The following is a 144,179-nucleotide window of genomic DNA, read 5'->3' on the forward strand; positions in this document are numbered from 1 at the left end:
TGGAAGTCCTCATTGAGACACTATCCATCATTTCACAGAGTTACAGACAGGCAAGGATTTAAAAGTCCCACGAGTGGGCGGTGGGATCTAGTCCAACATCTCTGCTGTTTACCTGTAAAGCCTTCAAAACTGTCTCCTGCAGCATTTTCCTGGAGAAACTGGCTGCTCATGGCACAGATGGGTGCACTGCTCAAGGGGTGAGAGACTGTCTGGATGGCCAGACCCAGAGAATGGTGGTGAATGGAGTAGCATCCAGCTGCTGGCTGGTCACAAGTGCTCCCCAGGGCTCAGCACTGGGCTGGTTGTGTTTAACATCTTCAGCAATCTGGATGAGAGGATCAAGTGCACCCTCAGTCAGTTTGCAGACAAGACCAGGTTGGGCAGGATATTGATCTGCTGGAGGGCAGGAAGGCTCTGCAGAGAGATCTGGACAGGTTGGTTTGATGGGTTGAGGCCAAGGGTATGGGGTCCAACAAGGCCAAGTGTCAGGTCCTGCACAACAACCCCAGGCAGCTTTACAGAGCAGAGAGGCCGGAAAGCTGCCTGGAAGAAAAGGACCAGGAGGGGCTGGTCAACAGCAGCTGAACATGAACCAGCAGTGCCCAGATACCCAAGAAGGCCAATGTCAGCCTGGCCTGGATCAGCAATAGTGTGGCCAGCAGGAACAGGGCAGGGATTGTCCCCCTGTACTCAGCACCAATGAGGCCACACCTCCAATGCTGTGTTCAGTTCTCAGCCCTCACTGCAAGACATTGAGGCACTGGAATGTGTCCAGAGAAGGGCAGTGAACCTGGTGAAGGGTCTGGAGAATGAATCATAGGCTGAGGGAGCTGGAACTGTTTAGCCTGGTAAAGAAGGCTCAGTGGGGACCTGACAAGTAAAGATGGGACAGACAGTAGAACAAGCAGCCAGGTCTGGATGCAGTGGCAGAAATCCTGCTGAAAATCTGGTGGTCATGGCAGGGCAAGGGCACTTTCTCGAACCTGTGTTTTCAAACGCTTATCTTCAAGCATAGGGAAGTTATCAAGCTCCCTCAATGCACTGCTCTTTGCCCCTCCCAGCTGTTAAAAATCCTATATCATAAATTCCCAGCAGACATGAAACCAAGTGCAGTGCATGGAACATGCATTGCATCATGCCAGTTTTCTCAATACAATCTCAGAATGGAGATTTCATGTATTATATGTTGTAGCAGTAGATTTTTCTCAGTCCCTCTGAAACTCTGCCTGTTGTAGACCAAGACCAGAGATTTAAATGAGTTAGTGATCACAGAAAATTCCTTGCTTAGTTCTGCCTGACAATAAATCTGATCCTGTGTTACCTCCACACTGCATTATGCTGAAATAGCCCTTGTGATGCTCAATGTACAGATGCTATAACAAGTCATGTGTGCCATGGGGAAGTGCTAAAAACCCCACACAAATCCCATGGGCACAGCTTGGTCAAATGCTACACGAACACTTTCAACTGTGACTCTCTACCTCGGCATTACAGGACAAAAGGTATTTTATAGACTGCCTGCTGCAGCTTGAAATCTGTTCCAAAATATACAAAAAGCTAACTCCATTTGGTTATAAAGCATACAAAAGTAGAAATATTAACAAATTCAGGGAAAGAGTAGTTTCTGACATAGGAGAAGCTAACACAGTCCCCTGCTGGAAAAATATTGCAAAAACATGCTATTTCTGTATTGCTCATCTCTGTCTACTGCAAACACACAGCTATCACAGGCTGCTCGACTGACAAGAGGTGGCTAGCAATACACTAAGAAAAAAATTGACTGTTTGGGGAATCTCACCAGGCCTGCATGTGACAACAGTAGAATGGACATTAGGAAAAGCTTTGTCCTGGTTTAGACTGGGACAGTTAATTTTTGTCTTACTAGCTGGTACAGCGCTAAGTTTTCAATTCAGCAAAATGTGCTTCCTTTCCCAGGCTGGTTAGCACTGCCATGTTATTGGAAAGCCAGCAGATATGCCTGCAGGTGTGCACACCCACACAAATAGGGCCAGATTCCAGACAGCAGATACCCCAAGTGGAAAAGAATACCACAGAAGGGAGCTCTGCCATGCACAAAGGAGAGCCTGTACATGTTCAACAGAGAAACATAGTGAGGTCAGTGAGAATGTGCAGGAACTAATGGGAGCACCTGAGCAAATTTTGGACTGTGAAGACCTGCACTAAGTAATTCGTACCAAAGTTGTAACTATTCCTAGTAATTTGCAGAACTGTAGCTCTCATGTCTTCCTAAGGACACAAGAGTTAGATTTAGGCCTGGACAGTGGCTTTAAGGCAGCCACACAAGGTATAATATGACAAGCCTCTATCCCTTTTCCAGATGATGAAGCATGTCTTGCAGAGGAAATTCATCTCAAATTTCATATCAGCATTTCTCCAAAGTGCAAACTCCCCTTTTCTGGGACCCTTCAGCATCAGCACTGTGGGACTTATGGAGTATCTACAGATACACACATACACATATTAACCCACACAACCCCTGCCTATTGTAGGCCCCTCACTCCCACAATCAAGGATTACATGCTCCTTTTGCCTTCTCATGACCTATCACAGCAAATGAAGGTGTGACAGTGGGTAACAGCAAGTTCTGCACCTGAATTTCTGAGCCTGGTAGGTGTAGCAGGTTCAACAGGATGTAACTGAGACATCCCTTGAACAAGCAGGACACAGCTAAACCTCAGACAAAATGGTAGTGCCTTGAGGAACACCCATTTTAGAGTGCAGCAGCGAGGGGGGAGTGCAACAAAAACTCCTGTAAACACCCAGGTTGGAGAAGGAGGGGAAAAAGGTGCCAGAGGTGCTGGAGAAGGCTCCCCTGCAGCCTGTGGAGAATACCACAGTGAAGCAGGTTTCCCCTACAGCCCATGGAGGACTCCACACTGCAGCAGATGCACTGAAGGAATCTGCAGTCCATAGTGAGCCCTCAGCGGGGCAGGACCATTGGCAGGAACTCTAGCCCAGGATGAACCCACCTTGGAGCATATCTATCCTTGAAGGACTGCCAGCTGTGGAGAAGAACAACACTGGGGCAGGGAAAAGCATGAAGGGGGAGCAGGAAGGAGGAATGGTTATAGACAGACAAAAACTCCCATTCCCACCCTCCTGCACTGCTTGGTGGGAGGAGAGGGGAAGACAGGGGGAACAGAAATGGAAGAGTCAAGTTCAGCCTAAGTGGGGTAAGGGAAAGGTGGCTTAGTTTTTTTGTTTGTGAACAATAGGAAATCAGTGGTTTTTATCTCAATGCACAAGCTTTTCCATCTTATTCTTTCTCCCATCTCCTGCTGAGGGAGAGGTGTAAGAGTGGCTGTGTGAGGGTCTGGCAGCCAGCAATGGTCAACCCACCTCAATAAAAAGCATTCAAAAAGAAAAATCTCCAAAACACTTCAGGTAACAAGGAAATGACCATTTCAAATTGTGTAAAATATTCATCTTTACAGCGATGAACCCAGAGAAAAGTTGCAAAGTGAGACTTCTGAGAATAATTATAAACTGCTACAAATAAAGTCCTCTGTTCCAAGTATTTCTCCTTGCTGAACTAAGCTGGAATAAACCTATCATTTCACACACCCAAGATATTACTAATCCCTTCAAATGCTTTGTCCAAAGACTAAAACCATCTTTTCAAACAAATGGCTCCCTGCACTTCCCTCAACCCATCTCACCATCTGGCATAAAGCCACACTGATGATTCTGCTGCCATAAAAATCACCCCACTCCTCCCACTTCAGGCAGCACCAACCACAAAAAAATATCTATGGCACACACATCACAAATTTCTGTCTATTCAGATAAATCATGGATGTAGACATTTTTTACTCAATTGATGCAGTTTCTACTGTTTCCTGCTTTATTTCCTTTCACTATTTTCTGTCTTTGATCTCCTCCATTTCTTACATTACCTGAGCAGGTCAGGTTGCCAAATAAAGTGAACATTTCTCAATGTAAGATAGTTAAGATCCTCCTCCTCACCCCTCTAAACAACCCTTGCTTTGTGTTTTTTTTTTTTTTTTTCTCCAGGCATCAATTTACTATTATAATAGACCATGAAAAAGCTCTTTCAAGATAGTATAGCAGCTACTAAATTGGAGAGGTGCTTACTTATATGAATGGCAAAAAAAATAAAGCAATTTCCCTTTATCTCATAGCCCACATATTAGATGAAACATAACACTTCATAGGGTAGGGGAAAAATTCATGGTTTAATTACAATGCAGCATAAAAGCTTTAGTAGTGGATACCAGGATATTATTGTGACATCTAAACTAGAGTTCTTCACAGACACTGTAAACAGATACTCTAAATTCCCTAAATGATTTGCATTAAAAAGGTTTATACAAAAGCAGTCAGTTATTCTTTAGGATGTCACGACATGGTGAGACAAACACACATACATCAGTAAGTACAGAGAAATGTTATGCTACATTTTGGACAGTTCAGAACTGAAAGTGCTTCACATCTATAGGATAAGAAATGGCTTCATCTCCTCATCCCTAAATGATGAGAGCAAACAAACAACCCTTTAATAGGTTAAATAAACAGTGCCCCATTTATCCATGCTTATGTAAAGTTTCCAACAATTCAGAAGGTCCATGGTGACATTTACAATCTATATACACTGTAACAAATTGTCAATGAAAACAAGTTCAGGTACTTCTTGGTTCCCAAAAGTTGGAAGCTGCTCTCTGCACTAGAGACAAAAGCTACCTACAACATTCTGTCAGATTTCTTTACTGCCTCCTTTTTGTGTGTGTTTGTGTAAAAATTAGTCCTCTCAATCCACCTTGAATAAAATCAGTCCCTAAGTCCTGGTCATATTTAACAACTGCTTCATCCCAGTGTTTAAGGCATGTTCATTAGATGTCAGTGTAGGGGTACTGTCAGGAATTATAATATCACAGGTACTAAGAGTCAGCAGATTTACACAGCAACATCACTCTTTACAATATAATGCAAAACAAATTGTTATGATGGAAATTGTTCCTGAGTTAAAATTTGCTAAATACTGCTAAGCTTAATGTTTTCCTTTTATACTTCTTCCTCTGGAATGTCCTTTCATATCTGCTCAATTGAAAATTAAAAATCACTCTGAAAATACTCTGGATGTCAAAGTGAAAATGTTAGCAAAATTCTAATTGTATTGACTTTACCATGTCTAAATTTGGCCATGATAGTATGCATTTGCAGGGGTTAGTATCACTTAGCTTTTAGCAAGGATATTTTCTAAATGTGAAGATAAAATGTCAGTCCACAATTTTGTGCAAATATCAAGGGAAGATTTGGGTAACAATAATTTACAAATTTCAAGTTCTGTGAAGATATAATACTGGTAATGTAGATATTTTTCATTTTCTCCTCCTTTAGAATGAAAGGAAAACATTTTTAAATTGCAGGAACACAAGACACCTACAAATATATTCAGCTTCCTAAAAGAGACAATTTGTCTATTCAGGTTATGAAGCATTCATTCCCACAGAATTGTTTCTCAAGTATGTAATCATTGACAGAATTTCCTATTTAAAAAAGCCGTTCTTGACTGAAAAAAGTGGGTAGCTTTAAAAGTAGATTTTTCATTAGATTCAAAATGTGCATTACAAGTCTCACAACCTAAATCATCCTGGCTCCCACTCACTAAAGTTTGTACAAACATTTGCTGAAGTCTGAGCATTACATTTAGCAGGAGTTAAAAGAGCAGTAGAAAATCAGAATGACAAAAGGTGTGACTCAAGTCTGTGCTATACCTGCACTTCTGACTCAACTGAACACAAACCCCTTTAGAAAGCTGCACTGTCTGGAGTCAAATCCAAAGTTTGATGAAATCCATGAAAATAATGAGCTTTTATGGGATTAGTATTTTAAGTGCTTCATCTGAAGCTCACCATTTGCAGTGATGTATCATCCATCTCCTATCTTAAATACAAGAAACTGCAGTGATTGCACCTATCAGACTAGGGAATTAATGTTCCTTTATGTATTTTAAAATCTGTCAGCAGTGCAAATTATGAGTTACAGTACGATTAAAAAAATCTTCCACATTTCTTTCCATTTAAATCCCAGTAGGACAAAAATCAGCAACAACATGCAAAGAAAAAAGGGTGGGAAAGGAATGACTGCTTCCACAGTATGGGAACTCCAAAAATTATATAGTGGTATAGAAACAAAGCTCTGAATGAAGTTTGGCCTAGCCCATGTGTCTTTTGCACAAAGGTTAGCTAAAACTTAATTACTGTGACAATAAAATATAAATAGCAACAATTTATTCACATAATTCTGGATTAGATTGATTTTTTCCTTTAAGAAACTGTATGATCCGTTATCAGCCAGCTGTATGTTTAAGCACAACAATAGAAAATGTAGTACATAAACACCTAAAAATCACAGTCATAAAAAGCAGGCAAGTACATCAGTCTTTTGGTGGCCAAAGCACAATAGATTAGTCTGCCAAACAAGTGTATGTGAATGTCAATTGTGGGCATTAGATTTGTTAAAAATTGTTTCTACTGTCAATAAACAATTTCCTGTATTTTAATACTGTCCTTAAGGAACTGTAAACTGTTTAAAGTAACAGGTAACAGTAAAGGTTTTAAATATAGTGGTAAATAGGAAAATCAGGGGTTTAAATTTGCATGTGTGGTGAGTGGGTAATTTGGAACTAATTCATAATTATCCACAAAGAACTCTGACCTTTCTTAGGTAAGACAGTACTGCCATCATTTCTAACACTTGTGACCATTATGATAACACAAGAAAAAACCCCAACATATCAGCCCTGATACATCAATCACATATGCATTCTAAATTACAGCTATTTACATGAAAAATATATATTTAATTAAAAAGCCACTGAAAAACATGGACTTTTAGTCAGGTGCCGCACTTTATGCAAAATGAGGTAATTTGGATGCAAACAAATTAAGTGTAGTAGAGTTCAGGATCCACAGTCTCCATGCTTAAAGTACAGATTGCTGCAGTAAATGGCTTGACTCTTTCTGTATGTTCAGAGCAAGAAATCACTAGATCCAGTTAAATCCTGTTTTATAGTGCTCTTGATGCAACACTGACTAATGTCAGAAGGCTTCCCAGCTCAGTTCTACAACTGGTCTTTCAATAGAAAGAAGAAGGGGAAAAGAAAAAGTGGTTATAAGTTGGTTTCATCCCAAGATGGATCATTCATATTCTTTAAAACTTTTCTAACAAGCTTCTCCAAGTCCTTGCGAGCTCTTTGTTCCTCTTCTAATGATTTCTTCATCTTTTTGTTATCCTGTGTAACAGAGACAGAGATATTACTGGTTGGTTTTGGGGGCTTTTAACAGATCTGACTACACATACACTGTCATTTACAAACTCTGAAGGCTTTTCCCAATAAAACTGATATTAGCTGTACAAAAGCAAAGCTTCTATTAACTTTACAAGTTACACACAGTTATTTCACACAACGCAACAAAAGCTCCCAAATGGAAACTGAGCTACTTCCTATTTGTACTTGGAGGGCCTTTACACGGCAAGTTCTAGTAACAGATGGCCACTAATCACGAATTCTTCTGCTCAAATCTGATCAATGAGGAGTAGAATATATTTGTTGCTAATGGAGAAGGGAAATGGAGCAGTAAGCAGACTAAATATCCCCTGTAAGAACCTCCTGTGATTTTAACTGGTTTCAGTCTCCAAAGAGCTTAAAACTTAATGCAAATCAACTTGCTTCATTAGGAATGTAAATAGTTGAAAGCAGTATCCCGAAAACCAATACGTTCTCTGAAAAGTGTTTTGTGACTAGATTTTAAACTAGACTGATGACTTCCAGAAGTCTAAGAGAAGTCTGAATTTCAAGGAACACCATCTCTCCACATGTATATTAACAAGTGAGTTCTCACTGTTTAGTGTCATGAGGCAATATTGAAATAAATGAACAACAGGACCATAAGGATGACAGGGATCAATCTACAGGAACGCTCACATTGTTTAATCCTGTATAGGTCAAGGTGATGCTGGGAATAGTAGGAAAGCAACCAGAAGATAAAATAACATTGAAATAAGGCCCCAAGATAAGTCTAATGGTGTTTAACAAACACAGGCCTTCAATCCAAGGGTCCAACTGGACTCCCTTTATCTGTCCTTTACAGACATTTTAGAAAAAGGATGAGATCATAAAACCATAGAATGAGTTGAGTTGGAAGGGACTCATCAAGATCATTAAGTTCATCTCCTGACCTTGCACAGGACACCCCAACAATCACACCATGTGCCTGAAAGCATTGTCCAAATGCTTCCTGAATTCAGACAGGCTTGGTGCTGTGACCTGGGCCTGGGGGCCTGGAGAGCCTGTTCCAGTACCCAACTACCCCCCTGGTGAAAAATCTTTTCCTAATATCCAACCTGAACCTCCTCTGGCTCAGTTTCATGCTGTTTCCTCAAGTCCTGACACTGGTCACCAGAGGAGATTGGTACCTGCTCTTCTTCTTCCCCTCACAAGGAACTTGTAGACCACAATAAGGCCTCCTCTCAGCCTCCTCCAGGCTGAACAGACCAAGGGACCTCAGGCCATATGGCTTCCCCTCAAGGCCCTTCACAATCCTCATGGCCCTCCTTTGGACATTCTAACAATTCAATGTCTTTCTTTTATCATGGCACCCAAAACTGCCCCCCAGCACTCGAGGTGAGGCCACCCCAGCTCAGAGCAGAGGGGACAATCCCCTCCCTTGCCCAGCTGGCCATGCTGTGCCTGATGCTCCCAGGACAGGAATGTCCCTCCTGGCTGTCAGGGCGCTGCTGGCTCACGTTCAGCTTGCCAATGACCAGGACCCCTAGGTCTCTTTCCATGGCACTGCTCTGCAGCTTCTTCCTCTCTAGTCTCTACACACAACAATGGTGTGTCGCCTCATTAACTGCATTCCCTCCTCAAGTCTGTTAAGAAACTTCATTATTGGGAAAGTTCATTATTTTATGTAGGAACAGATTTAAGTTAAGTCTGACAATTCAGGACCAGCTCAAGTGCATTGCCTGTGGAACAGCAGCTATGAATAACTGATGGAAGCTGCCCTAGGAAGGATCCCACTTTGCAGTCTGGTGTCTACACCAGCCAGGACACCATGTACTCCCAGACAGCCTTTATCCAAAAAGCCCTTGCCAGCTCAGAGATTATTTCTGCCCCTTCTTTGGTTGGCAGCATCAGAGCAGTGGACCAATAAATGCTTTCAAGAAGAGATTCCTGAATTCCTGATATGTTAGAAAATTAAATCAGGCTTTAATATGTTTTAGCTTGGAAGATCTAAGATTCTTAAGAACATCTATTTGGAAAGGCACCAGAAAAGAGAGCTTTTGCATGAAGCTCAGGAGAAGGTGACTTTTTATTTAAGGGTCATGGAGCTGTGCAGAGCTTCAGTGAGGCTGCACATTTATTCTTTGTACAAAAGCAGGAGGCCAGCAGGACTATTAGTGGGCTCTTATTATTGCTTTTATTATATGAATTGTATATTTTAAAAGACTGCCAAATTCAGCTCTAACCTGGGATACTCATTCTTTATATGCTGAACCCAGCAAATCTAAGTATGCAACACATCAACTGTCCTATTTCAAGGAACATGCATGACATCCTTAGAAATACTAGGCATGGTTACAGATGGCAAAAAAAAAAAAAAAAATCACATTTATAGTCCCAAACCTGAAGAAATTTGAACACAAATCCTATTTACATTAACACAAGAAATTTTATCCAACTTCTGGTGTCAGAGTGGTAAGCAAATTCACACCTTGCATAGTGAGGAAAATCCAATGCTTCTTTTCACCTATACATTAAGCCAAGTCTACATGCAGCACCATTAACAATCTATGCCCTGATAAAGTGATATTTTTATTTAATCATGGTGGATATTTAGAACAAGTGACAAAAAAAGCACCCAGAGCTATTGTGAAGCTCTCATTAAAAAAAAAAACCAACATGTGATAGGCACTGGAAAAGACTCTTGTCTCTAGAAATGAGCAGTTTTAAGAACTGATCCATAGAGGTGTTCAGGTAACTTTAGGACTGTATAATTTTAGAACTATAAATATCTGCTTCTATTTAGGCCTTTATTAGTGTTCTCGAGCAACTGATTTCTCAGCCTCTGTAATCTTACTTTGCTGGTGATACAGCACAAATGAATTTACTTAACACCTTGACCATTTCAGAAACTGCAACATCCAAAACCAGCTCAGTAATTCACTTCAGAGAAGCAATCCTCAACGCTGTTCTCAAAAGACTGATAACAACAACAGGGAGTGCTTTTTTGGCAAATAATATTTTACTTTTAAAAGAAAATCTAGTCCAAAATTCAAGCTCATGACTGTCAAAGTGAACTTGCAAGCCATATTTAGTTTTATAACAAGCCTTCCATCTTTTCTTTCTCCATGTTGCTATAAATGTAGCAAGTTACCAACCTGTCTTAACTCCTGTACTTCATCCTTTAATGCATATACTGTGTCAACAAGGCTTCTAAAATGAAAAAAAGAAGATAATCTGTAACAACAGTTTTCAGAAATACACATCTAAATCTATTATTAGACAAAACTGTTTAATGAAATGCAATTAAATAAAAAACACCCCACACCTAATAGCTAATTTCAGACCTGTGTTAAACAAAAAAAACCAAAAACCTGTCTGTAATCCTTATTTATATTCAGTAAGGCAAGGACTTGTTACCAGCTTTTGTGACAAGAAACACCTCTCAAGCATTTATGGATCTCTGCTGGTTTCTGTATTAAAGCTTTCTAGAACAGAAGTTTAGTTTCACTTCCAACATACACTTTACCAAGAAAGTTGAATGACACCACAGGCTAACTAGAAGGATGACACCAATTTAATACTGAAATCTGACAGCACTCGGAAAAACTATTTGTAAGTGAAGCACATCACTTCTTGGCATGGGTGGAATAGCTTGCACAGCATATACAAAGAACCAGACATTTAAATGAAGGCCAGCTGCACTGAGAGGACTGGCAGCATACTCCAAACAGCTCTATTCCAACTGCAAACACACCACACACACCCTGCTATAATGGGAGACACGAGGAGGAGGAAGAGTTGAAAGTTTACTACTTTAATTCATCATTCATTAAACATTTTCTTACTTCTCTTCTATAACAGTCTGACCATTACTTTTAGTTTCTTCTACAATAATTTTTTCTTCTTCTGGAAGCAGGACTTGAGGAGCTGATTCTTTACGGGAACCTGTTATAAAAATAAATTACAAAGTGAGCAACTCACAAATATCCCTGGGGCATTTTAAAGATTATTCTTTCATTCACCGCATGATACACCCCCATGACCAAGGTATACCACTTTCCATTTCCGCCTTCCCTCTACACATGAGTTACTGGAATATTTTTTACTTTTGAAACCACAGCCTTACAACAACAAAAGGTTGTGTGACACCCCTACCCCACTGGAGACATAATTCCCAAGTCACTGACGGGGATGTTCAAGGAACAGTGCACTATTCAATCATCAGTAAAAGCTGTGCAAATTCCCCACTGCAGACTGAGAAAGACATAGCTGTGTTTAAATAACAGCTTTAAGTGTCAAGGACAGATTCTGATCTCACACTGGTACAAATCCAAGACATATTTCTGCTCTAAACCCACTACTCCGTCAGTAAGGAGCAGAAAAGTGGTATCAAATGACACAGCAATTAAAGAAAAATAAGTAAAAACCCTTTTCCCCAAAACACTGTAAGCATCCCACTTTATGTGTGCACACATATACATGCAAATACTCTTACAGAGACCCTTTTAGTCCTACAATACATTCCTACCAAATGACACACACTCTTTGTATTTAATAGGTGGTTTAAAAAGCACTTCATGGTTTGATGATAAAAACTCAAAACATTCCAACATCTTCAGAATTTTTTCCACATATTACAATTTATAACATCAAGACAAAACATATAGATTATAAAAATGTAGTTCTGACTAGAAAAGCTTCAACTCAGAAATGTGCATCCACCCATGATTCTATAAACATTATTCAATTGGGCTGCAACAAATTACAAAGGATTTTTTTTAAGAAAGTCTGTAAATAAATTGGTATCTAAGCATTTGTTCAGAATTCAAACACTGCAGATAAAGCACTGAACTCCTTACATTTTTTAATTAAGACATTGGTTTTAACAAACAAGGTACACCTGTCACAAATTCACTGTAGTGAACTTCCATTAACCAGGAATTTCTCAAGTCTCATACAGTTGAAACTGATAACTTGGTACTACAGAGCACTTGCCTGCCCAGAGAAATCAGTTGCTGAACAGCTGCTTTGTGCTAGCAGCACTTTTCTTTTAAGGTTCATGGTAAAATACAAAATATAAACAAATAAGCAAAAATGTTAAATAAACCACAATCACTGCAAAATATTAACTTCCCAAACAGCTGCAGTCTTGAGTTCTGAACAGTGAGCTCATAGGGATCCCATCTTAGCTGTACATGTTTAGCTATTTAAATTATTTTAACAAACAATGACAAATGTCTTTAATGCAGAAAAAAGTTTCCTTAAGCTTACAGTAAAGATCTAATGTATCAGTATGTGATTGTCAAAATTATATAGACTAAAGAGAACAGCAGATTTGAGAAAGAATCTTGTCCTCAAAAGCTGTAAATTCTTCTTACGGGGCGAAGAAATCTTTTAAGGGTTAATACATTTCCACTTATTTTCCAGGAGGAACAACCTATAAAACAAACACATCCAAATTCTGCAGGGAGCTCAAGGACACTTCCCTCTGTGTGCTGTCAGTCTCTGTAAAAAGCTCTCTTATGTTTATTTCAGTTAATTGCATACTGCTCTGCTTTATTAGCCTGGCAGCTAACACAGAACTGAATTAAATGTTGTATTAGGAATTAGTTGGCAGCAGCTGCTACCAGATCACTGCATTTTGGGTCTCTGTACTGATGTGGAGCACACCTCAGCCCAGCACAGGCCAAGGGGACACTGACCAAGGGGAGAGAACTGGCACAGGTTTCTCACCCGTGACTCCTATCACCCAAATGGAGCACACGTTTTTTCCCTTTGTACAGAGCTGCATCCAGCTGCCAGCCTGGGCAGGGCAATGGTTCCTTGCAAAGCACAAATAGCAGGGAGGAGACAGCTTGACAACAAATGTGCCAGCTGTTCAGTTATACACACACATGCATGTGAAGCAGATGTTACAGCAGCACATCCTGATGGAAGTGCAGCAGAGCACAGCACACAACACTGCACAGACACACAAAGCACTTCACCAACATTATTATACACAAGGAGACCTCAGGCTACACAAACACACCCAATGGAACACTGCTGCTGCCAACACTGACCTTCCTGTGCCACAGGACACACTGTGGAACACAAGTTCCACGCTTGCCTTCACTGCTCCAATACCCTTGGTCATACAAACCCTTATTTGTATGTCAGAACTCTTGCTGCTCTTATGGCTGATACTTTTGTAAAAACCCCCACACTTTCTCTCCTTGATCATGGTTTGGTTTTTGTGAGCTTTGGAGGGTTTTTCTTTATTGTAGATTTTTTTCCTAAACCCCACAAGCACATGCTGAGTATCAAAGGTACAAACACACAACACATCAATCCTGCCACAAAGGACCCGGTCATCAAATGAGTACATGCACAGTAACATCAGACATGAGGTGTCAAGTTCTAAAGGCAAAAAAAAGCTATTTCTGAATAATGCTTTTCTGCATCATTTATGCCAGGAGCTATCTTTGTTTTTTTTTTTTTTGGAAGTAACTTCAATCTGGAAGTAACTTCAAGCAGAGTCATCACTGGCACTCAGCAATATCCCCTAAATTCCACCTTGTACCATCATGAAGTTCTTTAGGCCTACCCCCTGTGCAACCATTTCCCTCTGGAAAAGCTACAGCTTTAGGACATGAAGAGAGGGTTGTGTTACAGTACAGTGGGCACTTCCCACTGAATTAATACTGACAGGACAGTCTGGGAAGTTCGTACAGCTCAGAAAATCCTGAACACCTTTGAGACATACTCCACATTTTCATGAAATAGGGTGGAAGAATCAAGTTACTTTAGTTTGCCATATCTGCTATTCCTCAATTCTAAGCACCCAAGTTTGACACTGTATTTTATTACAAGACACTATTCCAAGTCAAAAAGGCCAAATGACTGTATTTAAATTGACCTCAACTGCCCAATTCACCTGGAGAGAACATAACCACAAGTTACTAGTCAGTTAGTTTGTAGGGGTTTTTCACGTGGGGATTTGTTGTTGTTTTGTATTAGTTTGGGTTTGGGGGTTGGTTTGTTTAATTTTTTGGTTTTTTTAAAGATGGACACCCTGCACCCCAAGCTACACAAAACAGGGTTTCATTTAATTTGAGGGTTTTTTTTGGAGGGGGTGGGTATTGAAGGAAGTAAGGTAGATGGGAGGAGAAACTATGTTTGACAAACCCAAACCATTATTTCAAGATTAGCAAGCAAATATCAAAGCCAAGTAAGTTGCCATAACTTCTCAATAGGGAACTCTTAAAACCAGGGTCTTGGAAGAATGACCCCACTGTTCAGAAGTCTGTTGAGTAATTAAAGCAAACAACTGACCACTACAGTCATGAGTTAATTAAGTTTCAATAAATTAAATTCCATGACAAAACCTAAAGCTATCTATTCAATATCAATACTTCTCAGCACTAGAGTGGAGAATAAAGAACTACAATGCTTTTTGACAAAACCATACCCTCAATTACAGGTTTAGCAAATTTAGCCTCCAGAGTAAAGCCAGCAACAACACAGCCCACCTGACAATCAGAGCAGGGCTACAGGCCTTGGCAATACCCCCTACATAATGTGGTAGAACACCTGCAATACAGGAATAGGCCTGTGAGGAACAGCCCCCTGCTTTTGGTTTTCAGGGTCCCCTTTCCAGCTAAATCAATCAGTCTAAAACAAGCAAGCAGTTCTGAGCATTTCTATAAATAAGGAAAGCTGGAACCTGTTTGGCTATTTCCATGGCTGAAAGACTTCATAACAAAAGTTCAGTTTACACCTGCCTAAAACAGGTAGAGTGTTACTGGAGTATGGTCTTAACACCGAACCAGGAAGAGACTACAGAGGTTCAGGCTTCTGTGGAGACAGAAGCATACTCTTTGCTCCACGTTATTAATCAAAACAGACTTTCAATTTGTCTAGATTCAGGGTTTCTAATTAGAACAGGAGGATTTTCTTTCAGTTTTGCCTGTGTGTAATTTGAAAAGTGCCTAAAGATTGGTGGATTAGGTTCTGTACTCAAAACTGTTTAGAAAATTAAAAACATACAGAGCCTTGTTCAGCCTGTAGTCACAGAGGTTCTCACTGATGTCTGTTTGCAATCCTAACTCACAGCCTCAGCCTTTCATTCACTCTCCCCCAAAAAGAGCATGACATCTTACAAAATGGTTGACACAGAGTCAACCGCCCTGCCATGGGCAGAGACACCTTCCCCTAGACCAGGCTGCCCAAAGCCCCATCCAAACAGGCCTGAGCACTCCCAGGGATGGGGCATTCACAATTTCCCTGGGCACCATGCAATTTTTATACGGCACCATCCTGGCTCCTGGCAGAAGCCAGGCTTCAGAGAGAGCTGTAAACAGCCTGGTCCTTTGTTTTGAATCATTTAGCAGACAAATATGAAGGCAGTTTAGAATTTTGGCAGAAGGGAAGTAAGAAAAGAGGGATGAAATTCAGAAACCTTTCTGCTTTAACTGGATATTAAATCTCTGCCTATGTCCATGTCTGTCAGGAAACATTTAAGCAAAGAGAAAAATGGAGGTGGTTATTCACATTATCTGCTAAAGCAGCTAATTTCAGGGCATCAGTTAAAAGACAGCTCTCCCCAGTCAACCAAGAACAGCTTCCTCCAGCTGGTGAAAGGGAGGAGAAGGCTCATAGAAGACTATGAAAGGCTCATAGAAGACTATGAGTATCCTAATTTAAGGTATGGAAGTGAGATGAGTGGGCATGGTGGTAATTTCAAGAAGTGCACAGCATTATCTGAGGCCATGAGCAAAGGCTCTGTTGCACACCTTTTAAGTACTGCTGTTTTCTTCACTTCTTCATACCTTTACTGTGATTAGGAGAGGTAAGTAGGGGAACAAGGCAGGGATAAAGGTCAAAAGTTTGAAACAGTACTTATTTATATACAATTCTGTTTTTCACCAACTCCACTAAGCTAAGAAGCTCTCAGAAATTAAATTTACTTGAGTTTCAATGATAGGAGTGTGACTTGCCACTGAAAACAAGTTTGTGCATACACAGCTGTTTAGATCTACCATTAACACTGGCATGTACAGATATGTACATTTCCTAGTGAAGCAAATGTTAGACAAAAAATTACTTGTCATTTTTAAATATTCAGTGTGTCACTGCATTTGCTATATTAAATACGTTAAAGCAGATGAGCAGACTTGCCAAATTAACCTTCTCTTTCTTAATAAATTTTTCATGAGGTCCTAATACAAACAATTCTAAAAATGCTCCTCCCTAGACTCTGCATGCGTTGGGATTTAAAAATTGGAAAAATCTGTGCTACAGATCTGCCAAAATCAAAAGGGTATCCTTTACTCTCTTTGTAAAGAAAACACAAATCAGAGGCCAAATATCAGCTAAACTTTAGTTCACCGTATAACATACACCATAGTTTTCAAATTCTTGGGAATTATAAAAAAGGTTTGGGCATGAAGTTGTTTTGTCTTTTTTAACTAATAGAGATCACAAACAGGAATAAAACCCCACATGACTCAGATGACTGATTCAGGCAATTTACAGCAATATGCTTAGATGAGTATAATGGAAACAATCAAGGTGGACCAAAGTACAACTTCATATGTAAGCGTTACTCATGTAAGAACAGAATGGTTTGAGAAGACAGGTACACCATCTGAAGACATGGGAGATCCCTGAGACAACATTTGCAAAGAGCATCTCCACTAAACTGCCTGTATTTCACTAACCAATGCAAAAACTTCTAAGCCCATGGCTGCAGGACTAGAGCTGCTACAATCACAGCAAAACAAAGTTATGACCTTTTAATAGAGAGGGGCGGTTATTAAATTTGTTCTGATGTAAACATTTTATATATAATATATGTAAACATATATTAGCTTACTGATTTGTTTAAATTCACTTATATGTATGCAACTTTTAAGCAGAAACACTACAAATAACTCTTGCTTTTAAAATAAAAATGTCATCATATTAAATCATGAAAACACATAAAAATGTTGTCATATTAAATCATGAAACCACATTATATACACCCTTAGTATATTAATAACATTTCTTTCTGGCAATAGGACCTGCAGAAGTAGATTTTAGATTGTTCCAACAATTCAGTCCATGCTTCTACTGAGAATATACCAACAAAAAAGACCCCACAAAAAAAACCAACAACAAAAAAACCACACACCAAAAAAAACCAACCAACCAACAAAAAAAAAAAAAAAAAACAACAAAAAAACCCCACAAAAACAAACAAAAAAACTAAAAGGACCAAAATAAACTCAATTTAACAGGAGAGGAAGGCAATAGAAAAACAATCTATAGATGGCAATGTCTCTGAAATTATTTTTACAAAAAAGGGGATATAGAAGAATACATACTTCCCATTACACTGAATTTCCTGTAGATGCGAACTACATTAAACAAAGATTACACACTTATGTCAAAAAAGGTTTCGCACGTCAGCATTTGATTCCTCTGGGAAGAAGAGAGGAAGAGAAAGCAGGCATAGGGAGAAGAGGATGTGTTAAGTTACAAGTTCTGATGTCCTTTCCCCCTGTGTAATAATTAAATATTAAAGTCACAGTCTAGCAAATGCAAAATTTATTTCAACTGTACATAACAGATGTCCTTTTCATATAAAACAAAACACTTAATTGATATATGCAACCACAAACAATATGCATTACTGTACAGTACAATGAAACATTCAGATATACATCCATTTTGCATTTTCCAAAGGCAGTCACCTACTAAAGATGGCTTCTCCCATTCACAAATGAAGTGCACAATATATATTACTCTTTCTATGTTTTACGTCACTATATACACATTACTGTGTTTTGGCAAGATTATGCAAAACACCCAATCAATACTGGCTGGCTTCAGCTTATGATAAGTACTAATTGATATGGGAACACTGCATAAGCCATGAGAAGAGGGCCTGACAATGGCTTGAACCTACCTTCCAATTCAGGTTCTCCATCCTTCCAGTGTATTTGTAACTGTACACATACAATTTACAGAATTGCATAAACATAAGGTACTGTTATTACCATGACTAAAGTTCCACAAAAATAGAAACACTGCACCTTTGGACTGAATACCATCATTTCCACATTTATCCTTTTTTTGTTTCAAACATTTTGAATTAATACTCCTGATCAGTTCACAATAGTTTACAGCCTGTAACATTGAAGATGTAGAATGGTTTTAAATGTGCTGTGATGTTAATATGAGAATACACAATATGAGAGATCCTAATTATGATAGTACCTAATGACATAAATGCTACAATAATTAAAGGTGGTAAACTGTCAAAGCTTTGGTGCATAAAAAGTCAAAATCTTCAGATCTGGATAACAAAACTTTCTGTGTGATAAGGTAAGTTCAAGTGCAACAACTGTATTACAAACTCATATTTACACTACATAACATGAAACAGACATAAAAGAATTATCATTTATCCAGTGCAGAAAACATTATTCAACTATAACACCACATCATAAGAAACAGGGCAAAAAACAATCTGTACTTTGCATATATGTTAAAAAAAACAAAACAAAAAAACTGATTGAAAAGAAGAAAGGAGTGAAGTGGGTTACAAATGTGCTGTGAAATGATATGGAGCAAATATACTTATCTCATTTCTCTAAGCAAGACTCCTCCATTTGCAAAAGGTTCAACATACAGTTCCTGGTCATTAGATTAATATATGACCAGCAGTAAAATGCACCCCTGAAAACCCTCCTTGGTAAGCACTACTGCTTTTGTTAGTCACATTACAGAATGCCAGCAACAGTGAGAGAGGATAAAGCAGGGGATCAAACAAGACTGAACGCAAATTGAAGACATGAATTGCCTTGAAACATCTTCTCCACACTGACCACCTTCTGGAATCATGCACTCCTAGCAATTGCAACTTTCTGATCAGGTGACCTGCAGAGAGGTATTGATTACCTTTTAAACAGTGTGATCAAGTTGCCAGGCTGCAGGTAAATTTCATCACAATTACTCTGAACTTGTTCATAGAGTAGTATCTGAACACTGGATAGCATGCTTCTGTGAAAAGTGATAAGGGTGCTGCACTTGGGAGCCCTGGCAAAACTGAGAACTGTTTCTGTCCTTTCATCACTTTCACGAAACTTTTCCCTAATGCTTACAAAGATTTGGAAAACATGCCATTTTTGTTTTGATGCCAATTACTTTAACAACAAGTCAGAGCACACACACACAGTTCACCCCAGCAGTGCCCCAGGTGCAGGTTTGAGACCTTCAGCTGTGCACAGCATGTCACAGTTCTCTGAAAAAGCCAACATGACTGTAAGTGAAGAGCTGCTGCTGAAAACAAACCTGCTTATGAGAGAAGTTACAAGACACAATAAAATCTGTCACAGACATGCTCCAAACAGTACAACCCAAAAGCCAAGCATTCTATTATTCAGAACTTCAAGCAAGCCAATTTGATCACAGTTGTACCTAGAGTTTCAGATGCTGAACACTGGAGCCTCCATCAGGGGAATCATTTTCCTCTCGTCTTTTCAAGAAGAATGGTCAATTGAGAGTTGACAGTTGTGTATTTTAACAGGCAAGTAAACATCTAAACCCTGCTTTCTGCCACACTACTGCACACAGTAAAGTGACAGTATGACCACAGGTAACATGAGAGTACCAAAACACTGCATGTAATGAGCATGGACTGCCAGGCTTTCATGACAATTGCTGGACTGGGGTGGGGAAAGAGCAGCAAGGTCCTTCATATAAACGTTTTAAGCAATGAGCAAAAGACAGCAGTATAAAACCAGAAATTTTTATGGATTAGCAAATGCTCTTCCAAACAAACAGGCCAGATATGTGAGTATCTGAATGATTTTACAGCTCTTGTACTGCTTATTCTTAAGCTGCATTTCACTTACTCTACCAGCTATGTATTTTGTTAATAATACGTAGAAAATCCAACCACTACCACTAAGGTATTTCCATATAGCTGGCACTCAGCTCTCAAACCAGTATGGCTTCAGTACAAAATATAAAAATGTGTTTATCCAAAATAAAACAAAACAAAGGACCTGTTACTACACTGACCAAGTCAAAAGAAAAAAAAGACCATTCAGAGCTACAAATTAACATCTGTCAGTTTAAAAAACCCTCAAGAAGTATCATCCTTAACAGGATATACACTTTTTTAGAATGACTTATTTGTACGTGTACTGAATTGACAATAGAGCCTTCCACCAGGTATAACTGAAGTTTCAGGAGCTCCCTCAGAAGTTGTTAAAATATCACATTAAAGAGACAAGGAACAGCAAGAAAACATCTAAGAAAAGCAGGCTGTGATACAACAAGCATTTGTTAAGAAAAAGCTCAGAAGTGCATTAGTTCTGGTGAGAGATATATGAGCAACAGCTCTTACGAGATGTAGACCCCATTCTGTAACTATGGGCTGTCCATATACTGTCATAGTCAGAGTCTTCTGAGAGGTCTGAAGGCTCCAAACGAGAAAGGCTACTGCGACGACCCAAGGAGTCTAGACTTGATTGGTCATCATCAGCCAAGACGTGATTATGCATCAGGTCAGTGCCTTGCCATGCTAAGGATGTATAGGTGAAATGAAATGGTGGATGTGGATAGGCAGAGGTGGGATGAGGAGGAGAACGTAAGGAATAGCCACAACCAAACACATGAAATAAAAGCAAAAAGGTGATGGGAAGAGAAGGAAAAGAGAAAATATTGTTAAAAAGGCACCAAAGTTGGTTTTTTCTTTTTTTTTTTTCAAATTTGTTTGGGGTTTAGGTATAAATTACACTCAGCACATAATGTTTGAACGGTTACAATACAATTTTGAAGTGGTTTTTAAGTTTCTAGGCAGTTCAGTTGAGAATTTTGAGTAACAAAATATTGTTTGAAAGTAGAATTTTTAAAGAGGAAGTCAGGTTCTTTTGAAATACAGAGTCAGTTCTGGTCTGGGGAGGATTTGACTGGGCACAGAGCAGTAAACAAACACAGTAAGCCAGCATGATCCAGCACCAATGTGAAAAGCAACAGCCCCTTCCCCATCACATATCTGTACCTCATCCTTTCCCTCCCTTGCAATGACACAGTCTTTTGTACAGCTGCTTCATGAGCCAGGTCAGGAAACAGCTTCAGATGAAAAAATCTTTTGCAGGGTTAGTTTTTTCAAGCAGGTAATTTTCCCACCAGCTCACAACACAGCCAACAGAAGTGCTTGTGTCACCACTGTGAAGAGGAAAATGAAGGGGGAAAAAGAAAAGCAAAGGTTCTCATGCAGAGCAGGGCTGCTGATTACTAAATCAGCAGCAACACCTTGCACCCATTGAAGGAGACTGTCAAAGCACATTTTTTCCTGTGCCCATACCCCTTGTTATTTGTTAAACCACATGGCAAATTAACTCACAGAGAAACATGGCCAAGAGGCTAACAGTGACACAGCCTAGCCCATTCTGACCCCTCACACACCTCTTCCTACATGCCTGAGTCCATCCCCCCCAGTTAAATAAATATTTTTAGATTTCTAGGGTCATTGGTCAAACATAGTAAGGACAGGTTTTTCAATTTTTCAAGGCCTGGAAATATCCAAGGATTGAAGCCATCTAAGTGGCCATGTTATAAGCCACCATGATATTTCAGTGGATTTTAAGTCTTCATTTGAAGCAGAAATGCAAAATAAGCTCAGTGTACAAAAAGCACGAGAAAGTCAGACTCTGCTCTTTCATTTCCATCTATCTACCCAAATTAAATTCCACCTTTTCCCACCTAAAAAAACTGATAAAAAGCTGCTTTGCTACCTCTAATACCACACCTTACCAGTTTGCACTGATGCCATAGCTCAGCTGTACTGACACTGCCAAAAGCAGCAGATTAAGGTGCAGTAGGGGAATTACCCAGTGAGTGCTGTCAGGGACAGGCAGAATCTTAACTGGGAGGTAAGAATGGAGTATGTAAAAACCAGCATACCTCACAGATGACAGGCAACTCTCTCATTCTATTATTCTACACTGACTACTGCTCCAACAGAAGCAATTTCAGCTTTATAGGTTCTTCCCCCATTTCCAATCCCAGTTTACAAATGGACCTTCTGAAACCTAGTCTTAGGTGACAGCACTTTGCTTTCCAAACAGCAGCTGTATGCCTAATCAATAAAAATTGTTTCTTGCTGCAATTAAGAGCAAATAAAAGAGCTGACTTCTGATGTATGCAATGATACCCACAGCACTATGTATATTTCTTAAATATACATAGACAGGAAAAATAGGCAAGCAAAAAAAAATCATATCCACTTCATATCTGCACACACACACACTACTGTGCAAGTGCAAATGTTTTCCCAACCATTTCTTTCACGTTATCCTTGGAAATAACAGAACACAGTTGAGGTGTTTAAACAGCAATCATCTCATTTGATTTTGTTTGGAACAACAGCATATCTTCAGAACTTTGAACTCATTCATTCCCTTTATCCAATTAAACACACTACTGTAATGACTGTAGGACTATAGAGAGATTAGTATTTAAAAAACAGTAGTAATAGTAGCTGATTTCATGATCTTGGAGATCTACAGTTCATTAAGACCCAAAGATTAAAATTATGGCTTTTGTTGTTATTTGCGAAGTTTTTACAGTCTAATATAATTACCATATTCCCATAGTAAGTTACATAGGAATACAAAGTAGCTGTGTTTTTTTCAAGGTGGCAATAGCAAATAAACGTGTATTAGGAAAATTCAATAACTAAGTCTGCAATTGTGTTTTAAGACTTCAACTGTCAGCACGAAGTGCTTTAGCTTGGAAGCAAAACAGGCCTAGAGCACTGTAGGCAGCAGTAAGAGTGATTAATGTTGCAAAATTTAAACATCTTTAGTGGACAAGAAGTTATGATGCCCAGCCTTCTAGTTCCAGCAAAACCAGCCAAGTACCTCAAATTCATTATACTGTGTTCCAAGGATCTCCAAATTAAATTTGTATTCAACAGTGCAAAAAGGAACAAAGGCAACAGCATTTTCTCCTTCCTTGTGTAAATGGAACACATGCTGGTGGACTCCCCTGCTTTGAGCAATGTTTTACTTACAATACAGAGGAACTCCACATGGCAACCTTGATTTGGATTAAATGAAGTAGGACCCCAGAGGCACGTTACAGGCTTTCAATATGCTAGGTATTGATCTGAGAAACTAAAAATGGCTTTAAGCAACACACATCTGAGAACAATTTCTCCTGAAATTATGAGACGGGATTAAAATTTGTAGTTAATATTGAAAACAACTAGTGGCAATAAAATTAAAGAAGTTTTTATTTGCCTAGGTTACTTTTCCATGGACAAAGCCTGAACAGAAGACAACAAAAATACAGTCCTCCAAAATTACAATGACTTCATCGTTCCTCCTACTTACCAGCTTCTTGAAATTTATCCAAAAGCATACTGATTAGCTGTTATACTCAGTTCAGACATCTCTTATTCATTGGTACAGCTTTAGTAAAATTTTAAACCATGACAAGTAGCTACATTTAGGTTTTTGTTGGTTTTGATTGTTTCAAAATACTGAAAAAATGATAGCCTCTAACCACGGTCCTTGGCATCCAATACATAAACACCTGACATTGATGTTAAACCAGAAACAGGTTATTATTATTTGCAGGTCCAACTTACTATTTGCAAAGGCCTGAGAATATACAGAACTCTCTTTTGCAAATTATCTTGTTGATGTTTTAGCTAGAAAGTACTGAAATAGGTAGAAATGGCTAACTTACTTGAATTTAATGTCTGACGTGTTTTGGCACTTGTGCAATATGCTTCAATGACTTTAAGAATTTGAGCATCTTCTTCTAAAGCAGCTGTACCTAGAATCAATGGGAAAACCAGAATTTTAAACATGGGCATGTTTCTTAATATAGAAAAGCCTTTGTAAATAAGTACAGTTCAGTTGAGTCCAAAGTTCAGCCTAATCAATCATTGAAAACTGTTTTAATCATACCATTTTAAAAATCAAACTTCAATGAACAAAAGTAACAAAGTCTAAAAAGTACAAAAGTAACAAAGTCTAAAAAGACAAATACTATTTTGAAATGCTTAGAAATAATTCAATTCAGAGTAACCATCCACACATTCAAGAAATTTTCTGAGCATCTGATATTGTACAGAATGTGTTTTGAAGTGTGAGGACTCTCATTCTAATCCAGTCATTTTACTGAAAAACCCCTGTATATTGAAGTTTTTATATAAACACACAATTCAATATCCATACTATTCCATTATTTTAATCAAATGATCAAGGAACAGAATACTAATTCACATAAAACATCTTGAAAACTTTTTGCATTTGTGTGTGTTTATATATATATATATGTGTGTGTGTTTGTGTACATATATATATATAAAATCATATTTACCCCCCTAACAGAACTCAGAATTAACAGCATAACTTCAGTGCAGCATGGAGAAGGGAACATGCTGCTATCATGTACATATATAAAAGTGACAACTCTAAACTATTCAGACTTCAACAGAAATAGCACTACTGAACAAAATTAACTATTCAAGCTTAACATGGCAACATTTTCCAAAAGGTAAAGCTCCACAGTGAATCTCATTGGGTGACTCAGTAAAAATAGTGTCAAATTGTTCACTGACAATAGAGTGAACCTCTACCATTATTACTTTAGTTTAAAGCAGAAGTCTATGTGCAATAAAAGTCAATTTGTTGTTTTAAAAGCATTTTTCCTCTTTTCCCCTGTGAAATAACTAGGTTTGAAGATTTCGTGCTTCATGAATCTGAGGAGCCTTCAACATCCAAATGCAGTTGTATTCTCTGCCAGCCAATGCATCCTGTTGAGTTTTGTGATTTATTATCACCAGAACAAAGCCAACTTTCCAAACATTTGTTGGGACAAGCTGGCTATTGCAGAAATTATCTTGACCCAATATAATTTTCCTACAGCTTAAGAGATGCAAGAACTCTAAAGTATGAGTTATTCCTCTTTCAAGGCAGGAAAAATAATTGGATTTTGTAGTTACAATGCAGCACCATATAATTACAGTAGCAGGGCAAATACTACACTTCTGAAATAGCATTTTGAGGGCAGTCAGTTGAAACATCTCAGTTCTTTTGTCTGTTGAAATGCTAATTTGACACAGCAGTTCTCAAAACATAGCCCATAAATCCTCTGGATTCCTGACAAGAGAAGTAACAAAACCCAGACCTCTTTACCAATGCTTTAAGTTTGACAGAAAAAGGAAACTTTTATAGCTCCACAAAAAAAAAGTTGAGAAAGTTCAAGAAACACTAACAGAAGCTTCTAATTACTGATTAGGAAAGATGAATACCAAGAATATGTAAGAAACACACCAAAAAACACCTTTCAATAAAAGTTATCAAATCAGGAGTAGAACAGTGCATTTGCAAGCTACAGACTCCTTCTTTCTCCCAAGTAAAAATCCTAAACTCCTCCCACTGTGTTCTTTAACAATTGCTAAACCTGCAAGTTGACAGCTTCTTCATCATCATTACAACTACTGAATCTCCATTCTCCAGCATCTGAAATGATACTGTAATACAGTACTTTCATTTTTCCTAAACAGACACCTTGCTGTAAGGATAAAACATCCTGAACTACAACATCCACTTGCTCATCCATGAACAGAGAATCATTCTACTCATTACCTTAACCTTTGCCACATGACATTCACAGAACATTCAGAAGGACTAACACCTCAGACAAACCAAGAGCACCCTGAGGAAAAGCTCTTTCTCGACAGCTCTATATAAGCCTGTGAGAGACAACTGCCACAATAACACTCTTCTGCACTGAACACTCATGGCACAGGCTCTTAAATAAAAGTCCATGAGAAAAAGAAAGACTCAGAGAAGCAAAGGCTACAGCAAAAATGTCTCCAATAAAACACCCTTTTATTGATACAAGTAATCTGATTATTCATCTACACACATTTCTATGAAAGAATTACAGCAACACTGACAAGTGAATACTGTGCTTGCTTGATAACATTAATGCTCCCTCCACTTTAAATTATCCCAACATCCAGTTTTTGACCTCTCTCTTTCTGTACATTACTAAGTCTCTCTCAGATCAGCATTTTTCTCCAGACTTCAGGCAGCCTAAATAGCCCTAATTTATTTAGTTACAGATACTATTCACAGGAGACAAGAGAAGACTATTGGATCCTAGGAGTAGTGATTGTGGAAGCAATTTGTCTTCAAATCAGCACCAATAACCAGCTTTCCAACACCCAGGACAGCAGAAGCTCCTACCAAGACCAACTAAAGAACACAGCTACAAAGTATTCTGCAAGAGTGGTTCAGTATCTTCACCTTGTTGCTTACAGTACTAAAAGACAGGTTTAGCTCACTGAACTTCACCTGGCTCTCTAGTGAACCTCCCTTCCTTCTGTAACAAACAGAAATAGGCACTTCACAAGCAGACACCCACTGCAGCAATCAGTAAAGCCCTACAGATGCCATCACAGCAGAAGGTGACTGTAACAAACCATCCCTGGACATACCCACCCCTCTCCCCTTACACGAGAGAGGAAACCAGATGACTTGCTCACACTGTACACCTAACTCTTACAGAAATTAAACTGATGTTAATTCCAGTCTTTGTGTTATGCAGATATTTGCTCAAGTCTCTCTTACTTTTTCTCAGTGCAAACTCTTCATCCGATGGCTTCCTCTCTGGCTTGCGTTTGGGAAGCAGCTTTTTCATGGTTTTAGGGCTTTTACTGAGATCCTGTACAGGAAAAATAAAAAATAGAACTTCTAGACAGTATTTCAAAAATTTAACTTCTAAGATGCATGCAGGAATTACTAACTAAAACCTTTTCAACAGCACCAAAATTCAGTTTAGTAATATTTTTTGCCATGTTCAATTCACTTGAATTGGTTGATTTCCTCTCTACCCTTCCTCCAACTATACACTAAGCCAAGTATTTTATCTGTTCTATTAACAGAAATATACATAAAACCTGCTGCAAAGGCATTCAGCCTGTTTGGGAGCTAGAGTGAAGAGAAGAGGCAGGAATATTTCCTGAACAGCTGAAGAGACAACCCATTTCACTTGTCTACTGGGAAGCAAGTAAAAGAGGGACCTAACAAGGAAGCTTGGCAGATAGCACACTCTTCAAAGCCCAAATTTGTAAAAGTCTAGGTCTATTTTTACAGAGGTCTACAGGAAAAAAAAAAACAAAACCAACACAACAAACAAACAAAACCACAAACAAACAGGAAACCCAGCAGCATTTCTGCTCAAAATGTGGTCATGGTAATTTACAGAAATAATACTAAGTTTCATGAACAAAAGGAAGATGCTGATCTACCCTTTACCTTAAGGATACAATACACGTTCTGTGGAAACACAGAACAAGAAAGTAAAAAGGTGACTGAGCAGGACCTACCAAAGTTGATCAAGACAGGTTTTGGATGTTATTATAGGCTAAACAGTATAAGGATTATTGAAATTTTAATACATTGGAGAATTTAGTGGCTTACACATGAAAGCATAGAAGGATTTCAAGTTAAATTACACAATATGCATATAGTACAGCCAAACAGAAGATTCTCTTACAGCAGCAAAGTTTCAATACAAATCGTGCACTGCAGATCAACTCTCACTTATTTCCTTTTGTTTACGAGATTTACAAAGTCACATACACACAGCCACTACAAAAAATTAAAACTTCCCACTGCAGGCCTGCCACACTGTGCTGTTCCTGGCTGCTGGCCCTCACTCACCTCTTTGTAGCAGAGAGCAGCTGAAGGGCGCAGCGGAGGGGCCGGCCGCAGGCAGCTCAGGCTCCAGGGCTTGGGCGTTTTGGGAGGTTCCAGGGGCCCCCAGTTGATTGTGGTGTGTGGGGTCCCATGATGGGAGGGATGAGGGAGAGTGTGGTAGGCAGGAGTCAGTGGTATTGGCTTGCTGTCTGAATGCTTGCTGGAGGGAGTCACTGGGTGGGAAGGAAGCTGTCAAACACGATGGGAAAGGAAAGGAGGAATATTATCATAATGGAGACATGGTGTCATCAAGGACTGGTGAAATAATCCCACTTACTATAGAATTCTTGTTTATTACAGCTGGCCTTCAGAAAAATTTACACTAAATCATTTTTTGGAAAAAAGAAGCTTAATTTTTTTTTATTGTCTACCATAGACAGAGCACAAACTAAAGATAGAACAGCTACAAGCAGCCCTGCTCCCACTTCTCTCACCACTAAGGGTGGAGCTAAATTTAGAACCATTCATATCCAACAATTCAAATGCAGAGCCCAAAAGAAATTACTGTTTCTCCACAGCCTGTCAAGTACATCACCAATTACAACCTACTGTTCTAAGTATACTTAAAAGATGGTGATGTAGGCACTTGGTCAAAACAGAAAAAGTAATGATAACGAACTTTCTTTCACCCCAGTTAACTGTTACACTGAGTTTTAAGCATTTTATTCTTTGTTCACACAATTAAAAACAGAATTATCTTTTTACCTATTAAATACAGTGACAAAATTCAGTTCTTGTTACTAATGGCTAAAAGAAAAAAAGGCTTTCCATGGTGTTATATTTGCCAGACAATCTAATTATAACCTATTTCTACTCATTAATTTCTTACCGTGTGAGATGGCACAGAGTGAGGTTTAATGGTGGGATTCCCAACAGTTGTGACTTTGGTTTGCTTCTGCAGGTGATCCACCCATTCATGCAAATCTTGTTGGTTGTTACAAGACACTAATATCCTTTCAATCATATTTCCTAGGTAATAGACACCAGAGAGACACAGGAAATGAAAAAATAACAGTTTAGTCAATCTGACATGATTAAAAAGATACATATTTCTTAAAACATAATGTCCTCTCAATACTAAGCAAAAATTTGAACCATATTTTCAGTACAAGAGCATCCCACTTTTCCAGGTTGTAACACACATCGCCTCCATGTATTTATTCTTAGCCGAGCACAGGAGTTCTACTTTTTTCCCCTAACTCTAGTAATTTAGCACAACCTTAAATGACAAGAGTAGGACACAGGCTCATTTACTAGCCTTATGCTTCTCCATCCTCCCCAGCAAAGCCAGCACATAGCCTAAAATGTCATTCTTGAGTCTGTACACTACAACACAGGGAAAGTTATAAAATAAAAGTTCACCAATCTTCTCTCAGAAGAAGGCATAAAATTAAAGCTAAGGCAAAAGTCACTTGGGAATATAATGACAACCAAAGATAACTTTCACTTCTGCACTTGACACCATTTAACCCATTGCATTCCCCTTGAGGTCAGCTTCATAGCTATTATCACAAAAAAGTAATTTTTTCTCAATATAAACAATTTTTTCCCCTGCAAGTCATGGCATTGATATCATACCTGAGACAGTCAAAATTAGTTTCTTTAAATGCAACCTGCTTGGATGTAGAAGTGATCCAGGAAATTAATGAAGATACAAAACTCCACAATGGGGACCTTGCACTGTCCTTTAAATTGTCTCAGGACATACATGATGAAATGAATGACTAAACAGAAATTACCTATAAGCACAATGGCAACAATCATTAACATCAGAGATGCTAAAGAAGCATCTTGTTTTCTCAGAAAGAGGTGGAAAATTTCTAGAAGAAAAATCTTGCTCAAAGCTCTTCCAGAGCCTCTTGAATTCTTATTCTTTCAGTAAATAGTATACTTGGAACTGCTTCATCACAAAAAATCTTCTCCAAGGCTACTGCCTTCGTTCATTAAGATACAGAAATTCCAGGATGATTCCCATGCAAAGAGCTCCTTAACTGCTTAAGAGAAGCAGTAAAAAGCAGCCTTCAGGTGATGCTCTGGGTAGCTGTGTTACAAAGCCTGAAGAACCACAGATGGCTGAGGCTGTAAGGGACCTCTGTAGGTCCCCACTGCTCAAGCACAGCACCTGGAGCTGTTTGCCTGAGATCGTGGCCAGGGAACTTTCCAGTACCTCCAAGGACAGCCATCTCCCCAGGCACCCTGTGCCAGTGCTTGGTCACCCTCACAATAAAAAGTGTTTTCCTCTGTTCAGAGTGAGCATATGATGTTTGAAACAGTACATGCTGGAATAACTAGCAAATAAAAACACTAATGGGCAATACCTGATATTTCAAATGCATTTTTATGGTTTTCACTGTCTTCTAGCTTTGTAATAGTCATTCCTGTCATAGGCAGTTTTCCCTTAAAAAGAAAAACATAACATCAACATTAAATACAAAATACATAAAAGCATTACCAATTAAAGAAAATACTAACTTTAAGCTCTGAAAAAAGATACTCCCAGTAAATTGACATACACCCCACTGGGTTTAAAAACATTCAAAAATCCATACAAACACCTCACAATGGGAGTTTTTCATATGTCCAACTTCTGCAAATGACATCTGTGATGTCAGTAAGTCTAGCTGATACCTACTCAGGCTACAAAATCCATACAAACACAACAGTGATCATTCCTCAGTCTCGGGTTCTTGAAACTGAGACCTTCAGGATCATATTACATGACAACAGTGAGAGGCAACACTGACTCTTCTTTAGGCACATTTGTTTGCAAACTGTCTTATTAGCTCCCAGAATAAGGTCTGTAGAACAAGTACATTTATAAAGGAGTATTTCACTAAATAAATGCATCAATTATTTACTGAAGATTTATTTCTCTAATAAAGCCACTATTAAATCCCCTCGTTGAAATAGTTGGAGGGGAAAAAAAAGCAGTGAACATCTTCAAATTTGTAAGTTTTCTTCAGAAGAACATACTAATTTTTCAGGAGATCCCATTTTGAGCAGGGAAAAAAGAAGTCAGTTTAGGATAACTTTTTGACCTTTTAGAAATGAATAAATAAAATTGAGTGGTTTTGGGATGAAAGGCTTTACTGAAAATGAAACTTCAAGAAAAGTTCTTTAAGACATCCTGTATTCTCCTGCACAGAAACACTATTCAGCAAATACTGGCAAAAGCACAAATACTATGTACTGTGGAATTTTGGCTCCAACACAGCAGAAAGAATAAAAACCAACTTTATGTTTTCCTCTTTTCTAAAGACAGCAGAATGGACAAAGATTTCTTAGAAGCTTGAAAACAAAAAATCACTTGGTATTCTGTAGGCACAGAGCATGCTCAGGCCCAAGACACCAAAGAGAAAGGAGGAGTTCTCTTGTGGCAGCTTCCCCCCATGAAGGAAACATGGTGGCCATGTACATGATTAAATGCAGCTAAAATTTGCTCTTTTGCCTTTTTTCCCGTTTGCTGGTTCATGAATAGCACAGCATAAAACCACAACAAGAAGATGTGCAAGAACTGCTGACACAGGTGGGGAGGCAACATAGGGGTGCAGTGGTGACAGAGATCACCTGAACCACAGGGGAAGAACAAGTACAAAGTCATCAAAACAGAAAACTGAAGTGAACTTGTGAATCATTTGTATTTCCCTTCTTTTAACAAACAATTGTGCAGCCCTCCGAAGAAGTATGGTCCTTGCTCCTTGTGACTTCAGCTTAGCACTGCTAAAAGTTCTTCCCCTTAGCTCCTGTGGTAGATATCAGCACTATCAAGCAGAAAATCTTGAAGCCTGACAACAACTGGGCTATTCAGAAATGCAGGGAAGGTGTTACGTAGGATGATGCCTCCAGTGGTATAATTTCCTTGAGAAAGACTGGGAGAACTGCATCATCTTCTGCCCATATCCATTCCAGTTCTGAGATGTGAACCTCAGAAAAAATGTCCAGGAGGCCCCCATTATGCTCTCTAGACATGGGCTCTAATCAACTCTCTCAGACACAAACAGTGATGAAATAATTTCACCTTGCTGTGAACATGTAGTCATTAAAATCTGAGACATTCTCAGTGCTGGGACTATCACACATAAGGTTGTGAGGAAATAAAGAGCTTTGCTTTCAAGAGATGGTTGGGTAGTGAACACCAAGAAAGGGCTGTGGCCATTCTGAGTAGAAGCTAAAGACATACCACAGAAAATGGCTTATTTATTTATTTATTCAACAATGCTGTACATCTAGGGGATAAAGTAAGCAGGAAAAAGAAGAAATGCAAGTGATAGAGGAAAAATAAAGCTTGATGGACTCTTTAATTTCATGTTGCTTGTTAACATAGTAAATTTCCAGTCAGCTGCTTTGTAATTAGTACAGAAGACTCTATCCTCACCAGAAATTCTGTCTGTACCACTTGGAACACAGACCTAACCTGCCTTTTCTACCATCTTTTTCCATCAACATTGGATAATTAGCAGTGCCACAAACTTAACAAACTGGACTGGCCACTTGAACCACCTAATGCAGCAGCATTTCAGACAAATCCATCTACAAGTGTGGCAGGTAGGGTACGAACCCAAACACAAATGTTGGAATTTAATTGCTCTTAATTAAAAAAAAAAAAGTAGTAACATTCTGTGACTGACTGTGGCTGATCATGTAGGAACACCCAATGACCAACCTTTAGCATTCCTTTGAAGCAGGCAAATCACTGCTCAGGAGAAAGGAATTAACTGTTCAAGTGTCTGTTTTACAAAAGCATTTCTAGTAGGTGAAATCTCTGTCTCCTTTTAGAACTTGGTTGTAGTTTTTTCCTGTGTTTTGGCATTTAACTATGATGCCCCAAACCCACATGGCATTATTTGAACATTTACAAGACTTGGGAAGTCAGGGTTTGTACATTTGCCTCTCTCAGGAGTCTTTGCAACTATATACCCAAGATGCAAGTGTTTTTGTGAAACACAGCCTAGAGCCCAGACAAATGGCACTCCCGCACCTCAGCACTTGTTCCACCTCTGGAACAGGCCTGTGGGACAACAGCCACAAGTGCTCAGCTAGGAGACTTGGGAGACAGCTCAAAGACTCTGTCTGCCAGCTGTGAGCAGAGAATTTGTGAAGTGAAACACCTGGTGCTAAGGTCCCTAGGGCCACCTTGTAGCATTTCAGGTGCTGTTACCCTGGGGAGCCTGAGGCTGGGGCCAGGGACTGAAGGTCAGTCCATGTACTTGGTATTTTCCCATAGTTAGAGCATCTCAAGTGTACATTTGGAGCATGACTTCAACTTCATCCAGATGGAATCTAGTCTGTGAGCCCCAAAGCAACTCCTACTCTGTGACTCAGTGCTCATTAAACAGAAAAAACTAGAAGATGAATTTTGAAAGCGTGCCACCAATTCCAAGATAACACACAAATGTGGATGCATCCAAACAAACTGATGGCAACAGCCCCATTCACACTAATGGAAGGATAAGGGGGCTGTGCAATTTTGTTGAGTCTCAAGCAGCAAAGAGCACTAACAAACCCATGCAGCAACACTGGTTTCCCAACAGATCTAAAAAGCTCCCAATACTTCCTCTCATCAGTTGCTACTAACAAAGTAAAAAGAACAATGTCTCCTTGGTGATAGACACAGCTACAAAGAAAATCAAACCCTGGGCTTCTAGGGTTTTTCATAAGACAGATGATCACTTCTTATTGCAGATATTACCTTCCATCTTTATAAATGCAAAAGATTAATAATCCTTCCAAGTTTCTTATGAAATATCATCTGGAAAGAACACAACTCCCAACACATTTTTACACATGTAAATGTATTACTTTACCTGATAGATAAAGCCACTCATTCTTGGGCTGGCAGACAACATTAGCAAAATGTTAGGGAAGAGAAGAAGATACCTTTCATTCTTTTCCTTGTTAAAAAAAAGAAAATGAAAAAGTAAATACACCATCACAAGTCCCCTCTCCCATTTTTCTATTACTAAAAGCTCTCAGCATTATAACTGGGTGATTACTCCACAAATATTTGCTCAGTGCAAAACTATTTCTCCATTGTATTTAAAAAAAGAAAAGAAAAAGGAAAAAAAAAAGTAAATAAGTAGACAGAATTACTTATTTTCCATTTGAAAAGTGCTACTAACACATGCCTATCTTTTTCCAGCAGATTACAGCCTTGTATTTTAAAACAGGAATTTTACATTCTGGGTGAAATACTGACCTTGCTTAATATGATAACAACTGTGTGGCCAATTTCAGTAAAACCAAAATTACATACTGGATCTATTTCTTCCTATAATTTAGATGGATACTGTTACAGTCATATCAAGACTGTGGTCTCTCAAATTAGAGATCAGATTTTTAAACAGTGGATTATGCCCAGAGGCAGAAAAAGCAAAGGAATAATTAGTATAGTCACAACAAAAGCACTCATTACTTTGTTCTGGTTTTAATTTTCTGGTTTCATGTACAAAGTTATCCACTGTGGTTTTGTTTTAGGGTATTTTTATGGAAAGAGGAATAAGTTTACTCTGAATCTACTGCTATAGACAACAAAAGGGAGAAGCATTAAAGTGTCATATTGTAATGACAACATAAGTATATCAACTGACAAAGCCACCATCCTAATTTCAAGCATCTTCACAAAATTACAAGTCCTTAGCAGGTTTTAATGTTTTTAAGTAAACATTTGCAAATATCTGTATCATTTTTAGAAAGGCAAAACCAAACCCAGTTGCTGTTGCACAAATGAAGCTGTCCTGTATCTTGCCAAAAAGCTGTGATGCTAAACAGAAACTTCTAGAAGTCAATTACATTTGACATTTTACCCATGATGACAGTGGGGGATGGTGATTTGTTTTGCTGGCTTAAAAAAGAGACATGACTGCAAAAGATGCACTATCAGCTCTACTGAGTCTTATTTGTTTACTTTAACACCTAACAAAATATCTGAGAGAAAAATATCAAGTGACTAACTTCTAAATATTCAGTTGCATAAACACTTTACTTTTTCTTCATATTTATGGACTTCTTTGTTCTAAGGGAGGAAATGGACTGAATGAGGTTGCAATTCAAAAGCCCTCATCAGATTCAAAGTCTCATTGATTTTTCAGGAGAACAACAAGCAATAAAAACATGTCAGTAACCTGTATAACATTATTTTTCTGTTAGCACTTGCTTTTAAGAATTTTAACATTGGTTCTGGTAGGACAAGTTTTTCTTTACATTTTATTTGCTGCTTTGGTTAGGAAAAAAAAATCACCAGACTTTGTCACTTTTAACCTTCTAATGTATCTCCTTATTCTATTTCTCAAGGAGCATTTGGTTCTCAAGCTTGTATTTCAAGATTTACTACTTGAGCAACGTGCCCATAACAGCCAAAAAAGTTTGTGTCAGACACCTCACAACATAAAACTTTAAACCTTTTGCTGTTTAAAACACACTCTATGCACAATGAACCTGTAACATAACAACACATGGTAAATCTTGTTCAATTATGCCCTCTGAAAAAAGCCCTTCAAAAATCTTACAATATTTATTACTGCTGTATTTAGTCACTTTTCAGTAAATTTTACAGAAGAGACCATCCATCTTCAAGGAATTTTATTTCAGGTTTTGTAAAAAAATGCCTTAAATCAACACAAAGATTTTAGCTTAGATGACCATCTCTGAATCGCTCTCTTTATTTCTGCTGTGTAATGATTATAATGAATTTCATTCAAAATTGGAAGAGTGAGAGTAAAGATGAGAAGGACATTACCTCACTCCCAGCACACTGGATCATGACTTGGGACATGTAAATCACATTGCCAAGTGTTTTGATGTCCTCTCCCTCCCAACAACGAATAGCTTCTGTCAGGATTTGCAGTTCAAGCTCTTTCCGTTTCCGTACTTCTTGACATTGTGCCTAACAAACACAGGGAAAACAATCTCTATAAACTCTACCAGTTTGGAATGGGTTAAGGGTAGAAATACCACCACAGTTGTATTTACTGCTGCTGTGCTTGCAATGCACAGAAGACAGCATTTTCATTTAGTTGTCTGCTATCAATATTTTTTATAAACTAGTTTTACTAAATTAAATATTACAGCGTTTCAACACACTGATTTCAATTACCATTCCAAATTCAGTAATAGCTCTGTTACTTTATTTTCTCCTTCCTTTATACTTCAAATTTTGGTATGACTAACCAAAAATGGACTTGCTCAGTAGCAAAGAGTAACACAGCTGTCGGAAATACACATCTATACAACAAAGAATCTTTCAGTAAGAAGAGACATGCCACCTGTGCAAACCTGAGTGTTTATAACTTTGTGTTCCTACTTTAATTAACACCAACCTGCTCATGTTATTTGAATTTTTCTCAACAGAAAATTCTGTTGAGAAATTTTCTCAGTTGTTTTCTCTTGCTTTTATAGCACTCAACAGGATGTAATTCACAAACCTCTTCTAAACACTGATAACACTAAATTTCTAATTTAAAAAATAAAGATTTTCCGGTTATCATCAGCATACATTCCTAAAAGGAAGCACAACACATTAAGTTTCTTATAACTGAGACAGCATTAATCATTGCTTGTTGCAGTTGAGGCATAGTTTTTCATTTTTTTTGTAAAGATAGTAGCTTATCTGTTCTTCCTGTTCCAATTATTACTAGAAGTTTGGCATCTTCTGAACTTCACTAGCACTTTTCTCTTCTAACTCTCTCACATTCATAGCCATTTCCTGAGAAGGAAGGCACGTAGAAAAAAAATCAGAACATGTACTCATTTATTGTAAAGAAGCCCTTCTTCAGGACAGACAGAGAGGGCAGACAAAGAGGTGCAGAACACTTTGCACAACTCTGATACCAATAGTCTACTTACTACAGCTCCCCAGCAAATTACCATCCTTAGCTCTGACTACATACAGCATTGATTTCCAGCCTTTAAAAAACTTATTACACATTTATGAAAAAGTTTCACTCTTTTAAGCAATAAAGGAAGACGTAATTAGAAAGCATCCTACTTAAAATATATAATCCATTCTTTAATCACTCTTACAGAAAGATTTTTGAAGGCAGTCATGGATTTTTGAATATCGGGACGATCCGGATGATAATCCTAAAAAAAAATGGAGAAAACATATATCAAAGGTTCAGTTCTAGCAAAATTAATTTTGAAAACCAGTAGAGGCTTAAAACCAAATAAACAATTCTGCAAAATTGAAGTTGTAGACTGATCTAGTCTCTTCGTGGCCTTCTTATATCAAACACTGGTGGGTCTGGCTTGTAGTAACACTTCAGTTACTTAGCACAATGCTAGCTATACTTAAAATAGAGCCAAAGAAGTTTTACAAGACCTGGTGGATAAGAGATTTTGAAATCTCAAGGGGAAAGTGTTAACAGAGTTTTGTTTAGCAGGTTAGCTTTGTCACAAAGGTGATTTCCTATAGACTATCTAGCATGTTCTGCTGTCACTGGCTGGCAAACCAATCTATGTGACAAGATCCCCACACTTTCTATTTCTCTCTTTTTTTCCCACTCCAAACATACAACCTATAAAATGAAAAGGTGAAAAGAGTAGGTCCTCAAGGACCTTCTTGTCCTGTAAAGATCACTTTTGGACAGTGCTCACTAGAAGTCAGAGGGACTATTTGCCAATGTGTTCGGCATACTGAGGTGAAAAGCAGCACTCCCTCTGCAAGATAAAGTGGCCTCAAGTAGTGTGCAGGGGACACATTCAATGTCAAGTCAACTGAGGACCCTGGTAAGACTATCCTAGGAATGATGATTACCTTTTCTGGATAGTTTTACTTTAAATGTTTATCTTCTACAGGAAGTTCTACTGCACTGACTTTTACATAAACCACTGCAGCCTGTAGTTTAGAAGGCTGACTGAAGAGCAAGCAAATGCAATTTTGGGTCCCATCATGTTTGACATGTACCTTTAAAATAATTGTTGTCAAATCATCATTAAGCTGGAACATAAATGCTGATAAGATATACCTCCATGTGCCTTTCAAGTTCTTTGAGTAACGTGGGGTATTTATCCAGACGCATAAAAGGTTTGCTGAGGCCCGTGGTCAGCACAAGGATCCCAGGGCTGTTTGCACCTTTCATCTCCATGAATTCTCCTAGTTCCTCACTGTGTACACAAGATATTTAAGCAAATTAAGATTAAATTATCACAACAAATAAATTACATAGGATTCACAATTTAATCTTTCACCTGCAATGAAGTATACCAATAAAACAGGAGGCCAAATAAAAAATTAATTTGAGTATAACTTAAGTGCTGTGACCAGTTTGTGTATTAAACAAAATACAGGAACAAAGCCATGTGCAGATTTGGGACCTAACCAGGGAAAAACACACATGGGAACAAATCTACTGTTCTAGACAACTAGTGCTCAAAGACAGTTCCTAAATGCTGCACCATTCAAGCAACAATTACAGAATAAAGCTCTATTTTATTACTCAGCTCTTTATTCTAGTAAAATGACCTTAGAGGTAGTTTACACAATACACAAATAAGAGTCAAATGTTTCATATACAATTTAAAAAAACAGGTATTTTTATGGTGTCAGGCACTAAGAAGAAGACAGAAATTTCCAGAAGTTTTTTTTCTCTTGCACGTACATGTTTAATGACCTCATCTCACATCCAAGATGTTAATGCAAAAAAATTACCAACATTGATACAAATGGTAGAAATAATCACCGTGCAGTATATTCTCTAATGAGCTAGGGTTTCATTAAGTGTGGACTCACACAACACATTTCTTTTCACAGCAAAGCCACTGTAAGAAATCCATTCTCTCCATGTATCATGAATTGCTACTTCCCCTCTCCAGATATTTTTTTAATTATTTGAGTAATTCAGAACTGGCCCAGCCCCTCAACTTTTACAGCAACTCAGTTAAAACACCAGAACTGAGAATTTCAGCTCCCTTTGCCATCAAGGAAACAAAATAGCTACATCTTCTGCTTACAATGCAGATATTTTAAAGGACTATGGTGGAGGAGGACTAGCTTTTCAAGAGTTTAAATCACCAAGAACAAAATGAGCCCTCTCCATTCATAATGGAAGATACAGCAGCATCTGGGCTGATTGCCAGGCTTCATAAAATACAAGTTGCAAAAGAACACAGAATTCTAAAGGCAAAAATCTATGTTAAAAAAAATACAGAAAGTAATTTATTAAAAATGTAACATCTTACTGCATTCAAGGCACACACACACTCCTTCCCATTGCAGAACAAGTGACACTGATTATTCATGTCATTTGTCCAAGTAGATGTCGTGAAGACAGAACAAGAACACAAATATGGTGCTTAGGGGCGGGTTTACTGGCAGATTTGGAAGTGCTGGGTTAACAGTTGGATTTTATCTTAAAAGTCTTTTTCAACCTAAATGATTCCATAGTTCTATGAGCTGTGACCTTCCCATCCCAATCTAAGTGCTCTACCCACCATCCCACCTGGATCCTTCACCCCTCATACACCTAGTTTCCCCCAGCTCACAGAAAAGAAGGTACTTTTCCATACAGTTTACTCCAAGTTTACTTGTCTTCGGATTAGCTACTTAGAATTTACTTGCACTACACCTTGCTTATGTATAGCCAGCACTGTTTCTGAATTGTCAGGTCCATCATCATTTTACACCACCACTTGCAAGAGCTTTCTGTCCCCACTCTAAGAAGGCCCACGCTCTCCTCAGTCTATGTATTTGTGCCATTTCAGCTGCGTTTAACTACAGAGTGCAAAAAGAGGGTGAGGGGATTTCTCAACATCTGCTGTGCATTTTAAAGATGCAAAGAGAAGAGCTGGACACACTTGGGAAAGACCTTGCATCCCTCTTAAACAGGATATATCAGCAACTTCAGGCCTTCTAAATCAGCTTATGACATAAACAGGTTTTAGCCAAAATTAAAACACCTTGAAAAACTTCCTACAATACCTTGCATGAAGTGTTATAATAATGCAACACAGATGAACCCGAGTACTTTTGAGCTTAAATTTAAATTTAACTGAGGCTGGCCAGCTCTGAATACATAGAGGCTGAAGACCTATTTTGTGTAATGCTTCCTTGATCACAGCCCTTGCTTAGCATAAAATCACACCACTTCAGAACTTGACCAAAACAAAACTACAAATTTTGACTTGTAACTGTGTCTTGGGTTTACCACTTCCTGGTCAAGTATTCAGGGTAATTCCCTGAAACATCAGGCTTCCTGGCTACAGTGGTGTCACCTGCTCTCCTCCTGACTCAGTTAAAAGAAACTGTTTCCAGTAAGTAATAAAGGTATGACACCCAGTTTACACAGGAAGCTTTACCAAAGTTCACCAGGAAAGCCCTTCTGTCCCACAGCACTCATTGGTTTTAAATTTCAATTCCCTATGTGCGTGACACTGATCATGTGCAAGTCATTGCTTTTCTGTTTTATCCATTCATTGCACCTGTAATCAGCCCTACCCATTTCAGCATCATAAAGTCAGGTTACACACAGTACTTGATACTTCATCTTCTTAACGTTAAAGATATTTCCTACAAGAACCAAGAGGAAGTAGCTGTTTAAATTCATTCTTTGCATTTTGTTTGCTTCAGTCAGACACAGCTCCTGCTGCCTCATTCTACCAATTCTGCCCTTTTACAGTATCTACTACTCTTCCCCATTTCAGGCAGCACAATCCATAAGTGTAATACACAGATTCTCTCACCCCTACAAAGCTGCACTTCCACAGGATGTGCCAATCTCAAATACCACAGGCTACTCAATTTAACAGTGCTCTGAACAGCCCTCATTTTTGCCCTGAGACTGCTAAGGGGCAAAACCCCCCATTCCTACTTACTTCAGCCATCTCCATACTGTTGAGTGCATACAAATGCTTTATAGAAATAGTATTTGCTAAGCTATCCACTCAGAAAATGTACAGACTTCCCCCTCCCCCTTTTTTTTTTAATGCTTTTACTGTAGGAGAAACTTTGGTTACTGTTTCACTGGTTTTGGTTCTAGTTTTCATTATCATTTTTCCATTTGTTCAACTTCAGCATTATGAAATACATGCGAAAAAGCAGGGGAAAATTTACTGTAACTTGAATTAAGAATGACTTCTTGGAAACCTGAAATAAAAAGCTGGCATTATCTTGTTTTCACTGTCTACTCTGCAACCGCTTTAACTAAACAAACTCAGTTACACCATTCTCCGCTCAAGTGACACTTGGCGCTGATCATCACCTTTTTTACTTAATCACAATATAGAAATCTATGGAGCAAGTTTAAACCTCAGCTCACCTGAAACATACACAAAGTCCTGAAAAACAGGCTTAGCAATGGCATCAACAGGGAGCAGTGTTAATAGGTGTAATTAAAACTGAATGACGAAGTTTTCCTCCCAACATTCCCAAGAGGACAATGTTTTCTTTCATACACTTCTACACTTCCCTCTTACAAGTTTTGACATGTCTGCTTGTTCAAGCTCTAGTCTGAACACAGCACACACTCCTTTAATACAATAGTACCCAAAATTTCGTCTGAGCAGTTCCATCATACAGACCACTGTAGCATTCCACTCATGCTTACCAACCCAGCATCTCTGCAGCTTTGTGGATATAAAATATCCATCAAAATGCGGATGTTACTTTAGCTCAAAGCTTAAAGTGAGTCTCTTTCATTTAGTCACAAAAGACAAATAGCATACAGGACATAATGGAAGGGTTTACTTTTACTTTCAAAAACATAAGAGGGGGTTAAAATACTGTTCGAACATGACAACAGCTCACAACTGTTTTATAATTAATTGCAACATAAAAAAGTCTGTGTCAGCTGCTTTGCCAAAGACAATGGCTCTTTCATGTCACAATTTCAACTGATGCCTGCAAGTCTCCTAGGCAGTATGTGCTAAATGAAACTGCAGCCCACAGTTAAGAGTATGTTTTAATAAAAAGCTATCATTTAGCTGAACAGGAAAATCTTTTGAACAGTGAAATCATCAACTCAGTCACAACTGCCTAAGCAAGTAGCTTTTCAGAAAGAGGCAGATGAGACTAATTCACTACTCACATCACTTTACACAATAAAATGCAGAGAAGCATACAAAAGTCCTGTGCTTCATTTATTCTGAAATGTCAACCTGAAGAGTTCTCCCCACTCCAGACTGGAGTTGGTTCTCATGCTGTTGAGATATTTTAAAGGTCACCATGAAAACTGTCTTTAAGCCTTACTAATATATTCAAATCCTTCTCGGAACAGCTGCCTCAAAAGCTACAAATCACACTGGAAGAGGGAAGAAAACAAAGTTCAGATGTGCCTACAAGTAACAGAAGAAAGGGAGAAAAAAAAAAAAGGTCATTGAACCTTGAGGAAAGCAGATCCAGGAACTAAAACTGCAAACATTTAAAATCACAACTTACACTTCTGAAGGAGGTCTCTGTTTGTAATAGATGGAGCACGAGCTATCACTGCTGAGGGGTCTGAGGACTGCACACAGGCACCGCATTTTGAGAGCGTCGTGACACAGCTCAGCTCAGCAACCCCTGTGCTGCAGCTTTTGATTTCCTAGGGCTACACTTGCCAGCCCAGCTCCTCTCCCAGAGACTGCTGCTCGGCGTATGACATCAGCCTGCACACTTGCAGGCTCAGGGATCCACCAAAGTGGGGGAAGCACAAAGAGTTTTCTGACTCAAGCTGATCTGTATTCCACGCTCCAGTTACTCAGAGTAATTGTCATGCTCCAGCTCCACAAATTTTATCCAGACTGCTAGGTCTGTGATGCAAGTGTAGAATATGTTTGGGACATGTTATCTCAGAGAACAGAAGAATCTAGCAAAATTAATGTTTCAACAAGTAAAGATTTGTGCATAGCTTTCTTGCTGCTGAGAATTGGCTTGGTATTTGCCACTTCGCAATATTAAAAAAAAAAGTGCAGGTGTGTGTTAGTAATTTTCAACTGCCTTTTCATCAAATTAAATTTTCTTCTGGTAAGATTTTTCTTCTGTTTTAAAATAAATATACTGCTGTTTAAACAAAGTAAAAAAGTTGAACACCCCACTCTACCCCTCCAAAATTACATACCTGATGCTGGTTATTGGGTCTGTACTGTCCATATTTCCTCAAAAGAATTTTTTGTCCACTGATCAGTGGAGCCTGTTACACTTGTTTTTTTAAATTATGTTCTCAAAACTCCAGTTAATCCCCTACTGAAATATCTTTCCTCTTGTCATTTTTGGATATAGTCCATTGGAAGTCCCAGTCCTAGCTTCTGCCTGCTCTCTTTTTCCTTTTTGCTAGACTTTCTTGTTGCACTGAACTTTGTTGCTTGTGATCTTTTCCAGCTAGGTAACATTTCATGTTCCTGACAGTCCTCATCCTGCTCCAATTACCCATTTCTGTACTTTGTATCCAACTGGGCATTTTAATCTGCAGGACATTCACTCTTTCACACCTTCAGTTGCTCGTTCTGTTACTCCTCTTACTGGAAGGCAAGCACATGTTTGTGATCAGAAGCACACACAGGAACAGTACTAGTTTGACTAAACTCTACACCCTCAAGGCACTACTGGTCTCACCAGCAAGCAAAACTATCTCCTAAAATAATACCATATATTGGAATACCTACCCTTAGATGTGAACTGGCATCTTCAAGCAAAACTAAACCTGATACCATGGAGCCAAAAAGCTGGGACTGTTGTGGAATAAAGTAAATAAAATAGGGATTGTGTACAGCGGCACCACAGCCACTCTGAGAAGGGAACATGGAAAACTCTGGGCTCTGCCAGAGCACCACCCAACTGTACCTGGCAAACTCCACCTCTTCAGCTCTAGCCAGTGGCTTAAGAGTCAATTACGAGATACAATGACAGATCTGAGGAAAAATTATTTAATCCTTCAAAAACCTTGATTCATTAAGCAGAAGGAATTAAAACTCTGGAAAAAAAAGTATGCAATAGCTCCAAAACAATTCCTGAGACAAAAAGGTATCTACCAAATTTGAAGACAGCATAAAATCGGAGAAATTATTTTCTATGCAAACTTTAACATCTGGATAAAACTTATAAAGCTACAACTGGAACCAAGAAAAGAATCTGTTCCCAAACTTAACAGAAAGATTTTGTTGTTGCTGTAATTATCAGAGGAAAATACACCTTCAGAAACACATAGCTCTGGAACCTGAACTCGTGTATGGGTTGCATTAGGCTTTATTCCCCTTTCTTTATGTTCACACACACTCAGGTCTCCAATGACTTTAATAGTCTTTTAATAGTCTGACTATTAATAATTTAACTTAATGAAATGAAAGGTGCTTGTGGCTTTGAAGATTTGAACATGATAAATGTCATATTCTTGAGATAACATGATTGACTCCCTTCAGCCCAGACTGTGTATTTACATAAACATGCACATACATACATGAACATACATGCACACACAAACCCTTATTCTGCGTTAACTGAATGAAAGCCCTCATGTTGCTGCTGCATATGATCAAGAAGTGAATGACAAAAGATAAAGTGGAAACAGATTTGCATTCATACTGGATGGCATTTAAAAGAAAGGGAAAAATAAGACAGTTGAATGCCCCTTTTACATCTCCAACCCCATCCCTAGGACTGCTATTTAGAACCTAATTCACAAGAATGCTATTCAAAATAAGTGTCTTGAAGTGCACAGTAATTCTGAGCACATTAATATAATGTTTTACCTGTACATACACACAGAGACTTTACAAGGTGCCAACACCATTTTAACAGGTCTTACAAGACTGCTTGAAGAGCACCATTGATAGCTCAGAAAATGACATGTAAAACCCCCACTACCAAACCAGACAACTGCTTACAATTTTAATTTAAGTTATCCAGTCACTCTGAAGAAAATACAGTTAATGCTTTAGCTAATTTCCTTAAAGCTATTTTTAGCCAGTGACAGTAAAAAAACCACTAATAAAAGTCATATTTTTTTTAAAAAATGTAAAAATCTGCATCTAGAGCAATTATCTTGGAGATATTTTTTGTTGTTGGTATGGGCTCCCAGAAAAACAAGTGTGCTAATAAACTAAGAAGAAAATACTAATTTTGTGATATAAGAATCTGATATTTGTAGGGTTTTTCATAAAAAGGCTTTCAGAGGTATAGTAATAGTATATGTGTTCAGTTTATGAATTGCACAGAGCTCATGGCAAGAAATAACCTTCTGTAAACAGTAGGAATTTATGTTCCAAATCAAACTGTTCCAGACAGTTCCCTTTTCTTCTCTAAAATGCTAGTGAATAGCACAGATGCTACAAACACAATAATAAAGTCCAAGTATTCCACATACACTTATTTCTCTACCCTATTTTTGCTAGTATTAAAACACATGGGTTTGGACCCTTTTCTAAAATTGTACTGACAAAACAGCCAACTAACATTCTTTTTCCTTAAAAACCTTATATCTTGGTATTTTACCCAGTATAAACTGCAGTGTGATTGTTTCACCATTACTACAATCATGGCTGTCCTCAAACCTTAGGCCAACTTTAAAATTTAGGTTTATAGGGGATTTTTTACACACTAAAATCATTTCAGCTAAACAGACAAAGAGACAGTTCTGAGTATTTTACATTTCTTCATGCTTCCAATCAGTTTGTTATTTCTGTTTTCTTCTGCTCTGAAACAATGTAACTAAGAAGTTTTCCAGCATTCTGAGAGGCAGAGATTCAGAACTGCTTAAAGCCACCTTCTGATTTGTTCATGGCAGCTGTCTCAAGCAGAATATTTAGACAGATCACTTGCTACCTCCAGCAATGTTGAACAACAAAAATTAAGGTAATAGAATAATAAAAGGTGGGTAATCAGAAAGAATAGGATGCAATTCTGTTGACTCATGCCTAGTAACACAATAGCATTAAATAGAAAATTGTCCATCTCAACTTGTCCTCCCTTGAGCTCTCATACAAACAAACTTCCACAATCAAATTACTTAACTCCTCTATCACACTTATATTGTCTCCACCAGGATTTGATGTCAAGCTGACTTTAGAGACCTGAAGCTGAATTTTTCTAAGGACATCTTACACAAAAAGAAAAATGAAAGAGAAGAAATGCTTCTCTTCTCCATTTGCAGAAGAACCAGCTTTCCTCACTCACGTTTCTATCACTGTTTCTCTGAGTTCCAAGATAATCCTTTACAGATATTCCCAAATCTAAAGAAATGCAGATGATCACTTTGCTATCACATGTCATCTTCCATCTATAGGTTAAATCCCAGAGCTCTGGGAAAGAGCATAAAGAATCAAACAAACAAAATTCTAATCCCAAAAGTATTGAAAACTATTTACAGAAACTGGTAGTAAGAGGGTCATTTGAAAGAAAACAAACACATTGAGATTTCATCAGGGGGGTTTAAAAATATTTTTGTCTTGCTGAATTTTAATGACAAAAACTTACCTGCTTTCTGCCTATACTGTAATGTGAATTTGCAGCTTGATTTTTCCAGTGGGGTTGGAATACAGTTACATGTATTATTAACATATATGGAAGTTCATAGTACTTGGTAATTAGAAGGTTTTGTGTCTTCATAACATTATGAGTAAAGCTCACAAACATACCACAATATCGCTGTTAAAACAAAATTTGAGTTCCTAAAAGAAGCTAACACTACAGGAAAAAATCTATTGTGATCCTTTTGGTCTTCTAAGTGTTAAGAGTACTCAAAATATCTTTACCTTAGTCCAACACAACAAGACAAAGAGGAGAGGGTGCGTGAAGTAAAAAGAACATATATCCTGTCAGAATTTGTCCTAGAGCTGACCTCCAAGAAGAAGACATGATTCTGTCCTGCACCAGAAGCAAGCATAAATAGCCCCAAACTGACAGCTGCTTCAGCATGAGGGTCAGCAGAACACAAGTATATAGCAAAAGCTTGTGAAAGCTGACTATTTTAATCAAATTCTGGCCTCAGTACTTTTCCCCCAAGATGATACAGGGCAAATTTAAGGTCTGTCCAAAAGCTGAGCACCCTACATCATGTTAACTAAGCATCCTACTTCTTACAGAAAATAGTGATTTTGTAAACCTCATACTTCTCTCACACCACTCAAAAGCAAAGCTAGGGGTATAATACACTTTTAAGTTAAGTATATACAGGTATTTACAGGGCTAAGTTACAATGCACCAACTGTCTAAGGAGCCAAAGTCATGTCAATTTTGCCATAATTTCACAAACTCATTTTTATCTCAACATTTTTAAAACAAAGATTACAATCAGTAAAGATTGTTTTACACATTCAGAGTCCAGCATGCATTCTTTCAACGAAAAAATTCTCTCAAATAGTTGATAATACATTGCCAAAAGTGACAAGCTGTCCTGGCCACATGAAGCAGCTTTGTTTCAGGGGGCATTTAATCTTTTATTTAGAAGTGTAGAGGTTTTTTTCCTCAAACAAGTTCTACAACAACAAGCATGTCAAAAGAGAGATCACAGCTTTAAAATTCAAGTGTATATTTGTATTTTCTCAAGTGCATATTTTGCATTTTTGTATCAGACTCAGAAGACCACAAAGTTAACATACCTGTGTTCTGTGAGGACATTTACTGCAGATGGGTGGTTGGCACAGTATGTAAGGTATAAGCTTTTCATTTGTGGCATCAGATTTAGAAAACACCCTCCAACCCTCTGCTGAGCTTCAGGCAACCTAAAAACAGAGTAATAAATATAAAAATACTGCAATAGTAACCAGACAGAGAAATAAATTAAACACCAGAAAAACAGTACATATTGTGTGCTGGGTTTGGCTGGGGTAGAGTTTAATTTTCTTCACAGTGGCTGGTAGAGGACCATGTTTTGGATTTGTGCAATAGCATAAGGGCAACAGAAGGGATGAAATCCTTCTCTTCTACAGAGCAGCTCCCACTGGAAGGACTAAGCCTCTTCAGCAGAAGGCTGTGTGGCCAATTGTATAACCTAACCCACACTGAAGTTAACCAGAAGATGAACCACCAGCTTTCATCAGTCCTAGATAACAAACTTATTCCTGACTCCTTGTCTAAACCACTGTACAACATGTGCAAGATGAAATGTTTCAATTTCTCCATGCACTTGCTCTCCTTCCACAAAGGCTACATAAAATAAATATGCTGAATTTTTGCTTCCTTGCAAGCCACGACAGTGGATTTTACTGTTGTTCATCTTTTTAACTGCTCTTAAAACCAGTACTTCACTCTTCACATCAGCTGTAAAGCTAAATGAGCCCTCACTGAGTACTTGATGCAAATACTGCTAACACAGTCAAAGAGCTTCATTCTAAGATTAGCTCCAACAATTCTTTCTGGAATAATATTTTTTTTTTCCTGGAAAAAAAATTTTAAAGAAGTCAGAATTTTCTGTTGTTGTCCCGGACATGTACATAAAGTTCCTAAACAGCAATATTAAGCATTTCCCCTTTAAAAAAAAAGTGAGCTATGCCCCAGTGAACTTCAGTAGGAAATAAACCATTCAGCTTTCCAGGACAACCACTCCTGCAGGCAGGGGATGTTCCCCTTCTGCTCAAACACAGTCATCTTGTCCCAGTCCTTAGGTTTGCTCGTAGCAGTCAAAATTCAAAGTTCCCAAGAAATTCTCCCCCAAATTCCAAAACAGTAAGTCTGTCTCCTATTAAGCCGTTCAGTCCCTCTGTACAGAGTGGGAAGACCACCCAAAATGAAGTAATAATTGACTGTAGAGGTGTTCCAAATGTGAGTCAGAGGAAACATACTCTCTTATTTGAGAGCAACATTCGCTACAGACACCCAAAAAATGACAGCTGAATGCCCAGCTAACACACCAGACACACTCAGGTCACAGTATCAACACTCCTTATATCAAAGACTAGGGCTCATATTTTCAGTCTGTGTCTTTTATTTTTAAGAAGTTTAGATTCTGCAGTCAATAGAGTGGCTGCTTTTGCAGGTGTTTAGGGGAAAACCAAGCATACTGAGGGAATGCTATTCTTACAGCCTTGCCAAGCAGCATTTCCTGCCAAGCAGCTGGTCCCCTTTAATAAATCTACCATGAGCTAATAATACATTCTTCGAGTAATAGATGCAGCCAAAGTCTCAAACTCTGAAGACATACTCAAGGCATATAACTCAGTATTAAATAGCAAGAGGCTCCAATAAACAGTTGCTAAAAATGGTTAAATTCCTGTTTCATACTGTAGTGATGGGGGTGGAGGGTGAATTATGGCTGTTTGCACCAAGCAGACATCTGTGTCTCCTCAGTCTGCTGTTCTTTTAGCAGAATCAAAGACTGGCATTATTCTCTTTCACATGTTGCACATGCATTGCCACTTTATACAGCACATTCTTTGTTGAATTAAAATAATTAATAGACTTTGTAAGGGGGTGGTAACTCATCACTTTAACTTTTCTAATCCATGCATTTTAGTTGCAAGTGCTCTACTATTTTCAGCAGATAAATTATCTATATGTCTTTTACCCACTGAAAAAAAAAATCAACAATTTAATGCCTATCACCACATCATATAAACCTTTTAGTAATTAATGTGCTCCATAAAGACCATATCTATTTTACAGTTTACTCTGAAATTATCATCCCAACCTCATTCTCATATTTAACACTTTTATTAAAAAGGAATCACATATAAATATTTACAGATATATTTAAGTTATATCAACTTCCGTTAAAAGAAGACCAGATACATGTTTTAATTCCATTTGCAAATGTAAAGGAACCATAACAAAGCCTCTGCTGTTGTACACTTGCTAGAGGAATCACCATGTGACTACATCTAAATTACCTAACACTGTCTGCTTGCTGGAGTTGCATCCAACAGCTATCAGTTCTGTTTCTCCAGACTTCAACAGCCACCCGGTGCATGGTAATTTGTAGAAAGAAATAAAAAGTAAGTGTAATTGAGCCCCAAAGGGTGCAGTTTGTGAAGAAACTAAATGTTACTTCTTGAGGCTTCACAGTTAACAAAGTTATGAAATAAGGGGCCACTGCAAATTTCTGAGAGACTCCTTGCACCAATTAGGCACTACTCAGCTTACAATCCTTCAGTTTAATTTTCACCCTTTTCACTACCACACCTTTCACTAATTGTCTAATTGTCTTATCTCTCAGACATTAGTTTCTATGCACGTTTGTCTCAGGATATCCAAAGACACTGTAATCAAATTCCCTTAATATCAATACCCTTATTTCTGTTGATACTCATGATAACCAAAAGTAAAGGATGATACTGGGACTTAGACTTAATTTGTATCTGCAGTCCAAAACAAACCCTGAAATACTAGTGAGGTTTGGACAAGATTTAAATAGTCTCCCCCTCACACTCTGGCCTCTCCTCTCTGTTTTTGTTGCTTGAAGTTTTCTTAAATTCCATTCCCCTTCAGAATCATCCCCAAAAATGAAGTATCTTCTTGCACTTAAACACAGAACAAGACAACGTTTCCTGTGGCTGCAAGAGCAGGGACATGAGGGAAAGAGAGGACAAACCCCAGATATGGCTGTAGCAGAGCAAGGAGGTAAGCCTGTGATACTACATAAAGGATTTCCATTTGCTACAGACATCATATCTAGATCATATCTATCTATGATCTATGTATCTAACCATATCTATCTATCATGTCATGTCATGTAGGCTGCTGTCACCAGCCAGGGCTGTGTGTCACATGTCCCTCCTTACTGAGAAATACTGCCATGGACTGACAGCTTCTACTACCAGGTGAATGGAAGAATCCTTTTTGGAGCAGGAGATCAAATCAGGACCACTCTCCGGCTACAAAAATACCCAAAGAGCAACACTTCCAATCGAGATCATTTGTATCAGGGCAGAGATCACCTGATGGACACTGACTTTGTTCACAGAGACTCTTCTGCTGTGCGAACTACTGCAGAACTGATCTTTGGCATGGGACTACAGACCTGGAATGAGACCTAGGGCACTGGACACTTTTTCTCTTCAAGAGACCAGAGCACAGAGCACTCTTGCTATGTTTCACTGTCAGAAATCTGCTCTTTCACAGCTGAAGGCTCCAACAGCATCTCTCTGCCTTGCCGGTTACAGTTCTTTTCCATCCTGAACCAAGTGCACTGGAAGCTGATCAGCCAAAAGAAAACACCTTTGAAGCCTGTCAGCTACAAGACTGTCACTCAATGCTAGTTGGATTTATTCCATACACCACCCTTGTAAGAAGAGAAGTTACAAAGGTGGAAATAACACCAACCTGGAGAAGTTCAAAGAGGACAAACCTTGAACAATGAACCAGAAGACCTTCAAGGCTGTGGGCAGGGTGGGAGGGTGGCACAGAACTAAACTCAAACCATATCCAAACAACATTTCCCCCAAAACACACAAATAATCCACTACAGCATCATATGCACAACCCAGCATTTAACACCAGGAGGATTAAACAAGACAAAGTGGCGCAGGCAAAAAGGAGGAAAGCACAGGAAAGTTTCTGCCACTGAAGTACATGCCAGGATTTGTTAAAGAAAAAACTCAAATGACAAACTGTCTCAAGGTGGGTGTGGAATTCAAAAAACATTTAACTCTCATACCCAAGAAAAGGAATTTGTCAAGCAAGGTAGGCTGGCAGCATTGGAATTGGCAGGATGACAGCATTTGGTCACTGTGACATGTCAAGTCAGAATAAAACACCACACCGGATGTTGCAATATGAAGCGCCTCAATGATGGAACTATAAGCTCTCTGCCAAAAATAAAATAAAATGATAAATCTATTTTCAGCCTGGGAGCTAGTCTGAGTTTACAGAACAGGTTCACCAGCCAAAAAAACATGGCAAAATGACAAGGAAAAAAAAAAGGCAGCAGAGCAAGCATTCTTCTACATGATGGGAATCATGATGGATTAGTGGATTAGATTCCAAACAGGAAGATGCTGTATGCTCAAGTTAATGTGCTATGATGAAAATTTAACTGAAAATACAACTCAGCATGATGAGCATATTTGTGAAATGAAAATAAAATAAAACATTTGCAATAAAGCTTCAGTAACTCCAGGGCATCACATTCTCTGCCCACCTACTAGCACCCAGTGTGTTCCTCTAGTTTATTATATAGCAACATTTCACTTAGCAGAAAGAAGAAATAAAGGACATTATGAAAAGGTGCTTTAAAACAGTTTAAGGCAAGCAGAGTTATTAATGAAGCTTTCTGAGCTTGAAGCTCCATTATGATATCACTTAAACTTACATTGCAGGTCAAAATTAAGTTTGCAGTAATATTTGTTTAAAGGTATAGTACAAAGGTATATATAAAGGTGTATATATATACTCTTTTCCTCTCATTTTTAAGATAACTTAAAGTTTTGAAAGATTACAGTCTGTTCCATGCAAAGTATTTCATTTCCTTAATTTGTGATACAAAGAAACAAAATCATGGTAACAAGCAAAGGAGACACCAAAGAGCAGTGACAAGAAACAAAAGGAAACATTTGAGTATGTCGACAAATGGACATTTTCAGAGATTTAGACATTTAACTGATCAAGTCAACCTTTCCAGAATGACTATCCTTCTTTCTCACAGCATCAGACAGACCATTTCAAGAATGGTCTATTTCAAGAACACACACCATCCTCCCTTCCCCTCTCTCTGGTCTAAGTTACCTAGAGGAAGGACAGAGGGACAAAAGGCAGGTGTTGCGAGGATGTGGGATCTGAAGTCAGCAACAGTACCAGGAATATGTCACTGCCTGGTGGAGATGCAGCCTCTCCTTTGTCATGACAAGGCTGCTTCTTCACACAGAGCAGCTCAGGGAGAGGAGGGAGAGGTCAAAACAACACACACTGAGGCGATCCAAAGCTCAAAGAGGTATTTTCTTCTCCATCCAAGACATTCACTTGTTCTCACAGCAAACAAACTCGTTAAGCCCTCAGTAGCACTACAAATTACTAACTTGGGAGAAACCAAGAAAATTTGTATTAAGAAGTTGCCTTAGCTCCCTGTGTGGTCAGACAAAAATAGAATATAGGCAAAGAAAATGACACAACTGAGGTAATCAATGTAAATTACACTTTCAGTGGAGTTTCAGAAAATTGTTAGGACAATCCAAAGGCAGTATGGTCACCTCCTTTCTTACACGTCCAAGTACAGTGGTAACAAGCTGAAAAATACCAAGTTACCACTTCAGCCTAAATTATGGAAGGAGGACTAGTGTCTTCATGCCCTTCTTTCTGGGCATGCTTCCTATATGGCGCAGGATAAGCACTCAGAGGTTTCCTTTAATTCAGGTTGCTCTTTCTGCCTATCCTGCACACCTCTCCCAGCATACTTAGATGACAACTTTTGCTCAGGCCAGAAGAACACCAAGTAGAAGCATTCTCATACAGTGTCCTTCATCCAAGTCACTTACCTCCTTCTCCATTGTTCCACTATCACATAAGGTTGCTCCATTCTTTCTTCCTCTTACTTTGAAGAAAATATTTAAAATTCATGCCCCCCAAACCACCACTTTCCTACTGGTATGCACTTGCATTACAAAAATCCAAAGCTTCTTTTAAACTACATCAAAATTTCTATCTTTGCAATTGCAATAGGTATCTGTACAATCAATCAATACATTCTCCAAACATCTATTACTGTGCTGCTCTGACAACAACTCTTGAAGGAAAACAATCTATACCCAACAAAACATGCAACAAGTAAAGTAATAGAAGAGATTTGCATGTTAGCATTTACTCTGTCCAGTATGCATGATACTTACTTGGTGCATTCTTCTAAAGACTGTACAAGCATTTGCTGGAAAGAACTTATTTCTTCCAGGTTTCCCATTAAGTAAGAAGTATTTGTCAAGGTTAACCTGGAGCCAAAGCAAATAAAACATGTTTAGGTGTGCAGCTATTGACTAATTGTGCATTAATACTATCTATTGCATTAAAAGAAAATGCTTACTGGTTCTTAGATCAAGGCCCAGACTGTTTCAATCAGCAAGCGAGCTGAATAAAAGCAATCCCTGCCTCAAGAATCACATAGTTCACAGAGGTAAATTCACACTGACATCCACATTTTGACCATGTTAACCCGCCCCAATACCTGAGAGATCTCAATTTAAAACACAGGACAAACTCACATACTTTTCACTGGCTTGTAATGGTCGCAGGTAGTTTGAAAGCATTGTTTGTAGCTCCTTAGCATATTCATTTTCTGTTTCTAATATATTTTGTAGCACCTACAATAAATGACAATTGCTAATTGGTACTTTTTAAGATATATCAATACCAGTTTTAAAGCACACTAAAATTTATTTAGCATGAGAAAAGCTTAAATGAGAGTTCCTATTTTAAAAATGCAAATATCAGCAAATATTGAATACTATACGTCTATGAAATTCACAGGAGGAAAAAAACCACTACACCAGATGAACCAATCTTTAGCTATACACAAAAAAAAATGCTAAGTATACAAGATTATCACTACATTTTGCTGTAAAATTTGAGTTACACAGAGCTTTCCTCCAAAGCCAGGAGTAATTATTCCCCCTATGTACCTCAGAACAGTCAAAGATCATCAGAGGATGGTAAAGCACAATAGAACTTGCAAGAGAAATGAACAATGTCAGTTTCTCAGTCTCAATTCCAACACATTGCAACTAATATTGCTAGTGGAGTGTTCAGATGCACTAAATAACCTGCTAGAACACCTGAATATTAACAGATTTACAAAGATCAAGTAATTTCCAACTTCACTTACCAACACATTTAGCACTATTGCATTATTTTTAAATAGTGCTGCCTAACCTTACACTGGGAGTACACTACCATAAGAAAATTGCAATAGACTGATGCAAAGCCAGGTATTTATAAAATACAGCACACACACTTGGGTTTTGGTTGAATATAAATCAAACAAGTAAAATAATCCCAAATATGTACAGGAAAACATTTTACTGGGCCATTTCTTGGAAGTCTGCTTTAGGATATCCTCCCTTAAAATCATATCAGGTTCTACTGTGCTTTTAGAAGGCGACTTATTTTTTGCCTCCAAAAGTTATTTAGCAAGAGAATCATCAGAATTAAATGCAGTTTAGTGAACAGAGCTGAACTTCAAAAACTTACTGCTAATCAGTGGTCACAAGCTGCAGCACAAACCTCATTTTGTTACATGCCATATTTGCCAAGTCTACGGTAATATCTCATTTCAGCATTTATAGGAACAACTGTAATTGAGTGCATTATTCACTGTTGTAGTCAATACTCTCTCTTAGGAAATAAAAAAAGCCATTCATTCCTAAATGCAAACCTGATGAAATAACTTTAAGTAGTTCAGTATGTCAATGAAGAATTCACTGTTCCTTTCATTGGTGTCACTGATTCTGCTTATTCCTTGAATGCTTCTATTCATTTAGGGAGAGAGAGAGAGAAACCATTTTTGAGTCCATTCTTTTGTTGCAAGTCTGAATCTTGAACTGAAGATTAAAATGTCTCCATTCTCTGCTAAACACTGTGACAGAAGAATGTCACAGGGAAAGTTATGGCTACTAACTTGGAAATTACAGCATAAAGTACAATATGGGCACACAAATTTTTAAAAAGCTAAGAGGATTTTTTGACCCTTTAGACCAGGGAAATAAAATGTCTCTGCCAATCACAGCACTAACTAACTCCATATTCTCTTTTATATACATAAAACAAAAAAGCAAGTAGTTCAAATGCAAATATAAAAGTACTTGGCATCCATGAGGTTCAAAACTAAGTGCAAAACCGATATTTTTCAATATCGTTTTTCCCACAAAAATCTCCCAGCCCAAAGTCATTACACTGGCAGGAAAAATTAGTAGGGAAAAGGAGACTGAAAGCCAGGGACAAAACCACAGTGTCCTGATGAAGATCCAAACAGTATTAAAAGACTCTGAAAGATAAAAATCAACAAATTTGCTAAAGATCTTGAAAGACTGCAGCACTATCCCATTTTCTCAAAGACTACTCCCATTCTGAGCTACAAACAGCTGTCTGAAAAGCTGGAAATAAAACTAGTTTCATGTTGGACACACTTCATTATTTTCCTTGTGCTGGTTTGGATTTTTCTTTGAGGATTTTCTTTGCCATATGGAGAACATGGGATTAAAGGAAGAAGACTTAAGGGCAGGGGAAGGTAGTAACAAGAAAGCTTAAAAATTAGAATTAGTAACCTGACAGAGGAAAAAGGAAAATTAATGCCACTGTAAATAAAACTATGTTACAAAACCTGTGCAGAGTACCATATGCACTTACACATGTTTTTATTCTAGTAATTCACAATGTTACACAATACTTGAGATATACACAGTTTCAACTGTCCCCAGAACATATTAAACTTATTAAATCTATTACCCTTTCTTCTAAACAAGTACAGTTTTCACTGCATACAATTTGTTTTTAACTTTGAATACATTATTTAAAAAATAGCCTTGCTTATATAGCTCTAAAACATAATTTCTGTGATATCTTGCATTCTTCCAGCTTGACTTACCTACCTCACTGAGAAGCTGTGAGGATTATTGGACTGTGCTTTGAAGTGACAAGTAGTCATTACTGCAACTCAGTATTCTGGCACCAGAAATCCCTGACATTCCTCACATCCACATCTCTTCCGCATGATCTAATAATCACCTTTCTTCCCTTTCCTGCTCTCTGAGCACTCTGGCTGCTGCAGGACCCCATGAGAGCTCCCAGACCTCGTTTCCACAGCTGCACCACAACATTGCAGGATCCGCCCGGGTACGACAGAGCAGCATTGCAGCTCTGCAGCCCGTCACTGCTGAACGGCAGGCACACACAGCTGAGCTCAGACTGCACCAGCTCTCCCAGGCACATGGCATACAACATTCAACATGGTTAACAGTTCTGCCACACAAAACCTCAGCCTGCTCCCTACCACCCAAAAATGCATTTACAATTACCTATATGAAGATGATTGCCTTCCAAACCAGTGGGAGAAAAGGCAGAGATCAGCGGTGCACTTGGGCATGATCCTGTAGCACACTGACATTTTATCACACTAGTATGGCACTTCACCAAAATATCACAAAGTTGAGCAAAATTGTGATCAGTATGTCATTTTCCTGGTTCACAAGAATTTGCTGAACTCCTTAAAACAGGCTCTTGAGAGGGGCATTGTAAAGCACTGCACAAGTATACCATACAAGGGCCCTCAAAAACTTATATGAGCTTCATTAGACAACTTGATGCAACTTTAAAAATGTGACCTCAAAAGGAGTGTTTATTTTCTACTACTTCTCAAACACTTAAAAGGAAACAAAGTTATCCACATACTCATAACTGTGGAGAAATTTGCCCATTTCTTCACCCGCTTTTAGAATAGTTACCTAATCTCAAAGCAACTGTAAATGGAAAGAACCTGATTTTATTCTGGATACAGAGTTACAAACTCTCAAGGGATCTGAAGCAAAAATAAAACTCAGAGTAATGCCTGCTCTATCTTCAGAGAATAACATGCAACAATACACCCACTTCTTCAGTAACAGGCTACTAAATTACTTCTACATGGAAAATGCTTCATCACAAGTCTGGTTCATATTACACACTACTATAGACTTGTACCATTTCATGGAGGACAACACCTCAGCATTCTCCACTAACCTGAACTCCTGAGCCAGGCCAAATGTACATGCATAACAAATGTGTCTTCTCAGCAACATGTAGTGCAAGGAGCAATAATTAAGCACACAGACTAGAAGCATGTGATTTGTCTCACAAACTCCAGACGGAGCTGTGAATCCACAGAAATAAAGAACATGTTCACAAGGGGGTGAAGAGCAGAAGAAAGTGGGGAAAGCAGTCTCCTCTTTACATTAAGTATTTTCCCTTAGCCTATCCCAGTCCTCCTCCCAGAAAGGGAGCCTCTCCTATCACTTTCTGAACAGCCTTTTGAGTCTGTCCTCAGTCCAAAAAAACATATCCTCAAGTGCTGCCTGCACAAAACCTTCCCCAGGGTAAACAGCAATAAATAACTGTGGTGACTCCAGAGTCTCAGCACATCCACATGTGGGGACAGCCAACAACCCAAAAATAGTACAAAGTCCCAGAGTACCAGTCTCAATTCTAGCTTAGTAGCCAAGAGAACCTTAAACACAGATTTTTAACATTTACTCCTTCACTCCAACTACATCCTTTCAGCTACCAGTTGCCAAAAGCTTTTTTAGAGATATTCTGCTTTTTCCTCAACTTTATTATCAGTACAGACTGATGAAATGTAGCACAGGGAAGTCTCCTGTCTGTAGCTTAAGACAGAACAAAAACTCAACTCAGAATTTCACTTCAGTGAATGGGTTTGCTGTTTGTCTTATCTACATGCAAAACATGTAAAAATCTTACATACTTAATTGAAATTGAAAATATTCTATAGATATTTTCAGAAGCCAAAAATGGCACATTTTTGTGCCATCAGAAGCACAAAATGTATTTCAAGAAAATTGAAATGTCAGTATGTCTAATTTAGGCTTCAGACACAGTAGTACAGTCTTACTTCTCTGAAACAATGGGCTAGGTACAGCAGAGCCTCTCATTTTCTAAATCAGAATAAAATAGTGACTATAAAAAAAAAAAAGTAGGGATATTTGCCACACTATGGAAAAAAGTGAAAATGACAATTATCCAATTCATTGCTGACAGACTTAAGACCAGCACTCTAGGGTCTGTGGTGTAATTTACAACAATTTTGTATATTATTATGAACTGGTCCTTTTCACTCCCTACAATGTCATCAACAGTTATTAAGTAATTAGCAGTCAAAACAGTTGGCATCTCATTACATCAGGTTAATTGTACCAAGAAAGTTGCACCTGAGCAAGACATAAAATAAACTAATCCTAAGAGTAGGTATATGATGGTCACTAGGGTTTGGGGTTTTTTGGGTTTTTGTTTGTTTTTTAATTAAACTACTTTCAAAGCCAGTCACAGCTGTATTTCCCAAAGTATAGTAGCTTGAGCCTCCACAATTAGAAAGGGTCATACAGGGAACAATTATAAAAATCACACAAACCAAAGGTGATATTTCAAAATTGTATGGTATAACTTAGGTGCCTGAACAAAATGAACATTTACTTTCTCTTCTTTTCACTTAAGTACACTTTCATCTCCCAAATTTGCATCCACACACTACAATAACCTAAAAAGAAAAAACACTATAAAAAGATACAGTGAAAACAAAAATAAATTAAATCAAGCCACTATTTTGTCACTGGATATACCACAGCAAGATCTTTACATCCTGCAGTTTGAGAGAAGGGTGTGCCTGCAGAGACTTTCCATTGTGACCAGCAGTTATGGGATGCAGTAGCCAAAGAACTGCAGCCCTCCCTTCAGCACAGAATTGCAGCTATGACAGAGGCAGGAGCAGAGCCAGATGGAGGAGCAGGAGGTTGCTTCACAGCCTTCAATTAGGGACTACAGACAAAACACCTCTGCTCCTCCAGGTGCTATTCAAGCCACAACCACACAAGACAAAAACAGAAAATTATGCTTTATGACCCTTCTTAAAAACAGTCATAGAAATGAAAACCCATGGCAGCTGCTGGAAGAAAAGGGAAAGAAAGGTTGTGGTTTGGTTTTACACCAGCAGGGAGCAGTGCTTAACAAAAACAGTAAGACGCTTTTTTGTTTCCCAGTGTATCTCCTCAATAAATACATGATTCTCAACATGGTTACAACACACTTAAAGACAGGGTTGGGTATGTTTCCTACATGCATCTGTTTCATACATGCAACCTAGTACCTGAGTACTAGGTTAAGAATTCCTGGGGTATGCTAAAGGCTCACTCTGCCTGTACTGCCTTGCTGTGAAATCTATGCACAGTATAAGGGAGAGATTCCTTAGGTTAACAACAGAGCTGACTTACAAGCATCAATACAAAGGAAGCAAATTGAACCTTTGGAAACAGTCTCTTATTCAACAAAAAGAACAAAAGTATACTTAATTAGTTTAACACAGCAGAATTTCAGTAATTCATGGAGATTGGGGAACACTGATGTCACATGTGGGGGATGGGAGAAAAAAAGGAAATTAACAACTAGCAAAACATGAGCATAATATTACATTAATGACAATCATTCACTTACTTTAAGCTACAAATTTTGCACAATGTTTAAGATTCCACATATGTGATATTCTATTAAACTAATAATGATCTTGTTTATATGAGAATCCACCAATACCCCTATCTAGTTTTGGTACTTCTTGGCAAGACTGCCCTTTTTTTTTTTTTTTCAGATGAGAGCATTTAGTTAAATGACATTCTACTGTATATAACAGCTCACATGGAAGAAAAAGTGATCACTCACCACATTGTAGTAACTTTTGTTAATTGCAGATGTATCAAAGCCTTTAGGTGGACTCTTCAATGTACCTGATTTGGGGGAGACTGGTTTTTCTGAAATAAAAGATATTTTGGGGTCAATGGGGTGCAATTTCACAGCTCAACACTAGAGGTCAAACAAACTGCTTTAAAATATTTATCAAGATACAGTAAAAAGGGTGTTTCACTGAGAAACATACATAATTGTACTTGAAATTACTGGCAAAGAATCAGTATGTTCACAATGAATGAAACTCTAGCCCAATTGAAGGCAAGCAGAAAAACTACCATTCTTTTTCCTGGAACCAGAAGGTCAGTTAATAAAATCTGCACTTTCAAATTTATTTTTTAAAAACAAGATGTTGTTATAGACTGTAATTTAAAAAGAAAGCAAAAAAAAAATCAGTAACAGGCATTTCCAAACCATATACACACTTTCAAACAAAAGTAGCATTAAGTTTCAACATTAATTTAATGACCTCTGTGAAAGCAAGTGACCAATCAAAAACTGAACGCTCCAGAAGTGGGACATTACACTCAGTCTCAAAATAAGATTCAAAACACTGTACTAGTGAAGTGACTTACCTTATGCCCCGAAAATCATCTTTTAAAACAAATTATATTTTGCTATTAATGAAGGATAGAATAAAAATGTTTATGCACTTGAGAACAGGGTTCTTCATAAAAATAAATCCTTCAAAACAAAGTCCTAAGAGTCACCCAAGTGCTGGCCCAGATCAGAGAGGCAGAGAAAACACACACTCCCCTAAAGCCTTCCCTCCCACCACTACCACTCCTCTAAATCAATTACAGAGGAGCAAACATGAGGTGAGAGAAAATCAAAAGCAACATGCTGCTTGCTGCAGAAACAGCAAGTAAGATTTGCAGCATCTCTTCTTGATCTCTCACACTTGACTGTGCACTCAACCAACTGAAAATGCTTGTGAGACTCTGTTTACCAGGACATTTTGGTGTTTTGGTTCATCTATTTCTGTTGGTTTTTTAAATAATTCCTCTAAGATGCAAATGTCTAATAAGCATTTGATTAATTTGCATCCAAGCTATAAAACAGTAAATTGTCAACTGAACTGCTCCAAACAAAACCACAGAAGCATCACCAAAACATACATACTGAAGGCTTTACCTTTATTTTAAAAGCAAGCTCCTGTTTCAAACACATTTTAATAAAGATACATGAATAATTTAAGTCTAGTTTACCTGATACCTCAGGCTAAGAATAAATTATGCAAGTCTCAAACACCTCTCCAGGAGAAGCCCAGCCAGCCAAGCTAAGGGCCAGCTATGGAAAATTCCCATGGACAGCAGAGCTGACCAGGGAAGCAGCATCACAACCAGAACACTCCCTGTGGCACCAGCCTCTCCTGAGCAATTTAGGGCTCCTTCAGGCTCCCAGCTGCATCCCCCCATGGATGATGCCAGCTCAAACAAGCTGACTCCAGGTGCAGATCACCCTTTCATCTCCAGCACCAGGACAGCCTGGCAGCCCAGAGGCTTTAGCTAACAGCCCACAAAGAGCAGCTCAGTCCCCATAAGCACACAAATGCAAGTATCTTTAAGGGGATTTGCTCTGTATTGCAGTGGAACTCCCCTCAAAGAAGCTAATCTAAAAATAAAATAAAGTCTTAAAACGGCCAAACATGTGCAAAGAAAAAAAAACCACCCCATTCTCCTTACCACATTGAGGGATGACAGTAAAACCCTTTTGGTTAATATCCCCTGCCTAGCCAGCCCACATCAGATCTAAGCTGACACACAGCACAAAAACTGTTAGAGGCAGCAGTTATCCAGCTGGGAACACTGGTGCTCCCAGCCACCAGCCCTGCAATGTGTGTGTGCTCTGCTATACAGCCAAGTAATTCCAAATGACAGGACTCCTCCCACCCCCTCAGAACCAAGCTGTAAACTCAAGCAGATTTGCCATCAAACACTCAGTTTGAAAAGACCTAAAATCACCTCATATGTATGGCTATTCATTTATGTATTCATCTGTAATGCTTCTCTATATGGGACAATTAAATACTTTTCTTTGTACTGAATGATGAAAATGATGTCATTCCCACAAACGTGGTAATTTGCTTTTACTCTCTGTGGAAGCTCTTGAACTTATCCTACAATTTATAGTGACTTCCAGGTTCACTAAATACCTCAAGGTTTATTATCATGTGCCAAAAAGCATGAAAGGAGAAACCAGAGTTATTTCAGGATAAAAGTAAATACTTGTCACAGAATTTATCATAATACAGATGTCTTGAAAGGAGTAACAAGAGTTATTTAAGGATAAAGGTAAATACTTGTCATTGAATTTATCATAATACAGATGGCTGACCATTGTTAAGCTGGCTGATCATGGAATTCTGGTTCTTTGTTATTTTAAAGGGTGCAAAAATACCTCTCCACTTAAGCTGCTGAAGAAAGTGGGAGGTTTTTTTGCTGAAACATATAGAGTCATTTATATTGCCAGCTGTTCAGCTGATTCAGTTATCCATCAGAGACACTCACATGTCCAAATTCAGATTTAAAGAAAGAACAGAAAAAAATAATCACACATTCATATAATTTTGCCTGAACAGTCATAATCAACATTTAGCTTTTGAGATGTAAAGGCCATTTCTATTGCAGAAACACAGAATCAGACACAGCAAATTAGTCCATCTGTCTATCATGTCTGGTATTCTGCCTCCAAGCAGTGCCTTGCTTCATAATGAGGAATAAGAAACAGTCTTGCTGCAATTAGCTTATTGCACAATGCATTACAGAGAAAAAAATCCTGATCTTGAACATAAGAAATCACTTTCCTTGTTTATGCTAAGTTAAGTGTCATTTAGCATCCTTGGTAATAGAACATTAGAGTATTTTGCAAACAGAGCATATTTCATTAAACATTTCAAGGAGGAACCACCCTTATTCAGCACACTACATCTTTATGAAGTCCATGGGTTTTTGAAACATTAGCAAAAGCCTGGCACCTTGCCCACTCCACAGAGGCTCTATTTCTCAAAGCTCTGGAAGAGAGTGACTTGAGCCAGACACCAGCTTTTCCCACACAGACTTTTGCATCTCCCTACTTTTCTCCAGGCACAATGTGCGTGCCTTATATTAACACTGAAAGCACAGTGAAAATGGCTCAGTGTACGATCAAATCCAAAGCTGGCAGGCATCTGCTCAAGTATAGGAGGAGATGGTATCCTGCTGGTGACTGAAACCAAGAGCTAAGTTCCCACTGTCCATCTCTCTTGTGATCAAAGCATCACATTCAAATGCCCTCAGCCACACTTGATAATGCATTGTCTAGTGGCAAACCAGATGGACTTCACTGAACAGATCATCTGTGGGTGAGAGAATGAGGGTAGCACAGGCTTTTAACATTACTTTTCCAGGAAATAATTATCCTCAGTGGAACCAACTGCTTTTATAACCTTCCCCTAAGTGGTATAAGATGCCACAAACTCCCTTAAATGAAGTTATTTTATTCTTTACAAATGTCTATTTATTGGCTATAAAAAGAAAATTTACCCAATCTTTCCCAATACTCCGTTTCTTTCTATTTTAACTTATATGCCTTCACATTACCTGATATTCCCACATTCTCTCTTCTGAAATGTCTTCAGTTTATACCATATTCATTTTCATGCAACACTCTACTTTGTGCTACTCCACAGAGAATTTATTCCCTTCAGAACATACTTGACTAAAGCACTTTGACCCTACTGCTACAGAGCATCCCTGAGTGTTTCTGCAATTCCTGTGCCGTGGGGCATTATCTAGATAAAAAGATCCAATTTGGGTTATTTCATCCCACATTAGGGCAGGAAAGGTGTGTCAACAAGAACACCAAAAGCTGTGTGGTCCCTATCAGTGAAGTGCTACAAGCAAGCTCCATGTTCCTAGACTAATCAGTTCAAGTCCAGCATCAGGAGGGCAGACCTAAACCCATTCCCCGTTCTCAAGAGGGCTCAGGCACTGCTGCAGAGCTCCACTCTGCAATACAAACACCAACACTTCTGCCCCAGCAGCATTCACTGGTGCCAAACTCTATGTTACTGATGCCTGTAGAGTTACACTTGACAAGAGAACACAATACTCCTCTGAGTGTACATGGTCAGGGAGAGAAAAACTAACATTCTTCATGGGGTTTTAGCTATTTTTTCCCCAAAGCCAAAAGTGTAATTTCTTTTTCCCCCTCACACACCACAGGATGGAAGCAGCTGACACTCTACTCCTCCAGTATATTCTGACCTTTTCCCCACACTGATTTTGTTTTTTTTAACATCCAACTAAAAGAAACACTATCACTGTAATTTGCACTGGGCCTGATACCAATAACTGTCAAGAATGTGTAACAGAGGCTAGAGGAGTAATGATACATTAATTTCTGCAAAGAATTAGAATAAACTTTGTGACATATCAAATGTAGTTCCTACAAAGCTGTATTCCCTTCCATGTAAGCTCATGCCATCTGAAGGGATTATGCTTGGACACAACTCAGTAATGGATCAAGTGTTTTTTGGGTTTTTTAAAATCTGATTAACATCTGACAGTAGCTAAGCAAGTGCACCCCATTCTGGCTAACCATCCTTCTTTTCATTGCAACAAAACCCTCCAAACAAGGTCTCCAAATCTCTCTAAGTACTGTGTGAGACAGAAGCAGCACTGTAAGAGACAAGGCTCCACCTACACCTTCACCTCTTCCTGTTCCATTTTATGTAAGCAAAAACAACCTCAATAAGGCCACACTGTCAAGTATTTTAACAAGTTTACACATTATTTTCTATCCTCTGTCACATGTAATAGCAGAGCAGGATAAAACCAAAATCCTTTCATTTCAAAGTACTTTCTGACTAGAGATCAAAGAACATTTAAAAACATAAGATGTTAGAGGGTTTGAAAATGGAAATGAAAACATAGGGAGGAGGGAGAGAGAAATGAATCTTTTTTTCTGAAGTTCACAGTGTAGGCATGTACCTGAATAGAAAAGCAGTGTATTTTTTTTTACATATTTGATCATAACTATCACTACTTTAAACAAATTCTCTTTTTCTCCTTGAGTCAGGGAGGGGGACAGAATAAATATACACTCAAAAGCAAAACAAAAACAGTTTCCCATCTCAACCAAAATTATTTTCCCCCAAAATAGTCATTGTCCAGCATAAGAAAATGAAATTCTGTGCTTTGCTCAACAATCTCAGTATGTGTCCTACAACCATTTGTAGCTCACCTCATTAGCATTGTGTGCTAACTCTAATCACCCAGGCACAGCTAACCAAACAAGTTACAGCCATGGCACAACCACTGTGAGATACCTTATCATGTGATATTCTCTGCTGGTGCAATTTATGTAATGCACCTTACTTTTCTTCTAAGCACTTCATGAAATCAATGTGGGTAAAGGCAGTTCCATTGCCACACACATATTCAAGGAAGGGAAGAGAGAGATAACTTCAGAGGCACCGTAAAAGCTAAGATTACATATCTACAGGTTTTTTTACACCAGTGGATTTTAATTTAGAACAAAAATCCATTTATCTAAATATCTAATGCCTATGAAGTTTGTGAGAATCAAAACAAAAAGACAGATGCATAAAAAACTTCACTCATTTCTTCTTTTACTCAATTTGCACAAGTCATGTTACATTGGACTGAGCGGATTTAATTTAGTGAAACCCAGGAGCTTATTTAGTCATGTCCTGGGAGCTTTCCATAGAATGCATCATCCTATACAGAATTTCTACGTATTTACAGTATTTTCAGCTACATTTCAGAGAAGAAAGAAGCCTAGAGTTGTACTACCAATGCCAGATCATTTTACAGAGTATGTTGAAAACAAATGAGATGTTCAGGATGAACATTTTTTTCAGAGAGACCTTAATCAAGAGCATGTATTTCAAAAACCCTATCTGGATCTTTTTTAAAATCAATCTATTGTAACACTGATAGAAAACACATTTTGAATTTGAGCTAGCAAGGCTGCAAGTTCTAACCACTTTTAAAATACGTAAGGCAAAAAAGAGCACTTTTATATTTCAACCTCATGCTTGAGGCCTAAAGGCACTTAAAATACTTCTGAATCGGGGAAATCCTGAAGTGAGGTGTATATAGAGTTACTAGGAAATAAAGAAGAGCGGCCAGTGTAAGATTATCAACTCAAGAAATGTCAACTCTCCTAATGAAGACAAACTAAGAAGAGCGGGGACACAGGAAGGCAACAGAAATTGCATTTAACTTAGATGAAGCTTCTCATGAACACCCACCTATTGAAACAAGTTCAGAGCTTTGTAACAGCAGCATTACATCCTTGTTTCCACAAGGACAGCAAAACAAAAAGTCCAGCAGCAGGACAGTGACAATGCATTTGGATGCAGAAGGGAGGAGAATTCCAGAAAAGCCCTCTCTCTAGGATCTCCAACAATATCCATAAAGCAAAACTTAGCTGAGAATAGAAATGCTCACAACACATTTTATGGAAACAAGCAATAAAAGAAACAGTGCAGCAAAATTACAACAACGGACTTGAAGTAAGAAGAAATCAGTGAACTTAAAAATATGGATTAAAAAAGAAGTCCCACTAGTAACAACATAAGCACAATAGGCTCTCGAGAATGATCATTCCTTTAAAAGTTAGTGGCATGTCAAAGAAAGATCAGAAAAAGTGGATGCAAACCGACATGGAACAAATATCACAAATATATACACTGATCACAATCACACAAAAAGAAGCAAAAGTAAGCAGGAGAAGTCAGGTCACCATTTAAAACACAACTAGCATGGTCATGAGGGCAGTAGCAACAAAGCATCCCACAGCATGCATATATACATGAAGGGGTAAAGCTCATCTGCAACTCCACAGTTCCTAACACACTAAAATCTCCTGTTATGTCATGCTTCCTTCCACCACCCCCCATCCTCCTCATAAAAAAATCAGCTCCAGACAACTCAAACATATACCTACAAATGCATTAAAGCAGGTTAAAATTACTATTTTGATACATTACACAATACCTCTCGTGCTGAATGGATAGTCAAAGAACTAGCTATATCCATATCTGAAACCAGAGAGGACAAGTGAAGTTCCATAAAGTACTGGAAAAAGCCAAACAGTAATTTTAAAATGGAGGAGGAAAACAGAGAAAACTAGTGAGCTACAGCTCAGTCATTTCAACTTTGTAATACTTAATGAACTAAGCTTCCTGAGAAGAGAAAAGCTTGGGCACAAACAGAAGAAACTTCCATAGAAGAAATTTAACATATGAGACAGCAGTCCAAGAATGCAAGAAGTCTTGCAGAAGCCACAAGGGATAAAATGTTGTGGGAGAGAGAATCCACCTATAAAGTGGAGGGAAAAGGATTTGGGAGAATTTTCTTCTGAGGGCAAGAAGTGAAAGTAAAAACCATGCCAGCCCCAGGGATCAGACAGGGCTGCAAGGAGTCACAAGCATCAGACTGCACTTGGCACTACAGCTTGTCCCTTCCTACTTACTGCACCCAAGTGCAGCATTCTTAACACAAGAACCACTTAATTCTGGTTACTGGCAACTTCTGGCTCTTGCATGTTCACTGTTAAAGCATTTCTATTCTAGAGCTTAATTGCCTACCTAGGTTCCAGGAGTTGGAAGAGGTCAAAACTGATGAAATTTAAACAAAATCTCTGCAGCAATGATTTAAATTAATAACAATGAGACAAGAGGGTCATCATGGCTGATGCCAAAACACTACAAACCAAAAACAGGCTTCAAGAATTGCTTCTCAGGATAAGTTGCATCTGAGGGATCTCTAAAGAACATTAAAGCCAAGTCTTACATTGTGACTACGTCTGGAAGAAGCTGGTTGAAAAGGACAATGAAGCTGCAGATCTAAGACTAGCATTTTGCAGCAACAGACTGGAGATATTAAACCAAGGAAGAAAAAACAAGAGGATTCAACCAAAGCAGAAAAGGTAAGTTTTAAAATGGACTTTTGCTCCCACAACCTCACTGCAATCAGGCATCTGAATAGTTGCCTCATGATGGGGGGGAAGAAAAAAAAAAGCCATGCCAAAGACTTGAGCACAGCCCCAAAAGATGAGTGTTTTCACTGGAGCTGTAACAAAGGAAACAGTGGTAAAGCCTCCCAGAGACCCTGGGTAATTTTATCCTACCAGGCTTATCCCTAATCTCTGAAAATAAGCCAAGACATGGGGTAAAAAAAGGAAATAAAGGAGACAGAGAAATTATGTCACCCACAGCAATATCCTAGTGGATTAAAAAGGAATGTTACTTCTGATATTCAGATGACATTTACAGAAGGTACTTTGACTGCATAAAGTTCAAAATAAAACTTCAGCAGAAGGATGAAGCCTGTGTGAAGAAAAGCTGAAGGCACATGAACAAGAAAGAAAAAGAAAAATCACAAATACATTAGCCTTCAAAAGATGATTTTGATAGAATTGGGTTTTCCTCCTACAGTTGTTTACTTCTAAGTAAGGGGATGTATTGAGTAAATTTTTGTTAGGTTTGGAGATTTTTTCTTGTTCATTTTTTTTGTTTTTTGTAGGAAATCTCTCACTATTTAAACCAAAAGCACCAACTCGATGTCTGTCAGCATCCAAGTCAAAAATCCCATATTCTAGGAATTCAGACCAAGGAAGTGAGAGCAGCCCAAACATGACAGACAAGCAAACAGAATGGGGACTTTTCTGCACACTTACTGCTGATTCAGAAGCCACTCTATACAGCGAGTTGGGGTGGGGAAGTGCGAGTTCCCAAGCATTAATCATTGCTGTGAGTGACCTTCAGTAAATAAAACCAAGCTTAAACAAAAAGCATTAGAAGTTTTAATGAATCAACCAACCATCAACCTCTACCCAAAGCATGAATTTCTGCAAATATGCTCTCCCCTTCCAAACTCACCATTTGATTTAATTTCTCGTACGTAGTTACTTGGAAACCATCCTGTTTTTCCATTCAAAGTTCCTTCCCACCAGCCTCCTTCTTCCACTCTTGTAACATGAATAATATCACCTTTTGAAAAAGAAAGTTCATCTTCATTTGTCTGTTGAAAATTAAATTTGGCTCTCACCACCAACTGATGGTTGCCGTTATCTGTCATGTCCTAGGAAGAGAAAACAAAGAATAAAATGATCATTAGAGACTTAAACAATATTTCCATGAGCAAAACAGAAATTGCCATAAAATGGAAATAGTCTTTGCTCCACACACAACAGTCCCCACACATTTTTACTCAAAAGCCTTTATAAGGTGCAATTTAGCATTTCCAGCATTTCTGTGATTCTTAATCTACAGATTTTTATCAATCATGGGAGTATATATTTTACTTATTACAGCCCCTCCAAATCAGAAAGGGTTAACAGCTAAAATGAGAATAATTATTGCTATCACAAAGAAAAAAGAAAACATATAAATTTTTCTATGACTAGCATAGACTGAAACTGCCTTTGACAACTACAATGAGACAAAGGCCTTAGATTAGAGAGTATTTTCCTAAAACTCTCTGCGCTGCAAGGAGGGAGAAACTGAGTTGGGTTTAATTTAATTTTAGATATATCAAGAGTTTGCAGCACAAAATCTTTTCTTTTTTCCTGTAACAGATCAGGTTAGTGGTTTCCACACTGAAGGTACAAGTCTCCACAGCCTGCCAAAGAAGGAGTGTTCTTTCACAAAACCTACGGAAAGTTACACAACTTACCTTGACTAAGTACTCCCAAATCATTTCTCTGAAGGCTAGCAAAGCTGGAAGCCTGCAGCAGTCAGACTTGCAGCTGTCCACACACACTATGTATGTGTGTATGCTCATCCCTTACCATGGGTGCAAAGGCAGATTATCACTCTGTCCTAACATCTGAATGTGCTTTGAAGTAACTAATCTGTCTTTCAAATTAACAATTTTCAAATTTAGCATTTTGTCCTTGGATGTCACTTTGGGTATCTGCACCATTCAAGCACTTTATGAGAGTTTGGGCAAACCTTTATGCTGAAAAAGTGCAATACTTGGGCAACTTCAAAAACATTGCACTGTAACTGGGAGAACAGCACTACAAATCATGTTTGTCTCTATCATAACCAAGAATCAATACCTGTACAGCTAAAAACACAGCTTAGTGAGAAAATGACTGTGTAAGCAGTCCTAGTCAGATCTCCAGGTTGAAGAATTTCCCCTACATGTTGCCTATATAGCTGAGGTGATGAAAAGACTGCATGTTGTCACTAGGATCTTACATGCCAGCTTAATTCATAACCCCAGCAATCATGTTATTGTATCACAACTCAATATGACTTTCATCAGAGTTAGCAGCTGAGAAACTACAGGAAAATGAGGGCAAACACAACTTGGAAAATGTGCAGAAAGTCCCAAGACAGTCCAAGTCCCAGTGTTTGACAATTAGATTGGCACATTCTCAAGTGCCTCTGCCTTAGTCCTCTGCTGGTACATTTTGTGCTTTCATCCTCTCTGCTCAACAAGAGAGAATGTTTTGGTTTAGTAAATGGTAAAAAGCCACTAAATAAGCAAAAACATTGCACAGTGAGACCAACTACAAACCCTATGCTCTGCCAGGTTGGCTTTCCAGCAGAGGAAATGAGTACAAACTTGGTGAGAACGGTTCCAAACAGATCATCTACACCAACAAAAACAAACTAGGAATTTCCTGGGTTTGGCCACTGGCTCTCTTTCCCTCCTTCTTGCACCTCTCTCCTCTAACTTTGCACAGAGCAACTCAGATCACCAAAGTGACAGAAACACTGAAAACTCTGATCACTTCAGTGATCCAGCTAACAGCCAGTCTCACCAACTGCTACATCTGCAAAACTGAGTGGGCTGTGAACAACAGAACAGGAGCTTGAATTAGTGGCCCTGGGCAAAAACTTCCACAGGCTCTGCTACCTGATAAAACACATTACACACCTAAGAAAGCCACAGATAAAGCAGCTTTCATTAGGGACCTGAATCCTCCTTGCAGACCTTCAGTGAATAAAAGTACATTTTATCACAATTTCCATGAGGTATGCAACCCTGAATTAAGCTGGACTATAAAACAATGGCCCACACAACTCAGTTACCCAAAGGCTAGTTGAAGGACCAACCTTGAAATATAACAGAAAACAGGAACAACTACCACTACTGCCAAAATTGGAAGTATCACCTTCACAGAGGTTTGAAAAACATTCAATCATCACCCCTAAACTCAGAGAGAAAATTAGATTTTCGCCTTTGGAAAAGCAAGTCCTTACACAGAGAAGAAAAACACAAATCCATGAAGATACTGTCTATGCAGACAAAATGGAGCACTAAAGGAGGAAAAAATAGTTTGAAGTTCACAAAAAGCTGCATGTATTTTGAAGCATCATGTAAAAGCTGCAAAAACAAACTCACAGGCTAAAAATACAGAACTGAAAGAGAAGAAACAGTTACTTTGCTATGCTATAATTTACTTACAAAGCTCATTAAAAAAGAAATGGGGAAAAGAAAGGGGGAAAAAAATACCACACCACAGCATATTTCATGCACACAGAACTTACCAAACTCCGATACTGTCCCTGAAAGAGTTTTGAAGTTCTACTGTGTGAAGACTGGGATCCCAAAGAATCAAAGGATTTTATCCGATGAGATGAGGGACGTGCACATACAGAGTCACTGCCCAGCCCTATGTCTATAGGAGGGTGGGAAAAAAAAAATAAATATTAGAATTTTAACAATCTGCATCTATAACTTCTGCTTATCTCTGTAAAATTCACATGCTTAAAGCAGATTTGATGTATCTGCAGTTACTCAGTAATTCAAGACTCAAAAATGATAGCAATAAATAATGTAAAATCCTGAGACATCGACAATTTCTTCCCCACACAGACAAGAAAACAACTTGGCCTGTTTAGAGAGAGGAGGGTTAGGGTTGTATTTCTCTATTCCTACTCACTACCAGTCTATTTAAAGGTAATTAACAGCATCATTTTAGCTAGTAGCCAAGAATTTTGACTGCATAAAACTTGCTTGAAGTGAAGCCAGCCACATCTGTTTCTTAGCTCTTCCCACAGCCTCCCATCTCCTTCTCAATTAAAACATTCCTTCCACTGTCTCTTTTTCTACATTCCTTTGCCTCATCCCTTTTTTTTTTTTTTGCCAACTAAGCTATTTTTTCTTCTTTGGAGGGAGGATTAGGAATACAAGAAAGGAAAATGCTGCTTCTCAAGTAAACAACACCATCCCAAAACATTTCCTCTCTTGCATTTGTCTCTCCTCAGAGAAGCACACCCATGTGACATGTTCACCTGAAGGATTGTGTGCCATCAGGGCTGCTGGGGTCCTTTAAGGACTGGGAGGCACCGAGGGAGCAGCAGGACAGGGCTCATCCCACCATCCCAGACAGGAGTGGGGCAGCTGGGGGCACCAGGGCAGCCCCAGCCCTGGACACTGGGCTGGCACATCCCTGGGATGAGGTGTTGCCAGCCAACAAGGGGGGGTGTGCCCTGTGGCTTAGAGAGCCACAGCCAGCCAGGGGCTGCACCAAAAGCAGCTCCCAAGAGGCAGGTTCAGTGCTGGCTGCAGCCTCCTTCCTTGATGCCACCACTCCAGAGACTGACACTTCAGTGGAGTGAAAACCCACAGAAGTCCTTCTTCAGTAATCATGCCCCTTTCTCACATTCCTCATATTGTAGGAAGGCCTATCTCAGAAGAACCTGTGTATGCCTGAAATTCTTGCAGATCCACATGGGGATCTGAAATCCATCTTCCAATATCAGAGCAGAGAGATACAGTCTAAAATGCCTCTATGCAATTACCCAGTTAATGAAAATTGTTTGGAAGAACAAGAAGGTTTATGCTTGCTCCTAGGAACGAGACAACACCACAGCTTGCATGTGGTTCTGATTTTTGGTTTCTATACCACCACCACATGCCCTCACCGTAAAAGGGATCAGCCCATGTCCCTTCTAACCAGCTGCAGTTGTGGCTCTTTGACATAGGCCTTAATCCATAGACATCTGGACAAAACAGCCACACTTTCTCCACGTTAACAGCAAAGGCAGCAATGGCTAGTTACAGCAGATTTAAAGATGTACTGCAATGGTTTGCATTTGCACTTACCCTTGAGATGAGAGGCAATATCTCCAACTGATCTAAACAGCTTCAAAGAAGTCAATGGTATTACTCCAAACCCATTCATTACAACTAAGATTTGGTTGCAAAACTTAATTTTAAGGGGTGCTTTCTAACGCAAGGAAAAAACCCACCAAAACCACAAAGTCACTCATGAAACAGATGAGAGATTATAAATGTGACAAGATACTTATCTCATTAGTATTAAACCAAGCAACACTTATGCATCACTGACTTTTCTATCACCTTTGCTTCCTTGCACAAAAACTGACACATACGGTTCAGTTTCTGACTGACCTGATGACCAGTACTGAAACTTGCTGCTGATGGTGGAACAGGAAGAAACCAAAAGGGCCAATGTCAACATTTCTTGACTGTCCCAGGGTTCAGCTGGCAGAATTTAGCACAGCCTCACCCTACAATGATGGATGGATACCTCTCACCTGTCTGGTATTCCTACAGCTCTCTCCCTTCCTATCCAAGAACTTAAGGTGAGTGGTTCATGACTTCTAGCTGCTAAATGAATGAAATATGTGGCTTAAGGGATCAAAGACATTGGATATCCTTTTGTTACTGGCAAGAAAGGATAGCACTGGGAAATGTAGGCTAGGGAGGGCAAAAATGTTGCAAAGTTGTTCAAATAGGAGAATGACAGAATGGAGCAAAAGTCAACTTTAGTAGTTCAAACTTGGAGGGAAAAAAAGAAAAACAACCTAAAAAGCAGGCCTCTCTGAAAAACACATTTTTTCTAAATTGCTTGCCAATTTAAAGGCTTAGCCTTAGCTCTACCACAAAGCTTCCTTCTGCAGAAGACATGACTAGAGAACCCAGAGCCACTGCAAAGTTTTAAAAGCATGAACTTCAACAAAAGCTCATTCAAAATACTGCATATGTTCACTTTGTCATGGGTACAACACAGATATAAATATACACTGATGCAAGTGAAAGTAGCAGTAAGCCAGCACAAGACAGAGCAGTCTACTCACCTGCAGTCACCTTATTTAAAGCCACAAGAGAGCTAAGAACTTTGCTGAAATTCTGTCCCTGATACAGGTCATTTGCATCAAAAGTCTGAAAAAGAACCAAATAACAAGTAGTTAAGTAGTTAATAAACAAGCCTTTAAGCTTGTACATACAAACCACAACTGTAGAAGCTATTGCATGATCAAAGCATCAGTCTTTTAGTGGTTGTTATGAACCAGTAAAGGGGGGGGGGGAGTTCTCCTTAAAAATTTTTTAAACCCCAAATTTTAAACTATGACACTTTTAAATGGAAAGATAATATAGCAACAGCTGCATTTGAAAAAAACTGAAGAACTGAGAAAGTAAAAATATCAAGTATCATTTAGGTTACAAGAATGTTGAATAATACAAGTATCAAGAAGCTTTCCTAAGACATTTTGGCCAAAAAAAAGTTACTGTGTACTATTACTCTTGGCGTACTCTTCTTTCTCTGTAGCAGTGCACAGGCATTGTACCTGATTTTTCATAATGTACTTTAAAAATAACTACTACAACCTACATGCCATCTCTTTAAAAGATGCAGAGGAAAACAGCATTCCTGAACATTAATGAATTTTAAAAGAATTAAATTGCTGGACAGGTTAGATCAAGGATGAGGTTTGGGAAGAGGACAGATGAAAGGAGAGGTTAATTTTATTTTTATTTTTTAACTGTGCTAAGGCAATCCAAACCTTGAATTATCTTGCAGAAAACACTCCAGCAACTTTCAAGCACTGGGTGATGACATTAAACATCTGGATTTTTTGGGGGAAAGAGGACATTTTTTCAAAAAAGGAAAAAACCCCACAAACCCATATTTGCCTGAGGTAATGGAAACACTCATCCAAAGTCTCATGAAAATAGCTCTTGCAATAGATTCTGCATAGGTTGAAAGAACTCACAGTACTCCTTTGTACAAGACTAGAAAGCTGACAATAAAAGACAGCTGCTGTAGTTCTTCCAACTGATTTAGGAAACAGAAAGATATTTAGTTTTCTGCAATGAAGCAGTTTTCATCTAAAAAGTCAACAAAAACCAGTTCACTTTTCTGACAACAGACCCATCCCACAGACACTATCAGAAAGTCCTTACCCAGAAAACAGCCTTCACAGACAGGAGAGGAAAAACTCATAATCCCAGGGGAGAAGCGAGAAAGGAACAAAGAAAGGCCAGTTTAACCCAAGAGAAGCAAAAGTATTAACAAAAGCCATGAAAGTAACCACAGAAGGGGCTGCCAGACCAGCTCTGACTGGTGATGCAATATCACAGAAAAGGTAGAACAGATTTAGAAAGCATTTAATGACTGTGTTACAGTAAAAAAAAAAAAAAAAAAAAATTAAAAAAATCCCAATGCATCCACACTATTTGAGGATTTGAGGTACCTGCATACACTCACATGCTCATTCCCCCCCCCTCAGACTGAGGATCATCTCTGGCCCCAGAAAGCAGCAGTTCCAGCTGGGCTGTACAGGTGCCAACATCCCTCAAGCTTGAGTAGCATTTACACAGCTCAGAAAAGCAATGCCACACAACACACACAGCATCAAGCAGTCAGAACCACACAACAGTATACTCCAAGCAGTTATTGCTCCCATAAACAAAGTCAAATAACTACTTCAACAAGTTTCACTGGACTACAGATAATTTAAAAAGACTTCTCTTAGTTATTTGAAGCTGTAAGTAGTAAGGAGAGGCACCAGGGAATTGCCTAGATGTGAATTTCGTAAGGCTTTTCCTCAAACACAAGGAATATTAAACGATTATGTACACACAAAAAAGGCATTAAAGAGAAAAAATAATCTGATTTAACAAACAGAAATGATAGATTTTATTAACAGCATAATTTACAAAGTCAAAACTGAGATCAGCTTAACCTCTGCTCAAATTGGGGGGAAAAATTAAGCTGCTATGGAACACGAAAGTACTAAGAGTGTGAAATTTCCATTATTGCTACACGCTTATTGTAGTAGTTTTTAAACAAACTTGAAGTGTAAGTAAACTTGAAGTGTGAACAGAATCACAAAAGCCTAGCCCTGATTCTAAAAAAATTAAATACACAAGACAGGTGCTCATGCAGAAACCAGAACGGGATCAGAAAGGGACAACAAGGGAGAAAGAGAATGACTAAGAAAGGGAACATTTCAAAAAAGGTTACAAATGATAGCTTAAACTTACAGAACCTTAAAACAACCCATTTTAATCTCACCTTCATTCTGGATTCTGATAGAGCCAAGAGCTCCCCACAGTCAGGCTAACTTGAGAACAAAAGGCTGAGAGGAAGCCCCGTTTCCTGCTACACTCAGACTATAGGAGGAACCAAGAACAACTTGATTGGATCATCCCAACACGGTAGAGTGCCATAAAAAACCTGTATCCAGGACATGCATCCAGCCTGCTCACAGGAAACAGCACAATGGGAGGATGCAAGAAACATTTGCTTCCTTGTGATTTTACATGAAGCAGTTCTGACAGGAAGCCGCTCTCAGCAGATCATGGCCAGAATGTTCAGCAGCAGCCTACAATAAAGGGGGAGGGGGACATGACACCCTCCAGAGGGGTCTTCTCCTTACATGGCAAATATGTAAGACATAAATAACCTAGAGAGGTAAAAGGTAAGGGAAATAACACAAGTGCTCTAAAGAATTAAGGCTAATTCTTGATTATAAACCCCTTATCTCAAAAAACAAAAAAAAAAAACAACAGAAAAAAAAACCAACCCCAAACAAACCAAAACCCAAGGAAATACACAGCCCACAAAAAAAAAAAAAAAAAAAAAAAAACAAAAAAAAAACCCACACAAAAAAACCCTGAAAAACCAAAAGACCTTGCCAAAACAAAACATCAAACAAACAAAAAAACCCCCCTACTAACCACTTACACCCTTCTCCCATCTTAGTGGACGTTTGTTCATTTCAATATACATCTGAAAACTTTGACAGGGTAAGAAAATCAAGTAGCCAGAGAAAACAATCTACTCCAGGTTTTCAAGGGAAGTCTGATTTGCATGTGGTCTGTAATCTTTATACTGGTAATTATGGAAAAATCAGCTGTAGAACTGACTCTAAAAATTTATCTTTATGTTAGAAAGAGTAACTTCTCATTCAGTGACACTGGATAGCAAACAAACCCCCTCCACCATGCAGCACTCCCAAGTCTTCAACTGCAAAAATCAAAGCTGGATTTTGAGTTCCAAATATCAAGCCAAACTATTTTTATAACACAATATATTACCAAATAATAAGGTCTGCATACTAAATAACTTCCATAATACTGGCATAATCCACTTTTCTAATCACAGCAGAAGCATAACATGAACTCAAAGCTGCACACCCCTACAGCTCTGTAAACCTAAAAACACAAACACTTAGAAAAGTATTACTTAGCAAATATCAAGATTTGCCTTTTGAATAGTACGCAACAGGTATATATAGACATTAAACAAATTTTTATGGAAAAAAATATTTCCAGTATGTCCTCAACTTCCAGGCAAACAAATTTTATAACTCTCAGGTAGAGACTCTACCTGTGATGAAATTTACCCTCTTGTTCATTCAATCCTTACTTTCCACCAAGAGTCAGATTAAACATTAGTAGAAATACAAGAATAAAACTGTCATAAATCAGATAAGGACCAAGTTAAGCCAAATCTTTTGAACAAACTATTTAGCTATACCTTTGTTATTAAATAACACAGAACTGCCCACATGCACATAAGCATGAAGATGAGAGGAGGAGAACGGGCGATGCTCAGAGTGACGGTGTTTGTCTTGCCAAGTCACCACTAGGAGTGATGCAGCCTGCTTTCCTGGAGCTGGCTGAACATCCATCTGCCTGCTCATGGGAAATAATGGATTCACTCCTGGTTCTGCTTTCTGGCACACACAGCTTCAGCTGCACCCGTGACACTGCCTTTACCTCACCTGAGGAGTTTCCTCTCTCCTGTACCCTTCTGAACCTCCCCCCAAACCCCACCAGGGCAGAGTGAGAGTGTGCCTGCCTGGGGCTGCACCACAACACCCCTCAATGGATACCATGTTCTGAAGGCAGAGCAGACCAGGCCAGCAGTGACCTACAAACAGCACTGTCCATAACACTCTGGAGCACTCTGGTACTTCTGCTCACTGCCTGCCAAGGCCTGCCAATTGCCTACTCCACCCACAGATCCTGGCTTCCCTTTCCACACGCCACACTAATCCCAAACACACAAGCCTGGCTTCCCACAATTACATATGCATTTTCTGCCCCCAGATTTCAACTGGCTACCTACCTTATTGATAACAATTCTATGACCTCTTCCAGGTCATTAATGAAATGTTACATAATGTGGTTATGTAGTAACAGCAGCAAAACCCCTACAACAAGATATACACTGGATGGTCATTCTCCATTTGGAATTTGAATGAAGTTCATTAATAAGGCAGATTTTAAACTCTTCATCACAGCCATTTTCACTTTTCCATCACTGACATTTCTTCAACACCAAACAAAATGCCTTAGAGATTCATTTCATCCACATACTGGCTGTTCAACTACCACATTTACCCTCTGATTCTAAACAAGATTAAACTATGCATGGATCTGCTTAAACTCCATAGCATTCAAAATTATCTGAATGTATATGGACCATTTTAAGTCATCTAAACCACTAACCCCCAGTGGATGGAGACTTCTGCTCAGTGTTTCTCATCTAATAAGAATAAGGAAATAAAACTAACATAAGAACGCTTACCACTCATGTCCCTGCAAGAACCAGTACCTACTGAAAGGAAAAAACACTACAAGAGAGCTTGATGAAGGAAAAAGGAAATGAGAAAATAAAGCTGAAAATCTATCTGAGAGCAGACTACAGCATGCAGTAAGCCTGCAGCAAGATCCTTTTCTTCAAATCAGTCAGTTTTAAGGCCTCATGCTACCTCCATATTATTTTATTTCCCCCTTCTAGACCTTAAAGTCAGAATCCCATTGTGGAGGAAGTATTTTTAAAATAAAGGTACTTCACCTGATAAAGCAAAGTCTACAACTAGAGAGAGGGGAAAAAACATTGGGGGTGGTGCAGCCAAGTTTTCTTCTGACACACACTTTCTTCAAATGTGTCTTTTACAAACCTTGACTTGCTTGTGTCCTTAAACCAGCAGAGCATCAGTAAGGTTATATCTAACAGTCACAGCAAGAAAAGTTCATATTCTGGTTAAGAGTAAAACAGAAAGGTTTTTCTTTGTTAAACTACTGCCCTGAATATACCCAGGTACAGTATTCCCAGTGAGCATTAACACTTGAATCATCTGACAAAAACAGGTGACAGCTTTCTTTGCAGTGCTGCAGCACCAGCTGCAGCAGCTGAGGAGCAGCCCAGGCCTGTGGCAGCACAGACAGGGCAGCTGCTGCTCACCTCCCCAGCAGCCCCAGAAGAAGCTGGGAGCCCTGGGCTGTGTGTACTAAAGCAGCAGGACGCTTTCCAGCTCGGTGTTGCAGCCTCAGGCCCCCAAAAGCTGAGGAGAGAGAACATTGGCTGGCTCAGCCGGAGGAAATGAGAGGAAATGAGCAGAGTGGCCTGACAAAGCACAGCGTGACACCACAACGTGTCACTGCACCTGCTCCTGCTGCACTCACTGCAGGGCTCCTGGCCATGGCAGCATGAATAAAGAAGTGGCAGGGGAAAAAAGCAACTCATGTTAAGAAACAGGTGATTGCAAAAAGCACTGAGAATCCCAACACCTTTCTTTGTTGGGCCACAATCCTTGGAGCAGCTAAAGAGGATGCCACGGAGGCCATCCACAGCTCACCTTCCAGGGATGACATCTAATAAACCCAAGCTGAAAAAAAGATCCTGTAGGTAAGCCCAGAAGCAAATCACAGATTTGTTCATTTATTCTCACATTAGGTCAGCTCTAAGCAGTGCTGCAGCTATTATGCAGCAGCTGCTGCTTGAGCTGTGCATTATCATCTGAAAGCTGCAGCAGTAAAAGGAGAGATAAGAAAAGCAGGGAACTATGACAACTGGGAGGAAAGGAAGGGGTGAGGGGAGAAGAGATGATTACAAATGTTCTGGAAATCTCTATGACGCATACTGTTGCCCAAATGTAGCACTGTATGGCACAAAAGAAAGTTACCAAAAAAAATAAGTTCTTTCAAAAATTAAGAGTAAGATAAAAGGAAAGGTTGGAAAATAACTGGAAGAACAGACCTGCAGTACATGATTTCTGTGCCATTTGGTAACATTTCACAAGAGAAACATCAGTGGTAAAGAATAACTAAAACTTAAGAGGTGGTCTGGAATAAATTTTGCTGCTCATATAAACCTGTTCCTCAAAAGTAAAAACCTAACTGTATTAAAACACCACATAACCTAGAAAGCTTTAATTCCTGCCACTAGTAATGCTTTAATTCCTGAACTAGTAATACCTTTAAGACATAACTTGTTATCTACAAAAACAAGCAGAACCAGCTGTAAAAATGTGTATGAAGTTTGTAGTATATGTGTGCACATCTGTGTGTGCATACATCCAGAAACACACTTAAAACACAAATCCAAAGAGGACAAAGATCAAAAAACCTGTTTTAGAATCCTACAGCTTTCCAGCTCCAAGAATTTTTGCCCAAACCCAGACACATCAAAGCACTAAGGATTCTACAGAACAATAATTTCAAATACTAAACGCCTTAACTAAGAAAGTGCTTCAAACTGAACTTCTCACATACACAATCTATTTTTCATCAACACAAGTAAAAATATCATTTAAAAAAAAAGAAACACAAAGAAATGCTATGTTTCCTTTTGGAGATGACTGTACACTTTTTTAAGATTTCAAAATCTGTTTTTAGAATGTAACACTGCAAGTTCGTATCCTCAAATGAATTCATTTGTAAGATGTCATAGAATTTTTTATTTTTGAGCATAAAGAACAACTACTTTGCTAGTAGTAGCAAAACAAGATGTAATTTAAAAAGCATAAATAGGAAGATTAGCACTGCCTACACTTCTGTAAGTAAGAAAACATAAGAACAAGACTATTCCAAATTTATACCTGAACAGCAAAACAAAAACTACATTTATTACACTTTCATCCTAAAACTTGGAAATTGTTTTGTAGGTTTTGGTTTACAGATGATATCACAAAGTGATAATCTCAGCTGACAGAGAAAGACATTCAGTAGCACACAGTACTAATACACAATTGAGTAACATGGCTTAAGGAAGCTCACACTCCTGGAACTACAGGCAAAAATAAAAGTTGCTGGAATTAAATTACCAAAGAAAATTTGATCAGGACACTGAAGCTGAGACATCTCAGTTCTTGCCAATGTAACAGGTTACACCTACATGCTTGGCTGAAACAGCAATTGCATAAGTACCTTCTAGTGCCAATGAAGAAAGGCACCTCAACAGGAAAATTGGCCAGAAACATACCCTGAGAAATTCAGGTTATTCAGCCAGCAAAACTCATCTCATCCTGGTATACACAGACAACTGTGTATGCTAGTCTCCTAAAATAAATCAGGAAACACAGATGTGGAAATGCAGGCCAAAATGCAAAGGGAATACTGTGTCCAAATAAGAAGACACATAGCATTGAGGAAAAAAAAAAAAACAAGTTTACATTTGGAAATACAGACAGCTCTGCTATCAAGCAGAGTAAGCAGCCAGTGATAAAAATGGTGAAACTTAATTTCACTAGTAACTACACAAGGCACTGCCATTACATCTGATAAACAAGAACCTTGTTAAATAGGTATTTTCTTGGGGAAAACCAATAAGCAAGGTAAAGGATTTTCCCAAATGAAATACACTGTAGAGAAGGAAAGAAACTTCTAGGTCTTACTACTCTTTCCCCAATACTACCCATCACAAGAACAAAGCTAACAACTACTCCAGGACTGTGATGCTGATTCTGAGAGCAGACACATCTATTTCATGAAACCAGTGCCTTCTTGTATGAATAGTCCATTAAAGATCAATGTCACGTGAGAAAGCCTGTGAAGTCTGTTTTCAGGGCTGCTCACAAGCCAGATGCTGGGAATCTGTTTGAGTACATTTGTCAATAACTTGCAATTACAGAAAACCAGAAGATCTGGCAGATGTCGGTCTTCTAAGTCCATGTGATGTCTGTAACACTATAAACTGATCACCTTCCCAAGACTACAATCCCTCTTAGACATGAACAACTGCAAGTAAGGGGAGTAGCTGATCCCTTGAGTGGCTGCACTGCTTTTTAAATCATAGTACTAGGTTATGATTTTGGGAAGCTACGTCTCGATTCCACAGCTCCTGCTACTTCAGACTCTGTTGGGCACTTATTCTTTCACCACCCTCATTCAACACTGACATGATGGGGCAGCATGGAGAACATAAACCTTCCTGAGTTTCAGTTTAGAGCATGTCTGTAGTGCCCTGTAGTACTAGTGCTAGCTCACAGATCCGTGTCCCACCTTCTCCTCCAGAATCCATAGATGAATGTCAAACTTTCAAGTAAAGTTACTGCCACAGAATCTGTAAACTGTTCCCATATTAGAGGAGAAACATACATTATGGCATCATCATTTTCATACATTCGCAATTTCTTCCTGACTTTTTTTTTCCTCAGTAATAAGTTAAAAAGAAATAAGTTATAAAAAGGCCTTAATGAAAGAACAATCTAAAAAAAGTCTCTGACACAAACTCCTGACCAAGGCTTCATGCTAACTAAAAGTATCAGAAGCACTGAAAAGGAAAACTGACCTGAAATAGATCAGTCAGTCACAGTGGAAATCAAAATCACACAAGAGCAACAAGGACAGTGATTAAGCTACCAAAACAGGATGCCCAAAGGGCCTGGCCAGGGTCTGGAAGTAGTTAATGAACATAAGCACTCAGAATGAAATCATCTCCTTCCCAATGGCTGAACTGAGTAGTGACACAACAAATATTTTAAGGCTCAGATTAAACCAATTCCTAGGAAAGAGGAAGTTGATATATTCAGGAAATTTTCAACTAGGTTTCAAATGTTACAAAGGGAGAGTCTACTTCTGGCATACTTGAATTGTAGATATATTTTCTGAAATAAAAAAAAGTACAGATCAGCTAAACTGTGAACATCTCCATACTCTTACCTAAAAACACAGGAAGGATGGCTTCCCACAACTGATTTCAGATGCCTTCTGTCTAGATGCATGTCCTGCCAACATTTCTCAACTAATTTCTGAAGTATCAGCTTAGTTTCAAATGTATGGAGAGATGAAGAGAGGCCTATACAATGAAGCAAAAAGCTTAATTTATATATTGAAAATTTTTGAGAGAAATAAAAAAACAAACCTAGGAAAGCCTGATTCCAAAATAGGGATTGTTACCTGCAATTCAAATCTCCATTTGCAAGTGCAAGTACCACAGACACACAGCAGGATTGCTGAGGCAGACTTGACTCAGAACAGCAGTGTTCAGAGACACAGGCATGCCCAGAGCAAGAGCTGGAGGTGGGGGAAAGGAGGCATCTTATTGCAAAAGATTTCCTACTACATGAGGTTATCATCTCCCTCCTAAAATAGTCTGCTGGTTGTTTTACTACACTACCACGTGCTCCAACCACAATTTAAATGCCATCACATGCTCACATTTCATCTGGAACAAATGTGTGCAGCCAAGTGATCAGATGATGCAGGGATCCAGCATCAATGGAGAATGAACTACGGGCAGAGCACGAGCCAGAAGCACAGACCCACTGACCTCAAGTGTGCTTATTTCCCCCACTGCTTATCAGCTGGGGAGTCTCTCTTTGCTGTGTGCACGTATACTTTTTAAAATAAACATATTAACAAAAGAAACAGGAAAATCCTTAACATTAGGTATGTACTAGTAGCCAAAGAAAAAAGACTGAGGGAGAATTGATATTCTGGTAACAGTCTAAGTGTGATTAAACACAGGTAAAAAAAAGTGGGAGAGGGGAACAAAGATAACAAAGAAATGCAAGAATTAAAGGGGAAAAAAACCAACATGTTACACCCTTCTGGTAAGAAGGGAATTAATAAAAATTGTCAATTTCTTCCTTAATACACTGTGGAAAGTGCCAAAAATTAAGAAAAAAGGCTTACTCAATTTTCATATAGCTTGTTGAAACTTTCATTTAATTTAGAATCACAAAACGGAAAAGAAGTAATTCTCAAGCAGTTAGCAGAAATGAACAAGCCCCAAAACCAACACTTCAGGTTTCAACTACAGTAAATTAATTTCAATACTTCCCTTTTAAAAATTGATTGAAGAACACAGAGCTGTAGGCAAATCCCTGAGCTACAGCTCCTCCCCAGCACATCCTTTTCCCTCCCTAGGTTACCATTATGACTCCAGCCAGAACAAATTATCTTTAAAAAGGGGCCTAGGGCTGGATCTCTCCCTCTCTCCCAGGTACCTGCAACAATGTGATCCAGCATCCTTCACCATTTATTGACACCCATTTTGAAGGAGCAGGCACAGGACTTTATCCAGGGAGCAGGGACAAGCCTGACAACCCCCTGCTGCAGTGACCAGCCCCTGCTGCTGTGGCAGGGCTGGTGGAGCTGCCTGGGCAGCCCTGGGGCCCGGTGTCTTTGGCCAAGGAAGAGAGGAAACTGAAACCAAAGCCAATTTACAGCAACAGCCTGTAAGGTGAGGGCATCCAGCAGCTGCCAGGCCAGCAGACAAGTCATCTCTCTGAACGACCAGGCAGACACCTCAGGGAGACACATATAGCACGTGTCTAGGTAAAACCATTCCTGCTCTGGACCTGCAAGCCCACAGGTCAGTGCAAGATTTCAGGAGTAAAATCTCCCAGAGCTTCTCTCACACCACCTTATATACTTTTCACTCGGGGAGGCCATTAAAGTGGACTCACAGAAAACTAATCCAGCAAGTAGAAAGCTTGCTGCAAATGAGCTAAACCAGTCCAGTATCAGACAAGACCAGCATCTGAGCCAATGCATGGGAGAGAAATATCCCATCTGCCAGGGGGACAAAAAAAAAAAAAAAACAAAAAAAAACACTCCCCCCCCCAACAAAAAAAAAAAAGTGCCAAACAGTTAGCTACACTCCAGCCACAGCAAATCATCCATCATTCAGTAGTAAGTTTCTGTAATTCTGTAATTTGCTCTTCACATTTATGGGAATATCTATAAAAATTTCCACATTCCAAACTAATAACAGATGCCCTCTAGCAGGTTACAAACAACCATAAAAATTCAATCCACACCAATTCTACTTATTCATAGTCATGCCCGGGAATTCAATTGGAAAGAAATAAAGATAACTTCCTTTAAGAAATTAGCTATTGCTGGAATTTGACAGTTCTGATTCATCAGGTGATACACTATATGCTGGGCTTGGGTAGCCAAGCTGACAAGGGCAGCTGGAGGTGACACTGTGAGCAGTCAGGGCCAACAGTTTATCTTAATTCCTCCTTAACAATCTCATCTCCACAGTCCAGGTTCTCCCAGCCTCATCACCTCCCCCACTGCAGATACCTTAACTTCAATGCCCTCTCCAAAACACAACCACTCCCACCCCACCTTCACAGAACAGTCCCCACTCCAGCCTCTCACTGGCAGCACACACTGCCTCACCAGGGCTGCCTGGGCCCTGATCCAGCACCCTGACCCAGAAAGCACATCCTGGGTTTCCTATAGCCATCCACTGAACACAGCAAGCCTCAGCCACCATCAGATCAATGGCAACCATACAGAGACATCCTCACCCTATCACCTGAATGCAGGCGCCCAATGCTGAGGAGTCCAGGCCAGTGGTAGTTCCTGCCCTGTATGGTCAGGAATGTGTCTGTCCACAGGCACAAGAGTTTGGAATCTGGTGCAAGACTCAGGTATGCTACCTTGTCCTTTTACAAGTTACACCAGTTCAGGGACTGGCAAAGATGGCTTTGGTGTGAGCCCTTTTGTTAATTTAAGTGCTGTCCTTGACAGCAAGGATTTCTAGCAGAGGGCCACACACTCCTCCAAGCAGGAGCTAGGGATGCCATCTGTGGAACCAGGACAAGCACTGAAGAAAAATCAGTGACAGCCTATTCAGGCCCAAAACCTGCATCTCAGATTTGCCAATAAGGAAGAATACAGAAAGGCAAATATGATATAGTAATAGTTCATCAAGGTTATTTTTAACCATTTGTCTCAGGGACTATCTGCATCTAAAGGTCTTAAATGGATGTTTTAGATTTCTATAGTCACCTCATAAATGATGCAATTTCAACTTCTACAAAAACCACAGAAATCATTTGCACAACTTAGTTACAGGGTGAAGAATCACTTCCTTTCATTTGTTATGACCTTGCAATTGCTTGTTTTTTTCTGAGTAACCCTTAGCTCCTGTGCAAAGAGAAATAGAAAATAACCTTTCCACTTTCTCCATGCTGCCTGCTACCAAGATCCTATTGATCTCACATACTCATCTCTTCTGTTGACAGAAGACTCAATTTATCTGCACCTCACACAGACTCAAATCCTTCATTTTCTTGTAACAAGTTCTGTTAAGTCTTGAAATGGCAGACTATTCCACTTCCTTTAAATACCGCGTTTCTCCCAGACACTGCTGTAAATATAATTAATCTTGATGCTAGAATTCACAGAACAGTGAGTGACCAAGCACAGCATCTTTGTGATTTGCCAGGACTCCATGACACCTGTCAGTAAAAGAACTCAGACACTAAATTGAAATTTTAACTACAGGGAGCAACATCATACTTGGCACAGCCTCAGCAGCAGAGGAATGAAAGGCAGAAAACATGAACTAAGCCTTTAAAGATTAAGGAAGGAAAGAATGGAAGAAGTCCAGAGATCTATAGACCAGTAAAGCATATGCCTAACCTTGGTAAATTATTAAAAGATGTAACAGAAAAAAGAAAACAGAATTGGTGAGGTTGGCATAAATAGAGAACTAGAAAAGAATTAACATGGCCTTGGTAGAAGGAAGGAGCCTTTCCAAAATGCTTCTATGCATCTTAAAGCAACTAGCCAAACATAGGGCAGTTCAGATAATACATCATATCTGAATATCCTTTGAAAAGACAACACAACAAGTATTGGTTTTATTTTAAACAAAGGTCATTTGAGCTAGGAGACTCCTCTTGAGGATTCAGAAGTGCTACAGAAGAAACAAACAACAGTATGCAAACAACTGGGTTTCACCATGAATGGAGTACCAAAAGTGACCAATACAGATCCAAATTGGGAGCCACATTACTCAACATAATGTACCTGCAATTTCACACAAGGCATGGAGAGAGAACTTTAATGAGAATGAAACTATTTGAATTAATCAAAACTTGAACTCACAGAGCAGCCACCGTACAATGTATCAACAGCCAAACATTAAAGTGAGGGGCAAAATCCAGTGCCAACAAATGCAAATCTACCCCAAGGCAAAATAACAGAAAAACAAAAAACCACCAAACCCAAGCTCCATCATTATACCTGCACAGAAATGAGTTCTCAATCAGCTATTTACACTGACAGGTAAAAGATGACATTAAGGTAACAACCTCAGGTCATTAATCAGCCAAGTCATGGAGTCCAAGAAAAACAATACTGGAAAATTAAAGGCAACAAACTTTTTTTTACTATTTCTGTAGCCTAAATACAGCTGTGATCCACTGTGATGCTACAAAACAAGAAGGGGTACAGAGATGCAAACTGTTTAAACCAACTAAATTACTGCAATGGTATTCACATGAGGAAAAAGTGAACTAAATGTGTTCATCTTGGAAAGAGACAGGATGTAGGGCAGTACCCTAATGCCATGAACTCACATAGAGCATGGAGAACACCTCTGACACAAAAACAAAGGCACCCACTGCCACCAGCTGCAGCAGCTGAACAAACAAAAAGAAAATATAAAATGCATAATTTAGACATGGAATTTACAGCCATAGGATGCTGTGAAGGTAAAGAGAGCTCAAAGCAGCATTAGAAAGCTATTTAAATAAGCCACAGGAGTTCCACTGTGCTGTTAAATATATTGGGATACGTCCCTGACTCCAAAAGGAGCTCCTCTGCTATGAACTGTCAGAAGCTGGAAAGATTCACCAGCAGCTATCATGCTCTATTTTTACCAGCTTGTCTGGGTTTTTTAACTTTTCTTCCAGGCAACTACAAGAGACCTGCATCTCACAAGATAAGGTAAGCTAGCCTTTGATCTGAACTTGCACAGTTATCCTTAGGTCATTGAAGGCAGTAGGACTATTTCTACATTTTTCATGTCAAAATCAAGCTAGGTAAAAAGTTTTTTATGCTAGTGTAGTTACAACAAAAAAATCTTCTGTAAAACACTGCTTGAGTAACAGTAATTAGCATTTATTTCCCAAATGCTCAAAACCACGCATCAAATTTTGTTTCACAATTATTACAGGATTTAAAAGTTGAGCCAAGCAATTAAATTGTCATATTGGAAGACACAGAAACATTCTGACAGCAGTTACCCCTGAGAAGACTGAGAGAACATTGTACCCAGGTCAGCTAACTGTGCCCTGTTACCCCAATGGCCAGTGCTGACTCCACAGGTGTGCCCCCCACACCTCTCCAGTGTGGGATCTGGTCACAGAATCATGGGGTGAGTCACACAAAGTGGCAGGGCTGTGTCTAAGACTATTGGGACTATGTGGTTTACCCAATTTCACAGTAGCAGTCCACAGCCACAGCACAAGATGTGCAGCAAACCTTGTTCACCACCAAGAGGGGCAAACACTAATACTAATACCATTAAATGCACCCCCTAAACACCAACATAACTTTGCACCACTTCAAAATCAGCTAGCAATCATGTCCAACCTTAAATGACTGCAAGGAGATTAGCAAAAGGAAACAGCTCCAAATATCACTACAGCAATATGTTAAAGTTATGGCACAGCATTTTGTTATAAAAATTTCATGTGATACATTAACACATGAGAGTTTTATCCCCACTTAATCTTTGCTATTTAAATACCACAAAAAAGTCAGCCTTAGTCTAGAAGAACAAGTCATGGATTATTATACTGACCCATCTTCACAGCTGATACTGTGGAGTTGAAGTTTATACTAATGGACTTCTGTGGGAGGCTCACAATTTTCTAATAAGAGAAGTCAAGTTTGCCGAGTTAACACAATGAGGCTTCAAGTACAACTGAAACCCCTACAGGGAAGCATTTAAAACTGAAACTGTGATTTACATAATACTTTCAGATAAAAGGATACCAACCAAACCTCATGGATCTACAACATCCTCAGAAACACAATTCATCACTGTACAGCCGTAAATGGCTGTAACACTGGCATTTAGCACAAGTCTCAGAAAAAGCCAAACTAAGAGCACATATAAACCCTTTTCAAATTATTATTTCCATTAGACTTCCCAAAAATCCCACGTAAAATTCCTGCTGAGATCACTGATGCGACTAACATCAGTCTCAAGATGTCAACCTCTTGGCTGTGGCACCAAAGCAGAGATCCAGTTATTTCCAGAGTCATGCAGCACAGGAAATCTAACTTCTACAAGACATGCAGACTGCAAAACATTCTGATTTACTAACACATGCCAATGCAATGAAATAGAAAAGCAGTAAGTTGTTCATTAAAAGCAGTAACTAGGGTTGTGATCACAAAGATCCAGCCGCAGAGGAGCACCCTCAAAGGTGCTCTGTGTGTGGCGAAAGGAAGCATCACATCCTGTGTGATAACGGAGTACAATGTGCCATTCTAGAAACAGGTTAAAAAGTCAAACAAATCTTTCCAATTGGATGCTCCAGAAGTATTAAGAAATGCAAAGACATGGTTCTAACAAAGTGGAACTGCTTAAAAATCTTCAGCAGTTATCTCAAAATGGTACTGCCAGCAACTTATCTTTATGGATGACATCATCAAGAAAGTGACTTGTATTCCAAAAAACAAAACAAACACCAAAAATGTGGGTGAGAAACTCTTTCAAATACACTGCAAGAAACAATGCAAAGCAAACAAAGTACAAGTCAGGACAATACTGAAGTTTTCCAACAGATCACAACTCCTAGTGAACAGTATCAAGAGAACACTCTTTTTAACCCCTAATTAGTAACAGTAGCTCTGGAAATCAACATACATTTTTTTAAAATCTGACACAAAGGATCTATTAAAAGTACTTCTCACTTGTTAAGCACTGACTGCATATGCTTGCTCTGTACTATCAATCAGGCAGAATTTGTTTTGCCAGGCCTTTGCCAAGCTTCTAGAAGAGCCTGCCTTATTTTGCACTGATTGGACTGTTGCTCAATACAACACACCTGATACAACAATACACATACACTGTACAGGTACAGCACATACTCCTCATATTTGTGCCCTGCAACATAATTAGTTTTAGTGTACCTCAACAATAAATATCCCATCCACCCATGAAGGCTGTGCTCAAAGCTTGCAGCAGTGGTTTCCACACTACCTTTTACAAGCAATGCCTTTCAGACAGGCATTCAAACCATAACCCCAAACTTGATACCACCGTTTAAAATGGGAGTTAAGCCACAAGGCAATACTTGGATTTTACCAAAGCAATTCAAGTCCTGCTTCATGGCAATTCACCCCCCTAAACTCCATGATTCTAGTGCTTTCTGAACAATTTAATTTACAAGTACTAGAAGCCACTGGGTCTTCCAACATAAGACTGTCTCCTTCCAGTACCACCTGCCACCCCAACTAATGGCCAAGGTATTCTGTCAAAAACTCTTCCAGCCATGAGAGCAGGTGAACAGCCATGCTCTCTCCAAGTTGCTTGAGAGCAAGTTCTCTGAATGTCAAACAAGCTCACTGCCTGTGAGGAGGCTGCATCTGCTTGCATAAATTCCCTCAGAGAGGCTTTTTAAAAGGCAGGAAAACAAAGGACGAGAGAGTTTCATGCTGTGATTTCACATCCTTCATTAACTCACAAGAAGGGCACCCAAGGCTTCCTCTTCTGGACTACAAAGCCTCCCTATTCTACAGAAGAAAAGAAATGCACAAAGATGAAAAAGTCGCCTGTAATATTAAAACCAGGATTATTTCAAACAAAGCTCAGTATATTTCACTTCAAACACCACCACAGTTACCTGAGGGTAGACACTGCCATGAAATATAATTATTTCCCTTGGGCCATTTATCTAGTGAAACTATTAGTATTCAGTAGGTAGTGAGGACACTCCTTGATGAGACCTGCCTTAACTACTACCAAGAACAGACTAAACTTGACAGCAATTAATTACAAGCAGCAATTAGACAGAACTCTATCCAGCTTCAGCACTTCCAGTAGTAAAGCAAAACAATGAAGACCCTATCTGAAGGGCTGAGCACAGCAGTGCATCCCCCCAACAGTCAAAAGTCTCTCACAAGGCACAAGTAGAGGTCTGACAAGCTTTACCTCCAAGAGAAAGCAACTGCCCAATTCACACCATGCAAAAAAAAGGCCACATCCAGAAATGAGGAGGAGGAGCATGCCAGACAAAGAATGACACTGCCAGGAATAAGTTTTACCTAAATTTAGGACAGTATTTTTCAGCTGTCTAGGTCAATGCTGTCTTCTTTTGCATCCCTAAAGACTTGATCCCACCCACCACAGGTTATCCTCTGGAGAGGTTTCTGTTGTTGACCATAACAGGAAGCCTCTCCATAACTAGCTCTAGCTGGGATCCGTGAGACAGAGCTCAGAGGGCAGGAAAGGACAGTGTTACAGACACCTGCAGCCTCTGCAAAACCCACTTGCTCTAACTACACACTCAGCTACAAAGTTGCACTCTCCCTTTCCCACTAGTTTTTGAGCCCATCACCCCCTTTGCTGTAACAAATTGAATTGGCTGAAAACTAAAGCAATCCAGTTTTTTTCCTGGAATAGTTCTCAGCATTTCAAGCACCTGACCATCACCACAGAGAATCTACAGAAAGCAACAGACAGAAAAATACTTGTCTCTTTGGCCAGAAACAGCACTGTCCTTGGAAACATCAGAAATCAAGGTTAGACAGCTGATGCTAAGCTAGGAATGACAGGAATGAGGAAACAGAGGCAAATCACCTAGGAAAACATTGCAGAAAGGAAGATTAGAACTCAAAACACAAGTGGAAAAACAGAGCCAACAAGAAAGAGAGAATGGGAGAGGAGAAACAAACAGTTACTAAGAACTTGGTGTAGAAGCCAAGTCATATCATCCCTCTGCTATCAACACTTAGAAAACAGCAGCTGAGAACATGCCAGCTCAACACAAAGCAGAAACCTGAGCTCACCACCAGTGGCAGATAAGCTGACAGCTCAGGTGCAGAGGCTGAGATGGAGACACAGAGACACACATCTCCCAAACATCACCAAGCTGCCACAGAGAACTTACTTTCTCCCTACTTTTTTTCAAGTCTAGGATCACCTAAAGATGATCTACATATTCACTGCACAATAATCTATCCTCACATTTTGTGCCAGCCCAAGCTCCCTCTTGACCTCCACAAGGTGAGTTTGGTAGGAAAGCAAGCAGGTTAGCAGGGTTATTTCTACCAGCTGACTTCCTGCACCATCTCACCTTGGAGCCTGCCAAGCATCCATGCCAGACTATGGATGGGCAAGAAATAGGTAAATGATGGCATGTGTCACTGCTGCTCTGCTGCCTCAAGGGTTTCTCTACCCTAGACCACAGCCTGGCCTCAGCCTGCTCTGCACTCACAGCTCCAGCTGAGGCAAACCAGACACCCAAGGCTGCAGCTCAAACACCATGAAACAAGGTCATGCCACTCCTTCAGAAACCAAAACAAATAAAAAGTACTGTGGAAAGCACTACATTCATACAGCACCTACTAATTCTGCCTCCAAACTCATACTTAAATCCAAGTCTGAGACCATCCAATGAATAAAGGAAGAGCAATGAACAGCTTTCCAGCTGGAACCAGGCAAGGTTCCTAGAAAAAAATTGAGCAATTACCTGTTTAGCAAAATGCACATACAGAGAGGGGCCAATAACACTTTTCGGGTTTGGCATAGCAATTTCTTAAGTAACATCCCCATCAAAAATGGAATTGAGGGTGGTGTGGTGTGCAAAAGTTAAGCCTACAGTTGTTCCAGTCTTACAATGCTTTTAAAATACAAGATAAGTATTCCACTTACCTATTTTAAGCTGAAATAATACAAAAGCTGATTTGTTTACACCTGTGCAAAACCACACCAAATTACAGTGTTTTGAGTGTGTCAATTGAAAACAACAAACTGCAGCATTCTAAGTTACAACAGTCTCTCACTTCTGCCTCAAAGTGTACTTTCCCAAGACCTGAGATTGTTTTGAGTGCTCTAAAGGCACATGTATATTCTTCTGCATTTGCTGAAAACAGCTATAAATAAAATGACATTAATTCCCTTAGTTTTGAATGCTATAGTGACATTTGAAATACCTCTAGCAAGAAATATTAACTAAAAAAATTAAGAGATAAGCCATCTTAATAAGCAAGTACAGGCAGGAAACAACTAGCTGACTGGCATCCTCAAAACTGCTGAACCCTCCAAGCCAACTAATTAACTTAGGCCATAAATAATACATAGATGTGGTCAATTTAACTATCAGCAGTTTACAATATCAAAGTCAGGTAATTACTACAACTTTTTATTTTAACAATGAAGAATTCTCTTTCAGTTTTACTGCCAAGTACAGAAAATAACTTCAGCTGCATTTATCCATAAAATTTATCTTTTGCAAAATGTTCATGTGACACCAGGATGAAGAACTAGCCTAAGGCAAAGGGTGTGAAAATGCATTTTCTTGTAATTTACTTTATGCTGCTCACAAGCCCATAGGGTGGATGGATTTAAATGGCCTATTCAAATAATGATTAGATTAGTATAGATTTACATTCTGTTCCATGTTTGTAATTCAAACACTTTCCTAAACCTTTGGCATCAATCTTAAGGGAAAAAAAAGTGAGCGATTACCCTATCTCCACACACTTAAATGCTTTAACATACATGATTTAAATGCTTTAGCAACAAAGACTATGATGAACTGTGTCATGATTTCCGCAGAGGCTTGCTTTTAGACAAAACACGGTAATTACCTAAAATGTACATTGAGGACACTCTATAAAGCTAATAAACATATAAAACATGCAAAAACAAAAAGGGCATTTCAATGTGTATTGAACAGAAAGCCAGTTAATTTAACAAGTAGGAATCTTTGTGCCTGATTATTTAAAACCAAGTGCTTCCAGGCACTTTCTGCTAAGAGACTTAAGAATTCAGAACTATCTTTTTCTTACTTAATTTCTATTCATTAAGTAAGTGAACACGTGGAGGGGGTGTGATAAATTCCACTCCCTCTCCCACTCTCTTTGCTTTGTACTGACTGAATGAACCTCAAAACACTTGAAGAATAGGCTGCTCCAGTTAAAAAGTATGTAAAGGTCTATTTATTTGATATCTATCTTTTGATTTGCTGACAAAAGAGGACATCCCAGACTCCTCCATTCTCCACTCAGTCCTCTGTGCCAACCACTCAACCAATTCAGTTCTGAGGGTCAGCCACAACTGGAAGAAAAATCTAATACACATATTGGCAGGGAAGCAATGAACAGTTTACTGGGAATCTCTCAGATAATCTAAAAACAAAGCAAAATGTATTTATACTCCAATTTCTTTAGAAATAATCATGAAACAACGTAAACTCATCTAGATGACGTAAAAATAATACAGACAATACACACTTGCTGACAGAGTTTACAACTCTGTCAGGAAAGTAAAACATGGAACTGACTGATACCTTGCTGGGGTGCTGCCATTGCAGCTCACATTGATCTAAAGCAGTGTGCCCTCCTCTGCCATGCTCAGTCACTGCCAGGCAGGTGGGCAACAAGAAAACAGATATCCAGAGTTCCCATTCATGAAATTTTTCAGAGGGGAACTTAAAGAAGGGGGGAGGGGGAGGAAACAAGAGATAATTTAATTAAAGCTAGGGCAGCGGTTCAGTTTTCAGCTGTACTTGCCTAGGAGAACTGCTTTTGCTGATACTTCCAGCCAACAGTCTCCTAAAAACATCATGCAAAACAGCCTAGGGATTGCTGTGAAGCAAGAGTGGACATCACATGGAAAAGACTTGATCAGGCAGGAATTCTGCAAGTTATTTAACAAGAATATATCTGGCAAAAATTATTAAGCACATTATCACCATATTCTCACTAAACATCACTAAGCCTCTCTCTGATAAGTCTTCTATCCTCCTCAAGAAAAACATGCCATGGTAGAGGATGGAAAATAAGAGTGGAGAGCATGGGAATATTTTTAAATCTAGATATTAAAAAAAATCACTCAGCACCAGCAGGAGAGGATCTGTGAAGATGCCCTTACATCAGCTAGTAATAGCACGTATTTGTTTTTGGGTTCGCTCACCTCTAGTTTTTCCTTTATCATTTCACAGCCTAAGGCAGCTGCACCACTACCTTTCACAGGGCTGCTGAAGGAAGCAGCATTGAGGATTGGTATCAAAGGAGCTTGGCTCAGTATTTAACGTTTTATTTGTAAACTGGACTCAAAAGCAACTGCTACTTAACAGTTCCTAAACACTCCATTCAAAGAAGTGTGGCCAACAACAGTCAAAAAACTGGAAGAAGTCTATGACTTCAGCTGAAGTTTGAGAAAAAAGAATTAATCAGGGTTTCATCTGCTAAACATGAACCTCCAGCCCAGGGCTGCAGAAAGCAAAGGGTACCCCAAGAATGCTTCACCTTCTCCCTGTTGGCCCCAAAAGTAAAGACACACACAGGCTCCCAGCAAAGCTGCCAGCAGGGCAGAGCCACCTCCGGACAGCACTCAAGCAGAAGCCCTGCACCACAAGGAAAACCCCTCTTCTTTCCAAGGCACCAGTGCTCAGGCCCGTGCATCTACACTTGGCCCACAAGATGGCACTGACAGGAAAACTTTGCTCCCTCTTATTCCCTCTGTGCCTGCCTCTCCCTGTCACCAGGCTCGCCACTGGCCCTGGACTGACTCAGAGAAGGACTGCCACCTACTGAAAACACCACATCATTTCCCACACAGCTGAATCTCCCTCCTCACCTGCCCCTGGGCTATCCAACCAGCTGCATCCTGCTGGCTTCATCCCAGAGGAAGAGTAAGAGGCACACAGCTCAAGGCAGCGCTTTTTCAGTAAAAAGAGTTTGAGGTTTTCAGCAGTACAATTTTCCCCAAGACCTAGAGTTTTTCAGTATTTCCTGAAAAACAAAAAGACCTGGGAAAAGCTAGAAGTGTCAAAAAACCATGCTGCTCTTCACACAAACTGCAGCTCTCAGTAATACTGATAGGACCAACCCAGTATCTGATGAAACATCTAAACACAGTTAACTAGAGAGAAATAGAGGGCTCAAGCTGAAACATGCAAGTGCTAGAGTCATTTGGGTATTCAGCTGAGCACAATAAGATAACTCCCCTAAAGGAAATGGAGAAATCACCATATTCTAATATTTCTCTTCCTTTTAATTAGAGCAAGGTGCTTTTCCCCTCTCCTCAACACCATCTTTCAAAATCAAGCTACTCAAACTACAAAATCAAGCTACAAAACTACTCTCCACTGCAGAATGCACATCACCTTTCCCACAAATGCCAGAATATTTACATGCAAGCAGAAGTCAGGAACAGTTGCAAAGCTGGAAGCACTTAAGAAATCAGAGCAACTCACAAAACACCTAGATTTGCTACTCCACAATTTACAGATAACTGAAGTGATTTATGTCAACTCTTAAGTTCAAAGAAAAATGAAAAGATTCTGGCGAGATGACGACAAACAAAAGCAGCAGGATGGACTCTTCTGCACAGTCCTCATCTGAGGTAAGGTTCAAAGCAACTGCTCTGCCAGAATTCCTCCCTTGCCAAAATGATGCAATATAGTCATTGTCACAAGAGGAGAAAGTTTTCCAGGTTCCTGAAGAGACTGAGCACTGCCATCTCACACACTGCAGGATGCACTTCAGCTCTGAGGACCTTCTTACTCCAAATGCGTACATTAAGAAAACATTTTATGTCATTAAGGTCTGCAGGTACCCAAGATTTCTTCACACAATACACCACCAACTATAACCTATTTTGTATTCTTTTTTGTTTTCCTCTATCACACACATGCTTGGGAAATAATCTGACTGCTAATGACAATGTAGCTGTGCTCAGTATACACAATTGTAGTTGTACAGTGCAAGATTTATCTACATGTCTATTTTTAGTATGCTTGCCAGCTAAAAAAATCTCCTAAAAACTATTCAAGATAAAAAGTATATGTGTAGGGAGGGAGTCTGAGACCTTCTAAGTCCAACCTCACAAGGCTCTCATAAAAACCACAACAGCAACTAACAAGACCATAGCCATCCTCTGGGAAGTAAAAAGGCAGGCAGGTCCTGACAGGAACAAGACTTGACTTCTGAAATGCACTTCTCTGCTGAGCACAGCAGGTGCCACACTGTCCCAATGCCATCTCCTACTGTCCCTGCTGTTTCCTTGCTGAGAGGGACAGAGCAGCTCACCTGCTCTCCTCCCAAGAGCCGCCTTCACACCCGGCATCCCCACCACCTCCGCACTGCTTGCTCCCTGCTCAGGGCTAATCAGAAGGGCCCCCCTTCCCACAGCTCCCACCCTTCAGAAAACCAGCAGATGAGCCCCTCCTCACTGTGCTTCACAACAAAGGAGAGCACAACAGGGCTAAAGAAATCAGAGGGCAAGAACTCCTCTGACACATCAGGAGAACAGCCTATAAATCATGAAGCACACTCTTCTCCCTTCTTAAGCCTTAAGGACTCTGCTCAAAACCCTCCAACTCTCTCTACCCACCCTTTTCTCCCAACTTTCCTAGTTACCACACCTTCCCTCAGATGATTAACTCCTATCAAAGAAGCAATCAAATCCTCTTGTGAAAACAGTCTGCTATATTTGAGCATAACACTGAAGTCTTCTGTGCATTCTCTATTAATAGTGCAATACATTTTAATTGCTAGATGAAGGTTCATTTTATTCTCAAGATCCAAAGAAACACCACAAATGAAGCAGTTACACAGAAGCCTCTCCCAAAGCACATAGCAACTCATTTGCAAAACTGCTCTGAACAGATCTACCCCAGTGCTGTGGTTTGGCCGGGCAAGCAGCTAAACAGCACTGAGCCAATTCACTCACTCATCCCCAGCCCACCCCCCAACAAATGGGATAGGGGACAGAATTGGAAAGAAAGGTTAAATTCATAGGTTATGATAAAAGCAGTTTAATATGGCAGAAAAGGAAGAGAAAATAACAATGATAAGGGACTACAGAAAAAATGTGATGCACAAGCACCTGTTGACCAGGGCCCAGCCAGAGGTCAGGAACAGCAGGTGGACACCCCCCAGTGACCCCCTCCCAGTCTGAGTGCTGGGCATGACACCACACAGTGTGGGATGTCCCTCTGGTCAGCTGGGATCAGCTGTCCTGGCTGGGTCCCCTTCCAACCTCCTGTCCACCAATCTCCTCCCCGGCAGGACAGCACAAAAATCTAAACAGTCCTTGCTTTACTGTAAGCACTGCTCAGAAACAACAAAACAGTGAGTTACTAACATTATTCTCATTCTAAATCCAAAATTCAGCACTATATCAGCTTCTAGGAATGAAATTAACTCAATCCCAGCCTAATCTAGGAGGACTAGTTAATATTTACTGTGTCACTGCAACTTGCCTTGTACGTGCTGACCACCAAGACATGTCAGAAACATTTTGGATGTATTCTGACACATTAGACTCTCTCTCACATTTGTTTCATGCAGCAAAGAAAGGAATCTGCACCCATGATAGATCCTTTGTGCCAGTCTCTATATGCACGCTGTCTTATATGTTTGTGTTCACAGTACCACAAATCAGGCAATACAAAAGAACTGGCAGGAATTAAAATATTCATGGTCTAATTCAAAATTTTTAAATTATCTTTTTACCTTGAAAATACTGAACATAGACCTCAAGCAGCAAAAAAAAACCAAAAAAAAAAAAACCAACAAAACAAACATACTAGCACATTCAAAAATACTAGCACTATTTGTTACATTATTCATTACAAAGACACTCTTGTAATCCACTTTTGTTACTTGATAGCTTTCTTCTAAGTATCCACTTTTGTTACTTGATAGCTTTCTTCTAAGTCTTTTCAAATTATCGTGTATCAGGTGCTTTTGAACCAGTACCCCAATAAGGAGCTTCATTCTTCTCTTTAATGAAAGCCACTGGACACACTTTATTCAGCAGGTGATAGCACAATATCATGCTACTGCTGATGCAACAAGCTCACACAAGATTAATTCTCACAGAAGGAGCAGGAAGGTTTAAGTGAAAAGGGAATCATGTAAGGATTTAAAAAGCTACCATGCACGTTTGTGTTTCAGACTGGGTTTTACTAAGTAAAACAGTTTCTGATACTACCATTCCTCCCTGTCCAATGCCATATGTTCCTGCCTCTGTGTCACCTTCTCAGCTAGCATGACATTATGCACAAATGGTATACAAGATGAGGAACTGGGTTAATATCAGAAAAAAAAAATACTGTTTTTCCACCATTCTATCTGTAAGGCACCCTTAAAGTAGTATTCAAAGACTTCTCTTCCATAGGAATACAAAGGATTGATAAATACACGAAACACAGTCTCAGTCTTAGGCCTGCCACTCTGTCCATCATAAAAATTCCCTGTATCACAAGAAGCCATGCTTATGAAAATAATGTAAATAAGTCAAGCAACAGCATCTCCCTGTCTTAAAAACACATATTTACACATGAGAAAAAGGATAGAAACTAAGGGTGTGAGACAGAGAGAGAAGCAGTCACATGTCAGAGGTCTGGACGTACAAGACAAGTTGCAGAGACACACGGCACTTTGCTGTAAGCGATATCTAAAATATATTCAGAATAGTTTAGTGAACAAGTAGAAATCAGAGTGGGAGTTGGGGGGAAGGAATACAGTAGACACATCTTAAAAGGTACAACTTTTCCCCTTTGAAAAATATACCAATAAAATCTCTGCCTCGAAATAAAACTTCACAATGTGCAGTCCATAAGCAAAGAATGGTAACTCTAAAACACTGAAATTCTGGAAAATATTTATGACATTTAAGAATCATGAAGGCATTTGGCAGCACACCTTCTGGGAGCGAAAGGCATTATGTTGGAATAAACCCAGGAGCAAATCTAAGGAATATTGTTCTTGACAAAATAAAGATCATAGTCTGAACAAGGGCTGAAAGGATATGTAGATGATTTAATTTTTGTATCATAATCCTAAGACTGGCATGAAGGCCTTCAGTACTAGAAACCTATTTATTCCTAATTCACCAACAAGTGAATGTCAGCCAAGTCCATCCACATTAGCAGCACAGCTCTGCACCTTCCTTATACAAATAGGTCTTTGAAAGTCAACTGGCAGAATACCTTTCCAAGTCCACACTGGCAGTAGGATTGTAGCCTTAATGATCTAAAGAAGTGGGCAACAAGGCTCAGGGGAAAGAAGCATCACCTAGCAGATAAACTGCTGTGTTAGGTGTGGGTGTGAGGGAAGAAGACAGACAGGTTCCCTTGCTCCCCTAAGATTACCTGCTCTAACAGAGTGACACTGGCACCCCTCACAAACTTTTCCCCAAGGCTGGAGCTCCATTATAGCCATTTACAGGCATTTGTATATCTTGATTAAATCTTGAGTGCTATGAATTTTATTTTACAAATTTGCATGCAGTGTTCTGAACCTTAAGGGCAAATCTCTCTTGTTCAAGAGATTTTATAATACACAAGCACAGGATCTCACACTGTGTAAGATTGCCAGGTTTGCTTCATTTCTTCTTTGGTTAGTTTATTATAGAAATAAACTCCTGGGCTTGGCATGGCTGCCTTTGTAATAAAATGACCATCCTTGAATCCTAGAGGCAAGCAGGTCTCTTAGCAGGTAGAGAAAGGGTTCTCAGATCCATGGCTTCCCTTTTTCCATTGAGCAGTTGCTATCTCATCCATCAGTAAAGAAGTCAAAAATACAAAATATTTTTGAGCTAAGAAACCTGTTAACATTCAGATAAGCAAGCATTAATCTTTTATTTTCTGAAAGCCAGCAAAAAACCCCTGCAAGATGCTACTTATGGAATTTGATCACACAGACTGTGGCATTGTTCACAGGATATGTCAAACATTCTGCCCTTTAAACAGCAGTTACTAACATGGTTTTCCATTAACCTATTTTTGTTTATTATTCTACATTCAACTGCTCCCCCAACAAACTTCACTGCTGTTGAACTATACAGTGATTTCTGCAGGGCAAATGCAAGCTGTCAAACAGCTCTGGTCATAGAATAAGAAAAGACAGCATTATATTTGGGAAGCTCAAGCTCCTTTGAAAGAAAACAAAACTAGAGTAACATGACACAGGTACAAGATAATCACAATGGCAAAACTTGCTAGGGCTCAGGTAGAAATAAGCCATCACTTTTTCATTTTTCTCTCCTTTGCAAGATTTCTGTGAAAGATATACCTGCAGTGAATTCCTTCTTACCTATACATATCCACCACATTCTTCTAGAACTGAGCCCCCCAGGTACAATAAGTATCTAGGACCCTGTTTGGAAAAGCAGGTCATGCTCCTCAGAAGGGAGTACAGTTAAATGTCTTCCCACCCAAAGAGAAAACTGGGTGAGAAAACAGCCTTTAAAGCAAAAATAGCAAGAACAGTAGCTAACAAATATCCCATTTGCCTAAGGAAAAGGTGCACAGTAAGATGCGAACTGACAACACAGGTGGCTGTTCTACAGTCCCCTCCATCTATACAGGCATTCAGCAACAGCACTGAAGGCTCCAAGTAGAATTAACTACTCAACACTACAATTATTCTAAGGATGCACTAATGGCTTTCAGAAGGGAAAAATATGGAAATTCAGTCCCTGGTGGAGGTCTTAGGAACATTTTTTCATTAATGGGTCTCAGTTCCTTGTATCCGCATACAAGAAAACTGTGTTAAAAATAATTTTTAAAACCCAATACTTGCAGCACATTCCTCTGGTTATTTCTGGAATTATGCTTTGCTGTACAAAGATTGCTGCAAGCTCCAAATTAAGTATTCTCTTTTCTATGGAAAACTTAAATATCAAAAAATACTGGGGGGTGTGGGAAGGGAGCCATTGGTTTCCTCTGAGGAACAGCAATCCTCCTCATTAGAATTTGAAATACCCTTTCTGAATGTTTTATTATCTTTCTAACAACCCAACCTTACTGGGAAGCAAGAGGAAGAAAACAAGAACAACTTGTAGACACCAGCACTTTTCCAAACCAACAGATTTTCTCATCTCTGCCCCTTATTTTACATGTAGGAAAGCAACCAAAGTTATCACATCCTCTAAAAAAGGGATCTGCAGATGAAAGCATCTCTAAGAAGCCATCTACTGCTGTGCAGCTTTCCATTAACCACAGCAGTTTATCAAATTCTCAATCATGCTGTAACAAAGTCCCCTAAACTGGAGACCTACAGAGCTCCAGCAAGGCAAGGAGCTCTAAAATGGCTTCATAAAAACACACCACCACTGCTTCCAAGATGAGCTCAGATCTGGGAGCAAAAAGTGCTTGTGCAATGCTGATCTTGGGCTAACCAAACCACTACCACGCTTTCAGCAGGCTCACAAAATCACACACGGAGAAATCATCTGATCCAACTACATATAATTCACATTCAATGTAAGGCTCAAGCACAACCCTTATAAGTCACAAAAATCTCCACATTGTGGAATACTTATTAGGAAAAGTACCACATTAGTGCACAGAATAATGTCACATCTCCCCACACCACCCTAGAGCTTCCTCTGATACCCATATTGTCCAAATGTTTCTAGTATTTAAGATACCAGATAGACATCTAACCCTTTGTCAAATATTTGTACTCACCACTAACTCCTTGTTAGCTCATCTGCCCTCTCTGACAATATCCCCTAAAGCGGTTGCAGAGATGCTCCTCACACTCTGTGCTCAACGCAATCTCTACCCCCTGGCTGAGGCTCAGGAAGCATTACACAGACCCTGCACAGGGAGCTGTGGCATCTCCCCAGTTCCCACGGTGAGGAAGGCTCAGATCCTCCAGGGCTGACTCACACCTTGTTAACAGAGGGAGGGGAAAGAGCCCACGAGCAGCGGATGGCCAGGAGGCCCTGCCAGCTACTCCCTGGGTGAATCCAGGCTGCCATTGCTCTCATCTTTGGCCACAGTTAGGGGCTTGGAAAAATTAATGAGAAAACAACAGGGAACAGACAACGTACAAACCATAAATACACACACAAGAGCTCCACAAGCCCAAGCATTTGTGCCCCTTCTTGCCAGCTTCTGAACTCTCTGGTAGCTTGGGAGTAATTCCTGTTCCAACATGCTGAGCTGGAAGCCACTGCTGCCAGTTACCTCCACATATGAAAGGTGTTTCCGGCACTCTTGCTGAGAAGCCCCTGAGGCCAGGTTAACAATTTGACTATTCCCAAAGATACTCAGGTTCTCAGCAAAATTATCTTTTCTTTCAATCATTTTTCTTCATTTTCTCGGCACCCCAAGGAAAAGAGCTGACAAAAGCTTTTTGCAACTAGAAGAGGCAAAACTGCAACACTGTAACTATTCCCAGCCTGTCACAATCGCAATGGCTTCAAGCTTCGAGAGACCTGATAAAGGAAATTAGTAAAGGAGAGGAGACTATATTAATGCCATTTTCCCCCTCTTTAACATTTACAACACTCAATTTATTTCTGCATTGAGATCAGAAGTACGTCCTCCCCAGTTCATGAATATCTACCACCTGAAGTTCGGATCTGCTCACACCCATGAATGTTCAAAGCATGAAAAGCTCAATGTGGCCCTAGAAAAGACAAATGGGCATGACAACTGCTCCAAAGCAAAAAGAATGCTTGACATCATGCACTGTTAACCCCAAAACCTGGTTTCTGAGTATTTCAGAACTTAATTTGGTTTTACTCCCAAGAAATCCTAAGGGATTTTCTATGTATTTGGCGAGGAGAAGGGAAGGAAGGTAAAAATCTAAGGGCTTACTCACAAGAGGAGTGCTAAAAGCAGTCTTAATTTCCATCTTTATCCATGAGGGAACCTAAGATAAAGGGCAAGTCCTGCAAGTATCATTTATTTCACTAATGATACTTCACTGTTTAGAGGCCTCAGGAAGGCAATCAGAGGCTTTTTTTAATGACATTCAGTTACTGCCTGGCAAAATCACAGGCAAGACCAGAGGTACCATAAGACCCTGCAAATTAATTAAGGCAACACTACATTAATTTAAGTCCAGAAGCACAAGAAACCAATTTTTCCACCCAAAAAGAATGTCTCCAAGAACTGAAATGACAATATCTCTCACTTCCCAACGCAGAGAAGCTGAAACCTGTTTTTAATCTCATCAGTTTCTTCCCACACGCCAACATCAAGTAAACTCGACAGCAGTATGTACTTGCTATAGCTAAATATACCAGCAATATTCGAGAACCTAATTTGCAACCCTGCTAACACACGTTCGGAAAAGATGGCAGTTTGCAGGGCTTTTATGTAACGCAAATTTAAATAGAAGAAACAGCACCTGCCATTTTCTTCAATTAGCATTTCGCTCGGTTGTAGGCAACTTTATTTCTCTAAGCCGACCGCTGCGCTTCCACAGCGATTCCACGAATAAAGCGGACACAATGTATACATACCGAGAATTCACTCGGACGGAGCAGCAGTGGTTTTAAGCGCCCCGGGGCCAGGCAAACCCCGGCCCCGGCACTCGTGGCTGCAGTGACACAGGGACGGGGCGCGCCCTGCCCGAGCAGCGGCGCGGCCCTTCCACGGGCGGCCCTTCCCTTCCCTTCCCTCCACGGGCGCCCCTTCCCTTCCCTTCCCCGAGCGTTCCTTCCACGCGGTCCCTGCCGGGGCGCGGCCGCCACCGCGCCGCATCGGGCAGCGCCCCGGCAGCCCCGACTTCCCCGCAGCCCCCCGGGCCCGCAGCCAGGGGAGGGGCGGCCGCCACCATCTTGTCAGCCGCGTCCCCGGGCACAAAGGGAGGGCGAGAAACCCCCCGCCCCCGGGACCGAGCCGGGCGCCCCCAGCCCCGACTCACCTCCAGGCGCAGGGAAGCACCGCAGCCCCGCAGGAACTCGCGGATGTTGCTCAGGCACTCGCCCTCCGTCCGCGGCTCCGGGTACACCTGCAAGACAAGAGGCGGGCGGCTCAGCGCGGGGAGGAGACGGGACCGCGCCGCACCGGAGCGGCGTCCCCCACCCGCCGCTCCCCTCACCTCCCGCTCCCTCCGCAGGCAGCGGCGCCGATCGCTCCCACTGGAGGCTGTGAACCGGGAAGTAAACACGGAGCACAGGAAATGGCGTGCGAGGGCGGGGGGCGGCGGGCAGGAGCGCGGGCAGGGGTGCCCCGGCCAGGCGCGGTCGCGGGTGGCTCTGCCCCGGCGGGGCGGGCGAAGGGAGGAAGGGAGGGAGGAAGGAGGCGCGGCCCCGCTCGGCCCTGCCCAGCCCAGCCCAGCCCCGCCCCGCCCCGGCTGCGGGCGGGAGCGGCCCTGGGCCTCGCCGCGCTCCTGAATTTTTCAAATTGCTGCTGCACAGAGCCCAGTGCCGTGATGGGTTTGGCTGCAGGGCGAGCGCCCAGCGGGCAGCCGGGGACAGCCCCTGCTCGGGACAGGCAGTGACCGCGCCCGGGGCACAACGCGCACGCCGCGGGTGGCCGGTGCCGCCGTCGGTGCCCTCGTTGTGGCTCCGGTCCACCCTTGGGTATCGGTTTGCTAAAGGGAAATATATCAGAAATGCTCCGAAGACCTCCGCGGGAAATACCAGCGCCCGGAGTTAATAATTTACCAATTCCAGGGTCTGATGTTAACGACCTTTATCTGTGGTTTGTTAAACAGCCCCTTCTCACCCCGGAGGAAAAACAGCTTCACATAGAGGAAAACCTTGACTGAATCTATGACAGTTTTTGGCAAGGCAGCCGTCTGCTCTCTGCAGCCGCACTCACGGTGCCTTCAGCTCAACCTCTGCAGACCCCAAAAGCAAAGTGTAGCCCTTCCATGGAAAAGCAGCCTGCCCCAAGAGTTTCAGGGACGTGGCTTAACCTACCGCAGCTTGACTAAATTCTGTGTGCACATAAGCGTCGTTTCACAATACGTTCATTGATTTTTGTGAAGTAGTTTAGCAAACAAATCATTGCCCAAACTGGACACCTGGCTCTGTCAGAAGGGGGAAGCCCAGCACAGAAGTGCACTGGCAAGCCGCTGGAAACAGAGGTGTTGCAACACACAGTGTCACGGCCTTTGATCATGCCTTACACTCACAGGAGGTTTTGTTACACGCATGTGTGCCAAGGTTACATAAACTCACAGCACCATCCACCTGCATAGCACTGGGAACTTCACGTAAGGTTGACTCCAAACATTCTGTCAAGCTGAAACCAAGGTAGTGCCTTCCCACAAAGATACCTCTGACCCACAGAGGTACTTTTTGATACAGAATTATTACCACTGAGGTAATTTTTGATACCACAAAAATGTGACAGCATGACAGGGTGAGCCTGGCACAAACAAATTTAAAACACAAGTCACTATCTAAACAAAATTCAGGTGAGTCTTAATGAAAGCCACTAGTCTGTAATACAAGGAATTTGATAATGATATGAGTTGAAGAATCTTCCTTTCCTCAAGGAAAGGACACATACACACACCCTCCAAACTCCTCAAATTGTTTGGTACTATGATAAATCACTGTGGCTTAATAACCCTTTACTACACTTAAACATAAAGGGAATCCTAAAGAAGCCCTATGGAAGGACTACAGGCCAAAAGATAAATTCAGTAAGTTTGAAGGACACAAGAGGTGAGAGAGCCCTCCTGAAAACACCATGACCTTCATGTCTCTTCCTTTAAACACTTTTTGATTACTCTATTAATTTATTTCTTAATTCTAGTAAGAAATCTAAAGCTATCATGCCAACATCCCTTGTTAGAATAAGATGCTGGGAATTTTTGCCATGTTGATGCTCCCAGTATGCTCTCTCTTATTTGTTCTTAATATTTACACAACAATGATATAATTACAATTTATAACTGTTTTATCTTAAACTATTAGCATAATAACTGGGGTTTATCTCCTTTTACACGTGCTACCTCATTGTCTCTTTTTTGTATCCAACATTTCCTTTTTCTCTTCTTTGTTCATCTAGGCCTCTTTTCATTCTGAGAAACCTTAACATTATTCTGCTCTTCAAACATGAATAATGTCTCCCAAGAAATCACAGTAAATCCAGGTTTCTCTTAAAAGAAGTAAATGTCTTGTCTCATAATGTAATCCACATTAACACAAAATGTCCCAAAGTCTCCAACACATTAAACTCAGTAATTCTAAGAAACCCAGACATGTACAACCAGCTCATAAGAGGCTGCACATAATTCATAAAAGACTGAATAATAACTGGAAAAAAGAGGCCCCAAAAAAGGGGGGGGGTTATGGGGAAGAAAGGGGAGAGGGTAAGGAGAGACATGATTTTCAATTGAAGATTAAAGAAACAACAAACAAAGAAAACTCAAACCCAGCAAATTGTTCCCTATCAGGTCTAGAAGCTTAAAATACATGCCAAGTACACCACTGAGACCTTAGCCCCACCAGCACTCTAATGCATGTTTTCCGTTAAAAATCATCTTCCTCAAAACAATAAAATAAGTTACAGTAAATCTTTAGAAATGTCTTTTCTTCCTTCAAAACAAGGGAAAAGACTTTGGAATGATAAAAGAGGCAGGGTACATTTTCTCAGCTCTGTGGCTGCAAGCATTTTTATACAAGAGAAGACAGAAGCATATGGGTAAAGAATTTAGAAATATCTTTGCATTTGCATTCTGCTAGAAATATAATGTATTAATGATCCCATAAAATGAAGCAAATCCATTATTTACCTGGAAAATCTTAATGTGATTTTGGTAACCTTCTCCTACAGACAGCTGAGAAACACAGTAAGGGACCTGAGGAACAAAACCAGCCCTGTGACAGAATGTTGAAGCGCAGTTATGTGGGCCAGGCCTGTGATAAAATCACACATATGGTACATGATATCCTTTATAGTTACAGGAAGCTCAGGAGCATGACCTCTCACACAGATCACATTTATAGCCTCACAGACTATTCAAAATGTACCAGAACATCATGTAAGCAGACCACAGGCAGGTAAGTCCTAGTCCACCTGAAAGACAGCTAATCTGTACAGAGACAAAGGATATATAAAAGTAGTTTTATTAAGCTAAGCAATATTCCCAAATTGCTTAGCTTAATAAAAAGTAGGTTGCATGTACACAAAGCCAGTGAAATAAAGAGGTTATGTATTTTCCTCTCCGGTATTTGCTTCATCCTTTTCCTATCATAGACCAACACCATTGGTTCATTAATGGGGGTTGTCTGTTTCTTATATGTATCCACAGCTCTTAGTACAAAGAGGCCTCAGTGTCCAACTGGAACCTCTGTGTGCTCTAGTAATACAAATAAAATAGGTTAATAATAATTAGAAAAGACAGGGATTCCAGAGGGGCATGACAGATTATTAATTAGGGACCAGAGTGCCACAGCGGAATCCAAAGAGATGAGAGGAAGGTAATATGCAGAGCAGCCACTGTTTAAACCACTTCTATGTGGTTCAGGGACAGGTTCTGATTAAGATTTAATCTCTTGGGGAGCAGTGCTAGAAACCACAGCTAGTTCAATGAGGACACTTATGTGATGCACTGTAGCTATCAAGGAGCAAAGTACATTTCCCACTGTCCAGAAAAGGTGGGGAGCAATGTGCAATGCAAATAGGTGGTACCTAGCTAAATGTTACATCCCTTTAGATCAGTTTAAATCTATGGTTTTAAACAACATAACAAGTGAATAAAAAAGGGCAATGCAGAGAGGCTGCATCAGGAAAAGGTATGACGGGGTGGTCTTAGAAAAAATGAAAAAGGCCACTATTAGTTCATTTGGACAGGGAAATTATATGAAGAAAATAAGCAAGGAATGTGTATAATAATGAATAAATTTAAAAAAATAACCAAGCAAACCCACAGTTCTTTGATTCTCAAGTAAACATGAGATTAATTAAAAGTAGTGGACATCTTCAGCTATATATATGGGAAATCAGCTGTTTACTTGCATTCACTGCTGAACAAGTTGACAAACTGGGTCACAGAATGAGAAGTGTACAAGGCCTTTATATAGAAACTGCAATCTACTAGGTAGAGTGAGTAAGAACACAGTTCCTACCTGCAAGTTACATCAATCATTTATCTAGCACAACATATAATAAGTACAACAGGGTTTACTATGTAAGAAGCCTATCTCAGTAACTAGAAAGCAGAAACTAATAGAAATGTAAACTAGCTGCAAACTAGCAGCCACATTCAGCAGACACTTAAAAACATCCTGTTCAGGTGTATGGCTGCTTGAGCCTGAAGTTCAAAGACTGAGCCCTTATCCTTTTCATCCTGCCTGGACCCTTTTATATCAGATTCCCCTCGCAGCACAGAACAGTTCTCTTTCCATGTTTCAGAGCACCGTGTACACACAGAGCATTACCACAATCTAATCAGTAAAAATACCATAATTGCACAATGCAGCAAAGCTAACAAAAGGCTCCTACTGATCACATTCAGTCCCCCAGCAGCTGTGTTTCCCTTGCTTCCAACCCCTTTGACTGGTCAAGGGCAACTGATCTTCCAATGGGGCAAACACCTCCTGCACAAGCACTACAGGCTGGGATTTGTTGCCAGGGTTTGTGTTCAGGGGACAAAAATGAGATTAAAAGCATGATGAGGAGGAAGCCTGGCCATTCTCACACCAGCCTGGGTGGTGAAGCTGCAGGAGATGAACTGTGCAACACCTCCCATCGGTTCCTTCCCTGCCAGCTGCTGCCTCCCGCCTGCACCTGCACCCATGCCCAGCAGGGCCCATCCCTTCGGCATTCGGGTGTCCTGCTCTGTCCCAGACCACTGGCCCTCACAAACTGTCAATGTGGGGCACAAATTTGTGAGGCACAAATTCCCTGGGGATTGGTAGAATGGAAAAAAAAGAGTGGCTACACAGCTACACAGAAAGACATCCTCTGCTTCTCGAGGAAGCATCCACTGCTGGGGACCAGTGGCAGGTGCAGCACTTCCTGCACAGTCAGTGAGCAGCTGGGCTGACAGGACTGCAGATGGGAGTCCCCTGCTCCTCCCAGGACAGCAGGAGGCACAGCTGCACTTCTAAGGATCGCATCTTCCGCATCTCCAGTAAGGAGCACTCTGCACTTGCGCCAAATCACTTAAAGAACTGCACATCTTACTGATGGCACATTAGCAGGATGCTATAGCTAAACTAAAAACACAGATCAGGATTGTCAACAAAGTGCAGCTCTGTTTAAAATCAGGTGTCATGACAGACCCAGACCTTAGCATGATACAGTTTCTGCAGTACTGTAGCTCTTTAGCACTGACTTTTCCCATCCTACAAAAAAAAAAAACCTGCAACCCACAAACTTTTCAATAATAACCTGCACAGCAGCCAGCATGGACTACACACCTGTATTTTGGCTTGAGGGAACCTATGCTCTGAAAGCACAGCAAGTAGTCAGATAGACAGACACATAGATAGTAAGAGCTAGGTCCAGCAAAAGACTGAAGCTCCTACAGGTCATGCACTAAAATTTTTTTATGTGCTGAAATTTTACCTTTCCACAACTCACCTAGACCCTGCATACAATACAAAGAGGAAGGGAAGTGCCTTATGATATGCTCTAAAATTCTTATTTGCTGAAAAGGACACCCAGACACCAAGTTAATCAAGACACAGCAGAAGGTAAAAGTAGGAATCTACTTAGTGTCCCAAGCTCCAGTCATCTCCTAGACTTACAAGAGTGCTTGGAGTGTCATTTGGAAGAACTCTCTGAAAAGTGGTTAGTGTCCATTTTTTATTAACAATAGAGCATAAAGGTTCCCGAACCTCTTGCCCTTGGACACCATTACTGGTGACAGCCACAGAAGGAGCTCTTAGGTCCCATCACCTCACTCCAAAGCCACCAGCATGACTAGCCCCACATCTGACACTCCTCTGCTTTACATCCTACATCCCCACACCACTCCCTGTACTCCATCTTTCCATCTCTCCCACCTCAGACCACACACCACCACCTTCCAAACCAGCAAATCCAATCCCACATTTAGCCACACAAACGTAACCACCACCTCTTCTTTACTGCCCAACAGGCCACATCAACTCCTCAGCCACCACTCTGTGCTCCCTCAACCTCCACTTTGCTATGCTATCTGAAACCAGGAGCACTTTTAGTTGGCTGAAGACTCCTCCAACTTTTCTGATTTTTTTTCCTCTGCACACATTCAGAAATGCTCCTCTGCCTGACTAGCCATCATTAACAGTGACCTACATTCAAACACACAAATGTTCTGCTTTAGCTGCTTCAGTTCTTCAGTGTGATAGCCCTCAAAATGTAAGTTCAGCTAAGTTTGCAAATGAAATGTGTAGTTTGGTTAAAATGGCAGTCAGGCCTTGTGACAGTCTTTATAAATGGTACCTTATGCAAAAATTAGAGCTGCTTTTTTCCATTAATCTGCCCTCCAAAAATGACTCTGTAAAACTGGTTCAGCTGTTTGAGTTCATCTTTTCAGATATGTACCTGAATTAAACAATATTCAGGAAAACAGTACTTTTTTTTCCTTGCAGTAGAAGTAAAGTACTTTTGCCACTTCCCTTAGACCCTGATTAAATTCCCATCAACATACATAGACTCAAGTTGCATCAGGGAAGGTTCAGGTTGGACACTAGGAGGCTTTTCTTCACAGAATGGGTGACTAAACATTGGCATGGGCTGCCCAGGGAGGTGGTGGAGTCACCTTCCCTAGAGGTGTTTAAGGAAAGACTGGATAGAGTACTTAGTGCCAAGGTCAACTTAATAAGGTGGTGTTCCCTCAAAGACTCAGTGATCTCAGAGGTCTTTTCCAACATGATTGATTCTGTGATTTTGTGGAAGTCTATAAACTGACTTCCATGAAGAAGGTTTTAACCCAGCCCTAAGGTACAAATCCTGTAGTCTAAGGGCACCAGGGCAGTCCGTATGGTACTTTTGCTGTCTCAAGTTTCCATCTAATTTTTATATTTCAGACAGCAAACATAGGTTGGCACAGCATTAAGAAAATGAGAATGCCATGCACATAAAACTTACAAGCTGCCTTTGCAACTGCTATTAGGAGCCTTGAAGGCCCCTCTGCTGTGGCCTGAGCTAGGCAAGAGTCCTACCAGAGCACATGCACGGGAGTGTGCCTGAAGGATGTGATACGTATACATAAGAGAGCCTGGCTGCAGCTGCAGCTGTAATCTGCTTTCCCTTCCTTCCTAAAAGCTAAGAACTAATATTCCTAATTCCTGTACTTTTGCTTATTTTCTTGCTATTTCAAAGAAAAAGAGGAAATCAACTAGCATGCAACTGACCCCAATCCCAAGCAGCATCCTCAGCCTCAGGCTGCAGAGCTCCAGGGGTGCCAGCGTTAAGTGTCCACAGGAAGATGTGTATTTCCCTGAAGTCAGTGCATGAAAAAAGCCTGCTGAAGCGCAGCTCCAGGTGTGGGCTTGGCAGGAGCTGAGCCAAAGATTCCCCTGTGAAGGAAGGCAGGTGGGGAAGGGTTTTGCCCCCCTTGTCACATATAGCCTGCAGTGTTTGCTGTGGAGCATCGCTGTCTGATGCAGCGCAAGCTCAGGCTTCAGGAGTCCAATCACTCAGCGTTTGTTTACACTGGGAGAGCTCTGCTGCTAGATATGCTGGCAAAGCTCCTCAGTGTGGATGTAACATATGCCAGAGAGGGAATTCCTCTGCCAGTCTAACAGTACCACTTCCCCCAGTGACATTAACAAAGCCAACAAAACCACTTCTCTGACAGCACAGCTGCACCAGTGGGGGTATATGATTTTTACTGCTTTCCCCCTCCCCCCACCCCATGAAAATATTCCATAGGACTACCAAAGCCCTACAAGGGATGGATTCTCTTCTGGGCAAGCTGCCAACATCATCCAATAGCACTCACTGCAGAGCAGGAAAATGGAGACCTGTATTAAATGCACTTAGACCCAAGGAGTGTTTCATTGGCCAAGAGGGGACAGGGGGCTCTGCCCACAGAGTGTCAGTGATCCGTGATGAGGAATGGCACCAAGGAAACCTCCTGCAGGTGAAGCTGGCCACCCCTGCTCAACTCCCCACCGCAATTACAGTGCTGAGGCACTGAAACAGCTGCCCAGGTGAGTCATGGGTGCCTCATCCCTGGAAGTGTTCAAGGCCAGGCTGGATGGGGTTTTGAGCAACCTGGTCCAGTGGAGGAAGGGAGAAGGTGTCCCATGGCAGGGCTGTTGGAACTAGATGATCTTTAAGGTCCCTTCCAACTCAATCCATTTTATGGTTCTGTGACTGGTGGTGGGTAATGGAAGCAACCACATCATACTGAGAGATGTGGAGAGAAAATGGCTTTGCTCTAGGCAGCAAAATGAGGGAGAGAGCAGAAGTGTCACTCTGGCTGAGGATCAGGGAGTAAAGCTCAGCCAGCCAAAGTGTAAGACACTGCTTCCTTGATGCCAGCTCACAGTATTTTTGCAAGCCCTGTCATGCTTCAAAGGTTTTAAAGTTACAGCCCTTCAAATCACAGCTGCTGAATAACAAATTATTTAAATTTTTATTTAAGGAAGATCTATATTGAATTCCCCTCAGTGATTGATAGCCAGATTTTAATAATATATATGCATACTATATATAATATATATAAATATATATGTGTGTGTATGTATAAAAGCCCTTACATACCTACCTAGTCTGCAAACTTCAACTTTAAAGCCAGACTTCCAGTTTTCTAAGGCTGGAATTACAACCTTAAACAGTGTGGTGCCACCAGCCACTAGCATGCAGTGTAACCAGAGGGGAGCATGCTGGTGGCATCCCCACAGTGCTTCCTTTTCTCCACACACACAGAGCTTTTGGAGGATAGCCTGGGTAGCAGTAGGGCACCTGAGGGCTAACATTTTCCTTGTCCATATTATGTACAGGCATAGAAAGAAAGCATATAAAAACTGTGGAACAGGCATTAATGAGAGTAAGAGCAGCAGAACTACATTATTTTTCCATGTATTTTTCCAAAAAACAATTTAATTGCCAACAGTTTCCTTAATTGCCCCCTCTTCTCAGGATCTGGCACACCCATATTTAACTCAGTCCAGATCTTTATGCACTGACAGAATCTGGTTTTCAAGGAAAAAAGCAGTGCACATAGATACAAGTCCTCTGCTTCCTCAATGAGCACAGGCAGACAATATTTCTTTGGATAATATCCCAGTTGCCAGAATTCCAGAGCCAGTACACAGACAGAAAAAGCAAGGGCATTCTCCTTCAAAGCATTCCTGCATCCCTGCTCTCACAAGGCAGTAGAAGTAGCACGGCCAATGACAGGTCTGTAACAGGACCAAAGAATCCTACAAAGCTCACTCACAGTATCCCTGATGAGAACAGCATGTATTCAGGAAAAAGGCACTTCAATGACTTTGTTTGGGATAACTTTTCCCCAGGCTCTCGTCCTTGCAGTGCTTCCCCCCTGGAGCAGCAGCAGTGCTCATACACACACCAGCGTTCCCCGAGCACGCAGCCATGGCAGGCACACCTGTCCAGCACGGATTATTCTTGCCAGAAGCACAAAAATCTCCCTGGGAGGATCTTGCTGAAGGAAGGGAGCATATGCACATTGAAATGCAGATTTTGCTTCCTGTCCTGTGATGCCCTGCTGCTGCTGCTGCACACAGCCACCACAATACCTTCCCAACAGATTTCAGTGAGCAAAGGCAGAACAGCCTTTGGGGTCAGCCAGGCAGACCCAAACAGCCTCACCAAGGCTTCAGGGTGACAACATCCTGCCAGAAGAACTTCCAAAATGTTGGTTGCCCTGGGCCAAATAGCACCTGGAAATTTCCACCTTAGGAGTAATGTCTGCACTGCTGCTGGGATGTTCTCAAGCTCTGTCTGGGCTCCACATTCAGCTCTCAACCAGCGAATATACCTTTGCAAATATACTGGGCTACAAAAATCGTCATCTGTTATTAACTCTGGGTCCAAAACACCTTTCCTTTCTTCTTCCTTCGCAACACGAGAAATATCATGTTCAGGTCACACCTTGTCACAACAGGAGAGAAGTATACTTAGCCCTGATATTTATGAGTGAAATGAGAGATAAGTGAGCATAAATCTCCCTTTGCCCGAGCCTAGGGGCACATGCTCATCATGGGGACAAGGCTGGTGACATGGCTGCCACATGTGGCAGCCCAAACCCTCAGTGCCTGTGCTCATACACAACAATTCATTTGCCTTGTGAATCACAAAGGGTTAATTTATTCCTAAATCACAATTCAGAATGCCTCATTTAGCCAAAGACCTCTGTCATTAAAAAGAGAATCATACAGATGTATGATGTATTTGTACAAAGATCTTAATCTTTGCTGCCATCAGCTCTGGTGCTACCCCAATTAATAACCAAATTAATGTCAACGCCGGTACCCAATCCCCCACAGGGAATGGGGATGCCGTTTCCTTTCGGCCGTGCACCAGGTCTCATCCAGCAGGAGGGAGAGCTGCGTGCGTTTTCCCGGGGCCGTGCCGCCCGTCTCCCACCTCGGCGCGGCGGGAGCAGCCGGAGGAAGCGGCTGTGTGGGCTCAGCCTCCCCCGCGCAGCAGAGCAGCTCCTGCCCTGCTCAATCCCATGCCCGCTGCACCGCCTGGGGATGCTCCATCGGACACAGGGGCCCGGCCGCGCACCCCGCTCGCTCCGAGCCCCGAACCAGCCGCGGCCGAGCCCTCCAGCAGCCCGGGCCGAGCCGGGGCACCGCGGGCTGTCAAATGGCCGCGGCATCGCATTGCCCGATGCGCCTTCTGCGTTCTCCCCAAAAAAAGAACAGGGCCGTCCTCAAAACGACGCTCCCTGTCGAACAGCTGACCAAAAATAAAAAGTACAAACAAAACTTAATGGAGCGCGAAGCCTCATATGACAAGGAAAATTCCCGCTCCAGTTCTGATCTCTGTTTACAACGTTGAAAGTGGGTCAAACTGGTCTGCGATGGAGGAATCTGTTTGGAAAATGATCTCTGAGAGGAAAAGCATCTAAGCGGCAGACAACTGCACTGCAATGCTTCCACGGGGATCCCTTCCCTGCCATCAGAGTAATTCAGTTTTACCACACAAGGCTGAAACCCTCTAACTTGAAATTATGGCTTTTTTATTCAAATTACTTAAATTCAGCAATTCCCTATCTTCTGGAGCAAATCAACTAACCATGTTTCAGCATAGATCTCCATGCTTTAAAAAACTAAGACAGCTGGGTTTGGACAGGGTGGGGGAAGCTGTTCTCGGTTTTGTTGATTTTGCATTGTTTTTTTTTAATAATTGCCCTCACTTTTGTTCATTTCCTGTGTTCAGGACAAGGTTATTGTGCAGTACCATCACACTGCCTGACCCAACTATTTTGTTTTACCCTGTCATGGTCTCTTTAAAAATGCAAAGGAATGATTATGACATTAAATGGGAGCCCAAAAAAAGGAACAGTCTGTAACAACATTACTTTTCAAGGTATTTTCATACTGACTTAGAGAAATCTAGTCAATTTAATATCTGTCCTTTCCTGTTCAAGATATGTAATGTAAACAAATTCAGCCAAAACTTCCTGGCAAGAAGCTCTGTAGGTTGCTCTGTGCAATGCTGGTATACAAATACACAGCAATCTAAAGAAAGAATATACTAACCAGCCTTGAAACCCACTAATTTGTTTTATCGACTTATGAAAATTCTGTTCTTTGACCTTCAAGTGCTTGATTCCTTTTATGGTCGCACAATGTTTATTTATTAAAAATCTCCTCCTAATTACTCTCAGGGTACCCAGAGGCTTTAAAAAGCACAAAATGCCAAATAATGTATTACTACATTCCTGCATATATTGAATCCTCTTTCTAATCTGTTTTTGAAAGAAAGAAATACATTTATAACATTTTCTAGAAAACATCTTTAAAAGCACCCCAAGCTGATAAACATTCCTTCATATTTATATTTTGTAATTTTTTTAATGTTCTCTTTGGTTTTAGTTACTATTTTGTATTTACAGAAAAATGAGCTCTGTAAGTCTTCAAAGTGTCTGCTGATGTCAGATATTTATAGAAAGCTATGATCTCAAATGATTTTAAGGACTGGATCAGTCTACATCTGTGGGACATCCTTGTATCTTTTAAACTTCAAAAATGTCCAGTTTAAACTAGAGACTTTCAGGGCAAATAAGGAATAAAAAGGCTCACATTTTAAATGCACTCAGTATAAAAAAAGTAACAAAAAGTAGTAGCCAAAAAGACTTGGAAAAAATACCATGGCACAGTACAGGATGTAAATTTTATATCTGTTTACCAACAAACGAAGAAAGAGAATAAAGTAACACGGAAACCGCTCAGACATAACATAGATGAGAACATGAAAGAGGAATGGACTATAACTTCTGAGTCTACAGAAAAAGAATATTTACAAAGTTAGATGGAAAAATGAGTTTGAGAGACATCTCAATTAGAAAGTGCTTTGTCAATGTCCCATGAAAATAAGAACAGTTACCCTCACAAAACCGAAGATCCCCCTAAAAAAAAAATTTTAAAGCGCTATTTCTCCCCAGACTTACAACTAACAGGGATGGACATCCAGGGCCAGCAGGGATGTCCAGGGCAGCCCCCTGTCCCAGCCCTGCAGGACGCGGGGCGAGCTCAGGGCTGGGCGGCTGCGAGGCGCCAGCGTTCCTCTGGCCCCGCTGCCATCCCACACTGCTGCCATCCCAGCCCTGCTGCCATCCCACACTGCTGCCATCCCAGCCCTGCTGCCATCCCACACTGCTGCCATCCCAGCCCTGCTGCCATCCCACACTGCTGCCATCCCAGCCCTGCTGCCATCCCAGCCCTGCTGCCATCCCACACTGCTGCCATCCCAGCCCCGCTGCCATCCCAGCCTGCTGCCATCCCACACTGCTGCCATCCCAGCCCCACTGCCATCCCAGCCCTGCTGCCATCCCAGCCCCGCTGCCATCCCAGCCCTGCTGCCATCCCACACTGCTGCCATCCCAGCCCTGCTGCCATCCCAGCCCCGCTGCCATCCCAGCCCCGCTGCCCTCCCAGCCCACTGCAAACCCCGCACTGCTGCCATCCCAGCCCTGCTGCCATCCCAGCCTGCTGCAAACCCTGCGCTGCTGCCCTCCCAGCCCCACTGCCCTCCCAGCCCCGCTGCAAACCCCGCACTGCTGCACCGTGAGTCCCACTGACAGCTCCTTTCACACCCAGGCTGGTGTCCCTGCTGGCTGTGGGCAGCTGTGCGCCTCTGCCAACCCTCCTCTGCATATGGGTGCTGTGAAGGGACCCCCACCCGAACATGAGGAGTGTTTGGTCCTCTGAGATGAAAAGAGAGCCCTTCATTCAATAACCGAGCTGTCCCAAACTGTACTGTAACAGAGAAGCACACTAAGTTGGGAAACACTCTTTTAACACTTATTTCTGTTATGCTCTTTTGTTTATTTTGTTTTTTGGTAGAGGCTCTTTCCCAGATTGAGTGCAGGACCCCGTTTTACTAGGCTTGACATCTACACAAAGGGGAAAGACCTTTCCTGCCCTAAAGCTCAGAACCCAAAGCCCAAGAGGTGCTCAGGGAGCGTGCCTGGAGCAGCAGCGTGGGAAAGGCTGCCAAAACCCTCCTCGGGCTTGGTGCCACCAGGCAAAAGAGCCTGGGGACAGGGAGGCACGGGCGGAGCCTGTCAGAGCCAGTGGATAGTTGGGCGGAGGAGCCCCCACTTACCCCCAGCCCCACGTCACACGTGTCACCCCGGACGGCAGAACAGGACATTTACCTGCTCTGGAGCCACACTCCGCAGCCCAGTGCACTGGACAGCAGTTTGCACCTCATGTACCACCTCCACAAAACTACAGTCCCTTGGGAGCAGCGACATCCTCTTCAGCTGCCTGAACAGCCACTTAGGGGGAAATGGTGGTGGGGAAAGCTGGCAGAGGTTTCAGCTGTCCCAGGTAGCCCCATGGCCACCACGGTGGTCCCTGAGTTACCCACACACTCACTGACACACTGTGCCTGCTCTCATCACTTCCATCACCCGCCAAGAGCACTGTGGGCTCCTGTGGGGTTTCCATATCCCCACGCAACCTCCCAATGTACCTGCGGATTTGGGAGGCAGGAATGATCTACTACATCTGCAGAATGGGACTCCAGTCCAGAGCCAAGACCTCCACGCTACAGCACAACACAAAACAGTAACAACCCCAGGGAGTGGGAAACTGAAGAACCGAGGGGGACAGCTCAGTCCAGGGTCCTACTGAGCTCAAGGCACTGGTTACAACTTTGTGGGTCTGAGAACTACTTGAAATAGAGCCACAAAAGGTAACAAAAGCCCACTGTCAGCAGGCTCCAATGATTGGAGTACTCTGCCAGCTGCAAAAGGTGAAAAATACCGTTTTATTTTCAAGCAAGGAGTCATCCCATCATCATAACAGATGACCTTCATCAATCTTCTCTTCACTACCTTAGACTGGCACACGAGGAAAGTTTTTTGCAGATACGGGGATCTCCTGTGTGCACTACGTTATTGAACGTCAGGTGAGACAACGGAACTGTCCCAAGTTTGGAGGCACAACCAAACCCCTCTCCCTCTGGCTGAGCTACGACAGGAATTACGTACGTACACAGAACACATAAAAGTTACCTGACAGAGTACATTTTCTTCAAACACAACGCAAACTAGGGCTGTAACCCGTTTTGTCAGCCCCCCCAAAAAACGATGAGATTTTTTTCCACAGGCTACCGAACAGTAAAAGGACCCAAACAACGCTAAAACAGCCTTCAAGAAAACTAAGCATCAAACGCTAAAATGTCCTTCAGAGGCTGGAAGGGATGAGCTGAATCACCTCCCCAGCGAGGTGAGGCACCGGCTGTTCCAGCAGTTGCGTAGATAACTTTGCAGCCGGCTCGTGGCACGCAAGGAAGGGTCCACAGCGCACCCCCAAAATGAGCGCATCTCCCGCGCACAGCCAGGACTCCGCTTTGGCGAGCGGAGCGTTTGTCCAGCACTCGCACAACAGTGGCCCCTCAGGGGGGAAGCCCCTCCAGCCCGGCCGCCGCTCCCCGCACTCCCCGGCCCCGAGGGGGACCGGCCCCGCTCCGCCCCCCGCCGCCCTCTCCGGGCCCGGGGTCCCCCCTCCGGCGCGGGGGGCGGCGCGGGCGGGGCCGGGGGCGGCGGGCCCGGCCGCACAAAGGGCGGCGGGGCGGGGGCCGCCGGGCACTTACTTTGTCTATGGTGCCCGGGAGCAGGCGGTCGAGCAGGCGGCACAGCACCACGCCGTCCTTCAGGGAGGACTGAAGGAAGCCCTCGGGGTCGGAGATGGTCTTTTTGGGCGACTCCAGCACGCCCAGGGCGATCAGCCACGTAACGGTCTGCTCCGCCGAATTCATGGCGATGGCGGCGGCGGGCGGGGGTCGCGGCGCCCCGCGCCTCGCGTGGGTTTTGTGTCTCCCCCGGCGGGGGCTTCAGGCGGAGGCCGGCGGCGCCGCCCCCATGTGAATGCAGATGACGACGCCCCGGCCCCGCCGCTACAGACACATGCAGCTGCAGTGCCGCCTCCTCCCCGCCCCCCCCCGCCGCCGCCGCCGCCGCCGCCGCCGCCGCCGCCGCCGCCGCCGCCCCATGACATCACTGGCAGCGGCGGCGGGCGGGGGCCGCGCGCCCGCGGAGACCCGCGCACCGCTCCGCGCCCGCTGCGCGCTCCCAGGGGCGGCCGGCGCGCGCCCCCTGGCGGGCGGTCTGCGCCTCCGCGGGCGCGCAGCGGGGCGGGCGCGGGAGCGGGAGCCGCGGGCGCCGCCGGCCGCGGGGAAAAGTTGCGGGATACCCGGATACCCCGGGCCCTCGTTTGCTCCTCGGACGGCGCCGTCCCGCAGAGAACGAGCCCCTACAAAGCCTTCGGCGCCAGGCTCGGGCAGACCGGTTTTGGACCATCTACCTCTGGGAGCACCGGCAGCGGGTTCCGGCCCGACCGGCCGCACCAACGCCATCTCTGCCTTTGCCCGCCGTTCCCTTGAGCACGGAAACGCGTTCGGGAACCCCGGCCCAGCGGGCGGGTCGCGGGCTCGCCCCGGTGCGCGCCATCCCCGCCGAGCGCCTGCCGGGATGCTCCGTGCCCGGAGCGCCTCCCGCCTGCTCCCACCCCGATGGGCTGCGGCACCGCCTGGAAGCCAGCGCCAATACTCAGTACTGCGAAGGCTAACCTGAAACAGAGCCTTCCTGTGCCTTTTATTCTGACAAAAACCATTCCTCAAGGCTTTCCTTGGACAGGGCACTATGAGCAATCAGTATTTTTTTGTTAGGAGCTGGCTGGTGTGGGCTCCCAGGGTCCCTCTGTTGCCATCAGCCTCCCTTGATGCTGCACACACGCCAGAAGAGGCGATACCACCACAGCCCCTGCTCTCCCTTCTCGCCCCATCTGACCCCCTCGAGGGGCAAAACGCCTCCAAGGCAGAGGTAGAGGGAATAATGCCAACCCAAACTCATCCTTGCTGTTCTGCTTCCAGCCTGGTGCACTGCATCCACCACCATCACAGTCCCTGAGCAGCAGCTCTGGTAGGTTCTTCTGACCCAGAATCTCCTCCCAAACCACTAGCCAGCCCAGAAAGACAGAAGTGCATTTCAATTTGATACAAGATAATCTAATATCAACACTCAATCTCCTTCTAACCCAAAATAGGTTCAGATTTTCTTAAATTCTAACACTTCAGGTAGATGTCTCTTCCAAAATTTGTTTTTCCTTTTGCTCTTTGTTTTTTGGTCGAGGTGAGAGCAGCACACTGGCCTCTGCCAGTATTAACGCCCGCCTGGACTCAAGCAGGATGAGAGAAACAAGCACAATGCACATAGCAATGGTCAGAAGGCATTTATTACCTCAGCACCCCCAGTAGCTTCCCAAGCAAGGTGAGCAGCAAGTGGGGCCATCCCTGGCACTGGTCCCTGGTAGAAAACAATGGGCACGAGTTTATGAAGCTTTTCATGTGAGAGATGTGATGGGTACATGAACAAGGTGAAAAGTGCATGGCTGCTTACAGCAGAGAGCATGATGTGGGAAAACCCATCCAAAGGCGATGGAAGTAACAACATATTACAACACAGAACAGTGATTTTAACAAAGCAGAAAGGGTTTCATTATAAGCAATATCTGGGTTGTCACTGACTGACATCCATGACCTATCTCCTCACCATTCTTCTGCTCTCAACTGTGCACCCTTCCATATTTATTTTCAGCAACAGCTTCTGAATCCAATGATTTGCCAGCTATGAAGAACACAAACATGGCAATTCTTTGCCATTGGAAAGATTGGATGCATTGCCAGGAGACTTCTAACAGAAGCTTGACACAGGTCAGGAAACCATTTCCAGATCTTAAAAGGAAAAAAATTGAAGTGTCCAAAAGATTTAGGAGCATGCCACTCCCTTCTTGGCTTCCTTTCTTGTCAGACTTTCCCCTACAAGGTATTTACTGCAAAGCACCTGAACTCTCTGCACAGCTCCCTTGTTTTATTCTTTCCTCCTGCATGTCCCAGTACTGTCCATTTATACTACAGCCTTGTAGGACAGACAGATATTTTGCATCTGCACTGTCTGGCAAGTGGAGCCCATGCCATGGTGGGAGTTTTGAAGTAGCACAAACAATGAAACATACAATTATTGCAAGTCTGCACTCCTTCTTTATTTCACAATTAAAGATGTTCTGATTCTCTTATGTCCTGACTCAGGTCCCACTGTTGCTTCTAAATCATAAACTCCTGACATCTTTATTCAAGCATCCATTTTGATAGTATTTAAATAATCTAAATTCTTTCTGAAGTTGTCATAGAGGGATGATTTTAACAAATTTTTTTTCTGCAAAACATTTTAAATTTATGCAAAGCTGAAAAAGTAATTTTGGTACTGGCTCTTATAAACAAAAGACATATATGAGCCTGTATGTAGGTTCAGGTAACTTCCAGGCCTTAAATCTGTTCACAGAAGCAAAAAGATTCTTATATTTTGGGGGGGGAGGAGAGAGGTGTCTCAGTTTAATAAAATCTGGACCTCTTTTGAACAAGAAATAAATAAATGTTCTCTGAAATACATCAGGCAACTTTGGCAGAGGTCTAGTAGATTTAACAGCTCATAATTTTGTATAAATAAAGATTAAGCAATTGACAATTTATTTGGTCTTTTCCAAGCTTTTGTCATATTCTTATAAGAAGTTACTAAGGAAACCAGGTAGGCATGAGGTAGAAGGTAAATTTCTGTCACGGATTAGTGAGTGGTTGAAAGACAAAACAGCAGGAATAAATTGCCAGTTTGCAATTTGACCAAAAAGTTGTCAGTAGAGATCTTCCTCTATTCTGTCGTATGAATTAACTGAAAGTCTCCAAAAAATTATTATACTTGTGTGGATTTTATTTATTCTTTTAGCCTGAGCAGTTGGTTTTGGAGAAAGGAGAACAGGAGAGGAAGGAAAGAGCAGGTGAAGAAAGCTACTCTGTCATTTTGGCCTTCCATTTGCCGTTTTCCATTTTCAGCTGCTTTTGCCTTGTCTACCTGCCCCTGGGCAGCAATGACATGCTTTGGCCAGATACACAAATCTCTGTTTTCCCTGTGCCAGGCCAAGGTCAGGATTTCAATGTGGAGGTAACTAATTAATTATCAGTCCAGCTTGAACAGAAATTGCCTTGACAATCTGTAATTAGCTATATAGGGGTCATACTGGATCAATTGCTGTGCTGGGCTTCCCATGCTATACGTAATTATCTCTGCAATCCTAGCCTAGGGAGGTTTACATCTCTCTGTAGTAAAAGCCTCACCCCAACAAAGCACACTTCTGTGTTAAACTCAGAGATGCATTTCCATGCCATTTAAACCTACCTTTCAAAAGAATCTTGAGGCTTATGGAGGAGCTGGTTTTTTGCAGTTCCTGAAAACAGCTATCATGAGTTCAGCGTCACCAGCTCTCTGCTGTTGATTGACTACCCGTCAGCTGAAGGGGTCAGTTGAAACCCATGCACCAAAGATTGTGTTGGTGAATTTGGGATGGCAGCTCAATGAGCTGGGTGGTACTGGCACAAGCCTCAATGAATTTAAAAAAAACCAAAACAACAAAAAACACAATAGAGAGCAAATTATTTCATTATCTTCCAAGTTGCAAAGTACTTTAATAGGCAGATGAAACATTTTTTTTGTCCTGAATAAATGAGTACCATACAGAGAGCAGCTAAAGTGCTGATGCAGAAACACAAATCCAGGACTCTGAGAGCAGATGTTTGACCAAGGGTGAGAGCAGCATGATGCTCAGGGCTGCCCTGCTCAGCTCCAGGGCAGCACCATGGGTGCCCAGGCAGGCTTGGGCCTCTCAAACAGGCATCACAGAATGCAGTGTGTTGAATACACCAGTGTCCAAGCCATCCCCAAAAACAAAACAAAATTAAAAAAAAAAAAACAAAAAAAACAAAAAAACAAAAAACAACCCCACAAAAAAAACCAAAGAAAAAAGATGCTTTAAAACCACTTTCTTTCATGGAAGCTGCAGGTACCTGTTGCAGAATTTGAGGGAAAACAGGGATCCTTAGCATCATCAGAGCTTTTAGCTGGGGGAGAGATGCCTCAGAGATCAAGTCCCTCATTTATTTCCCCTGATTACAGATCTCAAGTCTCTCAAGGATCTAGTGCACTTGCCCTACTGCCTCCTGTGCAAGTGCCTTTAGGGCCTACCCAAAAGCAGAAATACTGTCAGCATGTCTTTATTTTAATCAATGCAGCCTATTGACACTATGCTCCGATTGAGCTCAGAGTCCAATCTGCTGACAAGTCTTGGCTATCTTAATCCTATGCAGTCAAATTTTTGTTAGCATTTGCTTGATTTGATGAGGCAATCCTGTGTTACAAGCTTTATCACAGTAACTCATGCTTTTGTGGCTTTTACCCTGGCTATGATCTTTAGGTGGAAAGATACAGGGAGTCCTCTGGCAAACCTGCAGTAGCCCAAAATGCAGCTCTGCTTCTGCACTCCTGAGAGCATCAATTCAAGAGCTGCCTTTGTCTTCTAAGTGCAGTTCAGGATAATGGCATTGATCCACTACATTCTTTATACTTTCAGAAACCAGTAAGTGTCTCTGCTTTTGGCAGAGATGAATATAAAACGAAGGTCTTTGCCATGAAGGGCTTAGTCTAAGTCACAGATGATGGAAGATGAAGGATAGACCTGAAAAAGGAAGAAATGAAGCAGGACAATAGGCAGCAGCACAGTCACACTTAGGCCGTCTCCACAGGAAGAAACTTCTTTTAATTGCCATTTCAAAAGCTTTATTCGCATTTAATAAGGTCTGAGAAAAAATGAAGGACAAGAATTGAGCGAGTGAGAAATCAAAACTACTAAAACGATGAAAATATTTTGAATTTAAACAAACAAAAAAAAAGTAGCTGAGATTCTTGGATGTTTTTAAACAAATACATAATGAATGGGCAGTATTTTCCAAATTCTGCCCTGTATTTTGTTAGCATAAGTTGGAATATGTGCTTTTTTAACACTGCAGGCTGGACAGAAGCAAATCAGTGGTTCCCCTGTGGAAGGACTTGGGGGAGGGGAGCTGGCAGTGAGCTCCACCATTTCAGGCCAGACGCAGAGAAAGCTGTGTCCTGCAAGCTGAAATATCAGATGCAGATCCCCAGCTGGTGGAAGTTGTCACAGCTCCCTTAAAGTTGATGAATCTATGACATTTTTAAACAGCGAGCTCAACAATTTGTAAAGAGCTCTGATCACAGGGGACTGACATGACTATCCATAAAAAAAGGCAAATTGGATTCTAAATTGTATCTGATGAAGAATTTTGGGCAGAGTAAATGTAAGAGTGTTACTGAGTCATCAGTAGAAACTCGTTTGAATTATAGCACAGAAACTTGGACACTTGTTCTCTGGAAAAACTAAATCACACAGCAATAGAGTCATTAGAAGACTGACAGTGATCTTATGGGAACTCGGCTTGTTTGCCCTGGTGAAACAAAGCCTGAGAAAGGGAACAGGAGGGCCAGCTATAAATACACCAGTGGGTAAATATCACAGATAGGCATGCAGCTATCTAAGTTTCAGGACAATGCTAGCACAAGAGCAAATGGATATAAACAGTTCCTGAATAAATTTGTGCTGGAAATCAGCAAAATATATTTGTTTCTTCTAGCCATAAAAATTTTCAATGCTGATAAGAAAGAGCAGGGCAAATAACCCAGCTGTTTTTGGAGGGGTATATAATGTGCAGGCTAAAGGGATTCTATGGTTTGAGTGCAGTGGCAGGGACTGGACATCACCCAGGCTCTGTTCCCCAGCAGACTGTGCATTACTCCTACCAGAATCAAAGTGGGCCAAGCATTCATCATGATGGATAAGTTTAGTGAGAGAAGTCAAATAAGCAGAACCGCAGTCAAAGCCATTCTCTCACTCTGAGTGAATGCTAATGACACCCGTTCATTGCTGCTTGGAAAATGCACTTAGTGAACTAGGTTAATGGAAGAAAACCCTCTTCGCTGAGATATAGGCTCACAGAGTTGGAAGCTACACATTGTGACCCTTGGATTTTAATTTAGAGCCCTTTTGTATTCAGATTTTTCAATCCTATAAAATTTTGCTGTGGATCTATGCCTCTGTTTTTTTAAACACACAGCAATTACCAGAGTGAAGTAGCATCCTGCTACTCCACTGCCTGTTCTCCACTTTACTCCAAAATCCTCAGCAGTAGACAGACAGTTTTGAAGATATTTTTGAAGTGTGGGTAGATAGAATGGCAGCAGAGGGAATGTGACAGAGGAAGAGAACACAGGATGATAGAAGCTCTTAGTCAATGCATTGAGCAGGAGCATCAAAATATACAGCTCTTCTATCAGTGTATTTATGACAAGATTTCCACACTTGGCTCAGGTAAAGAGAACTGATTTTGATGGGATTGGTTGGCTGGTGAGGTTTGCAAGACGATTCTTATTCACAGTTGTATGAGTGGACAACATAGTGGATACATTTGCTAAAACTGTAAAACTGGATTAGTCCCCATTCACAGGGGAAATTGCTGTCTCCCTGTAGGACAGCGTCACCATCTGCTGGGTCACCCTTGTGCTTTTTTGGGTGTGGGGGTTGCACTTGCTGCCACTGACAGCAGGGCATGCTCAGGGGAGGGTTTGGGAGCCTGCTGCCCTGGCACAGGGCCAGAGCCTCAGCCTGGCACACAGCAGAGCTCAGCAGAACATCTATGGCTCCATCAGGCTTTCAAGGGCTCTCTGCACTACCTCTCCAAGAGACCGCGGGAGCTGATGGAGCTGTTATTTTTAGTCCTACCGTACTATTTGTTGACTATGGCTGTTTCCTATGCAGGAGGTACTGAAGGACTAGAAGCCTTCTAATGATTGACCAATAAATGTTATAGTCAATAAATGTTACAGTCAATAAATTGCACCATCTGCCTTACAGTTAGCATCTGCACTCTTCCAGCCTGTAATGATATATTATATATGATATATGATATTATATGATGTGTGATATGTGATATGTGATATATGAATACTATATATATTATATATTATATATTATATACTATATATTATATACTATATATTATATACTATATATGTTATGTTATGTTATGTTATATGTTATGTTATGTTAATTTAGGTTATAGACCTTTGTATCATCAGCAGTTCAGATTCATTTGTGACACTCTCAATCAGTAATAAGATGGTCTTCTAGTGCTCCTTTAGAAAGAAACCAAATACTAAGTCCTGCTGAAGGCTTACCTAGCTTATGGGAGCCTCACCTCCCAACACTAAAGGGTTTTCAGGGGTGCTGTCACTGGGTACCCAGAAGAAGGTGGAAGCCCAGTTGAGGAAGCTGCTCAGACAGAATATACAGAGATGGAAACAGCTGAAATCTTGTGCTTTGCCCCAGAATCTCTGGGCACTTCTGACTACTTTCTTTTTTGCTGATTAAAACTACAGCCACCCAGCAAATATGGATTATGTTTATTTGGCTCAGCTCTCTACCATTTTCTCTTTAAGCTCCCAGTGTTTAAGGACATTAATCTTGTGTCTTTTCCTTGGCTTTTATAGTCCTGTTGGCAGCAATTATAACTCTCAGTGCTCTTAATTTTGGCCAAATAAAACTAATAAGTATACTCTGATAAATTAGCATTTATTTGACAAGCATCTTACCAAACAAAGTCTTTTGGAGGGCTTGAATCCTAAAGATCTACAATGTTATAAAAGCCAAGGTGCACATACAGTTAGACCAGAGCTGATTAGAAAGGAGAAATAAGTATCACTGCCATGCTGAATTTCCTAGAGTTCTCAAGCTCGGGTGACACCACCATTTAGCAAACAAACTCTCTGTAAGGTCTGCCCTCATAGGCCATTTTCTCCCCTGCCATATTCTCCTTGCAACCTTTCCTATTTCAATTGGAACAGGCTACCTGGGGAAGTGGTGGAGTCACCATCCCTGGAAGTGTTCGAAATACCAGTAGTCACGGCACTTCACAATACAATTTAGTGGGCACAGTGTATTCAATCCAAAGTTGGACTTGATGATCTTGGAAGTCTTTTCCAACCATAATGATTTCATGATTCTAGGATCCTAGGTATAATCCCACTGAAATTATTATCCCATATAAAAATACCCCTTATAAGGAGAGTATCAGGATTTCATTACTTGTTGGCCTTGTGTTAAATCTTATGTTTCCAACAAAGTAATGGGATATTCTTGGACTATGAAACATTGAAAGAACTTTGGGGTGAATATTACCTGAAATTTTTGTCTCCTTTTTCTTTGTCCATGTTTTCTATGCTCCCAGTGGAGAGTTTCTGTATTCATGCAAAGCCTATTTTGAAGACAGCTCTGCAGCCATTGCTGCCACATTTCAGCCAATTTCTTGAATTTCCAGCTATTTATCAGATATTGCTACAGAAAGAAACAACATTGCATAGGTACAAAAAGCTTTTTTTTTTAATTAAACAAAGTAAGATTTTCAGTGTTTACCTTGAATTTTCTAGAGCACCTTCAAAGCACTCCAAATCTCTGTATTTTCAACATGTTTCACGTGATGTCTTGATGTGATGATATTTATAAACCTGTACTACATTAATCAGAAATCAATTTAATGGATTGACTCTATACCTAGTTATCTTTCAACCTGAAGAGTGTTCAGTCCATCTCTGTCAAGAATTTCTATCTGGTCAGTGAAACAGACCATGATAAATGCTGTGTAAAAAAGCTTCCTTCTTTACTAATTGGACTGGACTTGGAAATCAGAGGTTTCCTGGGAGCATTGCCTATTTTCCTCATAATTATTTGCATATTCAGTTCAACAGCAAAACACTGTAGTGTCTGTAATTGTTCATTTCAGAAATTAAAATCTCCTTATCATGTATGTGAGTCAGAAGAAAATGTGCAAACACTGCATCAGTGCCAAACAGTACTAAATCGGTATTACCTGCACTAATTTAGGTTTAGGAAGTGAATTAAACAATAACTTAAGAAGCAAAGGATGTTAAGGGAAGGAAGTTTGCTGGAGACATTGTTTAATGTATCCTTGTTAGTACAAGCAAGAATTTTTCTACTGCTCAACATGTAAATTACATTCACTGTCTAATTACACCAATTGAGGCAATCTGAGGTAGTTAAACATTAAGAAATGTTTTGTAACCAATTTGTATTTTATGTTTAACTCACAACAGTATCGACATAATCTTAAAATTTAATAATATGGGTGGGATCAGATCTAAATGGGAGCCTTCTGCTTTGATGTCTGACATAAGTAATGTACACAAGAGGTGTTCAAATGCTGCTTTGCTGCACTGCTGTGGCTTGAATGTCACAGCTTAATATGCCAGTGGGAAGAAATAGCACCACCAAAATAACTTGAATCCACCTATTTAACCTTCCAAATATATACTAGGATATGGGATAAAGCCTAAAAAAAAGTTGGTGTGAATGTAAAAAAAAAAAAAAAAGCACCTGAAATAGAGTGTAATTCTTACCATTCAAACCCACATTATTTTCTCATGATTTTCTTCTACCCAAACTCACAAGACTGTCTCAACCACATTTACACCACTACATTACAATATAAAGATTTGGTCAAGTCCTTCTTGAAAACAGGATTATTTAATTAATTAACACAGAAGTCAAAGCACCAAAGTTCACGCTCAAGGAAATTTGCCCAAAGTAAATAGGAGTTTTACATGAGGAAGAAGTAACAAAAGAATTCAAAGCCAACTTCTGACTTTTTTCTACCCTAAATTTCAAAACAAAGGAAAAATACTGCCCTAAACATGAAGCATAAAATCTCATATTATCATTTATTCAAAAGATGTCACTGTAGCAGACAAATTTCAACTGTGGCGACTTCTGTGTATGAGAATAAACCATTCTATAAAACTTGTAGCTGAATAATATTTAAAAAGTCATTTTCTTGGGTGCAGTTTCCCAGGCTGAGGATTTGATCATATAAACCTGTATGGAATGAGCAGACACAAGAGGAAAACTTTCACCAGCTCTAGGCCACCTTTGATTCCAAGCTCAGACAACATAACAGATATGGCACAGATGAGGCTGAGGCACCAGAAAGCAGGTCTTTCACAAATGGGCTCCCTTGTGCAGTTTCAACATTTAGTTCTTGACAATAAAGCTCTTCCCAAGTTTGGAGCTGTTTTCTGAACCAGCAGGGAGAAAAATGCCTTTGGCTACTGTCACACCTGTACAGCTGTACTATTTTTGCTCAAACGAATATAAAAATAGTCTTTTAAACAAAACTTTCATACATATATGAAATATTTCAAAGGAGAAGGCAAGCCTTGCTGTTTCCTGCCATTCCTGCAGTTCTGAAATGGCAAATGAGAAGTTAGAGACACCTTTCACTGCTGCTGTTGCCTGGAAAGAGGAACGGGGCTGTTTGCCAGTGCCAGTGAGGACACAGCCCTCTGAATCTGCACTGAGCGTCCTTCCAGGAAGGATGCTCCTCTGCTGCTGCAGAAATCTGCTCATGCATCACCAAACAACATGCACTATCCTGAACTGTAGAACTGCACAAGAATGAGAGAAACACTGACACAGGAAGATTGTACATTTCCCAAGCTTCATAGCTCATTATGTTGAAAACCAAATTTCATTTTTGCCAAATTAAAAGGCAGTGGAGAGAACTGTGGCAGGACCTTTATAGAGATTTTCCTTCCTTTCTCTCTCCTATTGTCTTTAATGCATGAAGAAATAATTCATGTCCAGGAAAAATTGTTCTGAATTCTCTGGATTTTGAATGCTGGTTGATCTTTATGCAGAAGTTGCAACAAATTTTGAATTAATAAATGCAACATTGTTGCATTTGGACCATAGCTAAAGATCATGCATATGTAAAAAATAAGAAGTGAAAGTAATAAAGTGATGAATTCTACAACAACATGAGGACATTATCTATGCTCTTCCCGCTAGTATCCAAGTTCATTCAAAGGAAAGGTGTTAGCATTTGAAGACTCCAACTGGAAAAAATTATGAATCAAGTAGTTCAACACCATATATACCTATTTAAACATTTCACAAAAACAGACTGAAATGTATTTGATTTAAACAATAGCAGCCAAAAAGTGATCCCATATTTTTTATTCAGTCCTAGATAGACACACAGACATCTTTGCCTTAACAACTGTAAGAGCAGATCTTCTGTAGCAGGAATGAAACATAAATGAATAAGGTGTGACAAGGCTGGGATAGTCTTACTCACATGGAGATTGGCTTTACTCTTCAAAGAGACACAGCAGGACTGTTTGAGGAGCAGATACTGTTCCACAAAACAAATAGATCAAAATTTGAGCCCAAGACACTTTTATTTAAGATTTGGTTTGAACTTTTTAATTTGCAAAGCACAAGATAATTTGCTTTATTTTAAAGTACATTTTAGGGGTGTATTTGTTTAACAGTATAGGTTATCTGAAATACACATATTTTTACATTTAATTTACAGCCAAATAACCTAATGAAATGAGAAACTATGGCACATCATGCCTGCAGGACTACATAGCTGGCTATAATTTAGCTTCCTCTTCCAGAATGAAAATAACAACTAAGCAAACAAACTTTGAAAGATTTCCACTTTTTGTAGTCAAATATTGTTCTTTTACTAGGTTTGTAAACACTAAAATGTCACACAAGCAAATTTAGCTTCCACAAAGATATTTAATTGTTTACTGCAAATCACAGCTGTATATCTTTTTGATCACCATTGAAGCCAAGAGAAATCCTGTTTCAAGTTCAGACCTAAAAATAAGATGACTGTCACAAAATATTCACTTTTAGAACATGAACTTTGACACTGCCCTTTAGTCATAAGTCTAAAAATAAATTTTAAAACCCCGATGTGCTACAACTGTATTTCCTGTAACAAATGTTCATGATTATCTCACACAGGATGTGCTCAGATGCAATGGAAACTGTCCCTCCATGACAGCCAGTTGAGCTCCCAAAATAAGGGTGATAATAATAATTCCAATAAAACACAAAAGCAAGTATTGATGTTTCACTATCAAGAAGTTACTTGCTGAGAAGATTCTAACTCCAAGTACTTGAGTCAAAAATTAAAGAACAGTAAGAATAGCAATAGATACATGTGCTAATGAAGCTACTGATAATAGCAAGGGGAAAGTGAGAATGCAAGGCAGGAACAACAGCACAACACATAAAATATATGTCCTATGCAGAAAGATGGAACATATCTTCAGATATGTAGAAGGGCTATTACAAACCATATGGAAATAATGTGTTTTTCATGTCTGTGGTGCATGCAAGGAAAAGGAACTGCAGCAAAGCAAATTCAGATTGGACATGGGGAAATGTCCTTACAGGTTTTCTGGAGAAGTGCCATAACCTTAGCATTGTTAGCAACCTTTAAGAAAACACCAGACCAGTATCTGTCAGAAGGGATATATCTACACATGTCCTGCCTGGCAACAGAAAGATGCACTAGATGAACTTTGATGTCCTTTCAAGCCAAATTATTTCATACAGAAACTTCTATATATCAAACAATTTAAAAATTCCCTAAATCTAAAATATGATCTAGAATACAATCTGAACCAGAATTACAGCTATAAATTAAAGATCAGTAATTAATGAATTTTAGAGAAAAATAGCCAGCCTTGTAATAGTATTTGCTTATGGGAATTCATAGTAATCACCTTTATATTAAAAAAAATGTATAGGAACAAGCTCAAGGCATTTTAATACTCAGAATTGAATAAGCAGATGAGACAGCATCCCCTTATCAAGCAGAACCTCTGTGACTATAACTTGAGATGTGACCTGTGTTGAGGAGAATGTCAGGCTAAATAATCATCATTCTCACTTCTGGTCTTAAAATACAGGCACAAAGCAGTATTGCTTTTTGGTTACCAAAGACCAGAAAGACTGAAACAGTTATGGCGATTGCATGTGATTTTCCAGGGCAAGTTGCATTCACAAGAATGTCTCTGATCTACTCTTCAAGAATATGCAAAGAAAAAAAAAACAAACAAAAAAATCCCAAAATTTTAACATATCCTTCCTGATAAAGAAAACAGCAACTCAAAATGAAGCTCTTGGTGTTAGCAAGACACTATACAATTTCTTTAGCAGGATGATGTTAGGCAACCAGCATCTTTTTTCCTTTCTCTTCTTCTCAGCTATTTCAAGAAGTTACCTCATCCAGATATCTAATAAAATCACAAAAGCTGAAAAGCAAAGTATTCTGAGCTCACTGATGTTCTTAGCAGTGCCTCTTAATAGTTACTCTTCCAGTGCCTCCCCTTAGCAGTAAGATGAGCTCAATGGAGGGGAATTAATTTCATCATGTGTCTCTGCCAGAAGCGGCTTCTCCTTCCTGTCACGTTCTGGCAGTGAAAGGCTCTCCCCAGCTGGGGAGTTCACACTGCTCAGTACATACAAATTTTGTTCAGGCAGTGTGAATTCTGTCCCCACTGATTTTACACATACATGTGTGCAACAGTAGCTCAAAATAATACAGCCACTGCATGATTCTCTTAATTCTGTTGTAGAGTAATTGTCCTCCTCTACTTTAGCAGTGGACAAAGGCATTTTTACAAGCAGTTAAAAATAACTGTATTTGAAGGCTAACCTGTAGCAAATAAATAGTAATTAAACAAAACCTGTTTATGTGAAGATCTTTAAAAACATCCAAGCATTACTAACAATCAAACAAACATACTGATTTTGTAATTGTTAAAATAAGATTGATGAAAAGAATAATCTTTCTCAAGACTTAGTATAAGTGATATATAAATAAGCATTTTAAACTTCCAGATAAGAAACAAGCCCATTCCCCATTGACTTTTCCCTAGCCTTTAGCTAAACATATATATATGGCTGTACTATTTGCACACACAAAGTAGTGCAAGAAGAAAACATTATTTGCATTCGCACAAATGAAAATATAAGAGCCATAGAATTATAGCAAACTCACTGAAAGAATATGTATGGATGATGTCTTCCTTAAGAATACCCTGTCTTATGTATTGCTCTGAATTACTTTATTTAGCTGGAAAGTAGCATGGTATATATGGTATTTATGGTATATATTAACGGTCTTAGATGTCTTTTCTGGCATCAGTGCTGGACACCAAAATCAGGAACTGAAGAGAAGGCTCAAGCTCAATTCCAGGCCTGAAGATCAAACCCCCAAAATAACCATTCCCACTCTGACTCCAGTCACATGGTGAATTTCCTGCTCTCATTCTTGGTGTTCTCTCCCTCCTCTGTATACACTTTACTTATCCTCTGTGGGGTTTTTCCCCTTTTTCTATTGTCATTACTGGTAGTTTTGTTGAAACATAAGCTTTTCTGCCTGGAGGAATTTGACTACACATGCACATAGAAATAGGTGGTTTGTACTGCCCACACCATTTCTGTAACCAGAGTTCAGAGAAACTCAGGATTTTAAGGGATGCAGAATGCTGAACAGGATCAAAAGCAAATTAATGCCATGGCCACTGAAAAAATATTTTAAATTTAATTTTAGAAAGAAATTGTATGTTTTGGTTGGCAGAAAAACTTGTTATTTGGTCTGCTTTTGAAAACTGTGCAGTAAGATTAGTAGAACTATCTTCTGATGGAAAAGTGTGACATTGACTGTGTCCAGATTTGTCTTGAAATCTCCTTTTTAACAAAAAATAATTGAAGTTTTAAAAATTTTTCTTGAGTTTTCAAATGAAAATACTTTGGCTTTCTCAAATTGTAAGCCAGAATCCAGGGACATTTTTGAATCAAAATTTTTATTTTTTTGTAGTGGTCCACACCTTTTAGGAACAAGATGCATTTGCATTTGCTCAGATGCATTTTCCAGTTTACCCCTGTCCTTTTATCCCTGATTTTCAGCCGTGTGGTTTCTGCCAGGGATTGGTAACTACAGTCACAGCAGTTCACAGGCCTGAACAGTCATTCAGACCATTTCCACAGCGTAAAGGCTCTCTACCAACTAGAGAAAATAACCCCCAGCCACCTGCTCAGGAGGTAAATGTTAGCTCATGGGCTACAGATTGGGAATCCGTGCTCCAGCATGGACATGGTGAATCAGCACCTCCCTCAGCTGCCTTGCCCACAGCCCCAGGCCTTGAGCACTTGCAGAGTCTTCACAGCAAGCGTGTGCCAAGGGGCTCCATGCCAGGCCAGCTCCTCTGCTGCCCATCCCTGGAACCTGTGCCCAGGAGGGCTGCCACTGCTTATGCCTGAACCTGCCCCAAATTCTTCAAATAAGCAGCAAGGCCAATGTAGGACAGAGGACTGGAGGGCACATTTTCTGTGTAATGAAGCAATGACCAGCCAGAGAAGTGGGAACAGAGACAACAACTGCAGGTTAAAAAAAGAAAGGTCTTGTGATTACTGTGTGTGGGCTCCACACCCAGACAGGGATGCCTGAGTTTGATTCACTACCGAGGCTTTAGGGTGTCAGCATAAAATAGTATACAATCAACACAATCCAAGCAGGCAACAGGTATGTTAAACAAATAGCTGGAAATGAAAACAAAAATTTGACAGTGTTCATAGCTGCCTATTTAACAGGTTTGAAACATCATGAATGACTTCACAAATTGCTGCTCAGATATAGTGACAGCATTCAGCTGTCTAGGTCACTCAACTGGACATTTAGCACCATCCTTCAAGAGAGTAACATGAACCTGTTACTAAAAACAGTCCTGAAGTGTCAGCAGTCCAAAAAATGCACTAATCCTTTTGCTACACTTCAAGAGCTTCACATTTGATTGGAAATCTTACAGATAAAAAAAATAACTGCAAAGTGAAGATGCACAGGCATGTGGATTATTTGAAACAACATTTAAATCAGGATTTTTAGGAAGATTTTAGAGATTTTGCTCTGCCTAGCCTTCATGCAAGCTGTATTTCAAGTCATGTAACATGATGTAAAATAGCAAAGAACATAAGGTTTACTGTGTAGGGTAGTGACCCTTTTCAAACGCATAATAAATTCTATACAACCTTATTACTTCCACAGACCTGTTTAGAATTTTTTAGCTTATGTATACTTGTATCTCAGTCCTCCAAACAATTCTATAAAGTGCAGCATTTGTCCTTTTCAGGACACAATTATTTTTTAAAATCCACCAAGATAAATTTTCCTGGTTTGCAAAATATGACAGAAATAATATCAGATCCTCTATGAACTGGCAGAATGTCATCCATCTTTGACCTAGATATAAGACTTAGCAGAACATAGAAAACCCAGCTCCCTATCAGCAGATTAAGAGTAATAAAATATATTTCCCTGGAAGAATGGGAGATAAAGAAATCCATAGTATTCAAAAATCTTGCTTCAAATCTTCCTTAGAAATGAAAAAAGGTTTTAAAAAATCATGAGAGTTGCTTCAAAATCATTATATCTGCTATACAAATAAATTTGGGATAATTTATCTGCCATTGAAATTTTGAGCCTCTAGAGTGTGCTCCAGCCATATTTTCAAGCATTTCCTCAGAAACTGAAATGTGTAGGTATTTAATGTCCAATGAAAGCTGAGATGCATTCATAAAGGTGATAAATCAGAACAGAGAAATATCCTTTCCTTAAGAACCTGGACATTAGAAAAATATTTTTTAAAGTTGATAAGATTACATAATTAGTACTAGAGTAGAATATTAGAAATAAAATAGAGGAGGAGATAATTAAACTGACAGCAGAAGGCTGGAAATGTATAAGCATTTCTGAAGAAAGGAAGAAAAATTTCTTCTGGTGCCAAGGAACATAAACTCTAGAATTTAGGGGGTAGCTCAGCAAGCCACTTGGGTACCAGTTCAGTTATCCACTCAATAAGCATTAATACCAACTGCACCAAAGAGAGGCTTTTCACAATATTGAATGCTCTATATCTTTACAAATTCTGAACTGATTCCTCAAATATAGAGGGTTGGCTTGCAAAAAGTTTCAGATTTGCTTTACAACAATTCATTTTCAGCTGCTTTTATTTGCCTTCCAAGGTTCTTGCCACATTATTTTTAACATTTCAAGACACTCCCATATCTAAGACTAAAAAGTTTGCTTTTATTTAAAAGAAAGCAGGCTTTTAAACAATAATAGAATCACAAGAATCCCACATTGGAAGTGACCTCAAAATATTGCCTGACTCAACATCATGATGAAAGGGAGGCTTGATGAGATTATCTAGCATACTGTCGAATGGCCTCTTGAAAATCTCCAGTGGTGGGGGTTCCAACACTGAGGAAGTTGTTCCAGTGAAATTGTTACCACTGCAAAAAATTTCTGTCTTAGGCAGAGATGAAACCTTTCCTGGAGCAGCTGTTACTGGAATACTGCGATGATGCCCCACAAGCTTTCTTTTCTCCAGGGAGAAGAGGCCTGACTGCTTCAGTCTTTCCTTGCTGTGCAGGTTCTCCAGCCCTTTGACTATCTTTGTGGTCTTCCTTTGGACCCTCTCCAGTCTGTCTGCCACTTTCTGGAATTGTGGGGATGAGAACTGAACAGAACACTGCAGGTGCAGCCAGACAGGCACTCAGAGGAGTGGGATGAGCACATCTCTGTCTCTGCCAGCCACAGCCCTGCGGATGCAGCCCAGGATGCCTTGGCTGCTGCAGTGGCACACTGCCAAGTCCTGCTCAGCTTGTGTCCACCAGCAGCCCCAGGGTCTCTCAGCAAGGCTGCTTCCCAGCCACACTTCATTAAACCTCATACCGCTCTTGCTTGCCCACTCTGGCAGCCTGGCCAGGCCCCTGTGTGAGAGGGTTTTCTCTTCTGACATGTCCATCTCAGCCACCCAGCTTGGTGTCACCAGCAAACGTGGTGAAGCTGCTTTCAACCCCATCATCCAGATCATTTATGAAGATGTTGAATAGCATGGGGTCCTGTCTTCATCCCTGGGGAATTCTACTTGTGGCAGGCATTCAGCCTGAGTACAAACCATTCACCACTACCCTCTGAGTGCCACCTCTCAGCCAATTTCATACCCATCTTGCAGACCACCCATGCAGTCACTTGCCACTTTGTGCAGGAGAAGGCTGAAGGAAACCATGTTGAATGCTTTGCTCAAGTCCAACAAAAGGCTGAAATCTTAAGGAAAACACCAAAAGTTGCACTAGAACCATGAAGGCTAGCAACCCTGCATCCTCTAACTCAAGCATTTACTTGAGACCAAACCAACATGAGATGGCAGTGCCTGTTGGCTCTATCAAGTCCACGCTAAGTCCCAACTGCTCTGTTCACAAATTAGAAAGCAAGATTCTGTATTACGCATTAGGTGTGGAATATAAATCAACCATGCCAATAATCTTCTAATTTTCCCAGCAGTTCTGCAATAAGGATGTAGAATTAACCATGGTAACAAGCATAAATACATTCAATTAATTTTTGTTCACTGACATGACACATTTGCTCACTGAATGCCTGCATGATAATTTGATAAGCTAGAAGCTTTCAAATGAGGAAAAAAGGCAGGGCTCTGCTCCTATATATTCAGACTCAGATGGCCAGTTTATTTTCTATGCAGAAGTCATGTAAATTTGAATCTAATATTCCATTTTTCCTACTGTCTCCAAGTTGAACATATAGAACGTGAGAGTCTCCTTAAGTTTCCAATGTCATACATTGGCCAAGCTTCAACTAGAGCAATGAATTCTTTTGCCCTCAGTTCAAACTATAGTCCAGTGGCTAAAGCACTCCTGCAGGCAATAAATGCACACTGGACTGTCTCTGCAGCTTGTGATGTGTGTGTTTTAAGTACTAAAAATCAATAGAGTCCTTCTATTGACCTGGCAAGAGCATGAAGAGCTATCAGATTAATTTTCCTGTAACTTAAACCTATAAATTTCTCTATTAATGATGGTAGTATTTATGTTAGATTGCTAAATGAGGATGAAAAGCTCTTCCTTTCTGGCATAACAAAAAAAGAAAACATTTAACACACCTTAAAAGCTGTGTGGATTCAGATCTAGTAGCAGGTAATTGTTGAATTGTGAAATATGGCTCCATAATCATCTGACTTGTCACTCAGCCCTCACTCAGGTAACACACACATAGATTTATTCTGGAGATTTGCTTAAGCTCTCACTTCGGTGCTCATGTGTACACACTTCATTCTGCAAAGCCATGCTTCCAAGCAGGCTGGAACACAGCCAGATTTCCTCATACAGTAGGGAGAGACAGATTTCCTGAGGGAGAAAAACTACTGTCCATAGTCTGACAAACAGTTCCAGATGCATAAAGCACTTCAAAATCACACAGGTGCAGCACGTGGGCCAGGAGAGGATAATGAACAAAGGATGGTGAAAATATCTTGGCAGAGACACGGCCAGGAAACAAAACCACATGACAGTAGGACTTCAGGGTGCGTGGCAAATTGCTAATAGATTTTTGTACAGAACAAAAAATTAACAGGAACTGGCATTGGCCTCCATTTTCCTATTCATGCCCTGTGCAGGGCTCCATAAGAATAGCAAACACAATGCCCCAACTATAAACCAGTACACAATAGCCCCATGCCAGGCCTGTGGATCACAGAGAGCCTTTAGCTTCTGCAGTCTCTTGATTAGGTCCCTGATTGGGCCTTTTTCACAGTGCTAACACAAAGACACACTTTTCTACCCAGCGAGTTAGGCTTTGTCCTCCCCTCTCTTACACCTGCCACATGTGCTTTAAATATTAGAAAGACAAAAAGCTTGAAAATACTTCTGTAGCAAGCACTGTAATTCAAATTTCATTATTTAAATAAAATGCTATTACTAAGCAAATCTCATGTTGCTCATGAGATTGTGCACCAGCTAGTAATCACAGTGATTTTTAGCTGAGCTAAAAGAATAGAAAACAGGCTGGTAAATACAAGAAAGCTGGTACTGAGTTCATGGGACACTTCACTCCAGTACAATGTACAAAGAGCTGAAAAAGCCCCTATGCTTTTATGAACCAGCTAATGAGGAGTGCTACTGAATGCACACTGCCAGTGAGCTCGCTCGGGGATTGACCTTATAATCATCAGCTATAGAAACGTGTATGCAACGAAATAACACATCTATAGAGAATCAAGTTCTTTAAAAAACCCAAAGCATATGATTTTGGCCACTCTAAAAATGAAAGAATTTAAAACATCATGAATTATAACAAAAAAATGTAATGGGGAATCAATGTGAAAGCAGGATGCAATTGATCCCGAAAAGTATGGGTAAATGACAATGAGACTTGTTATCCCTCAGTCACCAAAACAGCCTTGACAGTGAGTGAAAATCATTATTACCTGATAGTTGAGTATTTTGACTTCTAAGTGAACAATTCCAACAGTCTCTAGACAAGCCTCCATGGGAACATGCACGTATTACCAATTTTTTATTGCATTTGGTCTCATTTCTGCATGAACTCCCTAAAGACAAACTTGTGCTATAACAAAGGCAATCTTCAGAAGCCTGGATGCACCGATGGTGAGGAGTGCAGACTGCCTGTTGCCTCTCTTTGTCCTGGTTCATGCTCCAAGGCATGCAAGCACCTGTAATATTCTTCTCAGGGCACAGCAAACAAGAAGCCAGCTCCTTCAGTTTCTCATCTGTGTCCCTCACAATTCTTTAATACTTGCCTCTGTTTTCCTTCAAAGTTAAAGTCAGTTCTTCTCCTACAATCATGCACAAAACATACAAATTCTGCAGCTGAATTTCTTTGACTCAGGTAAATCTCCATCTCCATATTATCCAGTAAATTTCTTGTGTTTATCACATTTTGCTACTCCTTCATCTAGCATGTCAGGCAACTGATTTAAACCTTCTCAGTATTTATGTTCAGATGGGTAGGAATTTAACCCTTACAAGTAAAAACAAATCACATGTACAGTACAGTCTGTATATTAGTGTTTCCAGTCACAGGAAAATGTAAGGCAAAAGCCTTGACTAATTATGTATATCTGTATTTGTTGCAATACACATTTCCTGGCCCAGCTACAGTAACGTAGGTCACTGCCTTTCCCCTAAAAACTAAGAACCAGTAAGGCTCCTAAGCATGACCATAAGAAGCCACACAAACTTCTCATTGATCCATGTGAAAACTTCTGTATTTTGCAAGATGGTTTTGTGGCATCAAAACCATCCCTGATTCTCAAAATTGTTGGCAAACATGACTAAGCCATAAGAAAACAAGTTATACTTTCTATTAAAACACATGTGAAATTCTGTTCTAAGGTTACCTACCTTAATTTGAGCAACGATACTACAGGTTTTTCCAACTTCAGAACTAATTCTGTAAAACTCAGTTGAACCAGAAATATTGCATTTTGGTCTCTTACTAGGTATTCCAAATAGAAAGAAGCCATAAATTGAATCACTCTTCTAATATGCTGATTACTTCACGGTCTCCCTCTCCCAAACCCTCCCATAACAATCATCTGCTCTAAACTGGAGCAGCCATATGTTGATGCAGAATATTCTTTTGTTAAAAAGCTCTCCTTTTCTCCAGACTGGCTGCAGGCACAGAAGTTCAGACTAAAAAAGCTCGTTCAACATTTGTTGAGACATAAACTCTTCAACGTATTCCACGTTCATAGATGGGCTTTTGGCTCTCCACACTTCTCACCATCTGCTGGAGGGCAGGATGCCCACTGATGTTAGCCAGAATCTGTGCCAGTTGCCAAGAGCAAAGGGATATATAGTCCTTCAAGTGACATCTGTTTCACCAGAAGCTCTTTTCTCTCTGAACAATGTTTCACTTTAATCTCGGGCACACTTGTTAAGAACAGCATTAAAAAGACAAACTAATGAAAAACCCTGGAAAGTATTGAAAGGGAAGGGAAACATAAGATGTTCAGCATAAGGGTACATTTCACAAATCCATGGAGAATTCTTTCAGTATTAAGATGATGGAAATATTGAAAGAAAATTGTAGGTGCTCTGGCTATACGGACAACCTCATGGCAGATGAAGTCACCAAGGGATAAGAGCAACCACAAAGGGCTCACTGTAATTTACCCCAATACAACAGCTGTGCTCTTAAAGAGAACACTGGAGGAAAAGGCACAACTGAAGTTTAATAAGATAATGCCTTTTCACATGTATGAAAGAGAGAAAAAAGAACAAGCCATTATGTACCCTTAATCAAATCTTATTGATTCAGTGAGACACATGGCAGTTTGTGAGTGAGAGGAGGGACACCAAATGATGCAGGTTGTCTGTCTTCTGCTTGTAGATTTATTGGCACATCTAGAAGTTGAGTCCATAATGCAGAGCAAACACTGTTCAATCTACTAACATTCATGCGCTTTCTGCAAGAGAGCACAAAGTCTCCGGCAGTTACATCCCAACTAGACTTGAGAAGTATTATCAACAAATGGAGCAGAGGAAAATTGATGAAGAAAAGAGGGAGATCATCCAGGAGTCATTAACACTTATAGAAGCAGAATGATGAGTATGATACAGTGACTGTTTCTGGAATGGTGAATGAAAGGAGAGGATATAACCCAACAAGATACAAAACTCATCTCAGAGACCTATTGACTGCATTCACTGAATCTTTTGTGTATTAAACACATACATCACATGTAGAAATCTACACCACAGACGTCTAAACTGAGTCTGATTCAGGCTCTAGGAGCAGAAACTCCTGTTCTCATTCAAGATCAGTGATGACTTGTCCTGTGTGTGTGCTTCATCAGAATATGTGGCTGGGTCAAGGCTAAGGCATGTACCCACACCAAAGCGCCTGGAAATGCTCCTGAGCTTCTCAACACAGATTTTTGCTCAGTTGCATCTGTGTCTCAGTTGGAAAACTGAACTAGTTCTGTTGGCAGAACAGTTTAATTTAGTTTAAGGTAGCCCAAAAATTATTTGGGCTTACCCTAATATGCTTGGCTGCAAATTAAAGAAATTCAGCAGCTGCTGCATTGAACAGCTGAACTATCTTTGCACGGAGGGTGGAAAACCCCATGTCATGGGATGGAAAGGACAGCTGGGAGCAGGAAGTGTCACAGCCATCACTAGATGAGCCTCACCATTTGTGATTCAGCACCCTCACTGCTCCTATTCTTAACACACTGCTCTTACAAATATGTAGTTCTGAGCAACAGGCTTTCCCATTTACATTCCCAGCAGTACGTCATCTGTATAATAGTAACTGTAGAGTCTAGGTGACACTAGAACACCTATATTGTGCAAGAATTACATCAGTATTAGAAAAAAACAGCATAAAGCATCATAGGAACTCTTGGCA

General features: G+C 40.4%; 1 protein-coding gene across 5 annotated transcripts; it reads right to left on the minus strand.

Moving 5' to 3' along the window:
- Positions 1-4,012: 4,012 nt before the first annotated feature.
- Positions 4,013-120,963, minus strand: ARHGEF7 (Rho guanine nucleotide exchange factor 7). 5 transcript variants are annotated; one of them, XM_054272277.1, is made up of 23 exons: positions 120,705-120,963; positions 105,427-105,513; positions 75,481-75,515; positions 74,373-74,457; positions 71,814-71,944; positions 69,189-69,390; positions 60,272-60,360; positions 54,068-54,162; positions 53,698-53,793; positions 47,542-47,664; positions 38,001-38,139; positions 37,057-37,116; positions 35,774-35,920; positions 33,843-33,929; positions 30,357-30,435; positions 28,868-29,007; positions 28,003-28,227; positions 26,908-27,001; positions 24,008-24,097; positions 20,655-20,831; positions 11,119-11,218; positions 10,429-10,483; positions 4,013-7,276 (listed from the first exon to the last, which is right to left on the minus strand). In XM_054272277.1, exons 6-23 carry the CDS (start codon positions 69,385-69,387, stop codon positions 7,154-7,156), a joined length of 2,118 nt encoding a protein of 705 aa, XP_054128252.1. In that variant the 5' UTR covers positions 69,388-69,390; positions 71,814-71,944; positions 74,373-74,457; positions 75,481-75,515; positions 105,427-105,513; positions 120,705-120,963; the 3' UTR covers positions 4,013-7,153. The 5 variants fall into 5 exon arrangements, with proteins under 5 accessions (XP_054128252.1, XP_054128253.1, XP_054128250.1 ...); XM_054272278.1 differs by lacking the exon at positions 120,705-120,963 and adding an exon at positions 105,604-105,755; XM_054272275.1 differs by lacking the exon at positions 75,481-75,515 and having other exon boundaries at positions 120,705-120,914.
- Between the last annotated feature and the right edge of the window lie 23,216 nt (positions 120,964-144,179).

The sequence above is a fragment of the Melozone crissalis genome, unplaced genomic scaffold, assembly GCF_028551555.1.
Source record: "Melozone crissalis strain CALT ecotype California unplaced genomic scaffold, PUWL_Pcris_2 ptg000013l_1, whole genome shotgun sequence".
NCBI lineage: Eukaryota > Metazoa > Chordata > Aves > Passeriformes > Passerellidae > Melozone > Melozone crissalis.

What these genes read in the sequence shown, in the direction of transcription:
- ARHGEF7 (XM_054272275.1), bottom strand. Translation starts at nt 120,869, where the DNA reads ATGAATTCGGCGGAGCAGACCGTTACGTGGCTGATCGCCCTGGGCGTG. An exon ending in GTGCTTCCCTGCGCCTGGAG is followed by an intron (nt 74,458 to 105,426) that starts GTGAGTCGGGGC and finishes GTTCTTTTTCAG; the next exon opens with ACTTTTGATGCAAATGACCT. An exon ending in TCCAGTGTGCTGGGAGTGAG is followed by an intron (nt 33,930 to 35,773) that starts GTAATGTCCTTC and finishes TTTTTTAACAAG; the next exon opens with GAAAAGAATGAAAGGTATCT.